Source organism: Sander lucioperca, chromosome 6 (genome assembly GCF_008315115.2).
Source record: "Sander lucioperca isolate FBNREF2018 chromosome 6, SLUC_FBN_1.2, whole genome shotgun sequence".
Classification (NCBI taxonomy): domain Eukaryota; kingdom Metazoa; phylum Chordata; class Actinopteri; order Perciformes; family Percidae; genus Sander; species Sander lucioperca.
Genome location: NC_050178.1, coordinates 11435559 through 11545987, shown reverse-complemented (window position 1 = coordinate 11545987; position 110429 = coordinate 11435559). Strand labels below are relative to the sequence as shown.

The 110429-nt window shown below is 39.1% G+C and overlaps 7 protein-coding genes across 21 annotated transcripts; 3 read left to right on the top strand and 4 right to left on the bottom strand.

Annotated features, from left to right (window-relative positions):
- The first annotated feature begins 1785 nt into the window (after positions 1–1785).
- Positions 1786–6285, top strand: csrp1b (cysteine and glycine-rich protein 1b). Its single transcript, XM_031301911.2, has 6 exons — positions 1786–1996; positions 2913–3022; positions 3489–3657; positions 3976–4105; positions 4234–4327; positions 5739–6285. The coding sequence occupies exons 2-6, from the start codon at positions 2914–2916 to the stop codon at positions 5813–5815; spliced, it is 579 nt and encodes a 192-aa protein (XP_031157771.1). The 5' UTR covers positions 1786–1996; position 2913; the 3' UTR covers positions 5816–6285.
- Positions 6286–11646: 5361 nt separating this feature from the next.
- Positions 11647–16295, top strand: tnni1b (troponin I type 1b (skeletal, slow)). Of its 2 annotated transcripts, XM_031301913.2 has the most exons (8): positions 11649–11722; positions 13087–13115; positions 13312–13318; positions 13440–13481; positions 13566–13697; positions 13830–13919; positions 15429–15605; positions 16014–16295. In XM_031301913.2, exons 2-8 carry the CDS (start codon positions 13102–13104, stop codon positions 16116–16118), a joined length of 567 nt encoding a protein of 188 aa, XP_031157773.1. In that variant the 5' UTR covers positions 11649–11722; positions 13087–13101; the 3' UTR covers positions 16119–16295. The 2 variants fall into 2 exon arrangements, with proteins under 2 accessions (XP_031157774.1, XP_031157773.1); XM_031301914.2 differs by lacking the exon at positions 13830–13919 and having other exon boundaries at positions 11647–11722.
- Positions 16296–19446: 3151 nt separating this feature from the next.
- Positions 19447–28046, top strand: tnnt2b (troponin T type 2b (cardiac)). Of its 4 annotated transcripts, XM_036002473.1 has the most exons (14): positions 19447–19589; positions 19734–19778; positions 19893–19900; positions 20379–20390; positions 22631–22654; positions 22797–22818; positions 22929–22992; positions 23524–23640; positions 24084–24161; positions 24410–24511; positions 24618–24724; positions 24807–24897; positions 25749–25789; positions 27789–28046. In XM_036002473.1, the coding sequence occupies exons 2-14, from the start codon at positions 19750–19752 to the stop codon at positions 27826–27828; spliced, it is 735 nt and encodes a 244-aa protein (XP_035858366.1). In that variant the 5' UTR covers positions 19447–19589; positions 19734–19749; the 3' UTR covers positions 27829–28046. The 4 variants fall into 4 exon arrangements, with proteins under 4 accessions (XP_035858366.1, XP_031157984.1, XP_035858368.1 ...); XM_031302124.2 differs by lacking the exon at positions 22631–22654; XM_036002475.1 differs by lacking the exons at positions 20379–20390; positions 22631–22654.
- Positions 28047–28630: 584 nt separating this feature from the next.
- On the bottom strand, positions 28631–40061 carry pkp1b (plakophilin 1b). Its single transcript, XM_031302090.2, has 13 exons — positions 39755–40061; positions 37898–37986; positions 36307–36731; positions 36040–36181; positions 35531–35738; positions 34945–35113; positions 32482–32599; positions 31389–31565; positions 30773–30943; positions 30407–30560; positions 29945–30131; positions 29725–29809; positions 28631–29367 (listed from the first exon to the last, which is right to left on the bottom strand). The coding sequence occupies exons 1-13, from the start codon at positions 39939–39941 to the stop codon at positions 29293–29295; spliced, it is 2187 nt and encodes a 728-aa protein (XP_031157950.1). The 5' UTR covers positions 39942–40061; the 3' UTR covers positions 28631–29292.
- A 1056-nt stretch (positions 40062–41117) lies between these two features.
- Positions 41118–51597, bottom strand: smpd2b (sphingomyelin phosphodiesterase 2b). Of its 3 annotated transcripts, XM_031301910.2 has the most exons (12): positions 51324–51597; positions 50474–50635; positions 49775–49877; positions 49570–49666; positions 49281–49357; positions 48323–48416; positions 45443–45532; positions 45265–45347; positions 44925–45057; positions 44242–44346; positions 43920–44097; positions 41118–42652 (listed from the first exon to the last, which is right to left on the bottom strand). In XM_031301910.2, exons 3-12 carry the CDS (start codon positions 49822–49824, stop codon positions 42228–42230), a joined length of 1332 nt encoding a protein of 443 aa, XP_031157770.1. In that variant the 5' UTR covers positions 49825–49877; positions 50474–50635; positions 51324–51597; the 3' UTR covers positions 41118–42227. The 3 variants fall into 3 exon arrangements, with proteins under 3 accessions (XP_031157770.1, XP_031157769.1, XP_035858174.1); XM_031301909.2 differs by lacking the exon at positions 50474–50635 and having other exon boundaries at positions 51324–51596; XM_036002281.1 differs by lacking the exons at positions 50474–50635; positions 51324–51597 and having other exon boundaries at positions 49762–49877.
- A 1042-nt stretch (positions 51598–52639) lies between these two features.
- Positions 52640–88252, bottom strand: LOC116051459 (transcriptional enhancer factor TEF-5-like). Of its 8 annotated transcripts, none has more exons than XM_031301902.2 (15): positions 88047–88252; positions 87553–87700; positions 73364–73618; positions 66197–66261; positions 64678–64740; positions 61706–61717; positions 60659–60784; positions 60481–60521; positions 60129–60185; positions 59596–59660; positions 59370–59506; positions 58098–58271; positions 55685–55828; positions 55420–55572; positions 52640–54844 (listed from the first exon to the last, which is right to left on the bottom strand). In XM_031301902.2, exons 3-15 carry the CDS (start codon positions 73368–73370, stop codon positions 54731–54733), a joined length of 1158 nt encoding a protein of 385 aa, XP_031157762.1. In that variant the 5' UTR covers positions 73371–73618; positions 87553–87700; positions 88047–88252; the 3' UTR covers positions 52640–54730. The 8 variants fall into 8 exon arrangements, with proteins under 8 accessions (XP_031157762.1, XP_031157763.1, XP_031157766.1 ...); XM_031301903.2 differs by lacking the exon at positions 64678–64740 and adding an exon at positions 64467–64529; XM_031301906.2 differs by lacking the exon at positions 60129–60185.
- Positions 88253–91625: 3373 nt separating this feature from the next.
- Positions 91626–105269, bottom strand: LOC116051460 (tubby-related protein 1-like). Of its 2 annotated transcripts, XM_036002352.1 has the most exons (14): positions 105190–105269; positions 104117–104165; positions 101346–101478; positions 101088–101204; positions 100823–100948; positions 97250–97369; positions 96533–96667; positions 96376–96458; positions 96088–96252; positions 95692–95804; positions 95481–95589; positions 95249–95347; positions 94706–94877; positions 91626–92500 (listed from the first exon to the last, which is right to left on the bottom strand). In XM_036002352.1, exons 1-14 carry the CDS (start codon positions 105234–105236, stop codon positions 92367–92369), a joined length of 1602 nt encoding a protein of 533 aa, XP_035858245.1. In that variant the 5' UTR covers positions 105237–105269; the 3' UTR covers positions 91626–92366. The 2 variants fall into 2 exon arrangements, with proteins under 2 accessions (XP_035858245.1, XP_031157768.2); XM_031301908.2 differs by lacking the exons at positions 104117–104165; positions 105190–105269 and adding an exon at positions 103776–103960.
- Positions 105270–110429: the final 5160 nt, after the last annotated feature.

Below are 110429 nucleotides of genomic sequence, written 5' to 3'. Positions count from 1 at the left end.
CAGTGGAATGCTTTTGCTTTGCCAAATCAGTCATCTGACCTCAATCCTACCAATCATGTGTTTAACCTGCTAAATACCAGACAGATGAAACAAAAAATAGAAAAGAAAAATCCCACAAACAAGCAAGAAGGAAAGCTGGCTGCAGTACTGCACTGGCAGAGCATCACCAGGGGGGCCTGCTGCTTACACACTAAGCATTTTTGGCCACCTGGGGGCAGCAGAAACAAGCCTTAACACAACATTGACATTGTTTCACCTTTTAAGCTGATATAGTGAGCCTGTTAGCAACAGTTACTTTACACATTGAGCAGACATTGGGCAACATTAGCATTCATTTGAAGTCGTGTTTCTGGCCGTCTGATGAATGTAAGGCTAATACTGACTCTACTTTTAGCTTCGTTTTGGTCTCTACCAACTCCTGAGGGAAGTTTCTGGCTCTTTAGCTGCTAAATGTTTCACTATGTTCACCAGCTAGTCACTAACTTGTTCTGTCTGCTGTTCAGTACTGGGCAGGAAGCGTACAGTGGGTCTTTAGAGCTTTTTCACAGATAAAAGCTGCCTGCTGCAAATGGAAACAATCCTTAAGAGAGCAGTGAGTTAACCAAACAGTAATGTTGCGGTCCAACGCAACCCATATAGTGCAAGCTTAAGAATTCCCTCTGTTGGACCATAAGGCAGAACTACTTCGCAGTAGTCTACAGTCTACAAGTGCAACAGTCTGCTGCACTTTTTTGCACAATTTTAAGTTTGAACAGGTCATCACAGTTTAAATATATACAGTAATCTCTTCCCACGTTGAGAGGTCTTTAAGGTTTTATCGACTGGCAGAGATCATTTATGTCCTCATATAGTTTGGAGACTATGTATAAAAGGGTGAACAGTACCTAGACTGTTCATGTAATGTGAATGTAGACCATATTAAATTAAAGCTAAAACTCTGCACTTTAACCTAATTGTTATGATACATTTCAAATTTAGCGTGCTTAATAATGTGTGATTACAGAGCCAAGACAACACAAAAAATTATTTTGTCCTGTGTGTGGCTATAAAATCCCTAATAATAATTCCCTACACATCTATAAATACACACTACACAATGCTGTTTCTAAAACAAACTTGGGTGTGGCGATGCATCAGTGACGATCTGAGCTTTCGGAGCAAAACAAACATTTCAAACATTCATTTGAAGTATTCAACAGAGAGAAATTTGAATGAATCAACCTTACATTTAACAATGTCTTGCTACATTACTCTTGGGTATTGAAGTCCTCAAAACAGTTACCTCTTCATTCCATTTGGGGTCGCTAGTGTGCAGAATTACCTTAAAGCTTAAGCTCCTTTATAGACAAGTTACCATCCATCTGCTTCTTGCTTCTAACATTTAACTCTGACTGTTTTCTAGCAGGAGCTTCTGGAATATGCGATATTATAAAATATATATATATATATAAAAAAATATTCTGTGATATATTGCAATTCATTACCTTTTTTCCAACTGTCAAATTATGTCCCCAAAAGGAAACTTTGTCAACATCTGTTTTTATCTAAAAAGATAAATTTCTCTGTTTTTTCATCTCACTTCAATTTCATTGCTGCAAAATGGGATTGTCAAGCAGACAAGCTGACCAACACATATATAAACACAGATTGATACTTGGTGTCTGTATCGATACAGTATTGCCACGGAAAATATCACAATACTATGCTGTATCGATGTTTTCCCCCACCCCTATTTCTCATACATGGAGATGGCAGGTCTCTCCCTTTCAGTCTCCCACCCTCTCGCCCGTCCATCAATAACTACTCTCACCATCTTTCTCCTCCTTTTCCTCCCTACGTCTATTCCCCTGTGTCCTGACTCCTCCCTCAGTTCAGCCTGGGGTCCACTCAGCCTCCCTCTGCTTCTGCTCATCAGACCAGTGTCTCTCCTCACCTCAGTCATCTCTTAATATTACTGAACAACCACAGAGAGGATCAGCTTCTCACCTCACTACAGGTAGGTGTGTTTAAGTTATGAGGATACAGAAAACATAGTTCTCGTCACACTTATTGTAGGATTTAACAGTATAGTGACAAGTTGTTCTTATCAAAATAGTCAAATCAGACAAAGTGACTTTTAATTGAAATAACTATATCAAGTGTTGCTGGTCTGCATACAGTTAAGAGGCCTATGTCTTAAAGTTGGACACTTCCTGTCATTGTCTTGGGTTTATGCTTCAAAAGTTGTTTCCTGAACCTCAACAGGAAAGCCATCAGAGAAGAAACAACCTTGAAAAAGGTGCCAGTGCCACTGTTAAAACGCCATTAGCAAGCTTTTTTTTTATTGTAGTCATACCTAGAGACTACGCTGAAATTATCCCTAAACAGGGTTTTTATAAATTATTTTCCAAAGATTGTTTGAGGACCACAATCTGTATTGTAGTTTTTGGCAGCACACAACAGTTGTCTGAGGCCAAGGCTGTTAAAAATGTGTGATTAGTAAGTTAAAATGCAAGGAATTTCCTGTTTATCCAGAGTGATCTACTAGATTGATGACTTTCTGTGTGGTTGACGACCCGTTGCCATAAAACTGGTGTGGTGTTGATACAGACTGTATTCTGTCATTATATATTTGATGAAGGTGGTTTGGTGCTATCTGAGCAACGCCAGCAGGTATACTTTGCATTTTACAATCAGGGATGAACAGTCCTTTAGATATCCACTCATGTACGCTGAAACAAAACGGGGAAAAGAAAGAGCAGCATATCAAAGCAAACTGGTACCTCTCCTTTTATAGGTATTTTTGCATCTAGCCTCAAGTGTTGCAGATGGCATCCGTCTGCTGAGCAACACTGATCTGTACTCAAGTAGAGAGATGTTATATATACAGTGAATGGAAAATGTACACAACAGGCTCTCCTGCATGCTTACAGAATGCCTTTCGGAGGAGGAAACAAGTGCGGCTGCTGCCAGAAAACCGTCTACTTCGCTGAGGAAGTGCAGTGTGAGGGGAAGAGCTGGCATAAATCCTGTTTTCTGTGCAGTAAGTATTTAAGTTCTCTGGTAATCGGCTTTATTTGTCCACTGACTCCCAGCGCATAAACGACTCGGAAATCACAAGAAGTGCCGGGATGGAATGCAGAGTATTTGGCATCAGGGTATGAAAGTGAGCATCTGCAGGTTTTCGCTCAGACATCTCAGCCCTTATTTGGATTCAGTGGAAACATGTGACAAAAGGCTTGGTCTTCCTTATATGGCAGAGGAAGGTACACATAACCCCCCCCCCCCCTCCAGCACAGACAAGTATTTATCTGAGCCAGCCATGCATCATAGTTGGTTTTGTTCTTTAAAATGTCATGCATAGTTTGCGGTAATGTCATGGCTAAACATCTGTCTTGAGAGTTTAGTTTGTTTGGTTTGCTGTAGATGCTTGTGAGAGTAAAGAAAACATAATTAGACATAGATTTATATTTCTAAATTGTTTTTCTCCCCGTCTTTGTTGTTGTAAGTGGTCTGTAAGAAGAACTTAGACAGCACAACAGTGGCCGTCCATGTGGATGAGATCTACTGCAAATCATGCTATGGCAAGAAATACGGGCCAAAAGGCTACGGCTTCGGAGGTGGAGCCGGCACTCTGAGTATGGACACAGGAGAAGGACTTGGAATCAAGCCTGAAGAGTGAGCAAAACAATACTTCCTGTTATTAAATTACTGAGAACAGTATAAAGCTATATACTGTACATCCCGATTATAAAAGGACAAAGTACATTTCATATAATGTTTAAGTTTTTGAAACAGAAAAGTGTGCACAAACTAAACAACTTCTACACATGTTGAATTTAAAGTCACAACTGAGGGATGAAACATAAAAAGGAGCCACAGGATCTGTGTTAGTAGCTCTTAATACATTTAATAAAGCAAAGTCTTAGAGATTTCGTCCAGCTGTTCAGTTTCATCCCTTATTGCCTTCTTTAAAGATCTGGTTTTCCTTGACAGACAAGCTCCTCATCGCCCTACAAACAACCCCAACGCCTCAAAGTTTGCCCAGAAACCAGGGGGCTCCGATATGTGTCCTCGATGTGGGAAAATGGTGTACGCAGCCGAGAAGGTTGTCGGAGGAGGCAATGTAAGAAAGATCTACGTATACCGTTATCTCAGTGTATAAATTATGCTTTAAATTAAGAATAAAAGTGGATGATTTGTCAGTTCTCTGTATATTTTTAAGCTTGAACCAACTCTCTGCTATCTCATCAGTCCTGGCATAAAGGCTGCTTTCGCTGTGCCAAGTGTGGCAAAGGACTCGAGTCCACCACCCTCGCGGATAGAGACGGAGAGATCTTCTGTAAAGGTCTGTGTGTATCAACTAATTTGATTTAGGGCTGGATGATATGACAATATATAGTGCAAACGGTATAAAAATGTCTATTGTATATATATTGTTCTATATCGTTTCTAACGCGATATTGAAAAGCCAGTGGCCAAACTGCGTTATGGCAATATTTACTCCATTTGGACGCAGATTTACACTCTGATCCTTGCACGTTATGTTTATTTTGCACTAAACTTCCTAATAAAAAGAGAAATAACTCAGTACTTTTCATTTGTCAGGTATTTAATTCACACAGTAGTTTACAATACAGGCTTTACCATGTGGTTATTTCATATACACTATTTACTAAATTACCAGAACACATGCTATATCGTGATATATATCTTTAGAGATATGAAATGACCAGGGATGTCACAATTTTCAAATCAGGCCCCTAGTATTTTTTTGTCTCCTAATCCCAGCCTACTTGCACACGTCTAAAGAAAAAAAACAGACACAGCATAGCTTTGTGGCTTGTAGTATGCAGCTTAAGACACAGCATAACGTTAGCTTACCAGTAGCCTGCAGCTGCACTACACCATGGCCACTGCCGGAGTCGGAGATGACAGAGAAACAACAAACCTGGAAAATCCACCCACTTCACCGTCACCAAAGTCACCATCACATTTTGCCTTCCCTGTAAGTTATGCAAACAAGCAACCAACGGTAAAGCGTGTGGGCTCCGACGGGACTTCATGATGGATTTGGGTCCCCCTTGATAAACTCATGGTGCATTCAACTGCACCTCGTGAAGGACGAACTATAGAAACTCCAACTGTTGTTGTAAAGTACCATTCTGCCATCTAATGGCTCTTATTGTGGCATTGCCATCACTGCTGAACCTGTGACCTTAAAATCGAAAGTCAAATTGAATCTTGGATTTGGAGAATCGTGACACCGATAGAAATGGTTGGGATTGAAGATTTTGGCCCTCACTCAGCCCTAGCTGTTACTAATGAGAAATTATTTCTAGTATTTTTTTTAAAACAAATAAAAACTGGTAACAATTCTCATTAGTGAATCAATACTGCAGCAGTTGTTTTGGAATGGCAGTGTATAATTGTACAACACACAGTGCTTCAGAGGTTTAACTCAACCAGTGACATCTGAACCTCAACCTGCAGCGCAGAAGCAGTTGCTCTAAATTACTTAAGACAGAGGCCCAGCAGGTCAGCAGCCCCTCTGACCTTTTGCCATTTAGATGTTTTTTTTTTTTTTATTCATTTTTGATCATGACTTCATGTATAAATAAGCCAGTCGACAACTAAAAAAAAAAACCGTAGTTCTGATTATGTGGCTCTGCAAATCGAGGTTAAATAAATTACTTTTGTTTAGTTTGTCCACCAATGTTTTATGCAGCATTTCTCAGTCTTTGTATTTTCATTCACAGGTTGCTACGCAAAGAACTTTGGTCCCAAGGGGTTTGGCTTTGGTCAGGGTGCAGGAGCTCTGGCTCATTCCCAGTAAAGCCTGAAGGCTCGGAACTACCTGGAACTGACATCGCTAGGATATCATCGCTTCCAGGATCCTTCAATATCCAGCCTATTTTACCCTGCCCATTCACTCTAGCTAATGGCAAATAGAAGTGAAAGAAGCACACAACACAGCTTTTTGTACGAGTTTACCAAGTAGATTTTGCTCTATGTTTTGCATTTGAATCTGGATTATGATGCCCTAGTATTTGACTGCTTAAAAAACAAGATATGCTATATACAGTATTCAAAACGCACTAAATTCTGACTGTGTTCGGATGTGCACATTGTGTGTTTTTAAAAAAAAAAAAAAAACTAAACTCTGTGGTTGCCATACTAAGAGACACTTGCACTGTAATAACAAAATGGAGTGGCAGACTTTGAGTTTGATTAACATCTGAATAAGTCGGAGTCTGAGATAGAACAGAACAAGATTAACATTTTTCAAGACAGAAAAAAAAAAAACAGGCTCACATTTAGCTTCAGTTACACTTAAGATTTTCTCCTTTCTGCTTTACATGTCAAATGGTGTACATACTGTCTTAAGAAATGCTTTGTTGCTAAGACACAAAATAAATATCAGGCAAACCAAACAATGGAATTATTTTCTTATTCCCAGTGATGCAAAATTTGGCATGCTCTACACAATTGTCATTGTTATTTTTTATGGTTCTAGTCTGATGAAATCATTGTGTTTGTTTATGTGGTATTGGGTGTGCTTGTTATTCCTTCCAATCACCATCAAACAGAGTAAAATGCCAGCTGTTGTGACGAACAACGGCGTCGTAGTGCTCAGCCCCGTCTCTGCCTGCGCCGAGGATTTGGCACACTGAGCAGAGTGCCAGCAGCTGTGATGGTGGGGGCAGCTGTTTATTTTGGTCCCGACTACAACATGTGTGAGTCACATCAACAGTCAAACTAGCTCTGAAATCCACACAAAGATGAAAGTATTACTCTGGATCTGTTGCAGAGTTTTTATGTGTTTAGATTCATAATAAGTGGAACAAAAACGTGTTTCATCTCTTCACCTAGTAGACATTTCAAAATTGATATACGGTTGCTCTAAATGTCCTGCTGCAAGTATGAAAATAACATGGACATGTAGTGTATTTCCCATCATCCCTTTGCCCACCAGATGGCAATATAGAGAACTGATCTTACAGTGGGAGATCAGGTGAATGAGTCACATATTTCCACATAGTGAAAAATAAAGCCAATATGATAATTTGATTTTAAGTATATTAGTATAATATGCTATAATACAAAGAACTGCATCACTTTAATAGAAATGTTTTAATTTTGTCATTTTGTATCAATTGCATTTACATTTTGTATCTTAAAATCGAAACTAACCGTTTGCTAAACCCCTCCCCGAAATGTCCATGCACTGCAGGTCCATCAGGGTTTGGATTTCTCCACGTGTTGAAGTGGTCTGTTTGAGGCTTGTAGTGAGAGCAACACTCTGAACCTTTCTAAAACCAAAAACACAAGAGCAAATATGTAGGGATTAAATACCGTTTGTCTGCTCCAACAGTTAGCATGGGCGGCTAACTAGCTTACTACCTACAGTAGTAACTGAGCATTGCTTCCAAGGAACGTTTCTACATAAGTTTATGGGGTAACAGGTAGGGCTGCACAATTAGTCGCAATATGGCCTACTCCAATATCCAAATCGCAGGGGGGGCCAAATATTTGTTAAGGCAAAAATGTGTGGCAACCCATTCTGAATGAAGTGTTGTTTATTGCTGCAAGAGACGTCCCAGCCTACAAATCATATCCTACAGAGGGTTTTCACGACGCGTCATCAGACCCGAAGTCGTCATGTTGGAGATACTCTGCATCACAACAAAGCACAGGCACTGAAGTAGATCCCGAACACCGTCAAGGAAAATGGTTAATTATTGCCGTGTTTTAGGTTGTACCAATAGGTCAGACCGAGAAAAACATTTGGAATATTATCGACTTCCAAAAGTTATTAAAAACCAGGGAGAGGAATGCCAGAAGTTATCAGAGGAAAGGAGGCGCTTGTGGTTGGCAAAGCTTAACCAGGATCTACGAGGGAAAAATCTGTCTTGTTCGGTCTTTGAAATGAAAAAAAAAACTATTGAGAGTCACTTGGCTACACCTTGAGTATCACAATGATATCATACAGTTAAGGTTAGGTTGATTAAAGACGTTATTGCATTACTTACTTTGGCCTTCACAACATAACGGTCGTTAATGACTTGGTACTGCGTCTCCCTCACCCATCCACACACCATCTGGTTATACTAAGCCTCCAAACTTTTGTAGGATTTAAGGTCTTCCGCTGTGTATGGGCTCGGCGAGAAAACCAGGTAGTTGACTATATCAGTATATGCAACTGAAGGAAGAATCACCGGGTCGCCATAGATCCAAGAAGAGGGAGCCAACTTGCAGGGATCTGCACCGCCAGTAAACTGTAATTTCTCAAAATATTGCGCCTTTTTTGTGGTCCAAGTCCTTCCATGCCTTTGCATCTTGGACACGTTTTGATGAGCTTTTCTGTTGTTTAGACATAAAGTATTAAAAGTATCCAAAGTGCACAATACGCTATTACTCCATTCAGTTGTTTACACCGAGTGCCTCCAATATGGCTGCGCATCCAGGTTACCGCCCAGAACGTGACGTCGGTGAAAACCCTCTACAGACAAAAAAAAAAAAAAATCTTTGGTACAGATCCTCACAAAATCACACTATAATCATTTACATTTTTTAAATGTTAATATTTTTCAATGAGAATAATGACACAAACAGGATCATTCCCTCCAATATGGTGAATCATATCGCAATCGCAATATCAGTCAAAATAATCGCAATTAGATATTTTTCTCATATCGTGCAGCCCTAGTTACAGGTTACATTTAAAACGAAAATAAGCCCTGTTCACGACTATCATATCCACTGCCATTTCCATGCTGGAAGCTGATCCTGGATGCTATCCGAGTTTAGGTCAATGTTAGCATCTCTGTCCTGCCCTGTATTGGATTTGGGGAAGTTTACACGTTTCACTTATAGCTTTATTAGCTTTAGCATTGTGGCTGCAGCTAAGTTGGTGTGGCGGCAGTTGCCATTTCAGCCAGCAAAAAGAGTTACTAGCTAGAAATGAGAAGTCTGCATTTGTCTAAAATCAAGGACCTATTGTTTTAAAAATCACTGCAAATTGTGATGGTAAATCAGTTCACGTTATTACTATAAACTGCATTATGTGCAAGAACGTTAAGCTTGACAGGAGTAGCAACAGGAAGTGAGACTTATCAGACTTTACATTAACACTACATTTTGAATAAGAAATTAAACAAAATATTGCTGCTGTTACACATTTACATAACATAATACACATAATTAACAGTTGCAGTAAACATTTTGAACTCTTAAAGACTTAAACAATAGGTATACTTTACAGGAGAGTGCTACTGTACTGTAAAAGTCCAATGTAATCCACTGGCATCTGAATATATGAGTCAGTGTTCAGTTTCCTAGAGACAGTCCAGCAAACACACACACAGCACTTTGTTAATCCTGCTGCCATATATACTGTGGAATTATAATCAGCTGCCATGAGCCAACAGCCTGGATCTCAGTGTCATGAATCAAATCAGCCTCAGGGACTTAAAAGTGCTAACTCAGCGAGAGTAAAAGAACAGCCCGGCAAACTTTAACAATCTAACACTACTACCAAAAGAAATAAGAGGATACGCTTACAGACAGTGCAAACAATGCAATTATCTTTGTACATCCACAGATTAATTTCACTAAAGAGACAGATTCAGCGCTAGAAGTATTTCCCATGGTGGTGTCCCATCCTTGATGGGAGTTTGAACAAAGCACAATGGCCTCTATATAAATATAAAACTGTAATAAATAGCAGGGCTGGTGGCCCAACAGGTCACAGTCACTGTGGTCTCAAGAGGATGACAGCTCTCCACCGTAAGCAGGAGACAATGCAGCAGACACACATATGTTGCCACATATGTAAAGCATGTGTTCAGTGTAAAGTGCAGGAGATTTACAGTCAAATGCTGTCACCGGCAAGCAATATACAGACAGGTAACAAATTAAAAAGAACAAACCTGAATAAATGAGTGCAGAAACACTGATTTGAGGAGTATGAAAATAATTATCTCAAGCCTATGACTAGGGCTGCACAATATGAGAAAAAATATGCGATAACATGATTGAATATCGCAATCACAACATTACCAGTGATAAATTTACAGATAAAGTGTACTCCGTTCTGCTTTCAGTGTACTGAAAAAAAACTAGAATAAATGATAAAGCATAACAAATTGCTTGCTGCTTGCAGTACTGTTTTTGTAAGGGATTTTTCAATTAACAATAGGCTACAGTCTACAAAATGTCAAAATATTGCAAAGAAATGGCCATCCCATATCCTCAGAGCCCAAGGTGACATCTTCAAATTGCCCGTTTTGTCCGACCAACAGTCCATAAAAGAGAAGTAAAAATATAAAAACAGAAATAAGCAGCGAATATTGAAATTTTAGAAACTGGGATCTGGGAACAAAAAAAAAGAAGAAAAAAAGACTGAAATGATTACTCAATTACCAAAATAGTTGTGGATTAACTAATCCTTTAATTGACTAATCATTTGACAATGTTTTACTTGATTTGGCAATTTTAGAAACCCTTTAATGCAGGGTTTCTCAAAATGTGAACTCCCGGGTTTTCCACCAAAAAAAGGTAGCATGGTACTAGCACTGATGACAACTGCTCCAGGTGCCACTCGTTGCCATGCAACCAGTAGCTTCCCACCAGTTGTCATTCCTAACCTGACAGATGCTTGTTAGGGGGGCACAGTTTGACCTGTAGCAGAGTAGTGTATTAAATTTAAGCTATTGAAAGCGAAAGTACTGAAATGGACCGCGGATGATCCAATATTGTAAATCTGGCGCCACACAAAATGTTTCTGAGGGTCGCCATTGGCCCTTTGGGCTGCACTTTGAGCATAAACACTTTATTGACTTTATTTTAACAAAAAACAGCCTTGCAACACATTAATGAACACAAACCAGACACAAGTGATTTTGTGTCCTTGCATGAGTAAACTGAACACTTAAGTGTGTTACACATTCATCTGTGTTTACATTTTGCTCTGCACACACAAACTCCAAAAAGCATGCACACGTGCAAGCTGGGATCCAGAATCAAAGAGTGGCTGCATCACATGGTGCTCCAATTTGTCTAGGTTTAGTTGTTGGCCTTAGCTAAACGTATAATGGAAACTGCATTCCCGTTTTAAAACCACAGCTTAGCATTGTCTGCAGCTATTATCCTAATCAGACCAACGGGGCCTGGCAGACTCAGGGGGGAACAGGGAACGTCTCCAACATCACTCTCAGTAGCCAAAGAAAATCTCAGAAAATCATCTACAGCTACAAGACAAACTGTTTTGCTGATTGAAGTTTGCTTCAATATGAGGAAAAAAGAAGCTTGCACTTTCTGTATACACAGCAGCTGTCTGTTAGGATGAACAAAGCTGGTGTACCAGAGTAGAGAAGATCCTACCTATAGAGCGTGAAATAGTTCACACATAAAAGAAGAAAACTGATTAACAACCGACTGAAAACCGCTGAAGTGAAAATAGACGAGGATGTTGTTCATCCCGTCCTGGCGCAGAGAAAAGTTCACACACATTATTATGAAGAGGCAGAGAGCAGTGATCTGTCAACACAACACAGGCATCACAATCCCTGTTATGCTGAGACCACCCCGTCTCATGGTGTGTGGATTTGGGTGTGTGTTTCTATTTAAGTGTCCTTGTGATAAAGAGGAGGGACAAAAGGGAGCAGGAGATAAATATTCTGGTGTGTTCTTCTCTCCATCACTTTGTGTCTGTCTGCATCCACAGCATCAAACCAGAAAGGTAAGGCCATGAATCTCTGCTACATTTATTCAATCAAACTGATAGTTATAACCCACCCCCAGTCAGTGATACAGGTTGTGGGGGTTTGATCTGAGAACAGAATTTTACTTTAGATTCCATCAATTAGATTAGACATTTAAAAAAATATTGCTATTTGGAATCAAAGTATGTAAAATAATCAAAAGATCAATAAAACATTTGGTCTACAGAATGCTATTAAATAGCAATAAATGGACATCACAAGTTCCCAGAGCCCCTGGTGACGACATTAACTGGCTTTTGTCTGACAAACACTCCAAAACCGAAAGATTCTCAGTTTGGTATCATAAAAAGCAATAAAACCAGCAAATATTCACATTTGAGAGGCTCGAACCAGCAATTTTTTTTGCTATTTTCTGCTTAAAACCTTATGAATTAACGATTAACAACTAATCGTTTCAGTTTCAATTACTTATTATTAGTTTAAATGGAAATCACATTGCTACAACTATGACTAAATCACTGTTAATTGAATTTAATAATCACAAAGACCACAAACAACTTAACTGTAGAACAATAGGCGATATTGATAGTAGCCTAGTGATGGAAGTATATGTAGTTTTATTTTGCAGTATCGATATAATAAAATAGACCAACTAATGAATCAAGATAATAATAATATAATAATGAAAATAAGTGTTATTTTTAAATGGTTGACACATTTATATCGTCTCATGGTAAACATCACCCGAAGCTATGTAAAAAAAATGCACTTTTTTATCTTTTTTCCTCTTTATAACATTTTTGGGCCTTGGCAAATTCAGCTGGACATTCTTTAAAAAAAAAAAAAAAAAGTTTGGGTCAGTGCTGTTCTGAGAATTAGGGACCCTGTCTATATCTGTGTCTTTATCCAGGAAAGTGGGGGTGAAAGCAGGATATGTTATCTAACTGGAATAGCTGCCATGTTGAGGCATGCTTCTCTCCGTCTGTCATCACAGATATCAGCACTGGGAAGTGACTGGATGATTTTGTCCAGCAGGCCTTTCTACAAGTAACAAATAACAATGCCCGATAAACAAAACACAAAAAAAGCTTGATCATGTGAAAAGACAAGTCCTTTAGTAATTTAATATATAATACAAATCACTGTTAAAGAATAATGAAAGCAATGGGGTTAACAATTACAGCTTTAAGATCAACATATCTATATATATATGTACTGTATATTTCCATTCTTGTAACACCATACGGTCAACTGTGTGGTGGAATGTATGTATAGTGGAGCTAAAAGGGAAACCATAGTTAAGACCCATTGGGGCACCCGACCCAAGTGCTCCCCACTGTTGAACACTTCAGATGCAAAAGGTTTTATTTTTGTCTTCCAGGGGGAAGTAGCCAAGATGCCTGAGAAAGCGTAAGTGTATTGTCTTTCTGTTATTGTTTCCATTTCCAAATCAGAGTATCCGTTTCATTTAGCAAATGAGATGTATCTGTAGAAACACTTCATGAAAAATATTATATGGAAACTATTAGACACAATTAATTTAAAGTTTTGCTATCTGCAACTGAATGCTATATTTCTGTGTCCTCTCTTTATTTTCTACTTACAGACCGGAGGTAAGAATTCAAGACGCTACTCCCTAAGAAATCTAATACTTTAACAGGCGCACATATTAAGATTGTTCCTGCGCCACTGAAATGTCACACTAAATTAAAAAAAAATTATATATTTTTGCAGAGGAAATCTAAAATCTCAGCTTCTCGCAAGCTCATGCTGAAGGTGAGTACCTAGTCCAATTTGCACAGACTGTATCTTTACCGTAAATCAAACAGGTACATTTACTTTGTGTGTGTGGTGTTTTAGAGCTTGATGGTCACCAAGGCCAAGGAGGAGCTGGAGCAGGAGATGGAAGAAAAACAGGAACAGAAGGCAAAGTACCTGGAAGAAAAATCACCTCCTATACAGACCAGTGGCAAATCGTTAGCAGAGCTACAGGTAGAATTTCACATTTACCACAGAGTTGTCCATATGTACAAACCAAAACTCTGAAATAATGCTGCTAAAGATCTGTTATTTCACTCAGGAGGTGGTCAAATTAACACCCACTTCCTCTTATTTTCTTTTTAGACATTATGCAAAGAGCTGCATGCCAAAATAGACGTGGTGGACGAAGAGCGGTATGATATTGAAGCCAAAGTCTTGCACAACACCAGAGAGGTAACTGAACACTAGTTGAAAAGGACAATGAACAGCTTTGATAATTTCCACATTAACAACAAAAATAAATAAACATATTCCAAAGCATCACTTGATCACTTGGTGATGTGTCCAAACACCAAGAAAGTTTAGCTTTAAAGGTCACATATTATGCTTTTCTGTATTTTTGTCATGTCTACAATGTTATGTCAGATTTTCATGTTAAACAGCGCCAATAATGATGTAAACGTATTTTAGAGAAATCCCCGTGAGCTAAAACGTTCAGATTTCCAGCAGTTTTTCCTACTCTTGGCTAGCTAAGTATTACGCAACTCTATGTGTAATACTCTAATCTAGGCCTTCTATGATTGGTCATCTGCTCCAGGTAGGCAGGACTGGAGTGTTTTTTTAAGCTACTGCAGTGTTAACATTGTCGCATGTAGCTACATGCTAACGGCAGTAAAAGATGTCATTTTGGCAGCCAATTTGTTAAATTCTCCCCAATTTCGGGTCGCATTACTGCTGAAACATGTCTGATTGGGTAGTGTTTGGTTCAGAAGCCTTTATCTGCGATTTTTGATGGTAGAAAGTGCTGCTTCGTTCCAAGACAATCTAACGTTAGCCTAGGCTGTGTCTCAAACTGCCTACTTGCACACTTCAAACACTTAGTTTTAAGTATATAGTGTAGATAACGCAAAAAGTCAGTGCACTGAAAGTACCCGGATGACACCCTAAAAACGGTCAAAAAGTTCAGTGTGGAACGATGGACCCTACTCGCACTAAACGGGCGCCATCTTGACTACAAAGCGGAAGAGGAGGGACCAGGGACGTCGACCGGCAGTTGATTGGACGATAAAGGATAAAGTGTTTTTGTTTTTTTTTAACATTAAAGCATTTAAACATGTTCTGGTACAAACACAAAATACAATTATCCTGAAAATGCAATATAATAGTTGCCCTTCAAGGTCCCATATTGTAAAAAGTGAGATTTCCATATATTGTTTTATTATAAAGCAGTGCTATACAATACTGTGAAAGTAAGTATGAAAACTCAACCCACTCAATCCACAGAGAAACGTACAAAGCTTGTATTCATTAACGGTGCATTTTAACAAGCCATCAGGACTTCAGTACTGTTGTAATGTCACAACTATACTATATACTGTATATAAATAGGTAGAAAGTGCTGGGGAACAGTCATTCCCCGGCTGCAATGGCGGTGCAGAGACTCCGAAAGCGCAGGTGCGGAAGACCCGAAAACACTGACCAATCTGACTGGGCTTAAAGAGACAGGCACTAAAACGTAGTGTTACAGACGGAGGGTTCAGACAGACAGTATTGGAAGAATAATGTGTTTCTGAACACTAAAGCATGAAAACATGTTCTAGTAGAAACCCAAAATACAAGTGTGAACCAATCATGTGAATCAATATGGGACATTTAAATCAACCAATTCTACAATGGGACAGTTGAATAGTCACTGTCTGTGGCAAATTACCTAGATTAACTTCCTCTCTACTTTCTCCACAGATCAAAGACCTAAACATCAAGGTACTGGACCTGCGAGGGAAGTTTAAGAGACCCAACCTGAGAAGGGTGAGGGTCTCGGCTGATGCCATCCTGCGCTCCCTACTGGGCTCCAAACACAAGGTCTCTATGGACCTGCGAGCTAATCTAAAATCAGTCAAGAAGGAGGACACAGAAAAGGTGGGTTTTAGGAAAATACAGAAAAAGATACAATGTTGCTTTTCCCCAAAATACAATGACACAATCCTGTTATTTTCACATGGCACACAAGGTGCAGCTTTGGCAGAAATGTTTTCCATGGTGATAATTTATTTGCGCTTTAACCCATTTACTGGTGTCCATATCCAGGGTGGGAAACTGATTAATGAGCTTTCTTAGCTTGCATAAACAAAATTAAAATCACTGGTGCAAGGCTCAAGATATCAGATTACGTCTAACAAGGATTCCTATATCCCAAGAGTGTTTGTTTCATGGAGAGGATCTGGCTGGATAGACATTTCATGCATCCAAAATGTGTGCAGTTCACCTTTAGTCCAACACCACACTGGGAAAGACATCACAAAAGTCTCTGTGCTACTCTCTGTGCAGGAGAAGACAGTGGAGGTGAGTGACTGGAGGAAGAATGTGGAAGCCATGTCAGGCATGGAGGGCCGCAAGAAGATGTTTGATGCAGCAAAAGGCCAAAACCAGTAACGAAACAGCTGGCTTTCATCTCAAGTCAAATACCAACACTTGCAAACCAAAGCCTGCAGCATACAGCATCAACTCAGAAGGAGCACTTCACAGGGTCACAGAGAATATTTTGCTATTTTATATTCAATACATTTTCACGGTTTCATTATCACTGAAATAAACACGGGATATGTCTCTCTTTGTGTGTTCTGTGAATATCGAAAGAAGGAAAGCTTTGCATTCACACACAACCATCAATCGGGTGTGATAAAATGTCAGTGGATTTATCATATTGTTTTCATGCACAAGTGTAGTTTTTGTGGGGTGCTTGTCTCACACACACACACACACACACACACACACACTTAAAGTGAAGATGCAGAAACATGTCTTTTAAGATAATTGAACATCCAAAATGTATTCCAAGTCAGACAACTCAAACGTTGCTCGAAATAAAATCCGTAAATAACATGCATATTGAAGATGACCCAGTTTTCATCAAAATAAAAGACATAACAGCAACAACTAAGCTATAATTCAATATAAAACTAACTAAACAGCGAGGAAAGTCAACATGCACGTACCAAAGCGAAAGCACACGGCAATAAGGCAGATGGACAGCAGCACATGCGCAGAAATTAGCAGCGAGCTAGACCTGCAGGAGAGCTACTCAAAGTATGTTAGCTTAGTTAGCACAACCAGTAGGCTACGTTACATCTCTGCATATACCTGCTGTAGCCTGGTGAAGTGAAGCTCTGACAACTGGCGTCTCGGCGTTGAATAAATCCTTTAGGAAGAGTCTGTCCGTAACCAATGACAGCAGGAATGGAAACTTATAACTCCAGCTTGAAGCTCACTTTGTGTGCAGGAGCTCATTTACCGTTATTACCTCCACCAATCTGTCCTGGAACAACATGACTGGACTGTTAGCTTCATCATGAAATGGTAAATGACCAGCGGAGCATGCAGCTAAACAGTGGGCAGGGCAATAACAGTTTTTAAATGGCCCGCTTTATTGTGAGGGGTGCGTTTGATATATGCTGCAACAAGTAAAGTAGGTCATGTGTGTGAGTGTAGCAGGGCAACTGGTTGTCCAAAAAATGTTAGTCCATAAAGAATGAGATGCTATTATGTACTACTGCATTTAAATTGATTATAACATTTACAAAATGAATAATCACCAAACCCACAGTTGAAAAGGTAAATTAATGAAAATATCCATGTTGTTGGAATTTTTCTAATTTTTTTTATGACAGATTCTTGGTGTCGTGCCAACATTTAACTGGGATGAGGATTGGGAGTAATGTTAATTAATTGTTATCAATATTTTAAATCTTTAAATTACAACAAAGACTATCTCATATGATATAATCTTTACAAGATGAACAAAAAATGATATTCGGTATCAATAATAGGGCTTAATCTGTCGATTATTTTCTTAATGAATTGACAAATCAGCCTTTAAACTGTAAAGAATAAAAATAAAAAGGCTATCAAGTTGAAGTATTCAAAGTGCTTGCGTTATCCTCAACAGTCCAAAACACAAAAATATTCAATGATTTAAAAAAAAAAATCCACACATTTGAGTTTGGCATTTGTGCTTGAAAAATGTCTTATAGACATAATAATTAGAAATAATTAGGCTACTCAATTATCAAAATAGTTGACAATTACTTTCTGTTTTGTGCTGTGCAGGCTGATGCTTTTCATTTCCGCCACCAGGTGTCAGTATCAGCTCACAGTCAGTTTACTGAGATAATGACAGATTTTCCAACCAGCATGTTTCAGCAACTTAAAATAAAAACACATATCAAATTATTGTATGTGTCCAACTAAATGTACTGCTTTAAAATAGTATATTAATAACATATCTTAAAGACAGTGAGTCTTGTTTGAGCTGAAGATCCTAGTCAGGACTGGTGCCATGCCAGGATTAACCCTTATTAGGCCTAAGTGCTTCCTGGTGTTTGTTTTACAATAGTTGACTCAGGCGTCAGACAGGTGGGGTTCACAATACAGTCACAAGCAAGAGGAAAAGTTTATTCAATCAACGGAAGCTCAATACTGTGATTGTCTGACGCTTTTGATGTTGTTGCACAGCACTTAACATATATTAGTAAAGCAACACAAACTCTAGACATTCAAATATAAACTTCTTTCATTAAGCTGTTTTATTAAGTTATGAAAAGAAGAATATCTGTATCACATATCAATGTTGTTGGCCTCTTCAGTCATTCTTACATGCGTTGCAAACATGTTAAAACACAGAGAAAATAGGCGAGTTCACTATTTGTGTTCAAACACCTCAGGGTTTTTGGAGCAAACAAACATTTCTGTTTTCTCTTCTATGTTTTATGACCTTTGCAAAGGGAGTGCTCAGATGGTGGCAGTATATTCTAATGAGCCTGCTTGTGACATGAGAAGGGGAGCCAAATCTGAATGACTTGTTGAATCCCATGTTTTATGATCGAGGCAGCCCATAAATAACTGACTGGGATTTTCTTCTTTTACAGTTTGTGGCTTGGTAGGCACTCCAGATACCCAGATGTATGTGCACATGTATGTCACATCAACTGATGTGACTTGACCAATGACTCAAGGACTTGACACTTAGCTTGGGACTTGCTTTGACATCATTTGAGACTTGATTTAAGATGTGAACTTACCTAAGAAGACTTTAAAACAGCATCAAACAATCTGAAAACAAAGCCGGAATTGAGCTAGAGGGGGAACTCCATTCAATCATAGTTACATTTTGGCTTCAGCACAGGAGAGACATCTGATGAGTCATAATCCTGACTGTGGGGTCAGATACAATTTTAACATCAAACACTGGGAGTATCTAAAGACTTGGCACGGTCTTTATGGGTGTTGTTTATAGCTCGTTATTGCATGTGAGGGCAGAGATTCACGATGAAAGGTGGGGTGCAGAAGATGGTGCCGATGAAAGAAGTGAGTTTTCTTTTATTCATTCCCTTGGCAACCTGCTATGGGAATAATGTTCAATCAAATGAATGCATAACACAGCCAGTTTAGGGATTAAAGCATAGCTGTTTTATGATGCTGTTGTGAGATAGATGTGGTATTAATCTGTAGAATAAGTAAATAATGTGTTTCTTTGCCCATAAATTAGAGGAGCTTTGTGTATTTGTCTGCACACAAGAGGTTTACAAAGATTAAATCTAACCTTCCACTTGTCTGCCAGACCTGAGCAACGACTGAAACCTTTTGAGAGCAATAATCCTGTGCTGTTCAGTCTAAGTTTTGTCGTGTAAAAATAGACAATGCTAGTCCATGGAGAATGCATGTTTTCCCAGTCTAGTTAATGCCATCTGCCATCTGTTTGCAGGTATGTGCCTACCCATTGTGGACATGGTAAGTTTGCCGCCATGTGACCCACTACTGGGTTTAAAAGCTTATGGCCCAAAAGGGAAGGGCACAGTATACAATTCCCCATTGAGCCCAGTCAGAAGTACACATCGAACTATCTGGGTAAGTCTGTCTGCTCTCTTCGTATTTGTTTTTAAACAGTGAATGAAGACATGTGGGTTCTATTTGGCATTATTATAACAACTCAGGCTGTTGTTGGTGCAGTATCACTCACCATCCACCTTTGAATTGGACTTACTTGTGCAGGTGCTGCATCTTAAACATGTCAGACACAGAAGATGCCCCGTATGAGTGAGTAAAATGATCATTTCTGTAGAATAGAGAGCAATGGTAACAAAGTGATGCCAGCACAGATGGAATCAATTGTAACAAAAATATTTTTGATGTGATTTTTTCTTCTTTCAGGGGACAAGGTAAGTCATTTTGTCTGTTCAAGATGAGCCTTCACAGTTTGCACTTGAAGTTCATAGGCTGCAGATTCAGACAACTGCTTGTTGTCAGTAAGACATTCTGACCGGCTAGATGCTACACAGCTGCTTCACGTGAACGAAAAGCATGAATATTGTGATTATGCTGCATGTATATGTATCAGAATTGTCTATGTTTAATATACTTGTATATATTTTAAATATTTGTTCTTGTATTCTATCTTATTATTATTTCATGTATATTGTATGTATGTATATTGTATCCTATTATTTCATGTATATTGCATCCTAGTATTTTATGTATATTCTGTGCTGTGTGACTGATATTTTGCAGCTGTAACACTGTAATTTCCCATTTTTGGGATCAATAAATATCTATCTATCTATATATCTATCTACTTGTGAAGTACATTGCCATAGCTGACCTCTGCTCTTTACCTCTCTTTGTGTGTACGGCGTGAAGGGGACGAGAATGGTATGTACTCTAACTCAAAAATTATCTATGAAAATAATATACTAAATGCTTCAACAAACATGCTGGTTGTATTTGTTCTGCTACATTGTTACCTGCTTTACACACTTGAGCTTTGCATTTAAAGTTACTTATCACACTGCATCTGCTAAGCTGGTGGCTTCACCATACAGCATACTGTATTTTTGGCGTGTTTGTGCCACTGTAGTAGAAGCAGCTGTTGTCCGTGAGCTTTTCTGAGTCAGTCCTCTCTGTCTGAGGCTGGAGACAGTTTACCTTGGATAAAATCCCAGTGGAACTGTCCTTTCAATTCAATGGGTCGCCATCAAAGAGATAAAGGGTCATACCTCTATTTCTGTCTTCTTTGTGAGGCTGTCCATGCGGGCCACTGTACAGCCAGACAATCTCACATGAAACTAAGCGGCACCTGTCCCCCTCTATGTGGAGTAGAGTCGCTGTTAGAGAGCCATGTAGGTCAGCTTGTGTTCTCAATAGAGGACCTTGGGGACAGCCATGAGGGACAGCCAGCGACACTGAATGCAGGTTGGCTTACCTTCTTTGCAGTGGAAAGAGGTTGAGTTACCTAAAGGGACTCTGACTAAAGGCCCAGGGTCACTTTTTCCCACAGAGGCCCAATGTGTAGAGAACTGTTGGGAACAAAAAAACACAGCACTTTAACTACTTTGAAAATAGGGCAAGACTAAATGCAACTGTGGGAAAGCTGCTGGCAATGTTTTCCCAAATGATATCCAAATTGTATCATTAAGATGGAAATTGGAAAGTCTTTGTCTGCACAGTTTCATTAAAAAAAAGGAATATTTAAATGTAAGTGTCATTTAATATCTCCATAACCAGTTACTGCATATTTAGGGAATCAGTAAATCCCCTGACTAAATATTCAAATGCAATGACAGGTTATATACTATAAGAAAATGAAGTACAAGTAAGAATATAAGAAAAAGCTGTGTACAAATGTTTTTCAATTAAAATATTGTCCAGGTTTTGAAGGCACCGTCAAAAATACAGGTATATGTTGCAGAAATGATTTAGATCTAAATGCTGTATGAGATTTTGACATTGTTTGCTTGCTAATGCTACATGCTTGCTTCGCACAGAAGAGGAGGAAGAGATGGTGGAGGAAGAGGTAGCACAGGAGGAGGAGGAAGTAGCAGAGGAGAAGGTGGAGGAGGAGGAGGAGGAGGAAGAGGAAGAAGAGGTGGAGGAGGAGGAAGAAGAGGTGGAGAAGGAGGTAGAAGGTAGTATTGCTTATGCTAATATATGTTTGCATGCCAGCTATAAATAAATATGGCTTTATTCTTAACACACTGCTGACAACCATGTAGTCTGATGACACTACAAGTGTAAAAAGAATATATTGTCACTGTCATAGGAAAACCATGTTTCTCCAAAACCTGCCGTTTATGACCTGAGAAAGTCACGTATTTAGCTTCATGATAATACAATTGATACATACTTGCACTTCACACTCCAAATTATCACACAGGAGATTCGTGAATTCGCTGGACAGTGATTATATGTAAGTCTGGGATGCTATCTCTAATACTATCAATTTACCTGTATACCTCCTGAAAATGCAGTTATAATTGAAATGTCCATTGAACTGCATGAGCTGTGCAGTGCAGTTTATAAAGGTACATTCAACACCTACATATAAATCTGAAATCATGTAGATGCGGAAGAATTGCCTTTCTTTGTGTCTTATTTTATTTACTTATGGACAGGTTTACTCTCTGCCTGTTTTTGACTGGGGTGGAGACAACACATGAGTTATCTGTGATGATAATCTAAAGCCTGCTCTAAACTCTCAGAGAGAAAACATGCCTGCATTCTCTGGCTAAGTCCATCAGCACTGACAGGAGATGGTCAGCTATGTTGCCTCAGTCAACTGCTATGTGATTGTGATCTTTCCAAGTCAACATGTCATCAACTATGACACTGTAGTATGTGTTTATGACCTGCTAAAGCAGAAAGGCTTCGAACAAAATAGCTATTCATATTAAGAAAGCTTTTTTCTCATTTTTATATCAAACTATACTGAAAACAATATATTGGCTGACAATAATCACTTAAAACACATTATTATGACCATTTTCAAAAACCTTACTGAGAATCACCTGTGACCCTGTTCATCAGCGTCATATATCTCTACATGTCTGTGTGAACTCTGCCTTTACAACAGTTAATGTTGACTCTGCACTGACTCATACTCATACTTCCAACAGATGCTGCAGTGGAAAGTGAAGGAGGTATTGACAGGTTATTTATGAAGTACAAAGGTCATGTGTGTGCGACAGAGGAAAAATGTTGCTCTGTGGGGGTTTTCATGCATGAAGGGTTTCCTCATAAACTAAAGATCTAACTTTCCTTTTCTTTTTTATTGATACACAGAAGAGGCAAAGCGCAAGTTAAAGTAAGATACGAAATGAAATATATATCCATATAACTGAAATTGAAACACAATTCTTTTGTGAGAGACATATTAAGATGAAACGATAACACTTTTTCCATCCTCCCCCTTAGGCCTGGTTTTGTGCCCGGCTTGGCACCTCCCAAAATCCCAGATGGAGAAAAAGTGGACTTTGATGTGAGTTCATCTCAGGACTGATCACAGTTACAAGCTGTCTTAACCCTTATCCTTGGGTCAAATTTGACCCATTTCCAAAAAGTTTCTATATCAGAAATTTGGGTTTCTTTCAACCAAATTGTCAAAAAAGAATAACCTGGATGTGTGGATGGTTCCATACAACACTATTCACAAGTAAAAAAAATCATGATCAGTTCACTACTTGCATCAAATCTGGGTGTTTTATTCAATTTGATAGCATTTGAAGAAAAAAAATGAAGAATGTTGAAAAAAGTGACAAAAATGTCAGGAAAAAGCTTTTATAAAGTAGGGGGAAAACAACAAAAAGGTCAAAAAGCGCCGAAAAAAATTGACAAAAACATCAGAAAAAGTGACAAAAACGTGGAGAAAAATTACAGAAACGTCTGAAAAAACGTTTTAATTTTAAATTTTGACCCAGAAAAACTAAAAGTTGCATGGTCGTGGGAAAGACAACACAAGGGTTCAAAGCTGTCTTTTTTTACACATTTCGACTTCTTGCTATGATTTCAGGACATTCATCGAAAACGAATGGAGAAGGACCTGACTGAACTGCACACTCTGATTGACGCTCACTTTGAGAAGCGTAAGAAGGAGGAAGAGGAGCTTCTTAACCTCACAGATCGCATTGTATGTTCACATCGCACTCTTCTTCTGCAATCTAACACACGTTGTCACCCAATTCTGTAGCGTAGGGATGCACCGATCTGATGCTGATATCAGATATCAGGCAGATACTGACTCAAATAGTATAGTAAATAACAAGTAACAAACAGTAACAAATATCAAGTAGTAAATAACTGGATCGGGTATTGGTGACAACGTAGCTGATCTATTTAATTAAATTCTATGTTTATATACTATATACATTATATATAAGTTTTGACCGATTTGTTGCTACAAGACGATTTAAGATTAAGATTTTTTACAAAGTTGCTGGTGCATGATTTATCATATCGGGACTCAAAACGTATGCTTGGTGCATCCCTAATTATAGGTGTTCTCTTTTAGTTACATTTTGAGTTTATAGGATTTGTTTTGGTCTGTAAAATGTATTTTCTTTCCTACTTCAGGAGACACGCAGGTCAGAGAGAGCAGAACAGATGAAGATAAGGGCAGAGAGAGAAAAAGAACGGCAGAACAAACAAGCTGTATGTATACAAAGACAAGTAACACTTACAGAACTGTAACTAGATAGACAAGCTTTCTAAACCCTGCAAGAAGCTGTCAGCCTTAGAAACATTTTAGAGACTGGCTTTTAAACATTGTGCCATTTAGTTGTACTACCCCAGGCCAATCCCACCTATTAATTATTCTTAAATTCAATTAAACCAACATCAGACAATGTCACTTATCAAAATACTGTAAATGAATGACTAAATGTAGCCTACCATGACAGGAAGAAAAAGCGAGAAAGGAAGGGGAAGAGGCGAAGAAGAAAGCAGATGATGATGCGAGGAAGAAGATGATTCTGTCCAACTTGAGTTTCACTGGGTACAAGGTGAAGATTTTCTTCATCTTTAAAAATGTCATAAACAAGATAGAGGCAAACATCCTGTGTATATATGTATATATACACACATTGTCACATTCCTCTTCCTGACCAGACACAACCTGGGGCAAAAAAACAAACGGAAAGAGAAAAGAAAAAGAAGATCCTAAACGATCGACGCAAAGAGTTACACGTTGATCACATGAAAGAGGACAAACTCAGGTAAAATAAAACACTCTCTCTCATCTCAATTCATTCCACATACTTTCCATGATCAATCACTTTCTTGTCTGCACCGATGCAGGGAAAAAGCCAAGGAAATGTGGGAATGGCTACGCCAGCTGGAGGCCGAGAAATTTGAACTTCAGTATAAGCACACTAAGCAAAAGTATGAGGTACGATATCAGATACGAATTCTTGCGGTGTCGTTATTGATGTGTACATCATCATCAACCTGTCTTTTGATTCTGGGATGAAGGCCAAAATATAAACAGACCATGACAGATGAGAACATTTAAGGCTTCTTACATTCTTACACTACACAATGTGAAATACCAGTTTCTGTGGAAGTGGACTCAGCCAAAGATCACTTGTGTATGAAGTAATGGTATAAAGTAGCAGAAGAAGTATAAAAAAGTGCAGAGTGAGATGTTTAATGTCTACTGCCCTACAAAAGCAGAGAGCTATAATAACAGAAACAGTGAAGGCCACAGGACAGTTTACTAGATTAGTTGTAATATCTCAATTTTAGCCCCCCACAATGTATGTTGAACTAATTAACTTGTACAATTGATTAACCTAGAATAGCAGAGTCAGCGGTTGGCTAGTTTAGCAGGACTAGCTAGCTTAGCAAGTGTTGCCTAATTTTTTTTTCTCCATCATGGTGGGGTTCAGCTACTGAACTCATGTATGTGGAACTTGTCAAACTAAGATACTAACATGTAAGATCAGTAAAAAAGAATTTCTCAAAATAAAGGAAACAGGTTGGGAAAAGTTGATCAATTTAGCTACAGCTAACGCTAGCCGTGGCTATCACATTAGCTAACTTAAACTTAAGCAATTGAGAATGCCTGCAGTTTGCACATTTTATATGCTGTTTTTAGGGCACGTTTCTATGGCATAACCCATTTATTAAATGGTAAAACAAATGTCAAAAAGTCAGATTCAGTTTTGATGAAATACAGACCAATTACTACGTTTTGGCTTCAGTAGATGTCAATAAACTTTTAATCACATCTCTGCACAGGTCACCGTGCTGAGAAACCGGGTCAGTGATCATCAAAAAGTGTAAGTCTATTGTTTTATGAATGCTCACATTAGGGTGCACATATTATTATTTTTTATTTAGTGCCTTCTAACATATGTACATGGAAGAAAGAAGAAATGCTTCAGAAAATGTGTTGTCAAGTGTGACATAATAACACATATAGCTTATGCAGTATCACCTGTTCAGCTATTAGGCCTACTTTAACCCAAGTGATGTAGTAGGCTACAATTTTTAGGTACTTAGCTATACTTTACTTCAGTATTTCAATTCTCTGCTACCTTATACTACTCCACTCATTTCAGAGGCAAATATTGCACTTTTTACTTAACTACATTTATTTGATAAACTAGTAAGTTTGCAGATTCAGATTAATAATACAACACATACTAGTATATAGTAGATTCAGAAAGGCAGAAAGTAACAATAAAGTAAGCAATAATAAATAATTCCCAGCTGAGACTCTTAAGCCTGCCCTGATGTAAACGTTCACCTACTGACCTCATCAGGTTTCCACCTCCTGTTTCACCTTCCCTTCAACTTCTCTTGCTACACTGATCTCTATTAGTTTGAAGCGGCTTCAGTTGCAGCTGTTAGTGCCAGCTACCCGACAGCAGGACTGAAGTTCCTGAGTACCCAAACAGGACCGGGAAAACAAAAAGGGGCAAGCACATGAGAGGTGTTTTGACAAAGGGCAAGCTGGGGTATCTGAACAACATATGCACTAAGTCTCGAAGGGATGATGGGGTTGTAATGAAAGTACAACAGCTGAGAGATCTTAACTGCTATTTGATATCATCTCTTGCCATCCAATTCCTGTGGATTCTTCCTCCTGATCCCATGTAGGCTCGTCTGCAATGAGGGCTCAAGGTCTAAACAAAACTTTAACAAGCTGATATTGGGTTTCCTGCTGAGTATGATATTGGCTTTGCAAACCAGTAATACTGTAATACTGTCACTGATCATTTCAAACAAGTATCGCTTTGCAATTAGTATTTTTATGCTATTCAATTTCAGAAATTTTATTTCGACAAACCATGAAAACATAATTTGTTACAGTTTTACATAAGATGTATAAACATATATATTCATGGGGAAGCTGCAGGGGTCAGGTATCTCAGTGGCAACAGCAGATAAAGATAGCAGCGGACTATTGGGTAGCAAATCCTTTTACAACAGTAGACAGCTATGAAAAGCTCTCAGTGAAGTCCAACAGAAGCTTTTGGTAGAACAGTGGTTCCCAACATAGGGGTCGGGACCCCTGGAAGGTGTCACAACACAAGCACAAGCACAAAATCGTGTTTATTTTTTCTCTAATCTTTGCTATTTTCCTTTTGAAATTCTACATAATTTCAACTCTTCGTGCCGCTAAAACTATTCAAATGAAATACAATTATGAAAATTGTCATCTGATAAAGGAAAATCACTCTTTGATTGAGCTTCTCTCAAGTCATTGACATGCACCCTGTCATGAGGGATCCCAACAAGCAGATATTGCTTTGTGGTAAAAGATTTGGGTGCTGGAGAGAACTGAACCGCATTGGGACAAGACTTTACATTGACCTGATGGGATTATAAAAAATTGTTTTAGGATGCCTTATTAAAGAAATGCTGGTCTGCAGTTGTTCCATGTAAGTGCGAGAAAACATTGAATGGCCAGATTCTAAACTATGAGCAGAAATTGCTGCAAATAAAAGGTTAATGACAATAAATCCAAATGTTAAGACTGTTAAGAGAAGTTTGTGGTCTCATACAATGGTGAGCTGATGTCTGAAATTTCCTTTCTGTGACAAATTTCAAATGCAGCTACAGAGAGTGACTTCTTTGCATCAGAAGAACAAATTAAATTTCTGAAGTTCATTGGAATCAAAAGATCAATTAGAACTTGCGACACACAGCTAAAATTTTAGGGTTCAACACACAAATGCATTTTCAATGGGAAGCTAATATACAGGGTTAAGTTTGAATTACAGGTTAGATCTCTGTGTGACAAATCTTTGCTGACTTTCACTTTATTCTCAGTTCAAAGGGCAGCAGAAGCAAGCGTGGCCTGAGGAAGTAACACCTGATGTCAACCTGAGGGAAACTGGCAACACCTGACATGTATTGCGAGTAACATAAACCGCATAACAATGTAAAGGACAACAACATGACAAGATTGTTAACTCTAAATCTATGTCCTAGCACTAAATCTGTCATTTTTAGAGTACTACAATTGAAGTTGAGAATAATTATTTGATTCTTGTGTGTACGTGTTTTGTGGTCACAATGAATAAAAAACAACATTATTTAACAAACCATAAATAACGCCTCTTTGTTTGAAGTCTTTGGTTCCTTCACTTGTGGGAACTTTAGGATGAGCACTATCTTGGAGGTAATTATAAAAAGCCACACCTTCTATAATAAGGTAAAATTGTCTTTCCAGGCAGCCTTAATGTGAGCCTGCAGTATTACCGGTCCTCTATAAATGACCACATATGAGCACATAAATCTAGGCCTCATAAATCGAAGTATCACCCATGACACCAGAATTCCCCCTTGGCTGTTGGGTGGATTACGTGGTTTGAACTGGGGCGAACCAAAGTTGAAATCTGGGAAACAATCACATAATGCACCGAGTGCAACACAACAGCTGCAGTATCTGGCTCTAAGAGCTAGTTCTTAAGCCTCAGAAAATAAATTATAAGGGCGGAGTAAACAGAATTTGGAACCTGCCCAAAAGCTTTTCAAACTCTGCAGCCAAAAACCTTGACGGGTGTGACAAGACATGAGCGAGGCTTAAGAAAACTATGCTGCACCAGTGACTTTGACAAACGACTGATAATGTACTCAGATTCCTAGATTTAGTGACACATTTACAGCTGGAAGAGTAGATCTCTGCAAGCTTTATTTATTACACTTTTTGGGACAATACAAATATTTCAGGATCACACACATACATATGAAGAAAACAAATGGATACACACCACCAACAAAAGTTGTCTTTACTCAATGTAAACACACATCACTGCTATATACAGTGTCACTGTTTGTATATAAACGTATGAAGTGCAACAACAGAAATAGTTTTCTGTAATGTATGTTATTTTTACATAATCAAAACTACTTTTTTTTTACAGTGTTGTGTCATGATATTAAAACACCAACTTCAGTGAATTATAAAACCTTACACCCTTGTGTTATTATGTAATGAAGCAAACCCATGGTAGAAGATTGTAGACATTAAAAGATATTTGAAAGCAGTTAAAACTAGAAAAGCAAACAATGACAGTGTGGTTGCTAACATGGTGCATCTTATGTTTCATCTTGTTTTCTTACAAAGGAAAAGTAACCTGCCTTTACAGGGCTACTGTATGTACATGGAAACATGATGTGGATACACATATTAAGACACTTTGTAAGTCTTTGTGAAATGGGTAAGGATGCTGCTCAGCCTCAGTGTGTTTACGTCCCGTAGATATGCAGAAGACTTGCAGGTGAGTTACTCTGGGGAATTACTTTCAGAGATCCGTTTAAGCGAGTCAAGTTAATCAACAACTTGAACCGACTTGTGTGCTGCCGTGGTGATGTCGTTCACAAACGAGGACTTGCTCATCCCTTGCTGCAGGACAAATAGTGAAGAATAAATCATTGCACTACCTCAGTAACCACACTGAACTGACAGTAAGTGACACATTGATTTCTTGAGTCGGTGTTGAAATGTGTGTTATAAAGCATCATGCTAATGTGCTGTTGTACATGTGTGAACAAAGTCCTGCCAGTTGCTCCTAGATTCCTCAGCCGTATCACTTTCTTTCTCTGGGCATTTCCTGGCGACGTTGCCTAATACTAACACTTCTACCCCTGTTTTTCAGAAATACCTGAGAGAGGTGTGGACACTTAAATTGAAAGTAGAATATCAACAGCACACACCCAAACCCTGACAGATCTTGGCAGACAGGGTTAAGCTTCTACTCACCTTTTTTAGGAAGCTTTGTAAATCTTTATCTGACCACATGCTGTAGAGAAGCAGGGCTGCGGCTTTGCTGGATTTGGGGAAATAGCTTAATAGAGGGAAAACAACTGTTAAAGATCAGTTTGGACTTGTGGAAAATCTAACATGCATGCAAAATGTAATCCCTGGTGAATCATAGGTATTTCCCATTATCTTGAATAATCTTATCTGTATGTAACATTACCTGTTTTGGCTGAGATCTTTCAGTGAGTTAATCAGGTTGTTGTTTAACTGGTGCTTGCCCATCTCAGGTTCCTTCATAAGCAGGCAGTTGGAGGTCCGACAGGCCATGGCCAGTGTGTCGTCAGACTCATTTCCTTCCTTAGTGCCTGTGCTGAGGATGCCCAGCAGCTCTGGGAGGGCTTTACGAGCTTTAGTAACAAGGCAAACAAAACCCACAGGCTATTTAACACAAGCACACGCTTGTAAAACTGCAAATGATTGATCAGGATAATGCATGTCAAGATACGGACTCAAATGACATCTACTCTGAAGCCAAAAATATTGTAGATTCTAAATACATTGTAGTATTATGCTTAATCATATTTATGTTTGAAAACAAGCAGGGGATATGGTTGTTGTTGTTTTTTGCAAATGAAGAGAAAACATTGTTTGAAAAACATACTACATTGCAACTGTGTCTTACCTATGGCATTGTGCAGGTTTGGGTTCTTGGCCAGGTTTGCCACCAAAGCCACTGTGTTCTTTTGCATGGTAACTTTATTAGATTTCAAAAGGGGACTGATAACTTGCAGGCCATTCAGTTTTTGCACAATGGTCTGGCTCATTACACCGGAGACCTGTAAATACAGAAAACGATACAAACTAAGAAAACATCAGTAGTCAATATCAAAACATGTATAAATAAAGTTAACATACAGGATTTACTGGTAGAAAAAAATATTTACAATGATCATTTTAAAGTTATCCAAACTAGTGTGCAAATAGAAATCAAATGTATTATTTTTTTTGTCCTGGTCAGTGTGTAACAGCATAACATATTTTTTCTTACAATGCCTTCATTTGTGGTGAGGTTCTGCAGTGCACCACAACAGGCTTCCTGTGTTTCTTCTCGCTGGCTGGTGCAAAGCAAAGTGAGGTAACTCTGCAGAGTTTTGGAGTGGATCAGCCAACCGGCCCCATTAGGTTGTGGATCCTCAACAACCGGGAAGTCAAAGTGGCGCTGAACAAATAAAAGGAAACCATCGTTGTCAACGTGTAGCTGTTATATCATTTACTTCTAAAAAAAAATTTTTGGAAACATATTATCCTAGGAAACATAAGATAAATCTGAATGATTTCCAAACACATTGTGTCACGTAATAGATAAAACATTGTGTACATTTTAACACAAAGCAAAAGATAACACCTTCAGGAAGTGTCACCGTGTCTCACTAAGCCTTTGAAAAGCTAGATTGTAATTACTGGTATAGCTGACATAATGTTGGTACCATCAATGAACAAGTTACACTGAGGAATAGAATAAATGACAGACAGACGCACTGACAGATACTGTCTAGACAAACTAATAAGCACTTATAGGAAGTGTCAACAAGTATTTCTGATGTGCTGTCATAATAAAAAGTAACCCTTTAGCCCTGGTCTGCTGTGCACCTTCCTTGTCTCACCTCTTGTTCTGACAACTTGTTTTGGGGACTGAAGCAGCCGATGGGGCCGGTGTCACCCTGAATGTGGTCCCTGTTGACAGTCTTGGCCAACGCTGTGATCCTGCTAAACAGGGCCGGAGCCTCGGCCTCCAGCTGGAACGTCAGGTTGTGCAGGATGCACACACAGTTTTCTACAGACTGTTTCAACAGGTAGAACAACACACAAAATAAGGGTGCATGTAAGACTCAGACACAGAAATTGTGACACCAGTGCTAATGCTCAATAACCCTCAATATCTTATGAAATATTGTACAGGCGTTACTTTGTCCCTTCCCTGTTAATTAAATTGCTGTAAATAATTGCTGAAAATAAAGTGTCACTGCCTATTGTGCATTGAGATATTTAGCCAATTATTAAGCTGTAATACAGAAATAAGTTATATTAAATGGCAAACATATTTTACTGCCTGTAGAGCACTGCCACTGCTGCAAGAAATTAGGTCCAATATTATGCTCATTTTTTAAGGTTAATTTAGATATATTTGGGTTTACATGCTTTAATGTAAAAAAAACCCCACATTTTTCACACAGTGTCTATCTGAATATACCTGTATTGTCTGAGACGCTCCATTTTAGCGCCTGTCTCTTTAAGCCCCCCTCCTGAAGAGGTAGAGTCTGCTCTGATTGATCAACGATCAACAATGGTCCGCATCTGCGCTCTCAGCGTCTCTATACGGCAGTTGCAGCCGGGGAATGACTGCAATGGCACTATCTACCTATATATAGTATAGTTGTCATCACAACTGTACGGATGACCTGGCGGCTCGGTTAATGTGCACTGTTTCTGAATACGGGCTGTGTGCATTTCTCTGTAGATTGAGTGATTCTTTCACAGTATTTATATAGCACTTTGACCTGCTTTATCATTTGAAAAAAGACACGGAAATCTCTATTTTCACAAAACAGGTCCTTTAAAGACTAGAGCAAAATAACAATAACATTTGTTGCATTCAATTATTTTGTTGTGTCAAACGAAGTAGTTATCCCGCTTGAGAAGTCTTACTAGTGCCCCGTAATCACAGACAGTATTAAAAGAACATTGCCTCTCGCTTACCTTATCATCTGGGTTTCCTGCATCCACACAGTCTTTCACATAACTGACCAAAGAGTCGACCAAACCTCGACATTTTCTCATCGTCTGTCTGTTGCTTTGCTTCGTACTGCTTAGGTTTCTGTTGAAAAAGAAATACAAGATGTTACACAATGTTTCGATGCATTAAAGAGTATACACAGACTTGAAAAAGGAGTTGGGGATTTGGAAAAACTTCCTGGCTTCCTGTCCCCAGAGTCAGAACTAAACAGGGAGGAACAGCGTTCAGTTTTTATGCACCACATATCTGAAACAAACTCCCAGAAAACTGCAGGTCTGCTGCAACTTACACTACCGGTCAAAAGTTTGGGGTCACTTAGAAATGTCCATTCCACTCCATTCCAGACAGAATACCAGCTGAGATCAGTTGCATTGTTTTTTTAATCAGGGCAGCAGTTTTCAGATTACATTATGTGCTTACATAATTGCAAAAGGGTTCTCGACTGTTGTAGACAGAAGTGGCTGAAGAAACGCTTGAAATCCATGCTTTTTGGTCTAAACGTCATACCCAAATTAAAAGTTGTACAGCTCCCATATACTGTGCCTGATATCATTGGAAAGGTGATTGATGTGGGTGTGTTTGTGTATTTGAGAAGTGTTGTATTTTGTAGTTTTGGGCTTTTTTCTTTGCACTTTTCAAATGGATATAAAAAAACACACAGACATATCTGTAAAAAAAGATAGATTTGAGTCTTTTGACTTCTGGATTTTTTCTGTAGTAAGCTGTACAAACATGTGGCTATGGCCTTGTGTTGTCTGTATCTCATCAAATGTGTTTACAGCAGTGTAGTCTAATCATTTTACAGATGTATGACTTGGATGGAAATAAAAAAACTCCATTCTAGCCTCTGTAACTCTGTGTCAGTAAGGCCTAGAATCACCCTGACACTTGTAACAAATACTTTAGAGTGTTACCTTTCCAATGATATCAGGCACACCCCAGAGTGTCAAAGTATATGGGAGCTGTGCCACTTTTCATTTGGGTATGACATTTAGACCAAAAAACATGGATTTCAAGCGTTTCTTCAGCCGCTTCTGTCTACAACATTGGAGAACCCTTTTGCAATTATGTAAACACATAATGTAATCTGAAAACTGCTGCCCTGATTAAAAAAACAATGCAACTGATCTCAGCTGGTATTTTGTCTGGAATGGAGTGGAATGGACATTTCTAAGTGACCCCAAACTTTTGACCGGTAGTGTATGTAAAGCACTTGGGATTGCCTTGTTGCTGAAATGTGCTATACAAATAAAGCTGCCTAAGGACACATAGATATTCTAGGCAAACACATAAATTGTTTTTATATGAAGATCGTAGCCCCTGCTATGAGTGTGGTAGTGTATTATAAGTACAGCATGTATTGTTTGTTTTTTTATTGTTTAGATTGAAACAGTTACGGAAACTGAAAATTGAAAATTTTACCTGGCCTTAGAAGTAAACAATAGTAATCTTGTTCAGTCAGGGAAATGATTAAAACAACAGTCAAGTCAAACAGTTACAGCTTTCCCAGAATGACACAGGAAGGCGGTCAACGTTTCACACAACAGCCATGTGTTTGCTGATGTAGTAGATAAGATTATAATGTTAGTATCACCTGTTAATGTGGGTGTATGTTCTGGACCTATGGTGATGAGGATTAATATAAAAAATGACACATTTTTTTTACAGAGGTGACTTAATAAACTGTTATTGTGTTGCTCAAAGGGCTGGATTACTTTTTTTTTTTTACTTAATAGATTAGCCTATATGAACTTTCACTTTATTGTACTATTAATTTATCCAGGTCCCAGTCTATAATGTTCATCATAATGAACTAAAATTGTAAAAACATCAACATGTTGACAGTGTGCGAGCTCACTACTAATATTATTGTCTTTGGGGCACGTTCACATCATCCGCACCACATTGAAATCCATATCTAATTCGGGCCTTTCAAAAATTATAATGGAGCAAACCGACTCTTAACCAGTTTTGTACTGACCTCGGCTTACCACAAATCTTTTCAAATGCACATGATACTAAATAAATCTCTCCAGGAAATAGCATGCTTTTAGGAAAACATTCCTAAAAGCATGCCAAAGTTATACACAATTCCCTGGTGCATGTTTGGTATTTACAGCTGTTGGAATGTATGGATAAATATGTATAAATATATAATAATGTGTTTACTGCTTGGTCCAGAGTTACAATACGATACAACTTTATTGTCAGTTTACACTGAAATTCATTTTGCGTTACCGAGCAGCTCTGCTCAAAAAGAAAAGAGAAGTACACAAAGAGTTAGACCAACTAACAGTTACACTAAGATAGTATAAAGATGAAAACACATCAACAGCTACACATAGGCGATAAGATCCTTAGCCTTATGAAAGCTAAAGCAAAGACGCTGGCATGATATCGGGTGTTCAGTTGGATCTTTTGCTTACCTTAGACATCCGGTGGCGTTGAAGAAGACCTCAGGGTCTTGGATGTTACTGCTGGTCTGCTTAGGACCGGTTGTGTAAGGCAAGATCACACTCTCCATAAGGACAGGCAGAGCACTCTTTAGCAGGTCTGGCTTCAGGCTGTCTACAGAGGACAGATTCCACAGGAGACCTGGCGAGAAAATGAAAAACTCTGCTGTTTAAGCAGCACCTCAATCAAATATGTATTCTTCCTATTGTAAATATATAAAACATCATTATCACGTTGATTTTTTAGGTTTAATGTGTGTGTCTAATCTATCAGATGTTTTCATTACAGGAAACCCTGATTTAAAACTTCAGATCTTTTTTGGATGTTTGTAATGTTCAGATGCAAGCATACATTAATCATTTAATACAGTAGCAAGGTGATTTTGGCAATATGTTTCAACACTTTGCAGAATGCCAGCACTCGAGGAATAGCTCAGATTGACAGCAGGATTTTAGGTGGATGTTCTACATGTACTACACACAAGAGGCTCTCTGTCTGACTTAGGTGTGTGTATTTACGCGTATGTATAATGTTGCATATTTCAAAGCTAACTTGCACCTGTCAGCTGTTTCTGTATCTCTACAGAGTCTGTATCTCTGAGCAGAGCCACAGCCTCCGTGATGCCGCCCGAGCGATGTATCTCCTCCTTGGTATTGTGGCTTTTAAAGGACAGGTTACGGAGGGCAGCCAAGGCTGTCTGGTTGACTTGTAAACTGGAGCTGCGTAGCAGATTCACCAAGGGATAGATCCCTTTGAGCTTCAACACCTGCGAGACGAGAGGGCTTCAGTAGTTAGCACAGTAATAATTTACCACAATCTCCATGGTAGCTATTTATTCCATACGTAGCTTATAATGGCTAGAATGGATTACAATGAGTTAAAAAATACTTCGCTCTGAGAAATGGCAAAGTTAAAACCTATGTCAGCAGTAAGGCTGCAATAAAAACTGGGAAAAGCAAACCACTGCCAGGGACCCTCCAAAAAACCCAGGTTTACTGCATGTTAAAGATATAATCCTTAAGATTTTCCATCTGTCAACATGATATGAAGATAACAAGACCATCCACCTCCTCTTTAGCCTTGTCGTCAATGAAAGTGTTGTGCTGTATGTAGGAAGCGCCACAGTGCTGATATGTCTCATCCTCGTTGGAAAGAAAATCTACAGCCTCCTTCATAGTGATGTCAGCAACTCCACTGTTGTCATTTGACCTGCAAGGGCAGAAAGCAGTCCGAATGCTATTTAAAAAGCATGCAAGAATCATTTGTACATTGAAACATTTGATTCATCATCATCGTTTGAACTTAGGAAAATATGGCATGTGAGTCTCACTCACCCAGAATCTCCTTTGGTATTTGGAGCACCCTCGGTAACGGGAGGCTTCGAGAGTGTTTTGGTCACGTCAACTTTGCTGCACACGAACTGGCTGTTTGATTTGGTCTGACCTGTGCCATTCATAGTGTGCAGAAGCTGAAGCTGAGGCTGGGATGTGGTGTTTGTTATAAACTGACTGGTGGCCCTCTCTGTCCTGTAGGTGCCCCTGTTGGAAATGAGTCTCTGCAGAGGAACAGGGTTTTTTGGCATGGAGAGCTGTCGGGCTCCACCAGGCTCGCTACGGCTGGTGTAGGTCTGACCGACGGCCATGGAGCCGACCGGGGCGTAACCCCTCTCATACTGATAGGTAGAAGCTGCTGTGTTCCTCTTCACACTGGATCCCTTTATGTTGTTGACTAGTTGCCGATTGTTTTTCTCTGCGCTGAGCTGCAGAGCCAAAGAAAACATGTGTTTGCAATAAAGGATCACTGTGTCTTGTGAAGGCTAATTTCACCAGTGACTAAGCAAGGAGACAGAGGGAGTGACATTAAACTGGCAATGGCAAATCACATGTTGAAAGAACTATTTTGGTGTGCAGCCCTGAGGCTGGTAAAGAAGAGACAGAAAATCTCTGGAAGGATCTGGAAACAGGTTTTTTAGAAAAAGAAAAAAGAAAAAAAAGTCAACTGGGGACAACAAATCTTTGAGCCAGTTTCTTGTTATTGGTAATAGGCTCCCACAAGATGGTATATACAGTGCCGTACTAAACTGCCAAAGAAAATTCATGCTATCATTGTGTGCTTCTTGTGTTATTTCTGCAAAAATGATGCATCAAATAGTGGTGAAATATAGCACTTTCACTTTGATTTACTGGGAATTACAAGGCGGTTGTGATGTAGTTCCCTCCAGACCAGATAAATATAGACTTTTTAGATTATTTAATGTTTTCACATTTATTGATTTCAAAGTTGCAACAAGTAGTCAATTGTGTGATTAGTCAGTAAGTTGGTAGAAATGTTGTCTGTTACTAGCTGTTGATGTGTTTTTTCTGTTACCTGCAACTATTTTAACAATTGTCTTAGGTCTCTTCAAGCTCACATGCCAAATATTAGCTTGTTCCAGGTTTTTAAATGTGAGGATTTGCTACTTTTCTTTGTCATATATGATAGTAAATTATTTTTTTGACAGTTACTCGGACAAAACAAGCAATTTGAAGATGCCACCTTGGCCACTATAATGGCCATTGTTCACAATTTTCGGACACTTTATAGACAAAACAATTAATCAATTAATTAGGGGAGAAAGATTGTGATTAATCAATAAGGAACATAGTTGTTAGTTGCAGTCCTAATCTAAATGGTGTCTACATACTGTAATAAAAAATGATTTAAAGATGTCAAATAAGACAAATCTCAGCTTTACAAAACACCATGTGTAATTTGTGCAGAGTTGTAGAATAAACTCTCTGACACAATCCTACATGGTAGCTACGTCCCTGCCTCAGACTCACATTATTTCCTCTATGACAACACGGTGATGATAAAACAACCAGAGAAGAGTCACTCTCGCCAATCAATGGTGTGATAAAAATATAGAGGCGCTCCATAACTTACAGTTTTAGAATTCACATAGAAGAGGCCTCCATTCATTTTGCTGGATGGTGAGTTCGGAGCATCTACGAACACGGAGTCATACGGAGGGGCTGAGGAGAAATGTGGAGGGTTATCCATTTGATATCTATTCAGTTGGTCTGATAGTTTCTTTATGCTTAAAGATAATAGTGTCCATGTTGTATTAAAAGAGGAATTCAGGTCCTAAAACAATAAAATGTGAAAGCAGCCAACACTTTAGACTGGTACACTAAATAACAGGAAGCAGAGGCCCAAACGTGGAAACATGAATTAATGAAAGTCTGTATAGATTATTGCTTAATGTACAGGTAAACGATTGTTTGTTCATTGGTTTTTCACACTCAGAATTACAAATCACACTGAAGAAATATAAAATACATGTGAGGGCGTTGTAGAAACCTGCAATGGCTTATGTAAAAAACCACACCCAAAGGACATACCGAGGGTAACATCTAGACATACAAAATAATGTATACTTTATTAATCCTGCATGGGAAATCACCAGCACATTTGAAGTATTAGTGTTCAAAGGTTTCATATAAAATGAGTGTAGAATTATATTAAGAAAAGGTCACACTACAAATCTTATTTTGATAATCAGCATATTCTGTTGTCATTTTTCAATCAATATTCACTTGTGTTCTATATTTAGATAGAACCCTATTTGGTTTTTAAAAAAAAGACATTCGGACATGGTGGACATAAAACGAAATTAAATAAATTATTCAGATTTTAAAATGTTTCATCCCAAATTTCATATACAGACAGGTGTCAGGTTTTAAGAATCTTCCATTTTTTTTCTTTTTCTTTAATACATTCTTATTTGTTTTCCTTGTTAAGTCACTCTGGATCAACATGCTTTGGGGTGAATTAGATTCAGAGATGAATGGGCCAGGGCCATAGCCAGGATTTTAGAGATTCTAAGGTCACGAGAAATAATTAATCATGAGTCGGAGTCCCCACAACCCCCAGCAGAATAAATAAATAAATGTTGTTACTTATTTGGTATCTTCTAAATCAGCTGTTTAATTATATTTGTCTTCAAATTCCATTTAAATGGAGCAGCTCTTTAAAAAGGAAATTCCCCTGAAAATCGACAACTGCAACAAGAGCTTTGGCTCTATTTTTTCTGCACTATAATTAGTCCCAGAGAACATCTATTCTTTCTAAAGAACTTCCTGGGAAATTACAGAACAAATTATATAAAGCATTACAGGTTAACTTCCAAACATAAAAGTCTATGCGCTATCCACCACTGCATATCAATTTAGGTTCACAATGCATTTTGGGCCACCCAGTTTTCAAACTGTAATTAGGCAGACTCAAAGCTGAATTTGGCAGATTTGCCGACTATGACACTCAGAATTTCCCATAGAACCAGAGTTTTCATATTCAGGCTGTGAAATGGGCTGCTGTAAAATATGTAATCATTGTTTTGCTTGATTTGTTTAATTCTATGATGGCTAAGGAACTTTTTTTGCTGACTTTTATGTCGACCGAACTGTAAGTGAGAAAGCTAAATGAGACATACATAATATTGTTATATAATAATACAGTAACAAATATTTGACTTTTGATTAAATAAAAGCATGTCAATAAACTCTGGCCATTAATGTGGTTCTTATTTTCCAGTGTGGCCCTTAGTGAAACGGAGTTTGACACCACTGGTCTAAATGGTGTTTCAAAGTCTTCTCCACACTGTCAGAAATACTGAATCCTGTACGGAAAATACAACAATCAGCCAAAATAAATATAAAAAAAATACAAGGTTTTCTCTTTAGTCCTCAGAGTCCTGAGTTGTATGTACGGCCCTGGCCCTGATGTACTGGCTGCTCTTACTTGTTGGAGATAAAGAAGAAGATCCACTGCTGCTGGACCTCTTGGACTTGGTCCTCCGGATCATCTGCACTTGTTCCAGGACGCGCTGTTGGCCTGATCGGCACTGGTTACCGGACGGCAGAGCCAGCGACGTGTCGTCCATATTCCCGATGGAAATAACCGATTTCAGCGGATGCAGACTCGTCATTTTTTTTGTTAAGTGTCCGGGTGGCCCAACAAGATCCAGAGTAGGCAGTCAGCTGCGGAGAGTCGGTGTTACCAGAGAGAGGCTTATACATGCGCACCTTGCCTTGCACAATTAGACCGCGCCCATCCAGGCACAATAGACCTACACTCCTTGCACTTTCTCTTAATAGTCTTGCCCTATTTTCTACAGTCTGTTATCTTGACAAATACCACTCCTTTGGACATGTGCAGCTTTTCCCCACCGCCAAACTATAATACAAAGTAACCATTCACTCAAGTAAGCCATGTCAACAATTTAGGGTATTCAAGTAATAAAACAAAAGTGAGTTTACCCTCCACTTAGTTTAGACCTGTTCACAGTGCACATTATTCCTCTGTATACCTGCCACTACAGCAAGAGTTGGGAAATGATGCCATCACTTCACACTGCAAGACCAACACATTATTAAGAAGTAGGTCATTAGTATCATTTATTTGTTTTGTAGTAATGCCAAACAGCATAATATATTAGGATAGGATGCAGGTAAAATACTTTCAGTATGAATGAGCTTTCTTAGACCTAGGCTACTATAACTTACGTAAATATCAAGCAAGAAAGAGAAATATGACAAAAGCAGATTAGTAGGATGCAAAATTTAAACATACAAATTATGACTTAAGAAAGGCCAGGGTTGCACAAGGGATTTGTGACATATACATACTGTATAAGTATTTCCCTTGGCTCTGGCCAAACAAAACTCTTAAATCCTGTTCTCAAACACACCTTCATTGTTCTCGCCTTTCCAGTAACACTACTTTATCAATCTTTTGTGAAAATTCAAGGACTGATTTTGGTATGCACAATAAAATTCTGTAATTCAATAATTTGCATTATGTGTAGTGTAGACTAATTCACATACAGCATATGTATTCAGGTGTGATCAGGGGCTGTGTAACTAACAACTTATTGGGGTCCTTAATTGTGATAAAGCCACAGTATTCTTTTAACTTTTGAAATGAGTGAGTTAAATCCATTGATGTGATCTGCTGTGAGAAACAAATGAAGAATGTTAATGTACCACACCCATGAGGCATTTGGAAAGTTCACATGTCCGTATAATGCTCTCTAGTGGTGGATGTGTAGAATCCATCATACACTGACTTATCTGACTTATCCACAGCCACAGGAGTCAGGAAGCGTGAGAATAAATTCTTTATTATTGCTTTCATAATCATACCCATCACAATTTTAAGTTGAAATGAACATCAGGTATTGTTTTAAATTCTACAACCTTTATGAAATTAAGAACTACCAAGTGATTTTCCAACACTGAGGTGAAATAATAAAGTTTAAAAATAATTAGTCTTTGTTAGGCTTTTGCTGAGTCATACACTGTCTTACAGTAACGTGAATCATTAAGTAATTTACTTTCTTACATAAAAGCGAAGTGGTTTATCTGGTTAGACAACTAAGTGTACTGCACACTTACAATACATGATATGATATATTAAGCATTTGTAATTTTCTACACTACATGATGTTTTTTAAATTATTTTATTCACATTTATACTTTGGAAAAGAGGAGTGCAGATTGTCTCTAACATAAAGATACTTTCCGGTGCAAGACAGTAAACATGAGACATGCAGCTCAAGTTTGTCCCTTTTCCTACAGAATACTAGACTGAAAAGTCTTAACTGGTGCATGAGGATCCTTGTTTTTAAGTGCCCCTGGAAGCTCCCAACAATCTGTCCTGCAGGGAACAAATATTACTGACCAAAATGTAAACCGTCAACATTCGCAGTGTCTGTGTCTTCCGTGCAGTGCTTCTTTCTGCAAGTAAATCAGCACAAAGTCTGGACCCACTACAATTGTGTGGTGGACTCTCCAAATCACAAAAGGGAAGCATGAAATTAAAAACAGAAACAACTGGTCCCGCTGAAACTTCTGGTGGGTGGAATGCAAGTCGGACCTGAGGCTAGAGACACAAATGGTCACATTTATGACCTTTAAGAACAGCAGTAGCATAGAAGTACTATACTATGCAACAGGAAGCGTGTTGAGGTGCATTGAGGGAAATCTAGGGTTAAAAAAGGCTAAAGACAATTATATAAAAAGTATTAAAAAAAGGTCAAAGCATGTGTCCTGCACTACTTTCAGAAACATCCTTCAAAAGCTCCTTCACTGTACAGTACAAATCTTAATCTCAAGAGCATAAAACACATTCAGAGGATGAAGGACTTCCTCAAACATCCATCTTAAAGCCCACTTCAAAGGCTACTTTCAGAGAGCCCACTTTGGCTTCTGTATTATTCCTCTGGGTCAAAAGCACTGGGCTCATGGACCTTTGGGGGCCTCCGCTGGGCGTTGTGGGGCTGAGCCAAAGGAAAGCCCCGGAGCTTCTCTTGCAGACTTCCTACAGCCAGCCTCATCTGGTCTTCAGCCCCCTGAAGAGATTTCAGCTCTATGGTATAGAAGATGTACAGCAGAAAGGTGGTCAGCAGGATGGCGAAGCACAATGCAGCCAGCAGGTAGAAGGAGGTACGAGGGAAAGGTTGTTCTGCTCCCAGGGCCAACCAGGGCACGGTGGCGATGGCCAGCTCCAGAAACAGCAGAGCCAACCCCATCACCCCGGTGCGTTTGGCTGTGTAGCGCATGCTCTCGGCACAGTGCAAGCCCACTTTGACTTCAGTGCGGGCCTCTGTCACAATGTCGACCAACTCAGCCAGCTTCCCTGAAGACATGAAAGGGAGAGGAGACAAGGAGGAAGTCAAAAATCTTGCAAGACTTGATAGTTGACTTTAACACAAGTGCCATTGGTATATTTAATACAAGTAAGAGTCTACAGCCATGCTAGCAGATCTGTGGGGCTGCATTTAAACCCCATTCCAACCAGATTAACATTACAACATAAAATATTCACTGTGCTCCTTGTTAATTTAACAAATCGTTCTGGATAGCATTTTAACCATGATGAAATTACAGGATGTGGTCTAGAACAGACATGGACTAGCCAAAAAAGAATCCCAGCATCTACCTGTAGCTGACATGACAACAGCCCATTTGATGAGCTTTCACGAGGTCTTGCTCTCCTGATGACTTAAATTTTTTCTGGCGTGGTGTTCCAAAAAAGTCCTATACGTTGGTCCTAACATGTTTCCATCTATCAGATTAGCAAACACATTTTCGACTTCCTCAAAAGCAAAATTTCATAAGGAGCTGATAAAAAAGTAGAAGAGGGATCCACTTTAAAATACAAGGATATCCCGTCCGGATGGGATTTAAATTACAGGACGACCAGCAAGTCCGTAATAACGGCTGTAATAATAACTGGGGTGGGGTTGAAAAATAACAACATAACACTCAGACGGGATTAAAAATTGCCGACCAGTGCAGGTAGTGTTAAAATCACCTCCATTACCCTAGAGAAACCCATTCAGTCTAAAAGGGGCTTCAGGCACAGCAGTGCTTTGAGCTAAATGCTTACATCAGCATGCAGACATGCTCACAATGACAATTTTAACATACTGATGTTTAGCTGGTGTAATGCTTACCATGTTCACCATTTTCATCAACATTCAACATTTGGTAATTAACACTGAATAAAGTAAAGCAGATGCTGATGGCAATGCCATTGGTTTTGGAGGTATTGCGTCATAAACCAAAGCATTGGACAAATTAACACTTTGACCCGATGATGGCGCTAGAGGAACTGTTTAGATCAGGGGTATGACAACCTTTTTAATATCAAGTGCCATTTTAAAATGTTCATGTCAATCAGTGTGCCATATCAGCATTAAGCCTGCAATCATCTACCGAGTCTGGTCAGGCAGTGTTTTTTTTCCTTTGCGTCGCATTCTGTGAAAAAGGCAACGAGTACTAGCCAATCAGAGACAGAGTAGGGCGGGTCTTCGCGGAATGCGCTACCTAAGCTAAGGTTGCTGACTCCTGGTTTATCTCAGTCCCTAGAGCCACCCTGCTAGCATGGCTGGAAAACATACCTGCAGCAGAGTCCTTATTCTTTGATTGCCTGTCACGTCCGGTCTCAGTTGAAGTGTGTGTCTCCAGCCTAAGCCCAGCAGTCAGAGCCTCATGGTCGGAGTACGGGAATGGATGGTCAGGGACGGAGCCGTTGGTGGTGGACATGAAATCACAATAAATGTCTGTTTTGGAAGAACCCTGAGAATTAAAAAAAAAAAAAGAAGGGAAATTCGCTTTGGGGGTCAAAATACATTACAAATTCATCTGAGGACTCCAACATCTTGCTGTGAACATGATGGGGTATTAACACACCAGGTGTGACGACACAAATCTTTCACCCACCTTGAACAGGATGTAGTCGATTCGAATTCCCTTCTCAAAAGGAAGAAGCTCCTTTTTATTGATAAAAGGGTTGTCAGCTATGAGAGTCATACCATCCTCACATCCCTGCAACAGAAATTGATAAAATATAATAAAAAATAAATTAAAAAAAACACAAAAGAAAAATGCATTTTTTTTATCCTGACAACCTGTCTCTTGTTTTCATAGTCTTGACATTTTTTTCTGTCAGTGATGACATTTAACTTACAAGCTCAACTCTTTAGATATGGGGCCACAATGACACTGCTGGATACAGCTTTACAACTTTGCAGAACTACTGCCACTACTGACCAAGTGTACTTGAGGTTGTGCGTGCAACTACCTCGAATGATCTTAGCCAACTTCTAGGGTATATGGTCACCTTCCTTTTACATCTACATACAGTAAATGGTTTAGTGAATGTGGTTAAACTGGAGAGTTGTTTTTTTAAACCTGTCTGTATACCACTGTCACTGTGCCTCAGATTTCACCATGAACCTTATAAAATGTAAAAAGAAAACTTTAAAAAGGCAAATGCTATCAAAACCAATACAAATTATGGCCAAAACTACAAGATTAAGCTCCATTTAAAAAACTGAATTTTCCTTTAATTACTGTGTTTTGGCAGACAAAACAATCCTAATAGCATTGTTGTCACTACCTACATCAAATTTAGCGGTCTCTACATAAGAGTCTCGGAGTCCAGTGTAAGACCTCAGTAGTCTGTTGCCGAGGTCCTCGGGGTGCATGTTGAGATCACCACCTAAAATCACCACATCTGCTCCAGCAGAGGTGTGGCTGATAGGTACAGAAAACACACATCTATTACCAATGCCACAAAACAAGATGAAACTTGATTCAAAAGTGAGTACTGATTAGTCTGCCAGGCACTGTAGTGCTGCTTTAAACATTTTCACTAACTCAAGATAGCACCTCACCTGAGAAAAATAAGCAAATATTACACCAGCTCAAACTCTTTGTGCAGAATTAACAAAGACACACTACCGAATGAACTGCTGCAGCTCCCAGGCCTGAACCACTCTGTGAGGTAGATACAAGTCCTTGTCTCTGCAGTACTCTGCATGCAGCTTAAATCAATACACAGAGAAACAGAGCATTGGTCAATAACTGTATATAATATACTGTATATATAGGGTTGAGCACTGATATTAAAAAACCTTACATGAGTAACATAGACGTTTGCAATCAGGCTGCCAATGTTTAGGATGGCCATCCCAACAGCTTTACCTCCAAACCAGTCTCCATGGTGAGCCTAAATATTAGGAAAAACACAATAAGTTATGTGAGAAAAGGCGGTATGCTAATCTGCAATGAGAGGTTGTAACACAACTCTGAGGGTGACAATGTCTAAATGTCAATCCATCTCTACATTGGTTGCCTGTATCTTTTAGAGTGGAATTGAAGAAAGAGTTTAATGATCACGTATAAGACAAGTATAGGACCGGCTCCTCACTTTACTGCTGACTTGCTAATCTGGGCTTTGGTTGCATGCAGGTAAAATCGCCTATTGTCTGATGACGATTTAGCTTTTTAATATGCAAATATGTTTATAGAGATTAGCCAAAATGTCGTCTGGACCTAAAAGACTTACAAAAGTATTGACTCTGATTGTAAACAACGATCCACGCATAGAAGAGTAATTCTTTGCCAGGATATCCGCTAGCTACACCGGTACCCCTGAAATATTGCCTGTTGCCCCCAGAGAATAAACTGCCGTCAGACTGATGGGTTCCGAGAATGCTGACTTGTTTGCTCAATAGGTAAAGAAAAGGAATACCACACAAGTAAAAATAAATATGAATTTAAACCCCAACGTAGTACAAGGTAAGTTAAAGAAGAAAATATAACACTAAAAATATAAAATAAAGTAATATAATTTGGACAGTAACTGTGAATAATGAACTGAATGTAAACAGTAATGTAGTAAATGTATATGAGGTGTGTCAAGATTTCGATTTCAAATCAATAATTGATCGAAATGATCTTTCGATTTCGACTATCGAAATCAAGAGCAAGATTGGCGATTCCCCCAGTATTTTTCTCTCTCTCCACCCTGCCTTCTTGCTCACCAATAGCCTGCAGATGCGGAGTCGGAGATAACGGAAAAACAACAGAACTGGAAAATCCTCCTGCTTCCCTGAAGAAAGCGGTGTGGTAATATTTTGCCTTCCCCGTGAGTGAGTTATGGAAACAAACAACGAAGGTAAAGCATGTGGGCTCTGACAGGACTCCACTGTGCCTTCAGGTGCCTTGTTTCTATTGTACATAAATGACATTTGTAATGTATCTAAAATATTTCATTTGGTTTTGTTTGCTTGACACCAACTTGTTTTGTTCTGGCAAAAACCTTGAGCAGGTTTTGGATACAGCGGAAACAGAACTAGACTCTTTAAAACGATGGTTTAATCTTAACAAGTTGTCACTGAACATAAATAAAACTAAAATAATAATAATATTTGGACATCGGAAATTCAAGAATTCTAGACATATTATATTAGATAATATTGAAATAGAAAGAGTATATGAGAACAGATTTCTGGGAGTTGTCATATATCACAAAATATGCTGGAAACCACATGTTAATCATATTAAAACCAAAATATCAAGTCCATAGCAATTCTGAACAAAACCAAAGATATTCTTAATACAAACTCATTACATTTATTATATCAATCTCTCATGCTGCCATATGTAACTTATGGTGTGGACGTTTGGGGGAAAACATATAAAACAATCACAAATCCAATTTTCTAACTTCAAAAGAGAGCAATCAGAATCATAAATAGGGCTAATTATAGTGAACCGACAAATCAGTTATTTATAAACTTACAGGTACTTAAATTTTGTGAACTTGTAGACCTTACAGTAGCATCACTAATGTACAAAGTATATAATAGCATGTTGCCAGACTGTATCCAGAGGCTGTTTCAAATAAGAGAATGTCAATATGAACAGACGGGAAGCTGTATTTTCACTAAACCAAATAGCAGAACAAATGTAAAACAAAGATGTGTTTGGTGTATGGTGTTAAACTGTGGAATGAATTAGAAATTGACATGAAATGATTTAAACATAAGCGGATTAACAAATATAAAACAGAAGTGTGAATACCAGAAGGTACACAAAACGTATGGGATTTTTTGTGTTGTACTGGGTTATACAGTGTATACTTAGTTTCTGTAACTTTCATCTTCGTATGAAAGAATATAATTCATGTAAAAAGGATAGGTGTAATAAGCTCGGGCTTCAGCCTACACCTTTTCGGTCCTGTTTGTTTCTTGTGTGTGTGTGTGTGTGTGTGTGTGTGTGTGTGTGTGTGTGTGTGTGTGTGTGTGTGTGTATGTGTGTGTATGTATGTGTGTATGTATGTATGTATGTATGTATATATATATATATATATATATATATACACCTACGCTACCGGTCAAAAGTTTGGGGTCACTTAGAAATGTCCATTCCACTCCATTACAGACAGAATACCAGCTGAGATCAGTTGCATTGTTTTTTTAATCAGGGCAGCAGTTTTCAGATTACATTATGTGCTTGTCTGTTCCTTTTTTTGTTTTGTTTGTGGAAGTAAAAGAAATGAACCAGGTACACACATTTAAAGCTAATGGTGCATACAACTGTTGAAGAAATAGGAAGAAGATTGCAGAAGTACCTTTCTGGCATTACAGTCACTGCTGAATATTATTAATTTTTTTTTTTTTTAAATTGAAAATCAAATCGAGACCTTAAAATCAAATTCTGGATTTGGAGAATCGTAACACCCCTATTCACACACACACACACACACACACACACACACACACACACACACACACACACACACACACACACACACACACACACACACACACACACACACACACACACACACACACACACACACACACACACACACACACGCAAATATTTAGGTAAGATTGATTAAGATTATCTTTCCAACTGTTTTGTTTACTATTCTTCACTTTCATCAATTTATACTTGGAATTTACAGTACAAAACACTACTTTCTGTGTCTCAGGCTCTCCAGACTTACCATGTAAGGATAACCATTCAGTGAGTAGCGAAAAAGAAATGTATCGTGGATTCTGTGTTTGGAGAAAATGGCCAGTCCACTGCCGATGACTCCACTGAAGAAAGAGAGAAAAAACAGGACATGAGTAGAAGTTAGTTGCCTTGAAGTTACAGCTTCAGAAGTACATGATCATCATTTAGAATAGATAAAATGCCTTTATTGTAATTGCAAAACGAAGTAGAACGAAATTTAAGTAGCAATCCTGACGATGTACACACATAAAACAGTAATTAGTAATAGAGAAAAATATAAATATAGGTTAAAAACAAAACAAATATATATATATTTGGCAAATATATATACAGGCAAAACATATATATATATTTGTTTTGTTTTTAACCTATATTTATATTTTTTTAATATATATATATATTTTTTTTTAATATATATATATATATACCATATATATTTAATATATATTTGATTAAAGATAATAAAATATGCATTTGCTATGACTAAAACAGTAGAAGAATGAGATATTGCACTTCTGGATATTGCTCAGTATGCAGGAAATATTGCTGGGTTTAAAGAAACAACTCACATTCCTGGTTTCCATGTCGATCTACATCTTTAGTTACTACTGTATGTGTAATCTGTAATAAATGTGAGAATTTATCTACTAGAGTTGACATTTCTGTGAGCTGCAAAGGGGATTAGAAAGGTAAGGACTTTGATTAATCTCAGTCTTGTGCTTTTGTATGGAGGTCAAGAAAGACTTAAGCTGCATTAAGTTGTGCCTAAACTTCGGTTACATTTTGGGTCTTTAGATCAACGTCATGCAAGTACATTTTTCTGACAGAGGGGCACCCTTTTGAAAACAACTTGCTCATGAATTTTAATCTTAGAATGAAAGACGTCCAACGCTAACAGGTTCAGAAAAGATTGCGCAGCAACCTTGGGATTAGAGTGAAAACATTACCTTTTGAAGTAATGAGAGTAAGGATGACTACAGGCAAGTTTCCTTTTCAAGGATAGATAGTCTTTTTCACTCCACACCTGGAAAAAACAAATCTAGATGTCACAAAATTAGAATACCAACAATCTTTGCCTAATTAATATTGTTCATATGAGTTTACAAGATTTATGACCTAAGGTTGGTCTTCATCGCAGAAAACACAACATTTACCTAAGAGCATGAGTTGAAAAAAGTCAATCAGATTAGGGATGACTCTGCCACTTTATAACTCTGTAAAATGGCTGCCACCAACCTCTTGCAGTAAGACAATATCATGCTCTTCCCTGCACAACATATCTCCGATCATGGCATAGCGCTGAGGACAGTGTTTGCTAAGATAGCGGATCCCCCTGAAAAAAAGAATCAGAGAGAGTATGGACACTGTGTGCTTGCATACATGCATTAAGACAAACTAAACCCCAATACATTAAGAATAACTACAAACCACAGCCACTGACCAGCAGTTCAGAGAGAGGACCCGGACTTTGACAGAGTCTGTGTTAGCCATGCTGGCAGATCAGTGGATCAGTAGATGTGATGGAGTGTCAGATGGGGCAGCTCCTAACGTGATACATAAACATTATTGTTGTTAGAAGTTGTTGTTTGGGGTCCATTTCTGTTATCTAATCCCACATGGACATATTAGGTAGCATGGCATGTCTAGGTATACACACAAACTTCCAGCATATACTGTACAATACACATAACAGGAGTAATTCAGCAAAGTAAAGCCACTTGAGAGTTGGACAACTGGACAACTTATAGACCAAGTGCAAATACACACATATGAATTCAGTTCATATACTTCATAAACTGAAAAAGCACACAATCACGAGTCTGTGGTAGAAGTAAAAACAAAAATAAACATTAAAAACTGCATAGTAAGCGCCAAAAAAAGGCAAACCAAGCAGATTGCAGCCTGACTATAGTTCCAGTTCCTGGCCATAAATTGTTTTAAGGATTCAGCAGATTTGTAACAGAAAAAACGTAAACAAATCTTATTTGCTCCTCTGGAATACTCTAATCGTAAATTGTGAATACAATTCTCTATACTAAAATAATGAATGTACATCTTTAAAAGGTTTAGACAGGTCTGAAAATAAGAGACTATGTTTTTCTTTTTTTAAATAATGTAGGCCTATGACAACTGAACTGACTTTGACAGGCCTCACTGTGTCATGCAGTGGGGGAAATGTTGTTGTTTTTTTTTTTTTGTTCAAAAAGAGACAAGGTATAGAGGCAATTGCATTCACTCCTTTCTCCTGGGAGGGCAACAATACACCAGTCCAGAACGGAGTGCTGACATGGCTTTGCTCTGTCTGGGGAGAAAAAGGGGGAAGCAGCAATGCAGCGAAAAGAATCAAAGGGCTTTAGTGTCATTACAGAGAGAGCAAACAACATAAATAAACCATTCCTTTGCTATTCCAAGGCTAAACACTAACCTCAAGTTGTACAATGCGTCCACAAAGGAGTGTACAGACAGTAGATGCCATAGCCACCGACACTGGACTTTAACTCAAAATTAGGATAAACTTATCGACACTAAAACAAACAAAAAATACGGTAAATGTTGTCATATTTATAGCCTGCATGTGCCCTGGGTTTTGCACAGCCAATGTACTCCAGATTAAGTTAGCTACATGTGACCCAAAATGCAGGTTGTTTGAAGGTGTTTTGGGGCAAGAAATGCAGAGGTTGAGTAACGTTGGCTTTGCAGACAAGGTGGATTAAGTTTTAGCTGACGTCAATGCTAACGTTATACCTAGCCATCTCAGTGTGTAAGTGGATATGTTGATGAAACCGTAACAGTTGCCTTCATTATTATGTAACGTTAGCTGTAATATTTGACCGTTAACCACAAAGCGTAAGATAACGTTAACAGCTGCTAAACAATAACGTTAGCCATTTGACTAACGTTAGTCACTGCAACGTTAACCGAGAACGTCTCCGGTTACTGTTGACTTGTCACCAATATGGTTTAATTATTTATTAGCTAATTCAACTCACCTCACGAGCCTGTTGACGTCAGCTGAAGTTAACTGGACCGTCTGACCGTTATTATGCTGTAATGTTAGTTTTGGCTTTGGACCCCAAAAAATCCTGTTAGCGTGCTAGTTCACTATTCATAGTTATCCTAGTTAATTAATATCAAAGTCGGTTGAGCAGCATCTCAAATAACGAACACTGACGGTAACTTAGCGGTGTTGGGCCACTTCCATTGCTACGTGCTTTTCCTACAAGCGAGGGATAAAAATATGTGTTGATTTCCGGTAAAACAGGAACTGGAGTCGCGTCCGACAGGATTCCCTCAACACGTGTATAGAACACATTTTGAAAGGCGTTTGTAGTAATTATGAAGTACTTATTGGAAAAAACGCCATCTCAAATAAACAATAATTTATTTTTGTGTGAAAGCATTCATCCGGTGTTATTTTAGCTAACTTGACGGTTGTTCCCGGTTTGATTCAGCCTCAGCCGCAATTACTTCTGGGAGGTGAAGTTCTATTAGTCATACGCTTCCCACAAGCAAGTAATACTGATTCAAAGCCCAAAAATAACTTAAAAAGAACAGAAATAACCCTTGTTAGATTATTAGATATTTGTGTGTGTGACTTTTCTAAGTTTCATCAAGAAATCTCTCTTTGATGGAAACATGATAAAAGGCCCCAACTAGACACTGCTTTTTAATAAGGTGTCATAAGATCTAAAAAAAAAAAAGTTGGGAACCACAGGTTTAATCTTTGGCAATTAAACTTTTTGTGTAAAATCTTAATCTGAAAAGTAACCAGTAACTACAGTAAATTTGTCAGATGAATATAGTGGAGTGAAAAGTACATTTCCCTCTGAAATGTAGTGAAGAAAGTATTCAAAAAAGGAAATACTCAAGCCAAGTAGGCCACTTCAAAATTGCACGTAAGTACAGTACATGAGTAAATGTGGCCTACCTGTACATGCACCAAATTCTGTGACCCGATTATGAATTTCAGCTATATTCCCACTGAACATTTAACATACTTTATCACATAGACTACTCTATTCTGATTTCAATATACCAAAATCTCTGGTCCTTCAGTGTATATATTGCTAAAGAATTTAGGTTTGATAACAGCATTTGCAGCTGGAATTTCTAATTGGATCACATAATCTGGTGCAACACTTGGTGCAACTGAAATTAATACTAAAATACACATTTCATTCAGTAAAATGGATAAAAAAGAAGTTTGAGCAAGATCATAACACTAACTTGTGGAAGCCAACACTAACACAATATTTGGTTTCATATTCGTCTGTGATATCAGTATGAAAAGAACCACCATGCAAAACAAATTTACAAACATGTTTAATGGGGAAAAATGGCTCCAAAGGCACCATGCGTCTTTTATTGTTAGATACATTTGTTTGATTACATAGTCCAACCTCTACTTTGAAGTATAAAATTGCAATGCACAATGGTAACAAAGACAACAGTAAACCACCTTAAACCAAAAACAAAACAAAATCTGCCCACACCATTCAGAATATGATACATAACATTAGATATCTCATTATTAATTATCAATATCAGCACAATCACACATTATTTTCAGTGAAGCATATGGCAAACACTGAAAGTCAAAAGACAACAGAATTAAAAAACAAAATGAATCTTGATAAAGGCGAAAACATGTCTGTATAAAAGATAAATTGAGAAACCTGCTAGAGGAGGAGTGTTATTGTATCTAGCTTGTGAAATATGACATTCAAAACCAGGTGCAATTATTATTTTAAATTTGAACTTTTATATCACAATTGTCCAGTGAACCACACAGAGTAGACACTTGTCTAGCAGGATCCATGGGATGACAGTCTCAAATATGTGTCCTGCAATACTTTTAACATCTCCATCACAGTGGAAAATGATCAATACATCTCCATTACCCCACCCTGCCCTCCCGCTATTTCTTTTCCAACCCTATAAATAACAATCAATGGTCATACTCTACAGCACAGAGACAATAGCTCTCATTCAAGACAATTATTTTTGTTTGATTTTTAAAATTATTTCATTTTTAATGTCAGTAAAAAAAAAAATTGTCTTAAATATCAAAACTGAACTTTTATGAATGGATGCAGCTTCTCCACACATTACAGTGGAGAAGGGTGAAGCAAATGAACCGGCTTCACGGCATACAATCTCTTTTTTAAACAAAAGAAAGAGTGATCAACTTCTCTCCACTCAAACCATGGTCTCTGTGCTGAGTTACTTGATCACAAGCCCCCCCCCCCCACCCAAAAAAAAATACTCCTATGTAACACATATTCCTTTAGCATCCACCGACTCACAGTACAGAAACAGTTCATTTTTTTTTTCAATTAGGCTACATAACAAACTCAAGGCAGAAAATAAGCACTGCTGTTGCTTCACCTCCCCTTCTTGATCTTTTAAGTGCAACCAAGCACACGTCTTCAAACAGAGAGAATTAACAGGGGATCTCGTAAGGATGGCAAAGCCCTGGCTTTATGTCAGGCTAGCAATGGTACAAGGCATCTTTAGTGTCAAAAGTCAGTTATAGATAGATGCTTGTAAGACCTGATTTTTAAATTGTGTAATAAAACATAAAAAAGCAGAACCTAAATAGTACGGTAACACAATAAACCTTCTCCCTATACACGTGGACTGTAAAACTTGGGACGATCTTTTTGTAAAAACAACAGGCTACATGAAAATTAGTTATCCCATCTCATTCCTCTGTGTGCCCAAATACAAAAAAACGCCTCAAAAGATGTCAATCTGGGAGGTTTCTTTCCAAATTATTTTTTCGGACAAAATACACCAGTCTGACCATTTACTGTTCGTTTAAAAACAAGAGGTAGTAAAAAAAGGCAATCAAAAGTGGCAGGCAATGATATAATCTTTGGAGAAAAGGCACTTGCTTTCCTTACCAACCTACTGCAACAACACCACTTGGCTCTGGTTTTCCCCTTCCATGGTCCTGTGCTCTCTCTACTTCTTCAATCTTATATACACTTCTCTTATTGCTCCGAGTGTGATCACCTTGAATACTATAGAGTCTTTTCAACCCTACGCACATTCTCGTTCCCTCAATAAAAACATTTCAAGCTCCATCAATGACCTTGGCAAAAGTGACCCACTTCATCTAAAGCATGTTTAAACACATGGAAAATAGCTGGTTGAAAAAATCCGTAATTCTTCAGAATTTCTTTGCGCGTTGGCACGTTGAGATTCACTCTTTTTTTTTTTTTCTTGCGAACAAGACAACTTCTTTTAAAGCATAAAATGTGTCCATGTTAGTTCGGTCTAGCATTTTTTGAATGTTTTTTGTTGTTGTAGTTTTTCCTGGATGGTTGAGCTTGTCGAAGAGAGATTGTGTCGCGCTTTTGTCTGGCTTTTCCAAAACCTCCCTGAAGAGCTGTTAGTCTTTAACAAGTCTGTAGACATGATACTGAGCTCCATGTTCACTTGTAGAAACCTCAAAAACAAACGCTATACAGAGCAAGGTCTCCTGGGTGTCGCGGTTCGTCACCACCTGAGGGGCAGAGGGAAAATGTCAAGTGAGAAACAGTCTGAATAGAAATGCTACAGTGACAAACATACATTCCTGATTTCAATAGTTTGACTTTTTGGGAAATACTCTTATTGGCTTTCTTGCCGAAAGTTAGATGATACGATTGATACCACTCACGTCTGTATCCTAAATGTAAAGCTGCAACCAGCAGCCTGTTAGCTTAGCATAAATACTGGAAACGGGGAAACAGCTAGCCTGGCCCTGTTTGAAGGTAACATAATCCTCCTACCCAGAACATCTAGAGCTCCCTAATTAACACATTATATCTTGTTTTTCCTAATCTGTCCAAAAACCAGTGTAAAAACAACACATTGTGGTTTTAAGGGGGATTATATGCCGAGCTAGCTATTCTAGTCTTTGTGCTAAACTACGCTAAGCTATGCAGCTGCCGGCTGTTAGCTTCACATTTACCGTACAGACATGAGAGTGGTATCGATCATGTCATCTAACTCTCTGCAAGAAAGCAAATATTACATATATTTCCCAAAACATTAAACTAGTCCTTCAACAATCCAATATTATCGAGTGTATATTACCTGTAGGATAGTGAAGTTTTCAAGAACACTGTTCATCATGTATTTTTCAGGCAAGCATTTGAGTTTGTGGATAAAGTTGATCATGTACTCGCACATAGGAGAGCGGTGGATCCTGTAAACACACCTTCCTCCCTCCAGGCGGGCGTATTCTGTCTGCAACAGACACACAGACACACACACACAGTCAAAAACGCAAAGTAGTAAGGTTAAAATGAGAAGCTGCAGTTGTTTGAGAGAAGAATACAGAAACTATGAACACTCTTACCTCTACTTTCTCCACAACCTGCTTGCCAAACGAGCAGACTTTGGTTGAAACAGTGATGGTCATGTTCTCGAGGCTGCTGTACTGGCTGCTGACACCATAGAAAGAGCCAGGGCCGTCCTGCATGCCGCTACTGTTCAGGTCCGCCTGCAGAGGGCAAACATTTCATCAGATTGGTGATGATCATCACATAACTTGGATGTAACTTAAATGTCCTCATAGCACATTAATTGTGAGGTTGAAAGTAGGGCTGCACAATATATCGTTTTTTATCGTTACAGCAATATCAACTGGCGCAATAAAGACATCGCGAAAGGCTGCGGCATACGGCGAAAGACAGTCAGAGATTTTTTTGTTAGTTGAAAGAAAATGTCAGTAGAAAAGTGCCCTTCAAAAAGTTACTATCATTCTTTTTTAGTGGTGCCTTGTATATTCAATAGCAATAGCAGAATACTGAAAGCAGCAGAAATGCAGAACAGAGTACACTTTAATATTAGAGATGCACCGATTACAACTTTCTAGGCCGATTCCGATTTCCGATTTTCTTTGAGTTAGGCCAGCCGATACCGATTTATTTTTTTCTAACCACTTTACAGCACACACAAATATTTATTTTCTATCTTTTCTTTAATAGAAAATGTTACATTTTGCATAGAACATAGAACATTTTTAAATAGATAATTGATCGCTATAAAATACAACTATATAAATACAACTATATAAATGACTCCTGGTGTGGGAAATTCACACACATCTAAAGTGCAATGTTATGGAAGAACCATTTCCTTCTTTTCACATCCAATATCCAACTAAAAAAATTTGATATATTTAGCAAACTAAACTTCTGTATGTATGAAACAGGAAAAACAGGTAATGGCAATACAATAATATATAAATAACAAATAAAAATAAAATAAATATAGCCTTAATGCAGTATAAAGATATTTCTCAAAACACACACACAGGCCTGTTTGAACGTCAACAGTAACGTTACCTGAAAACAGCGTGTAGTTACTTTATGCAAGTTTGCTTTATGTGTCATTGTGCATAAATATTAACACTACCGTTGCTGTCAATGGGCTTATCTGCTAACGTTAGCTACCGGCGGTTACCTCGGAACAATCCAGCAAATAGACGGTACCCTAGAGTGCCGTTACCTGAAACAGATGATTTAACGTCACCGCTCATTTTACAGTTTAACAACAAAACTAAACTCTTTAAATATTACTATGTTTTTAATGTTGGTTTTGAGCGGTATGCATCCCCACTAACCTGGAAAGCGTAAACAGTAACATTAATACAGTGTGTCGGAGGACTACAGTGTCTCTTTTTTTTTGTTTGTTTTTTTTGTTTACAGCATCTCAGGTCAGTGTGCCCAACGCTATTTTCCGATAAACTGTAGTTGTCATATTTCACGGGACCCGCGTGAGTGCGATTTTCATGTTCCAGTTTTTCAGCCTCAGAGGGGAGAGAGTGAGAGCGGCTGACTGTTCGAGCTGTGTATAATTACGACTTTATGACATTTCATAAACAGCTGATGGAGTGGCAGTGTGCCGCTGCTACATGCATACAGCGGAAACCCTGCATGTGCACGTGTGGTGTTGCGCGATGTAAATCATGCGGCGCCCGAGTGCATTTGACCAGCATAAAATCGGCATATGTCAGACTGACCGGCAGGTCGCCGGTCATGGCCGATCACGTGAAAATCGGCCAATTCCGGTCAATCGGTGCATCTCTATTTAATATCTGTTTATTTATCGCAAGTAATATCGTTATCGCGATATTCAACAACATTATCGCATATTTTCCTCATATCGTGCAGCCCTAGTTGAAAGAACATTTTAGGGTGTTTTTGACAAACGTCTTGAGACTAGATGTTTTGGGACAACATAATGTGTGCAGATACAGTTTACTGACATAAAGAGAAATGCAGTGTAGATGATGAAGCAATCCATTGTAAAAGTCCACCACTGTGTCATAAAAAAAGGAAGTGGTTTGCATACTTTGCTAACACTTGTGTCACTCTAAAAGTGAGAAGTTGTAAGTTAAAAAATACCTGCAATTGTCTCAATATAGGATGAAAATGTTGATGTATGCCTGCCAGTACACAATGAAGTAACTATTAGAAAAAGCATTAGTAATGTAATGGGATTATGTCAGTAAAATACAATTGAAATACAATTTTATAAACACTTCTTGCATATGTTTTTACATACTTGTACACTACACAGAGAACTAGCTAGTAAGACAAATTTTCTGTTGTTGTTATTGCCTCCCGTTGAGCTAAAACGTTGTGCTTAAAGATTTCACACTTTTCTGTATTGGGGTAATGCGGCATCAACCAGACAAAGTGAAATACAAATGCATAATAACAACTAATAACTGGTAGATGACAGATATAACAATAACAACCCACCCAGAATTTAACAAGGAAGAACGCATTCTGAGGGCCTTTCTCATAAAGCTCTTTGAGGCCCCCCTTCTTCTCAGGGAACTTGTCGTAGATCTGCCGGATGTCCACGGCCTCGAGGAGCGGGTCGCTGTAGGAGGGGTTAGTCTGTCCAATGTGGACAAACAGGTGTTTGCTGTACTGCAGTGGACAGAGACCGAAGAGACAAGAGAGGATGTGGTTAACCTCAGGAACATCAGCTGGAGATCTTAATATGACACTGTTCACTTTTGAGACTAAGGAAAAAGCAGAGTATTCGGTGGTCTACCAAACACCACTAAAATATTCTGTGGTTTTTAGGCTTTGCTGTACATTAGGTACCAGATAGTTTCACCACATGTGGACAATCCAGATGGGGCCAGAGATACTGTCCATTACTAAAATCACATGTTTTGTTGCTGTGTGCATGGACGGACTATGCAGACCCCTGAGCACAGACATACTGTAAAGGCTTCCCACCCCTCCAACATAGGAGCAAGACACATAGACTTCCCATTTGTAGTCATTTTGCATCTATTTTGGTGACATTCTGCAGGTGAAACAGAGCTCTAAGGTACTGCTGTTGGTTCAACAATCTCACCTAGATGCATGCTAGAGATAAAGAGAGGCTGTCTGAATCATATCCTAAGCTTCCTGCCACAGTAGATCCACACTGACACTCCTCTGCACAGATATTATACTAAAATATTATAGGACACAATCAAAGAAAGCCTGAGATGTTGGTTCTATTTTCTTAAAGCATGGATACTCTGCTGTTACTGTTGTCTCAGTATGCCGTGCAGCTGTAATATGAAGGACAAAATAAATAAAAAGTAAACAGAAACAAATATTGGATTGGACGGTTGATGCGCAATTTAAAAAAAAAAAAAAAAAAACATTCTCATCAGGATCAGGAGCAACAAACATGATCAGGACATCCCTGCTTTTAACTGAGCTCTGTGACTTTCCAACAGGAAATCTTAACAGTCACTTTAAAGAAAGGCTCTGGCCCGGAGACCCCCTCACCTGTCCGGGCCCTGGGGCCTACACCAGCTAGTCTCGTTTAGTAATCCATCCATGTCTCTTTTCAATTAAATTTTTTTGTTATTGACACAATGTGCAGGCACATATGTAACGAAATGTAGGATGAGTCTCCATCCTCCAACAAACAGTGCACATACACAGTATATTGAAAGACTTATTAACATCAACATTATTTAAATTTATTTGTGGAAAGCCTTATTGTACATTTTCACTCACGTTATCTGGGTCTCTCTGGACCTCCATGAAGGCTGAGTACTCCAGCATCCGCAGCTTGGAGGAGGCAATGGTCCGGTCCTGCCACACTGGCACTGCAGTAGCAGATGGAGGAGGAGGAGGTGCCAAGGGCTCATAACCTGAATGGCACACACACAAACATTTATAAAACAGTCATTTTTAGTTTATTTTTTGCAAAATTCTCACAGAATTTTTACCTTATACTTACTTGGTATGGATTGTTGTACAGGACCTGATAGGCTTGGGTATGGGGGCTGTGCAAAAGGTTTGATGCTGAAAGACAATAAATGGTTCGGTGAGACAATGAGCTCTACTATACACGGTCAGCAACAGATGTTTGTAGCACGAGTCCTTCTATATTTGTATTTCTGATAAAGGCTTTTATTGTGAAAATCTGTTAGTGTCAAAGGCATGTGCTGTTGCACCAGCTAGGCGTAAGTCCACCTGCTTCATTGCTTCTTAATGATGCAAAATAGCATCAATTAATTGTGCGTTAACTGACAAATCTGAGAAAATTGATTAAAATATTTAGAGACTTTAGTAGTTTTTCAGTGAACGCAAGTCATCGAACACTACGCGGATTTATCTCCCATGTTTATTTTTTCTCAATCAAATGTGAAGCAGTTAATTTGCCCGGTGGTGGTTTACATCAGTGCAGGAAACATACAGTAAAATACAGTGTAGAAGAAGAGTTAGTTCTGCTTTGTGCTCACAGCTGGACCTCGGCTAGGGGGAACTTACGCATGGCTGGTGCGGCCAAGCCCAGGAGTCCTCCCCTGGTTGAGATCTAGAATCAGCCTGGTGTGCAAAAATGTGATCCGTTAAACATGCCCTGCAACACCGACCTGACATTAAACCTAAACCCCTGCGCTGACTCAGTCACTCTTTATGTACTCTTCTTTCATCTCTAATAATAATAATAACAACTTTAATTTATATAGTGCCTTTCACGAAACCCAAGGACACTTTTCAGAATTACGGGGGAAACAGAGCTAGGGGAGGTCGTAGGCCAATCTCTCTCTTCAGATTGTAAATAGGGGGTGTGATGTCACCCCACAAACATCTTGTGGGTTCATTAGAGGGGTTTACTTACTCCTGAGAAGGTCCAGGCTGTCCTGGGATAGCAGGCCAGAACTGCAGAGCAAGAAAATATTGTTAACTGTTTTGTAGGATTAATTAAGGTATTTTTCAGATAAAATCCAATGTAATTTTCATGACTGAAAGATACAACAAAATGTGTTTATGTGTGAGAGAATGAGTGGTGGGCTAACTCTGGGTGGTTGGTAGGGGGCAGGAGGCAGTGGTGGAAGGTGATTCTTTATCATACTCGGGGAGACGATCTGTGCAGACGACAGTGCTGCCATGTTCTGCAGGGCTTTGTCTTTAGACGCCTGATCCTACAGATTGAAACAGAGGAACAACGGGAGTCAACCACAAGGTGGCGCCACAACCTATACATTACCTACTGCTGTCATAGAGGGCACCTGAATTCTGAAATGAATATGTTTCATAATCTTGAGGTGATATTTTAAGAGTTACGATAAACTTGACATGAGTTTAGCTTAAGAGTCAATAAAAACACTTATTTTAATTATTCTCAAGACTTAATAAAGAGAACATTTCTTGAAAGAGCAGCTTGACAGAATGAAGCAAAGAGTAGAACGGAGAAGATGAAGCCGCACTGGTATTTAAGCTCGGGTCACACGACTAATTGAATGTCAGTGTGTTACCAGGATCACCACAGGAAAAAGACAATAAAGAGAGTGCTTTGGTTTGAAATGCAGATTTGCATTTGTGTTGCATCGAAAAGTGTACATCAACAAATGAAATTACTGATGAAAGTAATACTATGTCAGTGAAAACATTGCAAAGGATAGCCTACACAAAGCCAACTAATTCATGTCCATGGTGCATGACAAATATTGCAAAGCTTTTATTTTAATACACCAAACTCAGTTTAAAATGCATCTTTTTGCTGTTTTTCATGTTTGCAAAAGAATGCACTTAAGATAATTAAGCTATGACTTTGCAACTAAAGGACAGATGCCTCAGAAGCGAGAACCCAAATCAAACACCTTAATGCAAAGCAAGCAAGATTTTGGGTTTTTGCAATATGCTGAGGGGATTACACTACATCAGGCAGGATGCGCAGCAGTCTTGGGTTCAAAGTGGAGCTGCTTCCTAAGCATTGCTTCATTACAGGATAGTAATGGGGCGGGGGCGCCATGCCAGCAGAGGGCCATAGCAAGGGGACAGTGCACTGGTGCTGCCAAACAAAGGAAGGAGGGAAGCATATTGCACAAGTCAAATTCACTTACCAAATTCATCGCCTGAATCAAAAAAGAGAGAAACCATTAGTACGGTGCAGTTCTAAATGTTGTGTTAAGATTACTTTGTCAGTTTTGGTTGAGATAAATCCTGGTTTTCCTCTTCTGTTTTTATACCGTAGACTTGGTGTGCAATAAGTTTGCTCTGGTAGAGAGGTTACAAGGTTCACTAGGGACTGAAGTATTGCTTCATTACAGGTTTATGACAATATTATATATTTAATAAGATATTATTGATAAGAAAATTTGCCAAAACTTTTACATTACATTTAATGTAATGTAATAATGTGAATGTGAATTCTTGTTTTATTTTATTTCATTTCAATAGACAGCAGTAAAAGGTTGAAATAATACACAATAATGAATGCAATTTCCGTCAAAATCATGTATAAGGACTATGAAGCAAAGTGTTTTTTAAAGATATTCTTTCAGTAAATACCCAATACAAATCGGTAGTGTATAATTGGGGAGCACATCGCTTTATAACACTAAACATTTTCCCCAGTAGAAGACCAACAGAAAAAAAACATGATGCAAATAGTAAAAACTGAAATCCTTGGAGGTTTATTGCAACACAAAGCCTTCAATGTACACCTGGTACTACAGTGTGTAGCTTTTTTAGTAGTCGCACTTTAACTCCTTGTTTGTTCAGCTGAGGCTACAATTTCTCTTTATTCCCGAGAGGAAAGAGTTGCTCTTTGTCAGCATTTGAACTTATAACAGTGGCTTGGAAACCAGTTTGTTAAGAGTGTTGGGGAAATAAACTACTTTGGCTTCACTTCATAAAGGCTTGATAAACACTTGAACAAGGCGTTGGCATGGCTACAACTGCATGTTCATTAGTTATAGTTATATTACATGTTTTAAAGCTACAGGAAAGAAAGATAAAAACAAGAACAGCATTGAAAGTGCCACTACCATCATCCAACTAAGGTGAACTCACAAAGCATAAAGCATAAAAAAGCCAAATGACTGAACTAAATTACACGCTGACTGACCAGTTGAAATGAAAGTAAGATTTTTTTGTAAATGGGTTTAACGAGAACACAGGTGATTACAATTTTTAATATTAATATTAATTTTGCTACAAATATGTAGAAGGAGACAGGTGGTTGTGTGAGCAAAAAAGTAATCATAGAAAGAAGAGATGAGAACATGATTATCCCCTTCAGCGGAGAGGATTAAAGTCACTACACAGAATATAATATAAGCTTCGAAAGACCTAAAACCTGATCTTAATACCATTATACTTCTGACTGTTGGTCCATTTTTAGAGCACACGTTGCACAAAATATATAAGAGTGGCAATCAAGTGTATGGTTTAGATATGCTGAGCCCAACAAAACAACAACATGATGAAAATATGTTTGGAAAATGACATTAATTTTAAGATCTGCAAATGTGTTTGAAACACAATTCCTGACACCATAATGTGACTGTGAGAAGAACAGGGAGGATAATGTGGCAGCCTTGCTTTATAAGTCCTGTGACTTCACTAGTGAGGACTTCTAACTTTCAAACAAGGGACGTTTTGGCTCACTATGAACAGTCCTATACCTTGTATTCATGTTGAGTTTGGCATTTGTGGGCAGCTCAAAAACTTGTCACTGGATGAACAAGTTGAGTCCTCCTACTATATAATACTCAAAGTTGTCAAAGTTTTTGTGATGTAAGAAAATAAACACTTTTTGAGTCTCTGCACCTTCATTGCAGCCAGGGAATGACTGTAACGGCACTGTAGCAGCACTTTCTACCCATATTTAGTATAGTTGTGACATCACAACCATACAGAAGTATGGCTTGTTTAAAAGCCACTGTGTCTGAATGGACTGTGTGCATTTCTCTGTACGACTGAGCGTTTTGATACTTTCACAATATTTATATAGCACCTCGACTTGCTTTATAATAAAAAAAGACATGGATATATCACTCTTTACAATATGGGAAATTTAAAACAAAATGTGTAATTTGTGGATGCTGGTGTCCACTGTAGGATTAGTCTGCATAAAGGGGTTAATTTAAGTTGAAGTTAGCACTACAGAATGCAACAATGTCTTCTGTATTTACACAAGTCTGCATTATGTATATGTGAATATGCAAAAAGGTAAAAAGCATGAAGAGAGAGTAGAGGGATTGAAAGAACTACAAGACAAGTCCAAAGGATTCATATGATGAAGATTAATGTGTTTTTTTTGAATGTTCAGTTTCACAAAACACATCACAAACAGACACATTAAAGGAACTAGAAGTATCGAAGTAGAGAGCATTTTAGGGAAAGAAGAAGTCTTAGAGAAGTACAGTATGCTGCAGAGGCATAGCTGGCACAGAGGACGGACACAGAGCTGGAGCAACATGCGGCTAAATGACAGTTCGCTGGGCTCATCATAGCAGCGTGTGCTGCATTCCTTTAAAGCAGCTAACAACTTTCACTACTGAGTGATGGGGTTAGTCTCACAGTAAGTGCAGCTCTGACCTACAGTAGAAGTTAAAAAGCTCTGTCTATTTGTGCACTGCATGCATGGCACTGAAGCAAGACTGCGGGTTTATCAGAGAATTCACTCCTTAAGAATGTTTGTAATATCTGATTTATCGTTAAAAAAAAATGTATTTTACTTGCCAAGCTTTCATCCACTTATCTAGCAGGACCTGGCCTTGCATCAAAGCAAGGACAGATAATGATATGCAAGAATTAGGTGGTTAGTGCAAAGCCAAGCCTTTGCCAGCCCCGCCGAGCCCGCGGTGAAGCGCATACCTTTAGCTTTGACTGGATCTCGCGAGATTTTCTCCGGGCGAGAACCTGCAAGTGGCTAGAAACCTGCACAGAAGAATAGCCAAGAGGAGGGAAGAGGAAAAGGAGACAGGGAGAGAAAAGACAAGGGAAGAAAGAGAGAGAGAGAAGCCGTAACCAAAGAGGAAAGAGACGCCTAGTCAGTGTTGCCGGGGGGCAGGTTGGTGGCACCTACCTTTATACCCGCCTGGTATTCACGAACTTTCTTCCGTGCTAACACCTGTATGTGACTAGACACCTAAAGGGGTGTGAAACAGTTTTTGAGCATAAAAACAACATGCACTCAAGATGCATGCACACACATATGCATGCACTTGCAGACACACATACTTACAGAGATAACACACAGTGAGAGCTCTAAAAAGTTCATGCAAACAATAAAAGTTGATTTAAAGCATTAGTCTGGTAATATTCTATATTTTTCTAATTGTCAATCAAACCCATGAAAAGACCAAAGCCATCAATGGACTGATCTTCCCAGCATGTATTGTCTGTGTAACCAAAGCCTGATATAGTTTATTTCTTATAGACCTCCATTTGTGTTCAAAAATTATTTAAAATACATAAATGAGGGTGACGTGTTTCCATGGACATTATAGCATTTTTCATACACCGACCTGCTGTAAACACTCACTAGAGCATAAAATGTGTATTTATCTGCAGCTGAAAATAGTCCCCCAACTAGAGCTCATCTTTCAATGGGATCACATCAGCCAGTGGTGTAAAGTGGCCAATGGCCCCTTCCCTACTTCCTACCCCCAAACTTTGAGTGTCCTTGCTCGGAACACACCCATCTTCGAACTCGGCCTTCACTTTGATCTCACCTACATACCTGTAAAGTTTTGCGACTGCATCTTGCATGGTTGTGACGGTACTGCGCAGACAAAATCTGTCTGCAGACAGACATCTAAACACCTGGCAAAGTACTCAAATTCACCTCTGTGGTAGTTCCTGCTACAGTAGGTGTCTCCAGGACCAGATTTTGCCATAGTGACACACTTACACACACACACACACACACACACACACACACACACACACACACACACACACACACACACACACACACACACACACACACACACACACACACACACACACACACACACACACACACACACACACAAAACCAGTGTCCCTGTCCCGGCTGGTTTGATTAGTGTTTGCTAAAAACTACAGTGCCCAGCTGTTTTAGGAAACTACCTTGCCTTTTCAAACTGTATATTTGTGACCCACCTTTAACAATGTACGTGTTCAGTAGGAATAGAATGGGCTTGGGGGCCACAGACAGGGTAGGTAAATCGAAAGCTATTGAAAGACGCTCTATCACATTGTTGGTTTTGGTCTTTTCATGGGATTTGTTGACAATAAGAAACATATAATAAAACCAGACTTTTCCTTTTAATACGTTTTAATATAGTTGTTTTGTAATTAAGCATGACATCAGAAACTATGAATCATTTTTATAAAACAGTTGTTGCCGTTTTTTACCCTTCTGGTGGTGAATTTGTTTGTCCAAATTGGGGCCCTCATCCAACCCACTCCAGCACCATAGACCTTTGCATGGGCACCCCTGGGCCTTGGGCTGGGGTCATCTGTACCCTTTGCCCACCCCTCCCACCTGCTTGTACTATCAGTAACTAAAACTAAACTCATGCATGATAATTCTAATCCAATCATCAAAACTTGTTTACCTGTTTTCTTGTGCGGGTTTTGCCCGTCCTCAGCTTGATGTACCTTGCTATCAATTCATTGCGACCTGGAACACAAAACAGAAAGAAAGGTCACAAACAAAAGCCAGTATACAAGAATACATGACAGAAGATTAGTTAGCATTCGTACATTAGTGATAATACCCTAAAATGGACAGAAGGTGGCCCTCTTGTCATACCTTGAGTACACATCTTATTACAGCAGTGTGACATTTCCTCAGACCCAGGGCAAACGCACTTTTAACACAGGTCATAATAACACCTCAGTTTCCTATAGGAGACCGTATTTAAAATTCTGTTTCATCTTTAAAATAAGACATGTATTAAAAGCATGATTTTCTAGTTTCACCCCAAAGTTTTAATTAGCTCGTTTCACACCTCCTTATTCTGTTCTCACGTGGCCCTGAAGCCTAATTATAGAGAGGGCTTGGAAAACAGAACCATGTCTTTCATGACATAACATCTACTTTCGACATTCTGCACAAACAGGTTGTGCAGAGAACAGGCTTCTATTCTGGACGAGCATGAGATTTAACAAGCACTGCCTTTTCAGCAAAGTGCAGCTAGGACCAAGCAAAAACCATCTTTGGTGTAGAAGAAGTGCAAACAGCATTATTTTGTTGTCTCGAGGGAAAATCCAGTCCATCAGTCTGTTTTACTTATTTTCTTTGCCAAGTCACGTTAACTGGGTTTCTGTTGCTGAAAATTTGGCCAAAGGGAGAGGTTGAACCGCTCTATCATTATAAATAACGACCTTAACTCTTCTAAACTTGCTGACAGAAATTTACACCAACAAAAACTAGTCAAGATGGGCCTTCTTAAACACACACAATACACTGTGTGTCTAGGAAGTTTGACAGTCTCCGAGAGTTGAGAGTATCCGGACACATAATGACAGGAGAAACAAGTCCTGTTTTTTCACACTCTTTAGTACTCCAGAAGGCCCTGGTTAGTGCAATTACCATAAAAGTACTGCAGGCAATCTCAAGCAGACTTCACCATACTCTCAAACCAGTTAGCCCGGCGGTCAGCCAGAGGAGCAGAGCTGAACTGTCTGCCGATACTGAGCTAGCCCGTCCCCCCCTCTGCCCCAGGCCAACGATGGACACGCCCGCTCCAGCGCCTCCGCATTCCTAGCATTCCTCTAAGCCTGTCACATCTGTGCTAGCCAGTCTGATTGGCCTGGGCCTGCGAACACAGCCAGAGCTTGGGCGAACACATACGTTCACTTCCAGCTCTGGGAGACGCAGGGGTTAGAGCCGAGGTGAGGGCCATTAGGTTGGGTTAGGGGGTCGTCGGTTAGAGGGGCATAAGGGGCAGCTGATGCTGTAACTCTTGGAGGAAACACAAAGCCATAACTGTCTCTGCCAACAACTGCCACCTGGCAGCAAAGCAGCCCCCTTTTCCCAAAACAACACCACCGTGTGACCCTGCACCCAACGGACAGCAGCACCTGCTGCCGACCATCCTAGCACAGGATGGCAGAGAAAGAACAATGCCAGTTCGACCCCCGCGCAACTGTCACTCTCAATCTCTTCAGCTGAGGAGCAGAGGAGGAAAAAACATTACATCGAGCCAAACACAGAGTTCTGCTATGAATTTCACAAATATCTCATTGCAAAGTACTGTATTAATATTGCGATATAGTATGAACTACAGTTTGACTAAAAAAGAAAAAGATAAGAATTTCTCTGAAAATGGTGAGGTGGACTCAATGTTGCTGGCCAAACTGTAAATTCAAAGCAGACTCTCGTGACCCTCTAAGCTGGGGTTCAGTAAAACTGAACTAAATCTCTTTTTCACAATATTATGGAAATGATTTCAAAATAGCAGACCACATACATTTTTTGTAACTTCCTTTGTAATAGTGTTGAGCACAAAAATTATATTGCGTGGTAAATCAAAAATATGTTTAGTTCATTGGTTGAACAGTGCAGTTTTGTGGTTGTGCGCTGAGATGATATCTCCAGTTTTCCAACAGCATACGGTTGGTTTTGTGATATTTTAAATAACAGCTTTTGTTTTATGTGATACACAGTTTGGTTTTTTTGCAGCAGAGACACTTTTAAAAGATCGGACAACTTACTCCAGTGTTTAATTTCAAAGTTTCAAATAATCTTTTATAAGTTGAATGTTAAAATTATTTGGAAATGAAACTGTAAGACACATTCTCAACTGCTTTTTTTGGCTCTTTGGAAAAAGACAAACTGGATCATGATACCACTGTGACATATTGAACAGAGCCTTTAAATTTTATCAACCATGACCTCCCCAAACGCACTAATCACAAAAAAGCACAGTTGGCCACAGTCGAAAGCAAGGATTTCCTTGCATCAAATTTTGAAGACCAAAGCATACACACACATTTTGAGGGGTAACGTAATCACTCAGGAGATCTGTGTTAAACCCAGTCCTCAGACACACAAAAACAACCGCTGAGCAGAGCTTATTAACACTAAAATTAGGAGTTAATGCTTTCAAAAACAAAACCTGTAGCTGGATGTAATTCACTTAGTTTAAAATACAAAATCACAACCTGACAGAATATTTAAAAAAAAAGTTACAGGACTCCAAAGCAGCAGCTGCATGGTCTGCACATGCACATTTCATGCTGGGGTTTTCTTAGAACAGGACTGGTTATATTAGTCGATAATCTTTTAGACATATTGCTCTCGAACCCCAACAGAGAAAGTATAGAGGACGTGATCTGTGTTGTCAATGGCAGCTGCAGCCGCAGCAGCAGCCAACATCTGCTCAGACTTGACATGGTGGAGACGGTGAAAAGGCTGGTCCACACAGCAGGGGGACATGACAGGTGACAGACACAGACACACACAATAGCATTCACAGCCTCACTCGTCTTCTGCCTTTTACTTCCCCCACAATCGCCGTCTTTCCATCTTTCTACCCTCTTTTTGAGCTGCTTATGATTCCCTTGTTGATTGCTCAACACCCACTCAGATCGCTGCGGGCTGCCATTCTTAAACTCTTCCCCCGATAGGACACGCCTATCTTTCTCTTTTACTACATGACTGCTGGAATTTTCCACTTCCACGCTAAGATAGCGGGCAAAAAGGTGATCTCTCTTCATTCTCCGTAACTCCCCCCCATCCCCCTCCCTCTCTTTGGATCTCCCGCTCTCCTGAACCCTTTCTCTATCCATATTCCCTCCCCTCCCCTCCTATTCTCATAACATTGAGGTAATCCTAAATTGCTAACATACTGCTCAGCCATGACTGAAAACATTCCTAACATCTCAGTGAGGGGGCTGACAGGGAAGGCCTGCTCAGTCATCATTACAGAGTGCTCAGCCCCCTCTCTTATATACATCCACACACATCTTGTCTCACAACTTTACACATGCACCGAACCTGCCGCTAATTCCCAATGGGGCCTTCAAAAGTCAAAACAGACAAAAGCCTCCCTCTAGCACTCAAATCTTTCCCTTTTTTCGTACACAGAGTGCTTTGCAGTAGTGACAGCTGCAGGGCTGAGAGAGAGAGAGAGAGAGAGAGAGAGAGAGAGAGAGAGAGAGAGAGAGAGAGAAAGAGAAAGGTGTGCTTGGGGTTTGACATACCTGTCGAGGCCAGAAAACGCAGGGGAACAACATGTCAGCACAGCCCCAAAGCAAAACAAGACAGGCAACATTTTTTCGACACACACACGCATCTCCCGAAGACACTTCCTCTGAACTTAGGTCGTAAAATGTGCCAACTATTCAATTCCACCAAGACCGAATGCCTTTTGAGCAGAAACTTTTCTTTGGATTTTAGACAGTAAGGGCTGATTACTTTCTGAATGAATACGAGTGGAAAATTTAAGGAATTAAAGGTTTGACATTTTAGGAAGTATGCAAGTTTGTACGCAAGTTTGTTTTTGTTGCAGAGAGTAAGATGAGAAGATTGATACCATTCTCACATCTGTCTGTTAAATATAAGGCTACAGCCAGCATCCAGTTAGCTTAGCTTAGCTTAGCATAAAGACAGGGGAAACAGCTAGCCTGCCTCTGTTCAAAAGTAGCCAATCCTCCTACCAGCACCTCTAAAGCTCAATGATTAACGTGTTATATCTTGTTTGTTTAATCAGCACATAAACTGACTGGGGTTATGTACCGGACCTTTTTTGGCAAGGGGTTAGATACTACCTGGTCCAGCAAATGACCACCTTGTTTTTACGCAGTTTTTGTACGGATTAAACAAAGAAGACGTAACTTGTTACAGGTCGGTGTCATGAACGCTGTGGTAGATTGATTGTGGAAGATATGTAATATAATGCACATTTTGTTCAACAGATCCCAAACTAGAGTTAAGCTTATTTCAGTGTTGTTCATGTTCTGGAGTGATTATTAACATGTGTTATGCTCCTTCGAACTCTTTGTCACCCCTGAGCTATGTAATGGCAATGCTTCTGGGAAGTCTAGACAGGTTTGTAGGGCAAGGAACACAAAGCAGTCATCTTGCTAAGGCAATGGAAATTAGCAAAAGGTTTCCCACCAATTGAAAAAAAAAAAGGCCTGGCAGAAAAAGTGGAATTCCCAATGGGAGAGATGACTTGCCTTCTTTTGGAGGCCACTGGCAGTCTGAGACTGCAAGGTAGACAGTATTACATACAGTGCCATCGTTAACATTCCCCTAACCTCACGTCAGGGCAGTTTTTAGATGTCTTAGGTAATCACCTTGTGAGACGGCTTCTTCTGGGGCATGCCTTGGCTCTGCCAGCAAAGCCTCAGATGACTTATTGTAAATGGAGAGTGTTTAGTGCTCTAGAAAAAAACAAGCCTCTAAAAGGGGTCCTGACAGTTTGTTGCTAAGGGGGCAGGTTTGCCGGCCTCTTTGTTGACATTCTCATGACAAATGTATGGAGCCTGCGACACAACACTGCACTGCTAAACAGGGCTGAAGAGTTATTTAGGTACATTTAGAGATGCCTGCAGTGACTTGTGCTCAAGCTCTGTACACAAAAGCATGTTGTAAACTAGTTGTGTCATTCTGGAAAAAAATGGAATAGAACAAATAAAATAATATTGGTACTTTTAAGCACATGTTCCTCAGGTCTGCCTAAAATGAAAATTTGAATGGTTTCATTAATTAAATGTAACTAAAAATGACTGCATTCATTACTGAATCACGTCAGAAATGCTTTGTGTAAACAGACTGAACATGGTATCATTAGTTTAGTCTGTTTTCTCATGTTAGATTAATCTGTCAATTTAGTCTATAAAATGTCAGAAAATAATGAAAAATGCCTATCATGAGATCCTTGAGATCAAGGTAATGTCTCAAAATGTCTTGTTTTGTCTAACCAACATTCCAAAAACCAAAAATGTTTAAGTAAAAACAATCTAAAATAGAGAAAATCAGAAAATAATCATATTTGGGAAGGTGGAATGAGCAAATGTTTGGCATTTTTGCTTGATAAATGACTGAAATGGTTAATGAATCAGAGCAAAAATTGCTATTGATTAAATTTTCTGTTGACTAATCAATCAATCCACTCCTTGTTTCCTCACTGTTAGGGCTCCTTAAGACAGGTTCAGAGTAACAACAGAAGCTGAAACAGTGGCTGAGTAATCTCAGGTATGTGCTTGTCCTTGAATATCCAAATGTGACGAATGTGAGGATGAGATTCCATCGCGGGTGAATCACACCAAAAGAATTCCATCTGTCAAGAGCCGAAAAGCAACCCCCAAAAAAGAAAAGAAACGTGCTTTGAAAAACAAACACTAATGCTTCTAAAATACACAGCCTGACTTGAGTGAAAATGATTGATGGGTTTTATGGTTGCTCTGAAGCCTGAATCAATTGCACGTTTTTGAGACATGGTGGACAATAATTAAAAAATTAAACAGGGGCGTCTCCCAAAAGGTTTATCGGTGTTTTAAGCCCCCAACGTCTCCTTCCAGGCAGCGCAATGGTTATGGTTATGGTTATGGTTAAGGTTAAGGTTAGGTGACTTGAAGTCAACGGACGCAGCGCTGCCTTGAAGTCGATTAGGCAATCGTTATGGTTAGGGTTAAGGTTAGGGTTAGGTGCCTTGAAGTCAACGGTCGCAGCGCTGCCTGGAAGGAGATGTTGGGGGCTTAAAACACCATCGAGTCTCACAAAGCATGGCTTGAGGCAGTTGAATTACGATGGTGAACATAATAACATAATTTCACAAAACCAAAAAGGTCTGTTGAGGATAACGGCATGTAAAACAGTAAAGAAGGCAGCATAGTTCCCTTCAATCAACATTTGCTTCAAATGCCAAATGTAATTAGGAGAGCGTGCTCTGTTGTAACAATAGGAATGGGAAAGTGGGATCAAAATAATGAAAGACAAATGCATTCAATTCCCTACACCTGTCAGTGATTCTACCAGAGAACTTGCCAACATCACCATCTGGAGGTTTTCAGGGCATTAAAGTCTCAACACCTGCAATTTAATGAACACACGGCAGGAAACAGCATAACTTTTCTGAAACCATATGGATGTTTAAAATCTTCGACATGCCAATGTGATGTTTTTTGTTCCCGAGTCTCGATTCACGCTGTGCTAATTGCCAATTTAACCGAGCCATCCAGCATCAAACGCAACACTTCTCCACAAACCAGCGCCAACCAGTCACCTACAGGCAAAAAAACTCTTCCAGCGGTACCGGTTTGTGGAGAAACAAGCACATGAAGTTCAGCGATCAAACACAAAGAGCAGGTTTTGCGACTGAAAGAGTAGCGAGGAAGAGAAGAGGCCATAAAACAGTGGGCATAAAGTACAGGCTGTAAATAAAAACAATGAAGAAAAGAGACGTGTTAATCAAAACGGAGAGAAGCTGAGATGCTCTCAGGACAGCAATAACCAGCTCTGAGAGTGCTGGTGTGACTGGAAGAACCTGCCTCTGGGTCACAACTCAACAGGTACAGACTCGTTAAAGAGAGCTCTGAGTGGAAAGAAAACATTCACTTCAGTGTCAAAGCTATGACATGAGCACAAGAGGAAGAAAAGTATTTTTCTCATTTCTTTTGAGGGCACTATGGTGGGTATTTGTTTTCTTTGAGCCACAAATCTCTGTGGAATGGGTGGTTTTCTCATTTTCGTGCATGCATTATGGGAATGATTTCCATGCAATTGTTGTTCTTTTGTTGCTCTGGCTGTTATTCAGTGTATTACTCACCATACATCTTCCCCTCATCTGACAGGATGATTTTCCTCCTGCCACAGGGAGGGTAGATGGCGAGGGCCTCCTGGAAGCTCTGCTCGATGTCCGGGCTCCACACGCCCTCGGCGTCCCCGTCAATGGTCTTGTCCTCGTTTTCCCCATCCAGCCCATCTTCTGGGCTACCGTTAGCACTCCACTCGTTGGACGCAATGGTGGCGGCTCCCCCTGGGCCCGACCCCGAGCCCCAAAATCAAAGGATCTGTAGGAGACCTGTGAAATGAAGATACAAGTTGCTTAGCTGTTTTTTATTTCATATTGATTTGAATTTAGCAAAGGTTATTCATTGTAATCATAATTACATAGCACACGATCCCAAACACTGTTGACAGTTTGAAACACAGGTAGTTTAGCCTTCTTTACCCAGACAGCAAGTAGAATTTCTTACTACCCATGACAACAGCAAATGAACAATGATTGGACAAATATCGTCTGTGCAGCCAAAGCCTGATATAGATTATGTGCTGTAGAGCTCCACTGTTGTCTTAATAGCATTCAAAACACATCAGTGAGCCACATTGTTGAGTCATGTCTCGTAACTATGAGCATGAGTACCGTGAGTCAATCCAACACACACTAACCTGGTGATTTAAATACTTATTAGCGCATCAAATCTGTATTGATCCGCGAGAATAATTTGCTAAAAACTACAGTGCCAAGCTCTTTTAGGAAATTACTTAGGCTCATTTAAGAATGAAACTTTATATTTGTGACCCATTTTTAAGGATTTATGTCTCTAAGTAGGACTTAATGGGCTTCAGTCTGAGTGCCACCGAGAGGGTAAGACAAGTCAGACAGTACTGAGAGGCGTACCGACGCATTGTTGGTTTTGTTCTATTCATGGGATATGCTGCCAAAAGCAAAAATCACCAAACGTATCCTTTAATGCATACATTGTTCATCTGATCTGAAAACAATCACCACCAAGTAATCAGAAGTGTGCTGTAATCATAGACTGGGTAAACCCAGCCCGATCTGCCGGCGATTTGATTTTGCCCTGCAGCTCAGGCTGGAAACCTGTATATTTTTCTATCCTGCTTCCGTTACAAATCTGCGGGGACCAATCACAAACTGGCTTATCCACCTAGCGTGCTATTGACGGGTTTAACACAATGACAATAGAGAAGCAATGGCAAGCAGCTTTTTGTTTACATTCAACATGGCGGCCACCGAAGCGCAGCAACCCGTTGATGCCGCTGTCGCTGCTGTTTTAAAAGATTTCAAAAGGCTAGTTACAAGTTTTCTCTGAATACAGAACAGAAACTTGCCCTGGAACAATTCCTACAAAAGAAGGATGTGTTTGCCTTACTACCAACCAGCTTTGGTAAAAAGCCTAATTTACCAGCTAGCCCCACTAGTGGCCAAAAGAATGGAGCTCAGCTACGTCACCCGGATCGTTGGTCTGATTGGTTGAAGGACTATCCAATTGCGTACAGAGTCATTTGAACTATGCCCGTTGATCACGCCTCTTGTACAGTAGAAAATACAGAGCAGACTCCCCAGACTAATGTTCAATCTTAAAAGATTGAGCTTGGTCTGGTGATAGCTAGACTACTGTAATCAGCCATAATTTCATATTTTTAATCTCTGCTTAAACCTCGATATGTACAGTTTAGCAACACTAGAAAAGTCAATCAAAAGTTGTGTTTTCATTCAATTGTCAAGCAGACTTTTGGTCAGGAATTTGGTTCAATTGAGTATGTTTTTCAAGTCTGCTAGTATTTGCCATGTTTCATGCTGTTTGGAGACGAAGACAAAATAATTAAATATCCGAGAAGACGTCGACAGCGGGAAAAAATGATGATCAGTCATGTACAGTAAGTTAAATGTTCGCTACATCATAACTTATTTGGCAAAAGCGTTTCTTATCCCATTTAGCGAATCAACTCTTTTTCGACGAAGGCAAAAACCACATCAAGCGAGCATGAAAACGTTTTTGTGCAATTGAGGAAGTTTTATTGATTTTGCTGATCCATCCAGCTTTTCTAATGCGATACTTTAAAATGCATGAATGGAAAAATAGTAAGTTTGTTTTTAGCCGCAGAAAATCCCCGAAATATTGTGTCAATTTTCGTCACAGTCGGAAATGCAGGTCATGTGATGCCATGTGGCAAACAAATCAATTACTATGAATAAAGTGTCTTGTCTCACAACATAACATTCAAAACAGACTTTTTGTTTAGCTATATCATACTGTATAAGCCACCATTTGTCTTATCAACATATTCATTTTGTGACATTCATGTGTGGTGGAACTCGGCCAGAGTATGCGGAAGCCTGAAAAACCTTATTTGGTGTTGTGCTGGATGAACAAGTTTCATGAATCTTGGAAAGATATTCTCCGAATACATCAACTGTTGCTTCACCTCTAAACACAATGAACTGTGATAGCAAGCAAACAAACAGGTCAGCACACTGAACGGCTTTCTTACTTTGCTTCCTTGTTTTCTATTTCTGATGCAACAGTGCCGATATCCCCAAGAAAATCTCAACTAAATCATTCAATAAGGCAATACAATCCAGGAAAACGTGGAGAATCAATTTGATAATATTCAATTCAATTATGTCTACAACTTAATTAGCATTCCATACTGTGTGAATTTAATCCCTGGTGAATTTGTCTACTATTTTATTCTTTAGAAAAATACATAAAGTGAATTATTTGTGGCCCAGAGCTGTGTGAGTTCATGTAAAGTAGTCAAGTAAAGTAATGTTATTCATCCATAGGTCACTACTTTGGCTTTCTTTGACATTTCCTTTATTGCAGTCATTAAATTTGTATGAATAAACAATGCTAACCGTATTTGTTACTATAATTTCCTAGATTTTATTTCTCTGAAATAGCCAAATGAATTCAAGATATTCCATAAAACAAAGTTTAAAAGACCTCACTAATCAGCGCTGGCCTCAAAGAATTCTTGTGGTGTGGGAACTGTGTCCCAGTGTGGTTGGCTTATGGCTGACTGCAGGCAAAGATCTTAAGTATTTTTCAAGCTGCCTTTTCAGCATTGTATTGTTTCTGAAATGGAAGTCTATGAGGTAACCACGATCCTCCCAGGATGCTTGTGTTTCTGCTTTAGCATTTCTGCAGATGCTGACAAAAATGAAGTATAATTGATGAATACAGAGTTATATTATATTAACATTTAGAGTCTATATGATAGAATGTTACATGATCTCTTTCCAGCAGTTTTCTTCCATTAGAAGTCATATTTGACCTCTCTCAGAAGGTTTTGCACAGTTAGGGAGTCCAATATTAACAGTATGATTTGTGTAACAAAAAGATCAAATTAAGTTTGTCTTAAAATGTGATTTGCACTTCTAACTTTATTTGGAAAAATAATATCAAACATTTGAAAACAATCAGTAAAAATCAGTGAAAATCTTGTTCTCAAGGCCACATACTGTAAGTTTGTATGGGTATTCATACCAAAACTGTGCAGCCAATACCTTGTTTTATTTTATCTGGTTATATGATGATGATGATTATGATGATGATGATGATAGCCCTGAAATCTCCCTCAGCTTATCTCTCAGTATTTAGAAAGATTTTTTATGATGGCTGCGAGAACCACAAACAAGAAAAAAAGCAGAGGTGGAAGATTAGTGATACTTCCTTTCTCTTCCCATCATCATCTAACAGGAATTACAAAAGATCAAAAGGACAGTAGATCATGATATCGTGATATTCTACCACATGCCACATACGCCATGAAATTTATGGACGTCACTGAACCCAAACCAGAGTTTGACAAACATTCACAAGTCAAGCTGCTAATTTTAGCTGAGAGGGTATTGGTTATGGCAGACCCTTTGCACCCTTACACCCTTTGCAACAGGGTCACGCTGTTAAAACTCAACACTGAAACTGAGCACTCATCAGCAGCTCCAGTGATCCATGTTTGTCCTCACAGATCACACGGCTGGAGTTAGGGTTAGTTTAATCATAATCTGTACTTGCTCTGACACTTAATAAAACTCAGCATCCCAAAGACAATAACAAAAAATACACAGTCACGTGGATATGCAAGTAAATAAATAGAGCTGCAACGATAAGTCAATTTGTCGTTTAGTCCTTCAACTAAATATGAATTTGCATTTTTCAAAGAAAGAAATGCCAGAAGTTATGTGGTTCTAGATTTTAAACTTTGAGAATTTTCTGCTTATTTTTTACTTGTATTAAAGTAAAATGAATGTGTTTTCTTAGAGCTGCAAATAATGAGAAGTTTCATTAGTTCTCGATTAATAGTCTATAAAAATAATTTTAATTTCCAAAAGCCCAAGATGACGTCTTCAATTTTCTTGTTTTATTCAACCAACAGTCCAAAACCCAAAAATACTCAGTTTACTATTATGCAAAAAGAAGAGCATCAAATGTGAGAAGCTGGAACCAGCAACTATTTGTAATTTTTGCTGGAAAAATGACTAAAACAATTATTCAATTAACAAAATAGTTGCAAATTAACTTTTTGACTAATAGCTCAAGTTTACATATGTCACCTTTGACTCTGAACTTCTTCTTTTTTTGCCCAAAGCACACATTATACATGTGTTGACATGGCATTAGCCATAATGATTTTTACTTATTATTTCATTGTCTGGCTGTCAGCAGCCTGTCTGTTGGTATATCTTGGCACAAAGAGCTATTAACATCAAGTGTAACCCTTACATACACATTTCTTTCACAACCTCAAGTACAGCAGATGCAGTTTGTGTTGCCTGGTGTGAAAATGTCTTTCAGGCAGCCCAAAGTATTTTATTACAGAATGCACAGGTGCTGTGGGGCAACAGCTTCAGTACAGCCAGGGCAATAATCAAAGACTGGTGGCACAGTGAGGGAGGGAAGGAGGGTGGGCCGGCCGCTCTATTGTTTATCTCTAATTATAGCAGAGAAAACATTGCAAACCTCCTCCGCACTGCAAGCTGTGAAGAGCAGCACACGGTGCTCAGTGTAACACGGAGATCTGACGACCTCAATGGAGCTCCGAGTGCTCACAGGAGTGTGTTCAAGTGAAGGGCTGCTAAAAGAGAGGCTCTTCGCCGAGAGAGGGGCCTGAATTCCAGACATGTCCTTATTAAGAAAGGGCTGCGAGTGCTCACTGTTTCTCCTCCTGCCTCCCTTGTGTCAACTAAACGTCCTCCCTCCCTCCCTCCCTCCCTCCTCCGCCGCCACCCCCCCACCACCCCCGCCCCCCTTCCACCCAACGCTCAGAACGTCTCTACCCAAATAAGGACAGGAGACCAGTGGATGCATGTATGGGAGGAGTGGGTGGTGGGTGGGTGGGTGGGTTGGTTGGTTGGTTGGAGAGCAGAGGGGGGAAAGGGGGTGTGTATGTGGGGTGGGGGTGTTGTCCAATTTAGGCGTCCACTTTGGGGTCTGGAAAACAGTGGGATTGTTCCAGCTGGAATGCAACATCAGCAGTGAACACGCTCAGAGCTCAGACTAGAGGCAGGGCATTGTCAGTGGAGCCATTTCTCAATACATCCTCTAGTGGAGTCACAGGATTTCAAATCTGGACAATAGTCACGACTTCATGATAAAAGTGAGCGGTAAATAAAGTTACAAAGACAGTTTTATGGACTCAGCAACTGCTAGTTTGACTCAAGACGGAGGCTTTGGAATTCAGTTCTCTGACACGATTTACTGCCAGCATGTCATTTGAAAAGAAAAGCTGTTGTAATTAACATATTGATTACATTAGAAACACACACACTGTATTGTCTCTTTGAGCCAAGTTTGGGTGAGAAACTCCACAACATAGTAATGACTCACACAGCTAAATAAACTGCAGACACACAGAGCTGAACACACAGTACGATACATAGACACCTATAGATAACTTAAAAAAATCAAACTAACTACATTAATCGATCAACAGAAAATAAATCTGCAGCTGTCTTGATAATCTAATTAATCATTTAAGTCATTTTTCAGCTTCTCTATTGTATGGATTTGCTGTTTCTCTCTGTATGTGATAATACATTGAATATCTTTAGGTTTTGGGCTGATGGTCAAACAAAAAAAGAAAATTTGATGACACAAATTAGCCTTTAGGAAATTCTGATCCTCTGAACTTTTTTCACTATTTTCATATAAACCCAAATGTGTAACGGATTGATCGAGAAACTAATCTCCAGATTAATGGATAATGAAAACAATTCTTAGCTGAAGGCCTAGTGCCAAGCACAAACCTGTGTGTAAGACTCCTTCAGGCGGCTGCCAGATGGGAGGGTTTATAGAAGATCTTGATTGAATGACACCCTGCTCCCACATTTAACACACAAAAACCAGGGACACACCTCCCCTCCCGCTTTCTGGGAGTCAGGCCATTAGAGCAACATGCAACAGAATTCCAATGTGCAGCAGGAATAACGCTGCAAAAGCTATGCGCCTCGCACATTCATTCAAACGGCACCATTCATGCACCACAATCCCTCTTCCCATTTTCCCAGCCCTGAACGGAGCGATCGCATTGCAGTCTGTTTTCAGCAATCGGCTTATCTCCGCTACGACTCCATCCATGAACCAACCAGAGTTTATTGGCACCGCACTGAGTTTCCTTTTTTTCTCTTCCTAGACAGGATTGTGTGCGGTGAAATGTCCCAATGAATTCCAGTAATTCTACTGAGTCCCTCTGATGCTGCCAGGTCACATGGAGGAAAGCTGTCGGTATAACCCAAATCAGGAAAGGGATTCCAGCGCAGGCATTTGTTTAAGTGTGCCACACAGTGTAGGAAATCCCTTACAAACACCTACAGGCAGGGAAACAAACAGAGCCTGTGTGTTTCAGTAATAGCAAGTGGATGGCATGACATTCAGGCGTTGACACAATAACACGTATTTACTCAGAGAGAGCAGATTTTTTTCTCTCACATTGCCAGTTTTTATTCCTCAATTTTATCTTCCAATGAACATGAGATCATCTTGGTTCTCTCAGATGCACCAACCAGATGGGTTTTTACTTACGCAGTGGAATTCCAAGACTACAGTGGGGCAAGACTTTGAGTCAAAATTACTCTGTCATGTCTCATGATTTTTATGGCCTGATGGCAACATCTCTTCTCCAGTCCTCTAGTAAGAAAGGAAGATTCGTCGAACCTCGGAACGTTTTAAGACCAAACAGGGTGGATCATAAAAATAAATTTGGAGACAAAACACCCCCCCCCCCCCGTCAGAGCCATGCGAGCCCATTGATCTAGGACCGTAGTATGAGTACGAAAAACAACAGTTAGGCAGAGTGTGTGTACAGTAAGTGACTTGTAAGTTCTACATTTTATGCTTCTGCTGTTAATTTTACACATTATTTCATTCTGAGGATAAGTGTTTCCAAACTTTAACTGTGGTTTGTCAATGCAACTGAGTTTCAACAGAAACTTCTCGTGAGCAAAACAACAGATCGAGAAACTTTAATTTTAATGATGTCGAGCCAGCCTGAGCTGGATGCATAAAGACATAGGATGTTTGATGTTACTCCTTAAAAAAAATGCTGTAAATACCAAAAGGCTACACAACAAACATATACAGACAGAAAAGTTGGGGCAGAAAAACTTCTGGTGCTTCTTGCTTTGTGGGACGGAGCAGGAGGCTCAAATGACAACAAATAAAAGAGGCCGCCATGTTTATGCACCTGGTCCATCGGATTGAAGATGCATAGGGTCACATTTGGAACTTGGTGTTAAACAGAAAAAAAATAATTGGAGACCGAATGTTGCTCATGGTACATTCTCTCAGGTGCTTTGAAGAACAGTGCACCAGCTGTCATCGAGCATCTCATCTTTGTTCTGCTGTACATGTACTGTACTCTGCTCAAAACAAAGCCGTACGATGAGCACTAAACCTTTAACAGGTTAACATTAAAAAAATGTTTTTTTCAAGAGATCAGATAATGTAGACTTAGTAGTTGGTATGGTAGAAATTTTCAACCTGTTTTAATGCATCAGAGGAAGTACATGCGTATAAAGAATTTGTTTTGGTGCTAGTGTTAATATAGTCTATACTGATGTCGCTCATTTTCGGCCGGATGTCCGTCACCTTCCGCTTTCTTTGTGTTGGCATTCTAAACTCCAGTGGATTTCTGAGGACTATGGTTAACTGCTTCTCAGATCTCTGCAGGGTAAATCCAGACAGCTAGCTAGACTATCTGTCCAATCTGAGTTTTCTGTTGCACAACTAAAACAACTTTGAACGAGCACATGTTCCACCAAAACAAGTTCCTTCCTGAGGCTATTTTGCAGAGGCACCGTTATTGTGTCCGGCCCTTAGCACTGCCCAAGACGATTGTGATTGGTTTAAAGAAATGCCAATAAACCAGAGCAAGTTTTTCTCCCATCCCGGAATGCTGTGTGGACTAGCCAGACCCTCCTCCGCAGCGCTGAGGAGATAGGTCTGGCAATGCGAGACTAGTGTTATTAAAATACAATAAAAGTACAATAAAAGCTGCATATAGATACAACTTGGTAACTTAAACCTGCATTAATAGATTTTTTCAGCTCTGTTTTGGTCTCCATCAACTTTTGAGGGATATATCTGGCTCTTTAGCCGCTGAATGCTCCACTGTGTTCAGTGACTAGTTGCAAACTGTATCTGTCTGCCGTTTGGTGTTGAACAGGTGGTGTACACAGTGGCTTTATCAGAGTTTGTTTCCTAAAAACAACGCTGATGAGAGGATTTAAGCTGAACCAAAACAGTAAAGAGCTGTTCTGTAGAGCTGAGGCGATAATCAACCCACTGTTCATCACTATAAGTCAATCCTTCAATAAGTGAGTCCTTACATGGTAAACAAGGTCATCAAAATATAACATGCGGATGGTAGCAGCTTTAAGAAAGCTTATAAAACAAAACATTGCTTTTACTGCCTTTGATTCATCCAAATCTTTTATGTTATTTCTCGTTATCATGGTAAATACAGTATTTGGTCATATCACAAACAAACACTACATGAAAATCAGCCTCCCACTCCTGTCCGTAACTCTGGACACTTCCATTACCGTGACTCAAATCTACTGACTCATGTCCCAAAGCAGACTGTTAACAGATTCCCTTCAAATCTGTCTCTTCCACTGTTGAGCCATCAAGCCTGTTGTGTTTGTCTCTCCATCACATGCCTACTGGCATAATGTATGTACCTCTGTCTGTTTGTTAACCAATACACTACAGGATTTGTTCCTGTCTTTACAAATGCAGCCTTTGTTAAGCTGCTGCTCGAGTTGGGACACCTGTTGGCAAAGAACAGACCCCTGCTGGCAGCCGAAAGCCCCCCTGCTTAGCTGAGAGTTAAACACTCCTCCAACGAATTTAACTTTTTATACACAGTAACAAATCCACAGCCTAAAAACTCCTCCACACGTCTTGTTAAGGTTGAGGGGTGCTCACAGATGTCACACTGAGACCCCATACACACACACACACACACACACACACACACACACACAGACACAAACACACTCCTGACAGGGGAAACAACAGGACTTGGTGGCAGAAGGAGCAGCTGCTCTCTAAGGTCAGATTACAGATAAAGAAAACATTTAAAGTTCCAGGCCAGGGAAGCTACTCTCTGACAAGAACTGGAGACACTGCCTTATTCCTCCTGACACACAGAAACGCACACAGAGGCATTCACAGCAAATGCACATGTTAAACCATATTACTGCTCCTTCGAAATGAAAGGTGATGAGCTGGCTTACTGTAAGTGTCAGCCTGTCTGCTCAAAGACTGCCGCCACTGCCTTCTTCAGACTCATGAAAGCAAGAGCCCCATCTCCCCAAAAAAAAAGAGAAAAGAAATCAGAGTCACCTCCCTCCCCTCTCCCTCTTGTGTCTGTGTTTGGCCCTAATAAATTCTCTCCAGCTCCTCCAATAACTTCCTCCTACTTCCTATCTGGCACGGCGCTCAGGAAACAATCAGAGCTGAGAGTGAGAGGAGGGCTGGACAGCCAACAGCTCACACGGCAAGAAGGCAGAAAGAGAAGCAGAGGGAAAAGTTAAGACAAACGCACACACAAACACACAAACACAAACACACACACACACACACACACCACATGCTCCCCTTGTCAAGTCAAACATTTGCAGTTTGATACCAGCTGCATGCCCAAGAAAAACAATAATGTTCAGAGTAACGTCTTGCACGCACAAATGAAAATGTGTGAAAGTGATCTGAGTTGGAAGACACTCTCATACATTTTCCAAACATTTACATCATGAAACTCACCACAACTGATTCTTATTTGTTGTTTTCTCATAAACAAATCACACCGCATGGAAACAGGCTAACTCATCGGAGGTAAGGAGAGGTTACTGGTTTCCTACATGAGTCACTGAGAGACTCAGGCGGATAAATGAGTATCACACGTCGAACCAGAGCCTGAACATAAGGCCTAATTCATTCATTCATTGTTCTATTTTAATGCTGGGCGCTGCTGGCTATGTGGTCTACCTTGAATTTTCACACTTTTAAGAGAATTAAGCCTAAATCCAGCTAAAGAGGGAAAGACTGACACAAAATGGGGCGAGTGCGCCAGAATGCTTTTTTTTTTCTTTTTTTTTTTATAGCCTGAATCAGCATTTTAATCGGAAATTTTCCAGAGAACGCAGCGGAGAAGCCATTCTAGACTGAATTGGTCATTTTGTGGTGAGGGGAGCGGTTTGAAGCCATAATCTGTGAAACCTTTAAGACATGCATAACTTTGCAGCAGAATGCACCAGCCAATAAGTCATCTAAGCATAAATTGTGGAACAAGGCTTTAAAAGCAGTCATGGCTTTGATCAGGGCCATATAGAGGGGATTTTCACAAGGAAAAACTATGATTAGACATAACAAACTGAACCAGAGAGGAAACTTGTTGCATGTATGTACATACACTCATAAAGGCCCAATCAACCTTAAAATCCCTGGGACACCTGTGTGGTTTTTTTGTTTGTTTTTTTTATATTAGGAGTAACCAAAACGAATAACTGTGCTGCAGACAGATATCTTCCCCCAACCCAAAACACTCTGAGCAAAGGGATTAAAGGGGTTTCACATGAGTGCCCTTGGGTCACTGGAGCTCCAGTGCGACAAACAGGCGTCACATACACACACACGTCTCCGAAAAACCAGAAGGGCTTAGTGAGCCTCATGTTATCTATAATGGAGGCTGGAGGAGCCACAGACGCTGGCAAACATACCCTCACAGACATTTGTTTTCTGAGCTCTTCCTCTTTAGAGCACATTTATGTGGAACATCACTCCTAACAGTTGGTCGCCAGAGGAAGAACAACTAAAACGTTTAGCAACTTGGGGACATCTGACACAAAGACTATACTGTTCTAGGCCACTCCCCGGCTCCTCCCCTGAGTGGTCCGAATAGGAGGCCAGAAATCTTATCTGTTAAAACCTCATGGTTTGGAGGATATGTAAACATGTGCAGTGCATTAACGTGAATACAATGTTGATGCATTGTGTAACTGGGGACTTTGAGAGTGAATTAACTGGTATATGTTTAAAGACATATTTGAATGGTGCTAGAGCATGCAGCACTTTTTGTTTTATCACTGTAATAAATAGCTCAAAGCACAATATGCTCTTCATCGACACAACGGCACTCTTTAACCCAAGTGCTGCTAGTTAGCGTCAGACTGCATATTGTATTCCAGATTGTCATTAAATGCCCTTCTGCTGAGAGCTGCAGGCTTTTTCTCCAAGGCCCTCTGTGTGCTCACCACGCAGACATAAGTGGTATTTGTTCAGATCTGGGTTGACAGAGGGGCAAGTGTCCACCATTTGGACGAGCACTTCTGGGGATGGTGCTAAAAAGCAACCAACGTCTGAACAAATGGGGGGGGGGGGAGAGCTCATTAGCCGTTCTTCTGTGGGTTTAACACAAACGGGTGAAGCTGCCACTGACAAACGGTCAACAGACCTGTGCCCGAGTAAACACTCCGCAGAGCAAAGAAAGGATGCACTTTAGCGCTGGAATCAGCAGAGCGCTGCATATGATTCGAAATACCTACAGTTTCGTTACAGTACAGTTTCTGTTTAAACATAGGTTTTAAAAATCAAAACCATCAGGAGCAAAACAGATTTCATTTTTGACCTCATGAAGAGAACACATGCTCATTAACTCTTTCTTTCGATAAACAGCCCAAAGGAACACAGCTGGGGAGTAGAGGGAGAGAAAACGGCCACTTTAAGGGGATATTACCCCAAGTAATCTAATTGACCTCCATGACATGGGTAAAGCTGTAAAACTTTCCCTTCGCATTTAACTTTTGTACATGCTAAATCCACAACGGCTGAGAAACATGTATTAGTATTTTCAAGGAGTGTGGGGGGGGGGGGACCACATTGTACATTGGGAGGCCTGATGCATTCATGCCGCATGAAAACAATGAAGGGGAATCTGTCGGAGCAGCAGAATGCTTAATCCTTTCCAGATTTACCCATCAGCATCAAAATCTATTATTAGCCATCTTGGCATGTCTCATTTACCAAGGACACATTGTTTAGTCGTACTGGTTGGTCGTTTTGTTTCAGAACATCACTTCCACATGTTAATAGAATGTAATCCTCAAACTTGTGGATTTTGCCTCTCAACCGTGACCTAACATGACCAACAGGCCTACGATATCTGATCATCTTCTTTATCAAAGACTGTAGCCTCAAACACACACAAAGAGCTCACCAAAAGCCTGTCGTATTTGCACTCACAGCCATATGGAATGACGACAGAGCTATAAAAACGCTTCCCTTGTTGCACAATTTTTGTTTCCCCACAAACTTGGTGAATATATTAAAATAATGTATAAAATATTAAATTGAAAATATCACATTTTTATAACTTTGAGGAATGTTGCTGCAGTAAAATCAGACCGCAAGAGACAGGCAGCAGGCAAACAGAAATGTTAACAGGTTATTCTGCTCGCTGGGACCAACCTGACATACTGCATTCTGTTGTTTAGTCAAACCTGTTGACTGGCAGTGACTTAACTCTGAAACTCATTTGACTGTTTAAACACTAACATGTCGTTTATTTTTACATTTTCTAATCTGCCAAAACATTTGGCTCCGTCATAAAAATAAATAATAATGTTAACCTGAGCCGTGAACTAACAAAACGCACTGAGAACAGGTGTAGTCTGACGTGGACCTTATATAATTATACAATTAGCTCGCATACATATCCATACATCTCAAATCCTCACCTATGAATTATGTACTTAGAAGGACTTAGCGGAGTATCATCGCATGCTCTGTTTATTGGCACGGGAGAAAGAAGTAAAAAGGAGAGAAAGAAAAGATAGCTAGATAGATAGCTAGATAGATAGATAGACAGATATTAAACATCTATCTGCTTAAAATTTAAATAATGGCATGCTAAACAAACGTTATTAGAAATAAAAAAAAAAAATTAAGATACTATTCATCAATATAAAAGGACATTATGTTTGTGCCGTAATTCTTGGTAAGAAGTCACAAAAGCCTATTTCTTTTTACATAAATGTTGTTTATCTGTCACTTATTTCTTATGGCTTCAGAATTTCTTTTAAATTGACAAAAGTAAAACGTTTGAAGAAAAGAAAAAAAAATCATATAGGGGTTTTTCTTTTGTGTTCAGCTTATAAACTAATACAGGAGGTTTGGTCTAAATATCGACATAATAGCAGTGATGCAACATAAATCCTTTTGGTATGCAGAAGTGTAGTTCCAAGCCTACACACTGGCTTTACTTTATACTTGCCATTTGTTTGTAGATTTGTAAATCTGCTGGTGTTCTGTAGTTCATACTATAAATTGTGTTCCGTGTTCATATCTGTCTGTTTATCAGTTTTGTTTTCTAATCTAAAAACAATAAGACAGTACAATTATGATATTATTTTACAAATGAGTGTCTTGATAAAACATGTCCATCTTAAAAAGAGATGAAAATGTTGTGAAAATGGAAATGTATTAAATTAAAATCTCATCACTGCCAGACAAAAAACTAAAGAGAATGTACATGTGTAGCTAAATCTTTGTTAAAACAGATTGTTTCATAAGAGTTGTATTTCTTTGTAAAATGTCTTTTTCTTTTTCTTTGTCTAATAAATTACTGTTTTCTGGTGAGCGATGAGGAGTAGGCTGCTTCCCCTTCATTTAACTATGCTGACAAATCAAGAACTTCTCTTACCTTTGGGTTGCAGAGGTCCAAACCAGACTGAAGTTGTGTATTCCTCCCAAATCGTTTTTGCTTGTCTCTCTCTTCTTTGCCTGTAGGTCAAATCGTTGGATTCCTCTTGAGGAACAAGGCTGGAAGTGTCGGATGATCCAGGTATGAACTGTGCGAGACAGACAACAAAACATATTGGCCCCACTTCTCTGCTGTGCTGTCAAAAGAGACGCTTTGTGTTTCTTTTTTGTAATAGTGTGCGTCAATGAGCGGGACTACCGGTGGAAATATGATTGTACAGAGCCTGTCAAAGATATCCCTGCACACTGGGAAAGTCCAAACACAATAGACTATCAATCAGCAAATGTGTTCTTCCCTCCCAACGCAGGGAGCTCCACGGAAAAATGTAAAAAATGACAATGATCTGAAAACTTCACCGAGACAAGCAGCATGAAAAAACTCACCCAGAAAAAAAAGGCTCTAACAGAAAGAGGGAACATTACTGGAGAACTTACCTTTTTTTTTATTCTGGCAGTCACCTTCTTCCTCTCACTAAAAGCCGCTGGTCACTTTAGTTAGTTTATTATAATTTGGCGCCTTGTTGTTTTCCGTAATATTTCTCAGAGGTTTGACAGTATAAGTGGAATGTTAAGTATGACTTTGGTATGAAATCAACGCACTACACTGGAAAACGAAGGGGGAGGGAAAAAAAGACTTGCAAGGAGGAGCCATTGGTGCGCGTCAATCAACAATCTTGGGGGGCAGTGACTTCACTCCAGGCCCCGCCCACCCAAACCCTGCAGCTTCCTGCCCTAAAACCAGTCTTCAGTACACATCCACCAGTCTGTTAGGGTTAGGGAATAACTCAATTGATAACTGATTCAACTGAAGTACATGGGGAGAAGTTTTCAAATACTGTTACTTTTATTCCAGTGTTGGAAGAAGTACTCAGATCTTCTACTTAAGTAAAACAGTGTAGACATACTCTGTTACAAGTAAAAGCCATGCATTCAAAGAGTTACAAAAAGTACAAAAGTATCAGCATAAATAAAAATAAAATATAAAAAAATAAATATTCATTATGCAGAATGACCCTTTTCAGAATAATATATATTAAATTACTGGACTATAATTATTGATGCATTTATGTACATTGCTTTAATGTTACAGCTGGTAAAGGTGGGGCTTATCTTTACAAATATATACTGCCAGGTTGTGTAATTTATAATAATACATTAATTTGTTTATTATATTTGGTATTAATAATCTGAGTCTGCAAAGTAGCTAAATATATCAGATACGAGTAAAAGGGTAAAATATTTTGTTCTAAAATGTAAAGCTAGTGGAGTAGAAGTATAAAGTAGCAAAATAGAAATACTCAAGTACACAAGTACCTCTAAAGTGTTCTTGAGGACAGTACTTGAGTAAATGTACTAGTAGTTATTTTCCACCACTGCACTTTTCTTACAAACATTGTATTTTTCACTATTGAGAATGTCTATATCACTATAAACAATATAAACCTAGACCTTGACCACGTCCATCCAGAAACAGCTCCTTCTGTTGGTCAGCAGCATGGTTGCAACATGCAACAACAGTACTGAGCCACTAAAAGCAGAGCTGCTGTCCATGCAGATAGCGTAAACAAAACCACTCACTCTTAAATGCACTTACTGTATTCATTTAACCTCATAGAAAGACAATAAAACATTCTGATTTGATAAATAAATTAGGATAATAATGATGCAAAAGAAAATACAATTATGTAAAGCAGTTATAAGTAGAAGTTTGCAGGCTTAAAACCAGAATTCTAAATTGTCCAAGATGCACAATTATGTTGATTTTAAGAAAGTGCTGTAATTTGTTTCAGGTTAGAGTGTAAGAATTATGACAGTGATCTTGGCAGTTGTTTACTAGGAATTAAAGTGCTCATATTATGCTCATTTTCAGGTTCATAATTGTATTTAAAGGTTATAGCAGAATAGGTTTACATGGTTTAATTTTTTAAAAAACACCATATTTTTGTTGTACTGCACCTTGCTGCAGCTCCTCTTTTCACCCTGTGTGTTGAGCTCTCTGTTTTAGCTACAGAGTGATAGCCTGGCTCCGCCCTCCTACGTACTTCCGCTCAATTTTCATTTTCCTTCAGTACACCGTCTGGGTTTGCGGTATAGTCTTGGGTTTTCTCCGACCAAATCTTTACCGGTCCAATCAGCGAACAGAGGGAGTGGCTGAGAACGATGACGTTGAGGTTGTGCGCTAGTTTGAGAGTTGTAGTTCCGTAATGGTGGCAGAGAAAGATGCGAGCAAAGCCATTTGGTCCGTTGTGGCAACGCTGCCGAATATCCAGAAGTTAAAGCCCGAGCAAGAACAGTCTTTGCTGAGTTTTGATGGTGGCCATGATGTTGTGGCCCTCCTCCCCACGGGGTTCGGAAAAAGTTTGATTTTCCAGCTCGCTCCGTTAGTGAAGGAAGTTGGCTAAGGTGAACGCTAGCGATGCTAAGCCGATAGTTGTTGTCATCTACCCTCTCCACCCTCCCCCTTCAACCAAACGTTAGCGATTGGTTATGGCAGATCCAGAGTGGCTCTGTGCAGATCCAATAGTTTTAAACTTCAACAGAGTACCCGCCTTCAAGGAAGTTAACACTTGTCAATGGAGAGTGGCCAGACTCTCTGTACAAATGAAATGTACGAGAGTCTAGTAGGACCAGGCTAACAGAGTGAGGCATCACACTTCAATTCCATCTTTGTTGGGAGTCGCACATGCGCAGTAGCTAGGTAAGGACTATGAGGGCGTTGCAGCTAGGCGAGCATTATAACGTGTTACAAAGTGACACACGTTCGTCACGGAAGTAAAGGCTGGACTACAATAGAGCTGTTTGGAGCAGTTTGTGAACAGTGTTGGAGATAGTAAGTGCCTTTGGGGTAGCCTGACAAGCCAGACCCACATCAAGATGTTGGGTCTGGCTTCAGTGCCAGTGACTTCAGTGCCATTCTTTGTTCTTTTCTCAAAGAAAAGCTTAACTCCAAGTCTTCCAGAATCGCGGCCAAAGCCAATTCGAAAGATCGCTGTTCCCAGCAGCAGCAGCCATAAGCCCGCCCACCGACTCTATACACAATGTGATTGGCCCAGCCAGAGTTTGTTTTTTCCAGCTCGCAAGCCAACGGAGAGTTGCTAGACCCCCTGGCTGCAAATTACATTTGCTGCCGCTAGGGTGCGTCTAGAATTCTAGGCTACCTTTGAGGTGGACTTTGGGCTTTTTCACTTTGTAAACCTATAATGTGCACAAATAAAGATATATAACACAATAAAGGAAAGGGGAAAAGCCAAAAAGCATAATATGAGCACCTTTACAGAAAAAGACAATGAGGGAAGAAGAACTCACCTTACAGCATCTGTCCAGAAGAGCTGCCAGCTTCAGGCTTCATTTAATCTGCGAGTTTGGACAACTGCCTGAGCAGGTTCAGGCAGAATACACACCTCTCAAGGCACTCAGTTTAAACAGGTTTTTCATCCCGAGTGAAGCTCTCTTCTTCAACATGTCAGACAACTACTGGAGAACAGTGTGGGTGTCTCTCAAAACCTGCACCTAGAAGAAGGAGTCTTTCTATCTGATTATCTGCTGGCTCATAGAAGATGATTCTGTCATAAAACTTATTTTATAACTGTTCTAACAGGTTACCAACACCTACAGTACAGGGCCATAAAGAGGTATTGGGGTTGATTTTTTTGTCTTGTCAAAAATGGCAGCACACATACAGACAGGACATGCAGGGGGAGAGAGAAGGGGATGAAGTGCAATAAAGGTCTCTGAGCCAATGCATCACTTCACTTAATTTCGATTGCATTATTGTAATATTTAAACATTTTGGGACAAGAAAAAGTTGACAGAAACATATATTCCTACAATAAATGTTGACTTCAAGGGAAATTATTAGTTTAGTTTATTAAATGTATTTGTCAGGAACATACAATGTACAAAAACATTAAACTCATACTAGGAGAAGAGATGTACTAAATTTTGCTGCAAGCTTATTTCCATCTATAGTCCCTGGGCAGTAGACACAAACAAAAATGCAATTAATACAAATATAAGTTCAAAAGTTCACATGCTTTATTAAATAATATTATAACAATAAGCCTAGAAATGCAACAAAGGCAGTGTTCAGAAAATAATACATTTTACAAAACGTTGGAACCAAAAAACACATAATACTGTAGAAAAAAACCTACAGGAGCACAAATCATTTGAGATGGGCAGGGAACTATTCTTAGATAGAATGTGTAGTCACAAAATCACAATAACACCAGATACTAAGAACTAAAGACACTCCTATTCCAAAATATGACACTTATGTGTATGCCACTTTAACAATGCCTGATAACTGGTTTTTGGTATATTAAATAAACAGCAATATGATACAGCACAACAAAGCCAAAACACACAGTTTAACTTCTTTTAATGATGTTCGTAAGTTTCATCATCGAGATGTACCATCATCCCCTTAAAAAAAAAAGTAACTCTCTCCAGTCACTGAAGTCCTTTTAAGTAATGTGTGTCTGTGATTAACAGAAACTCTGAGGTTTCCACTCAATTACCAGGACAAAAACCATGACTCTCCTGTGCCATGCTGTGCAATCTCAGATTGAATCCCACGCCCATAAAGTTGACAGTGCAGCAGCAGGGATGGTCATGTTCAAGGAACCATCATTCGTTATCACCCTCTATCACAGGAAGCGTTACAGGCGAGTCCAAAGAGTTGTTGTGACGTGGTTGTGGGCTGGTTGCATACTGGTTTCAGTGGGAGTAGAAAATTAGACAAAGATCTTCCTGTTATTCGCAGGCCATTTTGCCATCAAAGCTGGAGAGAGCGATGGCAAAGGCCTGCACGGCACACATCGGGTACTTGAAGTCCAGCGTGAAAATGTCATCAGCTATTCGTCCAAATTGCATCACAATGTAGTCCACTGTAAAAGGCAAGGAATCGTTTAAATAGCAAGATATGAAAGAATTAATTTCATTTGTTGAAATTGAAATATTATAGGATAACATAAAGTAATGAAATGCCAAGTGAAAGTTGCCATAAAGGCCTATATAGGCCTGCTTGGTTTTTTCAGGGAATGATTGTAAAGATTTACAAAGAATATGTTTACGGCATTTACTCTCTAACTGGGACGTTTTGGGACCAATTGGCGGGGATTTGCTATGGACAAAATACACACCGATACACTGTTAAGAGCAAATTATATTTAACCATGTATCCAGCTAATTAAAATAGCTTACGTTACTCTATTGTGTTAACAGTTAACTTCATTTAATATTGTACGTGGCGCTTTCTTTTGCGGGGTGCCAAAAAAGTTCCTTCCTGAGACCATTTTTGCAGAGCCATGCTCGCTGTGTCCGGAGCTTAGCGCAGCCCAAGACAATTGTGATTGGTTTAAAGAAATGCCAACAACCCAGAACGTTTTTTCTCCTATCCAGGAGTGTATGCTCCTGTTGCCAGACCTTTCTCCGCAGTGCTGAGAGGTCTGGCAAAGCGATACTATTATACATGAAACAAGACAAGACATGCTAGCGGCTCTGTGAGTCTACAGTCACGCTGGCGGCTCTGTGAGTCTACAGCCACGCTAGCGGCTCTGTGAGGCTGTACTGAGACACATTGCTGCTTACAGCTAAATGTGAATGTCAACATGCTAACATGCTCAAACTGACTATGCTAACATGCTGATGTTTTGCAGATAATGTTGACTACGTTGACCATTGTAATTTATCATGTTAGCATGCTAACATTTGCCGATTAACACAAAACTAAAAGTAAAGCTGAGGCTGATGGTAATGTCATTAGTTTTGCAGACCACAGAAAAAGTCACCAAAGTGATTACAATTAGAGGTGGGACACTGATATCTGAAGAATGATGGCAGTCCATTCAATAGCTGTCAATTTTATATTTATATAATCCAATATCACACATCACAAATTTGCATCTGTACAGCACATGACAGCCTCTGTCCTTTTCGACCCTCGCTTCGGATAAGGAAAAACTCCTCAAACAAATTCCCTTTAACAGGAAAAAATGTTTTTTTTTTTTTACTAAAAGCCAAATCCGTAGAGCCATGCGATATTATTCACCAGCATAAAGAACATTATGTTATTATCCTTTGTGCTGTAATATCGAGGTGAGCTCTCACAGAGGCCCAGTTCTTTTTACATACATTTTGATTGATTGATAATAGCAACAACAACTTCTTTTTCTGACCGCTTTCAATGTGTCACTTATTTCTAATTGGGTCAGAATTTCTTCTGAATTGACCAAAGTAAGTATGTATGTAGTTTTTTTGTGATCGGCTAATAAACTACCACAGGACGGATGGTATTTCTAAATAAAACCTATTGGCATAATAATTTTGATGCAGAAGTGTAGTTCCAGAAATGTAAAACAAGTTTTGTTTTGTATTATACGCAAACAATGGTAAAAATAGGATTTGGTTTATTAATGAGTGGCTTGATAAACAGCCTTTGAATGTTTGACCTATTTATGAGGAAATGTTATAAAAATGGTTGTTCATGGTCTACCCATAAATTTAAATCCCATCTTTTCCATACAAAACCAAAGAGAAAGCACATCTACCTAATGGATCTTTGTTATTTTACAAGATTTAAATATTTTTTTGAATTTTTGGGACTTGGAAGTAAACTGCTTTGTATTTCTTTGTCTAATAACTTAAAGCTTCAGTGCATAACTTTTTGATATTAATGAACGTTCAAGCCATTGCCAAATGAGTTGCTGCAAAGCTAATTAAGACTATCAGCTCCACACAACTCTCTCTGTATTTCTCAGTATGGTTATGTTCAGAAGATTGTGTCGTCTGGTGACTTTCCTGCGCAGAAACTTGAGCAAAGATAATTACCTCTTCGGAAGGGTCCATCATGTTTTTTTTAATCCTCCGTGTCCTCCTTGCATACTAGCAACTGACTGGAGGAGGGGTGGTGACGCGTGCGCGATCACGGAAGGCTTGTATCATGTGGACGCGCCGACAGTGTTGTTGTCATTACTTAGAATTCCTCATCGGGGCGATAGAAACTACGCACTATAGCTTAAACATCTAGTGGTGAAAAAACAGAAGTGTTTGTCTTCATCGATAGATTGAAACTGTTGGTTGACAATACTCACCGTCTTTGCTATGGACTATTTGGAAGTTTTTGATGGAGGCCTGGGTGACCCTGCCGTTAAAGTTGAGAACATGAGACGCAGTTTCTTCATTCCACACAGGTGTCTTGTTGTGAAGCTCGATCAGATTGTCCATCTTTCTATACTGGTGCCTTATCAACAAGCCGTCACAGTCCTGCCAAGAATTGACAAAACAGAAGTCAGAAAAAAACACCAGCAAAGTGTCATATGATTACAGATGATTTACATCTTGACCTTGTGTTCCTCTCATAATAAACAGACAACATATCATAAATCAAGCTGTAAGCAGTATGGATATCATTTGATGACATTGTGCATAGCAGCGGGGGATTCTGGGATGAAGTCAAAATACCCACAGTTCGAGATGCCTACTTGATAATCACACTTTTACATAAATATCAAATTACACTTTCTGGTGTAACACCCTGGTGACCTGGTCTATTCAGCATGTTATTCTGTTCATTTTGCAGTTTTTATGTTCTACTCAAAGCAATAAAACAAAAAATACAAAAAAACATATCTCACATTTCGTGGTCGGAGAGGCACTCGTTCATTGTTCTTGTCCATTCCTGGAATGACAACCGTCATCCTTCTGGGTCCTTTCATCCCTAAAACATTTGTTTCCTGATGACAGAAATAATTAAAATCAAGACGTTTGTCAAATATTTCGACTTTTGTTTTTAAATCAAATGTACCCTAAAACATTATTCGTGAAATTCAATGTAGATAATTTATGATGAGCTGTCTAATAACTTACATAAATGATGCCTGCTAGTTCCTGCCGTGCATTAGACAAGTCTGGAAGAGCTCTTTCTGGATTCAGAGCGTTGTCAAATATGGTGAACTTAGTCCCCATTAAATTGGACCTAGATAATATATTAAATAATTAAAAACTCACGGTAAATTAATACTTGTCTGATATTACACATTTTGTTGCTACTGTTGAATGAATTATTTTTGCAGTGTACCTCAGCTTTCCAACAAAGTTCTCTCCACCTCTGGATAAATCTGTGGCATCAATGGAAATGAGGTAATTTGAAGTTGCACATTTCTTTCTTTTCCTCCCAGCCAACAGGAAGGTCTACAAAGGAGAAAAAAGGCAAATATTCCTGTTACATTTAAATAAAGAGTGCAATCTAGTATACACAAAACCCTAACAATGTTCATTTCAGTGCTAAATGAACTAATTAAATGAATGGAACTACTGACAGAGTTCTTTTTCATCTTGTTTAATGGTGTTTTGGTTCGTTGATGCACTCATTTACTGTTGCTGTGATTGCAAAACATATGGATACAAATATCTGCTACATTCCAAAACTATCTATCTATCAATATCTATCTGCAATAAAGAGGAAATCCCTGACCTTCTTTGCGTTGTCGAGGTGAAGGTAATACAGAGGGTAGAGGCTCTTGTCCACCCCTCTCTGGTCTCGAGTCACTCTGCATTTGACGGTCACGCCCTGCGGAGCCGGTTCCATCACAAAATTCTCCAAGTTGTCAAACTCAATCTCAGGTGATGGAGATCTCGCCTGCTCACAAAGCATGAAAATGTTCATGTTTAATCTAATCTGTTGATGAACTGTTGCTTTGTGACATTAAATTACTAAAAGTTTTGTTTTTTAATTATGTGTGAATTGTGAGGTTTGAGATACCTTTTTCTTCTTCCCTTTGCCCTTTTTCTTCTTGGATTTGTCTTCTTTTTCTGAGTCGGAATCATCACTCTCTTCTGCCTTTGCTGAAACATACAACAAAGATGGTTAGATAATTGTCAGTGACTCAAAAGGAGGATAAAGGTACTGTTGAACATGCCTTTCTTCTTTGTCTTCTTGTCTTTGTCCTTGTCTCCTGATGTTTGGAACAAGGATGATGAGCCGGCGCTGGATTTCTTCTTTGATTTGTTCGACTTTGTCTCCTCTTCACTCTCCTCACTGTCTGATTTGGCAGCTGCTCAGGAGACAGGTGTAAAGATAAAACTTTTGGTTGAATTTTGTAAGAACTCTTACCAAGACAGTTAATTGTCTAAAATAAAGTAAACATAAGATGCATGCTGTACTATTAAGTCAGCTAAGATGCAAGGTCTCATTTGCAATAAAGGAGGTTCAATGGGCAAACCATGAAGTTTTGAGTTGTGTCAGTTAGGCTTATCATAGTCTATATCGACCACGTTTCATTTCCGGGATTGGTCAGGTGCTGCCGGAAATTCTGCCGGATGTCCCTAATTTTTTGGCCGGATGTCCGTCACCTTCTGCTTTCTTTGTGTTGGCATTCTAAACTCCAGTGTGATTTATGAGGACTATGGTTAACTGCTCCTCAGATCTCTGCAGGGTAAATCCAGACAGCTAGCTAGACTATCTGTCCAATCTGAGTTTTCTGTTGCTTGACTAAAACAACTTTTCAATGTACACACGTTTCACCAAAACAAGTTCCTTCCCGAGGCTATTTTGCAGAGGCACTGTTGCTCCGTCCGGCGCTTAGCGCTGCCCAAGGTCTGGCAATGCAAGACTAGGCTTATCAAAATCCAATCACCTTTCTTCTTGCTTTTTGAGTCTTTTTCTCCGTTTATCTGGAACATTGAAGCTGGTTCTTTCTTCTTGTCCTTCTCCTTTGACTTGGACTTTTTTTCTTTTCCATCAGAGTCCTTGTCCTCTGAAAAATGACAAATAAATAAAATTTTAAAAATGCTATCTGTCCTTGAATGTGATACCAAACATGGAGAATCATGTGAGCACACACTGAAGAATTTAATCTTTCAAAGGCAAATTATGTAAATCTCATTCCTTTGTGTATTAGACAGTAGAGAAACTAAATCAAACTGTAATCAACCAGCAAGCAAGGATTTAAGAACGGGACAGATTTGGAAGGGCAGCTTTTTGTGTGTGCTCAGTTTGAAATTTGCTCTCACTGTTTCTTCCAGCTGTTTTGACAAAGTCTGGCACACGTTTTGTATCCTCAAAACCTTGATTACACTAACGATACTGTCAACGCTCCCTCTTAAAATGTGTTCCAAAATGTCCCAACATTAACTCATATCTTGACTTGCTGACTGGTCACTGCTCAAAGCTGTCTCTGCTCCCTGTATGGTTTTGGCATTAATGAACTTTAGGAAATAAAAGCATGTGGTTAAAACTCTACTTAGGTAAGCACTTTAGTCGAGTATGTCTAGTCACAGGTAAAAATGGCTTTGTCTTGTTCGTCTAAACGTTAACTAGTCATACAGTGTGCGCCATTTCTTCCCCAAACCGTTTGTCAACTAAATATATAGTGACTTAAAATAAAAGAGAATTCTGAATTCACAAAAACAACACAACAAACACAAAACTGATATTGTAAAAAAGACTAGCTACAGTAGTTATATACCACATTGCCATAGCTATTAATGATATAATTAAATCCATTTCCATGGGTACCATTAACAGAGCACCTGGCTTTCCTTTACAGAAGGAGCAGGGAGCCACAAACACAAGTTAGAGCAGGTATTCCTGAAATGACTGACAGCTGATGTGAGGTGGAGAAAGGTTAAATTAAGCTGAGAGGCAAAAGCTCTGGAGATAATCCAACCAAAGTCATAGAAAAGAGCAGCAACACTCTTAGCAAAGCGTTGAAGTGATAATCAGGTCATATCTCTGCATCTGCACTGATACTCACTTGAATGTAGCTCAAGTCAAAGGAATAATGAGCTACGCATATATACGTTTTTCCTCTCCACTGTAAAAGACAGGTCTGTCGTGTTCTTATAGTTTTTGTTCAATAATTAGTGACATTAGTGCCAACATATTTTTGTTCCGATGCACTGAGTGAATGTTTAAGACTTGACTGGTCTAAAGCCATGCTATCAGCTCTGTAAAGCTGTACTTTGGCACAGCAGTGCTTTGAGCTAAATGCTAACATTAGCATACTAACATCCTCATAATGACAATGCTAACATGATGATGTTTAGAAGGTATAATTTTTACCATGTTCACAAATTACAGCTGAGGCGTGAATGCTGTAACTGGCAGCCACAGGCTGGGCTGCAATGTAACCCTATGGGGCAAATGTGCATTGTCAATTTGGTCCACTAAAAGTGCTTTATTTTGCCACTGAAATGCTTAGTTTATTATTCTAAGTGTCTCACAACATTATGGAAAGGTTCCCTACAGAGATAGGCCTTTAAAAAACGTATTTAAGACCTTTCTGTTTAAGCAGAAACAGCTCTGAAGTCGCTAGAGCTAAACCCAACAGACTCCATTAAAAAAAAGGAAAAAAATACACTTTTAGTGTGCATAGAGGCAACATATTTTCACATGTGAATCGGTAAACTATGTGTTTATTTCAACCAAAACTAGAGTTGTGATGGTTGGAAAAGTGGAAAGACGACCTAAAATGGCTTTTCATTGTTTTATTTTGTTTCTGTCAACTTTGAATGAAGTGTATTTTATGATGCTAAAATTAATGTTTATTTACATGGAGTCTGGTGGCTTTAGCGAACGCAATTTCGCGGATGTTTTTATGTTTAAAAAAAGGATCTTACTTTATAACAGAAAGGTCAACCTCTTTAGAAATCCTTTCAATAATGTTGTCAGACACTTAGAATATTAATCTGAGCCTGTCAATGGCAAAACGAGCACTTTTGTAAACGTAAATACAAGCTGGCCAATTGCCCTATTAACTTACATTGTAGCTTGTTCCGCTGCTGCCGACTGCAGCGATCTCGCTTAATACTGGACCAATGTCAAAGATTGTTGTTCCCATCAGTCACTTAGACACAACAACATAGGAGAATAGGGTTCAGGTGGAATAAAATGGTAGTTACCCTTTAAGTGTCAAAAAATTGGAACCTACAAAACAGCCTTGGTATGTACCAAAACTTTGAGTCCAATTGACACTGAAGTAGAGAACACCATGACATCACATCCCTCTTTCATTTTAGTTCTCAAGCTGGAAAAAGACTCAAGGTTCATTAAAGTGGCCATAGTATGCTCATTTTCAGGTTCATAATTGTATTTTGAGGCTGTACCAGAATAGGTTTACATGGTTTAATTTTCAAAAAACACCATATTTTTGTTGTACTACACATTGCTGCAGCTCCTCTTTTCACCCTGTGTTCAGGTCTCTGTTTTAGCTACAGAGTGAGACCTCTCACTGCTGTAACATCTTTGTTGGCAGTCACACATGCGCAGTAGCTAGGTAAGGATCACATTATCTAGCTAGCTGTTTGTTTCTACAACTTCAGTAGTACAAGGCCGAATTACCCGGGAGACTTCTTCTAAACGAGGGCACACTTCCAACTTTGCGTGGAATACCTGCAGAATAGGGACATGTAAGTAGTTCTTTTGTAGATTATGGTGAACTAGTGTGTGTTGTAGCAGTGTTTTGCCATTCAGAACGAGCTAGAATGCTACGGTTAGCCACCTCGTTTCGGCTAGTGACGTAAAAAGCCCTGCCGATTTTGAACAGCTCACCCGAAGACTGAAGGCAGTACACATTCAGAAACCTGTATCTCACTCAAAACAGCATGGATGTTTTTTTTCCAAGTTTATATGCGTGTGGAAGCACCAGAGACACAAAATAACACCCCAAATCCCAGAAAAAGTGATTTTTTCATAATATGGGCACTTTAAGTCATTCAAAGTCCTTAATTATTTCTCACCATAGTTGTAATTTAGCAAGCTTGTTGGCTAATCCGTGTTTTCTAATTATTATATAGTTATACTAATTGAGAATGTGTTCTACAGTTTGGAAGAACAAACTTTAAGCATCTTACATCATTTTCTCCAGACCTCCTGCAAATTTGCTACAAAGTGCTACAGAGGAGTCTGGCCAAAACCTTCTATTTTTAACTGTACATTTTGGTTAGCAGAATTAAAAGGACATTATCAGGATTTAACTGTTACAACAATTTGATGACATCTTCCACAGTTAATTACTTAAGGGCAAGCTACTCCCTTGACTGCCGTGTTTTGTTGCCCCTGCTACCAAGTCAGTGTTTCCATTCAATCACTATTACACAATAAAAACATTTAATCCTCTTAACAACATGAGTCTGGTCTCATAACTGTTGTTTAGATTAATTACACTGTTAATGCCTTTAGAAAATTGTTTTCCTGCTTCATGCCATACCTTTAGATTTAGATTTCTTTTCTTTGGCAGACGTTTCAGAGCTGTCCTTTGTTGTCTTTTTCTTAGTCTTCTTTTTGGGGGTGTCTTCATCATCGTCATTATCATCGTCATTATCTGAGCCTGAACCTGCAGAGACGGAAAACATATTCGGAAGACTTTTGTTTTGTTTTATTGATTACATTTGATTTAAGAGTTTATTTGTATGGTATTTAATTAGAGTTAGGCCTTTTTCATTTTAAAACTCAGAGAGTCACTAATGACATACCTTTCTTCTTTTTTGGAGCACTTTTGGCTTTTTTTTTTGGCTCTTTCTCCTTTTCTTTGTCCTTGTCTGGTTCTTCTTTATCTTTTTCTGGTTTCTTTTTCTTCACCTTCTTTCCATCTATAATGTTGATAAGGAAACAGCAGTGGGGATATATCACAGTAGATATAGAGATACATACAAAATATCAGTTTGTTATTGCGGGCATTGTAGGAAATGCTTCAAATATTATAGAAATATCATCTCTTTAGAGTTGCTCACTTTGGATGGCAGGACTGTCCTCATCGGATACATCTTCACTTTTCTTCGTCTTTGTTTTTTTGGGCTTAGCCTCTTTTGCATTCAGCTTGGCTTCTGTTGTGCCATTTGTCTCTTCTTTCTTTTTTTTTGGCTTCTATGGATTTTCTTTAAAAGATCCAAAACGGATTAGAGGTGAGACTCGTGGAAGAAGGACAGGAGAGCAGAGAAAAGATGACAAGGGACTGGACAAACTGAAAACTGGGAGACATAAAACAATAATCTTGGAATATAACAGCATTTAAATATATAATATTAACAACTCACCATTGCAAGATCAGATGTGAAGGGAAGCGAGGGAATGAAAGCAACAAAAAAAAGATTTAGAAGAATTGTATTGTACAGCTATCAATATTATTGTTCTAGTATAAAATATAACTCACTAATTTAATGCTCAATGGTCCACATGCAATTTTATAAAAAATACCCTAACATCAGTGAAGTAAGACAGTCATATATATAATATTCATAATGTAAAAGCTTCTGGTAAAGCTGTATGTTCAGTTGCTGATCTGAGCGTGTATTTATGTTGTAAGCATTTTCTAGAATCAAATCATCTTTTGCTATTTTTGTTAATACAGATTTGGAAGACCCAAAAAAATAAGGTTTTAAAACTATTTTACATAACTTGCTCAAGCCTCGTCCTATAAACACTAAAAAACATTTTAAAAATACGTCAAAATCAGAAAGTTAACCACCAAAGACAACATAAGGAGAGACAGAAAATGTATTTATTGACTCTTTCTTGTTCTCGTGTCGGTTCTGTATCCAAAATAAACGTGAATATTCTCTCCAATTTGCTATTTCTTTCTACATCACCTGCAATATAAGCTTTCATTTTGGCCGTCTAGATGCAAGCTTATGGAAAAGTTCAAAGGGGTCACAAACCCCTAACCCTTAGTCCTCCGACCCCCACCCCCCTCCACTCAATGTGTTCTTACATACATTTGTCTATATGAGTATGTTTGAATACCATAAAACAGTACAAATATATCTATATTATAATAAATAAAAAGGGAACCCAGATGTATTTGTGTGAGGAGTCTGGAGACTAAAGTACAAAGCGACAGGAACAACGTGTCACTGACACAAGTCACATAAGGAGGTCAGTGTGATTGCGGCCGGTGAAGACAGGAAAGGTAATCCTATTAGATGTAGATCCTGTAACCATGGAGGTCTATTTGTGTTCTCAGACAATCCACAACTCAGAGTTACAGCAGCACATTTGACATTTGTCATATTGTAATCAATTGTGTTAAAGTAGTCCAATGTCATATTACACTCTCCCCAAAGGAGCATATTTGTTTATTATTTTTCTTTTGTAATGTTCTGCTGTGTATATTTTGTAGAATTACAGTCCTCACAAATTTTGAAAAAAAATGTTTTTGTTAATTTCTGTCCGCTGTACTTTTCAAAAATCATTAGATTTTCTTTTAGTATTTTCAAATGCTTGGTTATTACCGTAATCAAAGCTAATCTTTTTTAAATAATGTATCTGAAACTGTAATAGTGAACTTTATGCATTGCTTTGTAAATTCTGGATGACACATAGATTGCATAACTATTGCAATTCACTGGGAGGATTTGGATTTAATAAACACATTTATAAAATGATGATTCAGTAATCACCTACAATATTGCGTAAAAGGAATTGAAATTTTTGACCTGGTTTCTGCAAGTAGATTAATTGTTGATACATATACTAAAAGTAAACAGAGTAGGCATTAAAAAAGGGAATTGCATTAGAAAGGAAATACTGTTGCATTTGGTTTGGACGTCACCCCAGTAGCACTATAAGTGGTTTGGGTAGCTGGATTACATGTCTTCAATCCCCCATTCATGCTTTTGCAGATGCATTGCTCAGCAGAAGAGTGGAAATCATCAATCGAGATGCAACATAATGTCAGATATAAAGTCTGTCCAGGCTGTAGCTGCGTAGAGAGATGCTTTCCAGTTTTTAAGTCATGTCTGAATATTGTCTCTGGTGGACCTTACTCTAATGAAATACTTCCCATGCTGGCATTGGTATACAGAGCAGTTATCTCACATGTGGGTCAGAGATTATTGTTTACATAATCATTATTCTAAATGTATGTTATTTAGATTTAAGTAACTCTACATTACTAACTAAACAGAAGGCAAAATGTCTGGCAAAAAAGATTGAAAAATGTCTCATGGATGCATTGCTCCCCATCTCTAAACTCTGCATGGGCAGTCCAACTGTAAATATTGTTGTATGACAACAGCAAAAGTGTTATTTGACTCTCATCAAAGTAACTTGTATCCCTTAGGTCTCTCTTCAAATATCATTACATGTCATCATCACACATGTAATCAGATTATATTTGGTAGTCAATAAAATAAATCCACAAAACCACAACCCTTCCCTTTTACCTTCTCTGCAGACATGGCGTGGCCTCTGACTTCCGCTCTACCACTTCTTTTTAAAGGTTAGAAAATAAAAAAGCAGACTTCTCAGTGGAGATAATGAAAGACTGGGAAAGCCCTGTACTCACTGAGTCTCCATCAGCAGAAAGTTGTTAATAGGATTTATGTGTAAAGCCATCTGCTCTGTAGAAACACGTCAACGGGAGAAACCAACAAAGGCTCGGGAGGAGGGAGAAGACTTGTCTATCACGTGTGTCCGCTATCCACAGACTTACTGTAGCACTCATGTAGGTTACATTTAAACTTATGTAAATTATGTAAATGTTACATTTAAATAAAAGATATACCTGAACTTGCAGCTGTGGGGCTGAAGCAGAATCCCTATCTTCTTGAATCCTGAGGCAAAAACAATTATAAATGCATGTTAGTAATTAAATATAGTGATATTAGTAACTTAGCTGTAATTCCATTATTTTTTTCAATTTTGGTGTCAACAAAATACTTAATTTACCTAAAAGAGAGGCATTAACTTGCTATAAAGTATATGATCTGAATCCCACATCTGAATAGGGCTGTAACCAACTATTATTTTCATTATTAATTTAACTGTCAATAATTTTCATGATTGATCGATTAATCGTTTGGTTCATAAAATGTAAAAGTAAAGCCCAATTTGTCATATTCATATTGCTTGTTTTGTTAGACCGACAGTCCAAAACCCAACAATATTAGTAGTAAGGACAAATAAACCAGCAGATATTTACTTTTGAGAAGCTGGAACCAGTACATTTTGGGCACATTTGCTTAAAAACAATACATTGATTGTAATAAAAAGTTGCTGATAAATTTTCTGTTGACTAATTGATAAAAAATAAAAATAAAAAATAGTTTCATCTCTAACCTGGAACCTGGGTAGGTTAAAAAAAGCCTCAAATAGTATGTTCCCAGATAAAACAAATAACTACCTACGTACATATTTTTGCTGTACAGTTATTTTCAATATTCATCTTTGGCATTCTAATAAAACACCTTGCCATACAAGTGTACAAGACAATACACTCCATCCACCCATCCACCCATCCATCCATCCATCCATCCATCCATCCACCCATCCATAGTGTCCATTTTTTCCATTCACAAGTCATTCTTACATTAACAAGGTGGACCTAAGTAGGCCTGCCTGACAGCCACCAGTAAAGCTTTCCAGTGACACTTGTTGGTTTAGCACCACTTGCCCCGTACCAGCGGAAAGTGTGTGTGGTAAAGCAGTAATAAAGATTGAGAAAACCACAAGACCTCAGTAGGACTAATGGAAGACACGATGAGCATATCCAACACTTAGATGAACGCATATGAGAAATACTTGGATTACACACACATTTGCAAAGTTCTGTATTGTTGTGTGGTAATGTTGACATACCTGTCCTGTGTCCAGGCCTCTTTCACGCTGTGATGGTGGAGGGGCATGGCTGATGTGTAGAGAAGTTACAGCCTATCCAGATGTTGGTCTTAATGAGCAAACATGACAAAGAGAGTGTACTGACAAAGGGATATCCAATGCAAATCACTACATTTAAACCTGTATGTATTAGTATGAACTTAAAAACATGCATTAATACAACGTCTCACCAAGTATGTTGTGGTTTTTCTAGGCAGCAGTGTGATTGTCTCCATCCAGCTTGTGAATGCCCACCAGGCTCATGACCCGAGTTCTAAGAGGATTTTTATGAACAAAGCAACTGGTTCCCCCCGTTGACTACCACACAACCAGGATGCCCGACCCTTCAACTGGGATTACTCTAATCAGCTACTCACCATCTGTGAGCATTTTTGTGGAGGTCCCCAAGAAACAGCTTGTGTGTAAATTCGCTTTACTGGGGGAAAGTAAAACAGCTTTAGTTTAAACAAAATAGATAGCGTTTTTAATTCAGTTGCTTTTAACCAAAACAGGATAGAAATGCACAATCGTCAAGAGTCTTGAAATTAGAGAGGGTGAAGAAAAGTGAAAAAGAAAGACTCTCTTCACTTTGACAGCTACAGGTACGATGCCTTAATATCATTTGCTCCAATGGAACAGCTCAGCGTGAGTGTGAAGCAGGATCATATTAAAAAAAATGGCATGTGACCTTCCCTATATCAATAAAGATTAAAAAAGGTGTTAATACAGTGTATTAAATGTGTGATTTCCTCAGTCAACCACCAGATGCTGCTGTACCCCAAGAGAGAAAAAAACAAGCAAGAAGCAGCTGTGAGGCACCAGGAGGCACCATGGCGGTACTGTTACTTGCATATTTCAAAAATAACTGACTAAACCTCAATGGTAATATTCAAAAAAAGTTCAGAAAATATAATTATCCGTTGTAAAAGTGGTTTTCTACAACCTCAACCCTATCTCAGTCCTGCCTGGTTACAGTCTCAGGGCTCACAAGAGGAGATGGGAGGAGAGTAATCACAGCTGAAGTGAACAATAACACATGTGATAGGAAATAAAGAAGGAAAAGTAGTTGTTAGTGTTGTGTAGTTTTATAAGGCCAGGGCCTTTGTCTCTCCACATCACCGTGCTGCTCACGCTGTCCAGTCTGCTGACTGTTGAAAAGGGTCTAGACTAATGGCTTTGCTGGCATTTCTGCAAACGCTTGACAGTAACATGGCAGTTGGCAGACAGCCTAAGGAAGGCCAGCGACCTCAAGGGAGCAGCGGAGAAGCCATCAAGATCTTAAAGAGACAGAATCCACAGTGTGTTTCTCACCGTACACTGTGTTTTCAATCCATTTTCATGTCAGTTGTGTTTTATTGCTGCGAGCAAGATGGTAAACATTGCTGAAGCAACAAGAAGCAACAGGAGTATACCAGAGAGGCCATAAAACCAGCTCTTACTATACCAACAACTGTAACAACAAGCCTGAATGAAATGAAAACACATTAATCAAAGTTATGGTGAAAAGGGAACCATTCAAAGCACTTGTACAAACACTAAGCCAGGAAGAATTATGTTAAATACATAGAGGTAGAGCTTCCAGTGGCAGTGACCTGTGTTTGAGGAGGGGGTATGATGATGATATTTTAGTTCACCCACGGGGTGAGTGCTGAAATGGCACGTTGTTGAGGACATGAACCCGGTGGCACTGTAAAGCCGGGTGAATCATCAACTCAGAGAGGGCCTGTATCTCAGGAAGGACAAACAATGAAGATGAAACAGGAAAATCAGGGTGAAATGGGTCTATCCCCGACGGAGGGATTGTTTGAGGAAGGTGGAGGGGTACAAAAGAAGACAATGGCAGGAGGTGTCATCCATTCATTATAAATGGGAAGATGCTATTTTTTTGCAAAATGGTCTCCTGGGTTGTAGATAAAATGAAACTCACAATCTCACACTGTTGATTCAACAAGATCCTGATAAAATGGAGAGACGAGGTTACTACTTTTCGATTCTTAACACTGGTGCGAAAAAACAGTATTGGCCTAAGGTTGGTGCTAGAGGCAAGGTAATGTGATTATCGAAATCAAAAGGGTCTTGTCTTGTCAGCTCTGACTTGTTAGACTTGGCTACATTTTCATTTTCATTACTTTGTCTATGTCAGCTAAGATACTGTTAATGTACAACAACTCTTTGCTAACATTAACATGATGGAATACCAATGTTAGCATGTTAGCGTGTGCAGCGGTACCCTTTTCTGTTATCCAAAATGTACCGCTACTAGGGGTGTGACGAGACACCCAGCTCATGAGACGAGACACGAGATTGGGTTCACGAGATCGAGACAAGATTTTAACACTATTTTACAGAAAACTTCAATGAAGAAATAGGACTGGAAAAATAGTCCTTTAAAAGTCATAAAATGAAAACGAGGACGGAATGGTTTTGCCATAAACTCAAATGACTGGCTTCTCTCCTGTATAACTAACAGTTACACTGTTACTTATTCCATATGTATGGTGCAGAGAGTGTCCTCACTCAGAGGAAACTAAGCGTTTCCTGGCAGTAGTTGAGACCAAATGTTTTGTACTTGAATTTGTCATTGCACAGTAGACAGAGAGAAATAAAGGTTATTTTACTATTGTATGCATGTTAGCATTAATCTCAAAACAATGAGGCTGAGGTTTTAGAGGTTCCCTGTCATAAACTGAGTTATTAAACATGTGGAAGTTTTTCTGTGAGGTATAGCTGGTCAAGTGAAATGTCTAATCAAAACTTTAAGCAACGGAACACTCAAATTAAAAACGTCTCCAGATATACTTCCGAGTATGTGCAGTCCCCGTGAAGGGTCCCTCTCCTCTTTATTTGTACACATGTAGTCTCGCTTTGCCAGACCCTCCTCCAAAGCGCACTGAAGGAGAGTCTGGCTACTCCACACAGCATTCGGGATGGGAGGAAAATTCCAACACCAAGAACGCGGAAGGAAGCGGAAAATACATGCATCCAGCGGAATTTCCTGCAGCACCGGAGCAATCCCGGAAGTAGACGTCAAGGATATAGACTAGTATACGCAGGGGCGCCGCCAGGAATTTTGGGCCCCATGACAAAAAATCAAATTGGGGCCCCTCTGCGCAGCTGTTGTCACCACATCTCTAGGACCTAACTGTCCCATCAAAAGCTTTACATAACTCTAATTAAAGGCTTGCAACTGTCTTGCTTCTTGTAGTTCAATACTAGTACTAGAATTTGACAAAATGGAAAATTCTCTTAACAAAATTATTATTATTATTATTAATTATTAATGAAAGACTGAGAAATCCCCACAGACTCCCTGCAATGATGCTAACTGGCATGTCATTGAACACAATGTTGCTCACCTTCTTCACTGGGACAGGGAGGGGCACAGTTAGGGGGAGACTGGGGTGCTGCTGACTCATCTGTTGTTAAGTCTGCTAAAAGGGGCAGGGGCAATGATTTAATATGAATATCTTGCTAAACGTTTCCCTGCACTGATTAAATGGTGATTAAATGTAGGCTAACACTAGTCTGTAGCTAGCTAGCTTATTTCACTATGGACATTAAACCAACAGGTTAATACCACTCACTAACTATAGACTACCCACCTTTCTTGGTGAAAAACTGGGTTACAGTTTGACACCCTTTCCTTTGTCTTTGCTCTCTCTCTTTTCTCTCTTTCCTTTTTTGAAAACCAGCCATTTTGATTTAACGTTACTTGGTAACATTGGGGTCACTGTAGTTCTGGCGCATCTACTGACTGCAACTAAGCACGGCAGGACCAAACCATTTCATGCAGATACAGGGGGGTGGTCGGTCTATATGGATGTTTACTTTTTGGTCAATGGGGATATTTAACTTTTACTGTCAAAAATAAGTAAAAACAAAGAGATCATTAATTTTATTATTATATTTGAAATATATATACACTGAATGATGATGGTTTAATAATTTTAAATTAGTTTTTACCTATTTTTTGCGGCCCCTGTCAGTCATGGGCCCTTGGAATTGTCCTAACTTTTCCCCCCTATACGGCGCCCCTGAGTATAGTGTGGTCTTCACTGGACCAAAGGGTTGGCTTGGTGAAAAAGATAAGATACAACACTGAAACAAAAGTTCAGCATGAAGGCTTGAGCAGCAACGTTTCAAATCTATCAAGGAGCACACTGAGAACATCCCTTGATTTGTTCTTTGTTAATAAAATCTTCGCAGCAACATAATAGGGGATCATAATATGGCTATACATATCATGCATTACTTGCCCTTACTGACCGATAGGAGAGAAAAAATACACAATGCAGTGCACAAAGTCAGTCCTGATGACGTCACTGCTGTATATATATATATTAGGGCTGTCAAAATAACGCGTTAATTTCGATTAATTAATCTGAGAAAAAATAAAGCGTTAAAAAAAATAAAGCAGATTAATCCATTCCATATTGACGTTTGACCCAGAGCCGTTCTAGCCACCATTCAACTGTAAAATGAAGGAGGGAGACGCTGCCTGGATCATTAATTGGAACATTTACTTGTAAAAATCTTCTTCCTGCCAACCCTTTGCTACCGAAATCTGGTGCCACTGATATGTCTGCACTTCTCTCTGGTGCTCTGAAGACGATACAGGCAACACAAACACCGCTGCACGTGACGCTAGTTAACATTATACTCGACAGCAGCTAACGTTAGCCTACCGCTAGCTAGTAGCTGGATTAAACACGGTTAAAATGCTGACAGCTAACGCTAAACGGTGTAAAGTTTGACTGTGTTTTACTGTAGAGGATTCAACACCGGTATGTAACAATCTGCAGCTGACGTCGGAAAAACAACACAGACGGTGCTGGTAAACTACAGCCTCGTGGTGCATTTGAAGTTATTGTAAATGTCCTTTTCCCATCTGGTGGTTGTTTTTGTCGTTCAACAGCAATTTACTAGTGAAATAAGTTATTGTTATTGTTATACATTATGATTAAATCATTTAATTTTGACCATATGGCCTTAGCAATAAACAAGCCGTTCTTTAATGTCACCAACTGTTGTTTACATTATTACATGTCATTTAGCTGACGCTTTTATCCAAAGCGACTTACAATTGCTATATATATATATATGTCAGAGGTTGCACGCCTCTGGAGCAACTAGGGATTAAGTGTCTTGCTCAGGGACACATTGGTTGATGTATTGCAGTGGGAATCGAACCCTGGTCTCCCACACCAAAGGCATGTGTCATA

Coding starts and splice junctions, on each gene's coding strand:
- smpd2b (XM_031301910.2), bottom strand. CDS start 49,824: ATGGCTAACACAGACTCTGTCAAAGTCCGGGTCCTCTCTCTGAACTGC. Junction 44,347..44,924: donor TAGAGACCGCTAAATTTGAT/GTAGGTAGTGAC, acceptor TTTCTGTTGCAG/GGATGTGAGGATGGTATGAC. Junction 44,098..44,241: donor TCGACTACATCCTGTTCAAG/GTGGGTGAAAGA, acceptor TTTAATTCTCAG/GGTTCTTCCAAAACAGACAT.
- LOC116051459 (XM_031301902.2), bottom strand. Junction 60,186..60,480: donor CAGCCTGGACCTTCTCAGGA/GTAAGTAAACCC, acceptor TTTGCACACCAG/GCTGATTCTAGATCTCAACC. Junction 54,845..55,419: donor AAAACTTCACTATCCTACAG/GTAATATACACT, acceptor TCTGCCCCTCAG/GTGGTGACGAACCGCGACAC.
- pkp1b (XM_031302090.2), bottom strand. CDS start 39,941: ATGACGAGTCTGCATCCGCTGAAATCGGTTATTTCCATCGGGAATATG. Junction 37,987..39,754: donor TTCTTCTTTATCTCCAACAA/GTAAGAGCAGCC, acceptor ATTTCTCCTCAG/CCCCTCCGTATGACTCCGTG. Junction 35,739..36,039: donor ACGACAAGGCTAAAGAGGAG/GTGGATGGTCTT, acceptor CTCGTCTCGCAG/GTGTTGAAGCTCAAAGGGAT.
- tnni1b (XM_031301913.2), top strand. Junction 13,698..13,829: donor AATCGTTAGCAGAGCTACAG/GTAGAATTTCAC, acceptor TTTTCTTTTTAG/ACATTATGCAAAGAGCTGCA. Junction 13,920..15,428: donor TCTTGCACAACACCAGAGAG/GTAACTGAACAC, acceptor CTTTCTCCACAG/ATCAAAGACCTAAACATCAA.
- tnnt2b (XM_031302125.2), top strand. CDS start 21,517: ATGGTGGAGGAAGAGGTAGCACAGGAGGAGGAGGAAGTAGCAGAGGAG. Junction 23,641..24,083: donor TTAACCTCACAGATCGCATT/GTATGTTCACAT, acceptor TTCCTACTTCAG/GAGACACGCAGGTCAGAGAG. Junction 24,898..25,748: donor ACACTAAGCAAAAGTATGAG/GTACGATATCAG, acceptor ATCTCTGCACAG/GTCACCGTGCTGAGAAACCG.
- LOC116051460 (XM_036002352.1), bottom strand. CDS start 105,236: ATGCCCCTCCACCATCACAGCGTGAAAGAGGCCTGGACACAGGACAG. Junction 97,370..100,822: donor AAAGAAATCTAAATCTAAAG/GTATGGCATGAA, acceptor GTCATTTTTCAG/AGGACAAGGACTCTGATGGA. Junction 95,348..95,480: donor AACTAGCAGGCATCATTTAT/GTAAGTTATTAG, acceptor TTCTGTCATCAG/GAAACAAATGTTTTAGGGAT.
- csrp1b (XM_031301911.2), top strand. CDS start 2,914: ATGCCTTTCGGAGGAGGAAACAAGTGCGGCTGCTGCCAGAAAACCGTC. Junction 4,106..4,233: donor AGGTTGTCGGAGGAGGCAAT/GTAAGAAAGATC, acceptor CTATCTCATCAG/TCCTGGCATAAAGGCTGCTT. Junction 4,328..5,738: donor CGGAGAGATCTTCTGTAAAG/GTCTGTGTGTAT, acceptor TTTCATTCACAG/GTTGCTACGCAAAGAACTTT.